The sequence below is a fragment of the Dipodomys merriami genome, unplaced genomic scaffold (assembly GCF_024711535.1).
Source record: "Dipodomys merriami isolate MVZ:Mamm:240054 unplaced genomic scaffold, mDipMer1.0.p SCAF_4, whole genome shotgun sequence".
NCBI lineage: Eukaryota > Metazoa > Chordata > Mammalia > Rodentia > Heteromyidae > Dipodomys > Dipodomys merriami.
In genome coordinates, this window is record NW_027205603.1 from 94,204,150 (window position 1) to 94,333,693 (window position 129,544).

General features: G+C 61.0%; 1 protein-coding gene across 4 annotated transcripts; it reads left to right on the forward strand.

Annotated features, from left to right (window-relative positions):
• The first annotated feature begins 39,286 nt into the window (after positions 1-39,286).
• LOC138806034 (adhesion G protein-coupled receptor B1) lies at positions 39,287-119,155 on the forward strand. 4 transcript variants are annotated; one of them, XM_069991493.1, is made up of 31 exons: positions 39,287-39,407; positions 51,977-52,965; positions 62,778-62,939; positions 63,608-63,718; positions 64,023-64,187; positions 64,365-64,528; positions 64,739-64,913; positions 65,235-65,399; positions 65,558-65,659; positions 66,450-66,556; positions 66,690-66,884; positions 67,156-67,224; positions 67,839-67,947; positions 70,532-70,675; positions 71,053-71,128; positions 71,343-71,445; positions 74,321-74,364; positions 87,352-87,496; positions 93,025-93,128; positions 99,075-99,177; positions 99,793-99,943; positions 100,447-100,516; positions 101,392-101,458; positions 103,225-103,310; positions 109,144-109,315; positions 110,910-111,005; positions 114,106-114,160; positions 116,028-116,728; positions 117,474-117,509; positions 118,049-118,156; positions 118,373-119,155. In XM_069991493.1, the coding sequence occupies exons 2-31, from the start codon at positions 52,185-52,187 to the stop codon at positions 118,586-118,588; spliced, it is 4,782 nt and encodes a 1,593-aa protein (XP_069847594.1). In that variant the 5' UTR covers positions 39,287-39,407; positions 51,977-52,184; the 3' UTR covers positions 118,589-119,155. The 4 variants fall into 4 exon arrangements, with proteins under 4 accessions (XP_069847594.1, XP_069847595.1, XP_069847598.1 ...); XM_069991494.1 differs by having other exon boundaries at positions 39,288-39,407; positions 64,365-64,529; positions 64,749-64,913; XM_069991497.1 differs by having other exon boundaries at positions 39,288-39,407; positions 64,365-64,529; positions 64,749-64,913; positions 114,106-114,145.
• Positions 119,156-129,544: the final 10,389 nt, after the last annotated feature.

A 129,544-nucleotide genomic window follows, 5' to 3' on the forward strand; every position in this document is an offset into this window, starting at 1 on the left:
TGATCCAACTATTCAGTTCCTGAGTCTATATGCAAAGGGAATGGAATCATTATGTCAGAGATATCTGTCCTCTCATGCTCGCTGCAGCACTAGTCACAATAGCCAAGAAATGTTTGTGTGTGTTTTTTTTTTTAAAAAAAAAAGGGTCACCTGAAAAGTAGATAATGAAAACGTGGTACAGAATACTACTCCAACTTTAAAAAGTAAATCCTACCATTCATAACAACATAAATGACCTTGGAAGATATTATATAAAGTAAAAAAAAAAAAAAAAGGCTAGGCAGGAAAGGCATGATCTAAAGCATAAGGGAGTTTTAAAAAGCTGAAGTCCCGGAAGCAGAGAGAGCCCACTGCCATGGGATGAGGGAGTTTCAAGAGGACAGGCAAGACAGATTCACTCAAAGGATCTATCAACATGATGGCTCATTTCTATGATCCCATGTTTCATGGTTAGAGGATAGCCTGAGCACAAAGGTAGAGAGATCTCATCTCAATAAGCTATAGCTTGCATCTGTGGTCCCAGCTACACAAGCCGTAAGTAAAAGGTTCACATTCTAAGGCCAGCCCTAGCAAGGACCATGATACAGTCAGCAGCCTCTACACACTGCAGATAATGGAAAAGCCAGTCTCCAGAGGCCACACAATGTCAACACTCTATTTCTGTGGCACCTGAGATGACACTGGCCCCCAGGAGTCACAATGGGGCAGAAGGAAGGTGTGGCTGAAGGATCCTGGCTGGGCTAGTCCCTCTTCTACTTATACCACTGACCTGCTACCTGCACCAGATTCCAAGACAGAAACCCCAAATGTGAGCTTCTTTCCTAAAAGCCTGACCATATTCCCTGCTCAGGTGGGCACCGCCTGCCCCAACTGAGACAGCCCAGTCAGCTGCCACAGAACCACAAATCACCCTCGTGGCCCTGGTGCCACCAGCAGACATAACAAGCCTTAGTGGTTCAGGGGAGACAACTCAAATCCCCCAACCTGAAAGCATTTCCATCAGGGCCATAACTCTGGGAAGGTAGCATGGGATCAGGCTGAAACCAAGTGGATTCTGCTCCCAGTTGTACCCTGCACCAGCCTAAGGTCCTGGGAGAACACATCACCTCTGGGTCAGAGGAAAAACCACTCTACTGCCTGCCACGTCACTGGGCTAAGACACAGAATGGTTTCTGAGGTTGCTGTGGCCTGCTCATGCCCCACCCACCAGCAGAGCCTATGTCCCCTGCCAAATGCCCTTGTGCTCACAGCATCCAGGATGTGCCATCACCCTGGGGACCACAAGGTGCAGAGAGGAGCAGGCCCTTGAAGGCAAGACTGCATACAGCAAGACTGGGGCAGGCTCCTCAGTAAGCTAGACTCCCCTCTGGGGTGGGGTGCTGCTTTGGGCTGCCCTACAAAGCCAGGTCCTGCTCGCTGTCACTGTCACTGTCGCTGTCCCACACGATCTGCTATCTGCAGAGGCTGAAGAGACAATGCTCTTCTCAACGGTTGGTAATGGCTAAGCAGGTGTTAAATAGAGACCCTACTGCATGTGTTTTCTTGGGCTGGGCTATAGTCAGCAAAGACTCTACCCAACACTGAAGGAGGACACCAAAACAAATTATTGCAGCTAGAAGGGAAAACCAGAGACTTGTTACTGATGTCCTGGGCCTTTGCTCTGCCTTGCTGTCACCAAAGGAGAGGTAAATGGCAAATGTGAGCTGAGGTACCACTTTCTCAGGAACAGCCCAGGTTTCCTCATGGCAGCACCAAATGAGCTTGCAAGGCAGGGAAGGTGCCATCCACACAGAGGGGCACCCCAGCACCATCACTGAGGACAAGTTTCAGCAAGTACCCACGACTAGAAGACCAGGAAGAACTGCACTGCCTGCTGGGAGCCTGGCTTTGTGTTACAAGGACTCCCAGCCAGGCTAACACCTTAGCCAGAAGAGCTGAAACATGATGCATGACCCACAGCATGGGCTGGGGGCTGCAGGCCAGCTGGAGCAGCCCTGCAACTGAAGACTTCCTGGACACCGTACTAGGAAGAAACGGTGGCAGGATCCCGCCCCTACCACCAGCTCATTTCTTGTCTGTGTCCCACTCCCGCACCATGCTCATTAGCCTTGGCTGTGCGGCAGCAGCACAGGGGAAAAAAGACCAACTCCAAGAAATGACCCTGGCTCCTCATTAGCACCGCCACTAAAAGCCTGTGCTGAGAGCGCAGACAAGCCAGGAAGAGCGCTGTTGTGTTGTGTGTTTTTTAAATGTTGAGCAATTGATTGAGCTTCTAGTTTAAAAAAAAAATGTCCCTTTTCAAAAACTTGGCTAGAAAAGATGGTGGATCTGCATATAGAGCCATAAAAGTTGCCAGGGCCAAAGAGGTAGGGGCTGCACCCATTCTCCTCCTGGCTACCTCTGTCCAGGATAGGTGCTTGTGGTCCTCAGTGCCCACACTTCACACACCTTGAGAGCTCTAAACCCTTGGGATGCCTGCCCCTCACATGCTCATCATTAGTGTCCACTCTTTCATCAGGACAGGCTTACCTGCATCTCTCAAATTATGCCTAGGGTCAGGCTCAGATGCTACAAGGATAGACAGACCTGGATGCCCTATGCATGGTATCTGCCCCAAAAACCCTGGGAGCGACTGACTCAGTAACTAGACACCTTTCATAGACCTAGGGGCCACCACAGCCACAGGCCGGTGAGTCTATTCCACACCCACCTCCCACCAAGCCCTACTGGCAACAAGAATCCTGAGCTCCACCACAGCTTCTCCCCACCATCAGAAAGACCAATCTGAACACCTGAGCTCCTCAAACCCCAAACCTCTGCCAAGCTCACCTTGAGAATGCCATATGGACAGGGAAAAGAAAACTAGGATTAAGTATTCATTAGTATAATTACTGCTATTACTAATACCCTCTAATTCACAGGCACCGTCCTCTTTGTAAAGTTTCTATCCATCTGGTCTTCCCAGGAAGCAAAGGGGCAAAAATGCTAAGCAGCAGGGTGGCAGAGTGCTTAGCAGTATGGACTCCAAAGCAGAATGCCAGGGTTCTGGCCATGGCCAGTTCCTTTCCAGCCATATGACTTGGGATAAATTACTCATCTTCAGAAAGTTGGCTGATCTGCAGTACATAAAGAACCTACCAGAGACACAGGAGTCAGTAGATGGTGGCAACTATTAACAATGATAATCCAAAGGCAGCAGGGATGGTCAGTTCTACTGCAATCTCTTGAAAAACAGGCCAAACCTTGGCCATCTGGGCAAAACAGGCTCTCAAGAGTTTGAAGTATGGCAGGACAGATGAAAGAGGCTATGCGAGCAGGCCTCCATCTCTGCAGCTCTACCTATCTTGGGACTCCACTCCCTGACCTACCACAGCCCTTTCATGCGCCTTGGGAATTTCTCCTGCATCCAAGTGATGCCCCAAAAAGCCCTGAGCCTCTGTGTCTGAGATGGACAGGATATCATCCACACAGGTTACAATCAGACAAAATGCACAGCTCAGGTATGATTGAGGGATAGTGTGGCGAGGAGTTCATAGCAAACATGCTTCCAATATTGCGCTCACACCAGGATGCAGCAAAAATCAGGGCTGGGGCTGTCTTTCTCTCGGGGGAAATCATAGGCAGAAAACAAGACAATCTTCCATCGATTCAGTGAAAGAAAATAATAAAGATTTATTAGACCAGAGCATCTTGTCACAGTCTCAGAGGGCCAGAGTGACCACTTGGGCCTGTTTGCTTATTTCCAGTCAGGGAAGGCCACTCTCCTTTAGAGCCCAGAACCTATGGCTGCCAGAATAATAAGCAGCTACTGCCACCAGTCCAGGCAAGACCCAGCTGCCCGCTGTACAGAGGGTGTACAGCATCACATGCTCACCATTAGGGACCCAAAACACAGCAGAGTCTAGAGCATACACAGGCCTACCCCTTTCATGTTCTAGTCAAAAGCCTCAGGTGAAGTCCTTGCCCCCATGAAACTGTCTCTAATCTTCAGCATCATTCATTTGGTCTTTCTTGCTCAGCACCAACAACTAGGGCCCAAACCCAGGCCTCCCTCACCTGCACAGGCACTCACAGGCCAGCACAGCCTACTAGGCCTCCTGGCAGCAAACACCTCTTGGCTCACTCTCCCTGCAGCAGCCAGTCCTCTGCCATCTCTGACTCCCCTACGTGCAGTTTTCAAGCCTCTGTGGAGGTCACAGCCGCACCCAGAAGCCCATCCCCAGAATCACGCAGGCCCACACACCCTCTGCCACACAAGCTGTGGGGCTAGCACACCTCTCTGCACTCTCTCCCGCACCACTCTCTAGATCCTGCTCTGTGAGGTGCACAGCATCATTCCAGGAAGGCCAGGAGAGAGCCCTACCCCAACTCAGGTCTCAGATGAGGTCACCCTGCCCACACAGCACCTTCAGAAAAAAAAATTTTTTTTGTCTTTTCTTTTTTGGTACTGGGGATCGAACCCAGGACGTTGCACTTGCTAGGCAAGCGCTTTGCCACTGAGCTACATCCCAGCCCCAGAAAACTCTTAAAAGCACCTGGTTTATACTTGTTGGTAGGTACCCATCTTCTGTGCCAGAGGAGTTAGGCCCAAAGATGACTCTTCCTAAAGGGCTCCAGTGCAGCACTAACTGGAAGTGTGATAGAGTAAGAACAGCCAGGTTCAAGGTCAGCTGTCACAAGTCCCCATTTCTTGAATAAACATTTACCAGGAAAGCATGGATTCCCAAGCCCTGGGCCACAGCTGAATATGAGTAGAGCAGCACATGGGGAGGCTGAGAATGACTGCTGCACTGGATTTCAAGTTTCTCACCTAACAGAAAGGAATAATAACCCTCTCTTGCATGTCTCCAGGCAGCCAGTAGGAAAGAATATGAATACTGCAAGAACAGAGTGCAAACCTAGACCTCAGAAATCACAGAACACAACCAAAGGTTCCCCCAACCCCACTCCCAGAAAGGACAGCTTTTATCCTGCGCCCTTCCATCACGTTCATTCTTTTTCTCCTTTAGTCTTTCAGTGCCCTCAGCCCACAGTCAGAGTCCCAGCAAATATTTTGGAGCCAGGCAAGTTCCGGGCATGGCAGCAATCAGATGAATCAGACAGGAGGTCTAACATCACACTGCTAACAAGCCTGCTGCTGCTAATGCACAAAATCCTATTTTGAAGACATAATGAATTCTAGACAGCTGGACCAAGCCACACAGGCCAAAACAACATCTGTAGCTAAAGATACACCCCCGTGCATTGAAAATGGGAGCCTAGGCCTTAAGCAACTATGTATTCATCTCAAACGATTTAATCATCTAAAGAGGACACCGAGCAACTTCCTAAAAGCTGTACCTCGTACCTCTAATGGACATCTTAGAATGTCAATGCTGAGGGACTCAAGCCAGTCTGCCTTTCTGTCCTCAGTCTCCTCATCAATGACACAGGATCATAACAGGCCCTCGGCCCAGTTTCTGGAAGAATATCACTGAGCAAAGAACCTGGCCTCCAGCACAGCTAAGAGGGTGTGTTTAATATTAGTTACCCCTCAGAACATGCCCATCCTCTCTGCCAACAGGGCCTTGCCCTATACCCTGAAAAGGTACATCTCTGTTGTAAACACTGAGTACACCTGTGGTCATAGAAGGTGCATCTTTCCTCACTACTTAGAAGGTAAATCCCAACTCCCTAGTTGGAGCATGCCAAATTTGGAAGTCCCCATTTCCATTTCTAATGCAGCTTACTCAGTCATCAACACCTGCTGGGTGCTCAACCTCCTTGACACACTAGGATGGGTGTTCAAGGGATAAGGACAGCCCGAGCAGAGGTGTCTCCAATGTGAGCAGGAAAAATGGAAGTTCAATAGTTCAATAGCATTCTAAGCAAAAAGAGTGCATGCATACACACATATATACACACACACACAGATAGGAAAAGCCCTACGCTGCACCAGACACAAAACACTCAGCAGTGCTAGGACACATGAAGCAAGACACCGAAGATAATACAAGCGCTCTAGGCAGATGCCACATTCTGCCCTTCAGTGCCTAAGTTTAGGCACCTGCAGAGGACCAAACACAGGAAGCACAGGGAAAGTTAGGGTAAGCCACAAACAGCCAGTGGTACACAGAGCCAGGCAGAGGGGAAGATGGAGATACCCAACTATAGCTCAACCTCCTGCAGGATGCTTTCAAGGATTTACTGACCTCCCATAGCAAGTGCCCTGTGTCCAGGCATTTTCTGCACAAGATCACTACACTGTGAACCACCGACAGCATAGAAGGTTAATACACTATAATAGGGCAATACAGGTTTACCCATCAGAGGAACTCCACTAACTTCAACTCTTCTACCACTAGTCCACACCTGAGATAGATAAGGAGCAATCCCAAGCCTTACCTAATGATACCACAGTAAACAGAGAAGTGGCCAGGGAAAACAAAAGGTGCTGGGAATAAAAGGAAAATGAATGAGACAAGAAATGTCAGCTGGGTTCAGACCAGTGCCCTCCATACCAGGACCTAAGGGAAAGACCAGGTGAGCAGGGGAAGAGAGGGTGCCAAGTGCAGCTGGATTGGTGTCTGGTAAGTTAAGCAGAGGAGCAGCACTCTGGCCCATAAAACATTCTGTGAAGACTGCCAGGGTCACCACCCACCCTTTCCAACATCATAACCACCAATCCAAGTGGCTTCTTCCATTAAGGCCAATTTCCATAGCTATAGGTGGCTGCTATCCTGGACATCACAGAGCTTCCTGGGCCAAGAGAGGAGAGAGGCCTGAGACTGCCAGCAACAGGTGGCTCCTAGGGGTAGGAGGGGAGGGACAGGGCACCAATCAGGGCCACGGAAGCCCCTGGAGGATGTTCCTGGTCTCCAGTGCCCATCAGGTACCTTGCAGAACCTGAAAGAGTTGAGGGGCACATGTAATTGGGGTCTCTAACTGCAGGCACCACTGAACACCCACAGCGACTAGCACCTCTTGCAATGAACAAATGGCCCAGGCCTCCAGGGTGGCATCCAAGTGCACAAGCTGGCGCCAACCCATCAACCCAGGGTGGCCCCCACGCAATGCGGGGTGCACCTTATACCTGGCCTTTGCCCTGGCCGCTCCTGACCCTTCATGCTTATTATGCCTTGGACTCTGAACCCAGCACCCTTAACCACGAACCCTGGCCCACCAAGCCCCTCACACTGGCGTCCTGACCCTCACCCCAGCGCCCCCGACCCCTCACCCCGGCGATCCCCCTCACCCCGGCGCCCGACCCCTCACCCCGGCATCCCCCCTCACCCCGGCGCCCCGTACCCTTCACTCCGGTGTCCCCCCATTACCCCGGCGCCCCGGCCCCTCACCCGGGCGTTCCTGACCCCTCACCCCGGCGTCCCTCCTCACCCCAGCGCCCGGACCCTTCACTCCGGGTGTCCCCCAATACCCCGGCATTCCCCCTCACCCCAGCGCCCGACCCATCACCCCGGCGCCCCCCTCACCCCGGCGCCCCCCCTCACCCCGGCAACCCCCCTCACCCCGGCCCCTCACCCCGGCGTCCCTCCTCACCCCGGCGCCCTGGACCCTTCACTCCGGTGTCCCCCAATACCCCGGCGCTCCCCCTCACCCCGGCATCCCCCCTCACCCCGGCATCCCCCCTCACCCTGGCGTTCCCGACCCTCACCCCAGCGCCCGACCCATCACCCCGGCGCGCCCCCTCACCCCAGCGCCCCCCCTCACCCCGGCGTCCCCCCCTCACCGCGGCATCCCGACCCCTCACCCCGGCGCGCCCCCTCACCCCAGCGCCCCCCCTCACCCCGGCGCCCCCCCTCACCCCGGCGCCCCCCCTCACCCCGGCGTCCCCGGCCCCTCACCCCGGCGTCCCGACCCCTCACCGCGGCGCCCCCCCTCACCGCGGCGTCCCCCCTCACCCCGGCGCCCCCCCTCACCCCGGCGCCCGACCCATCACCCCGGCGCCCCCCTCACCCCGGCGCCCCCCCTCACCCCGGCGCCCGACCCATCACCCCGGCGCCCCCCTCACCCCGGCGCCCCCCCTCACCCCGGCGCCCGACCCATCACCCCGGCGCCCCCCTCACCCCGGCGTCCCCCCTCACCGCGGCGTCCCCCCTCACCGCGGCGTCCCCGACCCATCACCCCGGCGCCCCCCCTCACCGCGGCATCCCGACCCCTCACCCCGGCATCCCCCCTCACCCCGGCGCCCCCCTCACCCCGGCGCCCCCCTCACCCCGGCGCCCCGGCCCCTCACCCCGGCGCCTCACCCCCGCGTTCCCGACCCTCACGCCAGCCCGCCACACTCCCGTACGCGCCCACCCGCGGGCGCAGTCCGCCTCCCTCCGGGCCTCCGGAGCGCCAGAGCCCGCCCGGGCCGCGGGCCCGCGCACCTGTCCGACCCCCGCGCCTCGCCGCCCCGCCCCCGGCCGCCTCACCTGCCCGAGCAGCCGCTCGCTCCCGGGCTCGCGCGGGAGAACGCACGGGGCGGGCTGGGTTGAGCACCCAAACATCACGTGCCGGCCCCGCCAGCCAATGGAGCGCGCCCGCTACCGGCCCGCGGACTACGAACCCCAGCGTGCCCTGCGCGTCTGGAAGCGACGCGACGGGAGCCCGCACGGCCAAAAGACCCTGGGCGCCGACCCCTGGTCCTGGGATGCGAGTGGACGCTTGAGTGGAGGTGGTCTTGGAGCCCCGGGCGCTGCTGGCCGCTCCGGGTCCCGATGTCAGACAAGCCTCGACGAGAGGACCTCCACGGAGCGTCGGGCTGTCACCCCGAGGACCTGGCCCGGGAGCGGCCCGCGGGCTGAGCGGTTACGCCCCCTTGGAGGCGAGCGGGCTACAGCCACCCCTCAACAGCGCCGGCCAGGGGCACCCCTCAGCCCGTTTCCCCTGGCCAGGTTGGGAGGAGACGGTGATATGATTCGACCCTCACTGACCAGTGGTCCTTCCTTCTGGGTCCTTCTGCCACCCGAAGGCCACCCCAGCCCAAGGAGGGCCGGGCACGGCCAGCCCGACACCACCTGGTCTGCACCTGGAGGGACAGAATCGGGAATGTCACCTGCCACCCGCCAGAGCTTCCAGGGAGGGGCTGTTCCGCAGCTCTGCATCCATCCCAGCCTCGGCTCCCCTCTGTGGTGTTGTGGTCAGCCTTGAGTTCCCAGAGCTACTTGTGATTCCTGACACCGAGATCCCAAGGGTGTGCGAGTGTGTGAGCATAAAACAGGTGCATGTGAGTGCAAGAGCTGTATATGGGCATGGGTGCGTGTGCATGCCTGAGAGTATGCTGGGTGTGAACCCAAACAGGAAATCTGCTCCTGTGTGACACTGTGTGGCACTTGTGCTCCATGCCCAGCAGTGCAAAGAAAGGTGAGGAAATCAGAGTTCACACTCCTGAGGAAATGAGATGGGGATCTGCTTCCTCCCCATACTATGGGGACACATATGGGGTTCCTGGGGACTGCAGAGAAGGGTCTGCATGAGCAGGGACCACCACGAAGGGACTGGGACAAGTCTTCCTCACACACCCCTAAGTGGGGGGAGGGGTTAAGGAACCCACTCTTTGCTGAGACAAACTGAAAGGGTAAAGAAGACACTGGGGAGTTGAGGAGGGCTGGTCTCAAGCTCCTCCTCTAGGTATGAGGTTGATCTCCCCTTCCCTAGGCAAGATCATCATATACTCTGGGCTCTGCCCTCCCACAGAAAAGGATCCCACCCCTCCACCCCCAAGGGAAGAAGTCAGGTTCTTCTCTGACTAACCAAGGAGGCCCCAGGTTGGGTGACTGGAATTGGTCCCCACAGGTGGACTCTATGCCCTAAGAGATAGGTTGACTTGTCCTCTCCTGGCCACCCCTCAAGTTGGCTTCCATTTCAGGAAGGGTAAGGGTTTTAATGGGAGGGTCCTGAGGCCTTCAGAGTCCCAGTAACACTGTCCTTCTCTGGCCCTGAGAGGCATGGACTGCTCTGTAGGGCTGGCTGTGAAACCATGGGAGGTTCTGCCCTACCCCTCCAATCTACCCTACCCTGGTCCAAACAGAAAAAGGTGTCCACAGTACCTTCCTGGCAGCTGGGACCAAGCATGTGGCTGAGTGCGTTCTCACCAGGAAGTGACACAGGAGTGAGACTCCAGGCCATTCAGAATGGATGGCTATGGCTGGCTAGCACATCGCACAGCCTCCCCTCTCTCCTCACTGCAGCCTGGGATCTAGCCACAGGGTCCCAAGGACAGCAACCATCCTCCTTTGGGGAGCAGACTCAGCTGTGCTCTACTGGACACCCCAGCCACCTCACCTGGATGCAAAGCCTGGCTTCCCCCGCCCATCTGTGTGGTTGGGTGCTATGAGACAGGGACAAGGGCATCACCTCATGGGACATGCGAGCCCACTGGGTAAGATGTCAGGGTCCATGGGGATGGGTCCTATGGTTAGAGTTGGTGTTTCCCACTCTGGGTCATAGGGCACAGCCTCTGGGAGCATGTCATGTGGGTGAGCACATGGGCACAGTATGAACGTGTTACATGATCCTCATGTATCTTTCATCCTAAAAAAAGAAAAAGTATAGGGAGAAGAACATCAGCTTTCAGACCAAGTCCAGCCCCGGTTTTCTTTTCTTTTCTTTTCTTTTTTCCCAGTCCTGGGTTCTGACCTGAGCTCTTTTGCTCAAGGCTAGTGCTCTACCACTTGAACCACAGCTCTACTTCCTGCTTTTTAGTGGTTAATTGGAATAAGAGTCTCACAAATTTTCCTACCCAGACTGTCTTTAAACCATGCCCAGCCCCATTTTTCTGTGTGCTGATGAGCAGGTGACACACCTCTGGCCCTGTTCACCAAAGTAGGGACACAGGAGCTCACCCAACACTTTTGAGGCCTGACCAAGGATAGGGTTGGTAAAGGCCAGGCAAAACCAGGAGCAGGGGTATGGGAGGGATAGCTAGCCACTGTCCCCTGTGAGGGCCCTGGCAGCAGACTCCTCACTCACAAACTTGCAATTTAACCCTTGAACCAGACCGAAAATTGGCTTCAGCATGAGACCTAGCAGTCTTCTTAGGCACATTAGTGCCCAGCAGGTGTGGCGGGTGAGGGGAAGTCAAACAAGACCACCTGAAGTGTGTAAGTGTCATCTGTTGATTGCTTCCCCCAGTAAAAGATGGGTTTGTCCCACAGAGCCTGGGCTGGTTCTTTATCCTTGGCAGAGATAGCAGCAAGTGGAGGGAAGCAAACCTCACCTTTAAAGCCTTATCCTCCCCATACTTATTCATCCAATATATTTGCATTCAGCGCCAGGTAACATGCAAGGCCCTCAGGCTATCATCCAATTTAATTTGGTGGCAAATGATACAAACCCCCAAACAGGTAGCTTAAACAGTATCAGTCTTTATGTGATGATATTTCTTTTCAAGTCCAAAGAACACAGCCTTGCAACCACCAGGACTCCAACCTGCCTTTGTCTTTCTTTTTTACAGGACTCTGCATGTTAGATGGCTTCTGACACTCAGTTGTCAAGTCTGCCTTCTAGCCAGCCGAACTGGGCTGGGCAGTGCATACTCCATGGATACTCCATGGATATTGAATGTACCACATCTGTTTCTACTGCCCTTGGCCATAACTGGTCACTTGGGCACCTCTAGCTGCAAGGTGCCTAGGAGCCCAGCATCTGGTCTCTGCCTCCATCAGGCTTCAGCTCTGTTCTCTCACATCCTAGCAGTCAGCATGGATGAGCTGCAGTCACACACATGCACACTGGGACCCACCTGAGACCATGAGCAGGGATCTACCTGACACCACACAGGATAGAGCAGGATCTCCAGGGAAAGGTCGAATCCTATTTCCTCAGGGGAAGGGTAGAATGGAGGGAATAGCAAGCCCAGCTTGGTGTTCCTCCAAGGAGACTTGTGGTCTTCAGGGCTGAGCAGCCCCCGGGGGCTCTGCAAACCTGCATGTTATTAGTTAGGTACCAAGTACTTAATTAAAGATACAAGCTATATCACCTCTTCTCTACATTCCCCACTGTCCTGTCCTGTCCCATCTGGCATCCTTCAGCTCAAAGCCAGGACTAAGGGGAGTCCTGGGAACTTGTGAGGTCGTAGCACATGCACTTGCACAGGTATCCATACCATCATGGCTGGGTAACAACCACCAATGCCAGAGCTCAAAACATGGAACGTGGCCCTCAGAGCATCTTAGAGAAGCAAGAAGGGCTGGTCCCAAAGAAATCACCTGCTGGGCCATTAGGAGGTTGTATATGGGGACCCACAATATTCTTCCCCAGTACAGGAGACATTGTAAGGTGAAAATTCAGAAAAGCCACATTTTGAAGGATCTAATCTTGGAGTCTATTAGAGCTCTGACTGTCTGCAGGCAGTTACAAAGGCCTGTTACAAATGCCTGTAGCCCACAAATACCCTTAACACAGCTAGGAAACTGGCCAGAGAGGAAAGAAAGAACAAAAACAATACCAAAAAAACTAATTCAGCTCTGATGGAGAACCATGATGACCGGTGACAAGCCAGAAGACATAACACAGAACGTGAACATGGAGACACATGGCATGGTGTAGTGGCATCTGTGCCATTCTGCATCTAAATAGGGTCAGGGCAGGGGGCACATCACAGGAAATTCCTAGTCCCAGCCACTGGACTGACAGGTCCAGCAACCCATCAGCCAAGTGCCCGCCCCAGCCTCCAGGGATTCAGGCATGCCCATCACCTAGGAGGTGGGACATCACCTTCCCCTAGCACGAAGACAAGATGCTAGACCCTACCATCCACCATGTGGCCAAGATGGTGCAGGCCAGACCTGACCTCCCTGCTTCAACATTTCCTAGAGACGGGCATTTGGGCTGAGTGCTAAAGGATAAGTAGAAGCTTGCCAAGAAGGGCTGTGTGAATCTAAAATGGTTGCCATATCTGCCTCTGTCAGTTTCTGCCCCAACTCCTATTGTAAACATGGCATGGAGATTCCCCAGGCCTCTTCCCTCTCCTTCCACCTCCTCCCTTCCCACCACATATGCACACATACATGTAGTCACACACGCGCACACTCACAGTCTAGAGGGACTTGACCACCCCCACCTCCACCCCTGGAGCCCATAACACCCCCACCACAGCTTCACACAGGCAGACATGGTAATGAGATGCTAATGAGCAAAGGTAAAAATCCGAAAGAACAGCATTTTGCAAAATCACAACAGTTTGTACTTCCAGAGGCACCTCCTCGGCGGGCGAGCTGCCGGAGCGCACGACACATGCTGTGTGTGGGCAGAAAGCCACCGGAGGCCCCATCTCCTGGGGCTGTTGATGGAAATGGGGGTCATGGAGGTGCCCGGGGGAGAGGCACAGCGGCTCCCAGACCTGCTAGGCAGCGCCCTGGCCGGCTCACACGAGGCCCTAGCTCAGCATGGCTTATACCCGAGGCTACTTGGGGTGGGGGGCTGCAAACTGCCCACCTGAGGTCCTCCCTAAGCCACTTGTCATGCAGAATCAGCCTCATACCCTGTCATGGAGGCCACATCTCCCTGTTTATCTCACCCTAGCTTTTGCTCCTAGCTTGGCCCTGCCTGGAGTGGCTACCCTGTGCCAAGCCCTTGTAGGGCCACATGAAGAAGCATTGGGACGCTTCAAGGCAGCAATCCCAGGGGGATGGTCAGGGATGAGACCAGAGAGGCCCAGCCCACCTGCCCAAGCAGCCTTAGACCTTCTGAAGAAGCAGCCCTAATCCGAGCCCCATCCACAACTCTGTCTGGAGAAAGGGGGCCTGGGCCTCTGTCCAGCTTCTCAGTGGGGGTTCTATCACCTCTAGAGACCACCAACAGAGTCCTAGATCACTCCAGGAGAAGCAGCCACCAGACCACTGCCTCCCTGCCTGCCTCTTAGCCATTCCGGCTGCGCCTCCCTGCCTGCCCAGCTCCAGACCTCAAGTCTACCTCCTAGCCTGGTAGGGCCTGATGGCTATTGCCTCCCTGATGCTATGGAGGGCAGCTGACTTCACACAGCATTGAGCCACAGGCAGGGCAAGGGCAGAACCGGCTGGTGGTGGCACATGCACACCAGGGAGCCAGCAGGGCCCAGCCTCCTCCTTTCCTCCCTGCCCTAGCCTCCCATCTCCCTTCACTATGCCTCCCCTCCCAGGACACGCAGACCCACCTTCTCACACGAGCACCAGGGATGCGCTCAGGCCCTCTGCAGCCCCTCCTTCAGTCAAGGAGAAACTGCTCCCTGCTGGATCAGCCCAGGATGTCGAACCGTATACAGTGACAGGGTGGCCTAGGGGGCTGTGGGCAACAAGTGGCCTGATCAGGACAGCCTTGGAAGTTCTCCCAGCCTTGTGGTCTTCAGACGTGGAGTTCTGTGTCTGCCAATCCCTCCCACACGTGTGGACAACTGGAAGAGGGGCCTGGTGGGCAGGGGCTCAGCCGCAGAACAGCATTGCCAGGGCGGATGAGTGGCTCCAGCTCTTTTTAGCTGCTGTGCGCCGGCCAGTCCCTCCCTGGTTCCAGCCGGTCCCAGGTACAGTATGGCTTCCACAGGCGCCAGGAGCTTTGTCCTCAGGGGCAGACAAAGGTCTCAGCAAAGCAGCAGCACCCAGCTCTTCCTCTTACCAGCTGTGTACCTGGAGCCAGTTACTTGTATCTCTGGGTCCCAGTGCCTTGCAGGAGAAATGGGCACCTAAGACCCACAGCATGGAGATGCATCCACAGGGCCTGGCACAGGTGGCCATATGGATCAGTTTGGGGGTTTTACAATCCCCACAGACCCCTGACAATCCCATCAACCATTCAAGGTTTACCACCAGGTGCATTCTCCGTCTTTGCCTCCACAGGTGTGGGGCACAAGGGCTGCCTGCTATGGTGGGCGGGAGCCCCCCGATGATCGTGGCATCTCCCCCAGGTACTGCCCCACAGAGCCCCTCACCACCTTTATCTCATGCACCCACGTGCCCATCTAGTCATTCACTCACAAGCATTGTGCAGAGTCTCAAGAGAAGCCCCGCCTCTCCAGGAGTGCACGTTAGAGGAGGGGCCCAGACCACACTCCTTGATGCCTGCCCCATTTCCCAGGCAGGAAACTGAGATGGGGCCTACAACCTAGGAAAAATACACCCACAGGGGTGTGTGGACTGCCCACCAGGGAGGAAAATGGGGTCCACCTAGGGTCCCAGCTGAGGCTCTGTCCCCACCGTGAGCCTCATGCATCCATCCTTCTGTACTTGGCCTCTTCACCAGCCTCTCCTCCGCGCCACCTCCGTGCCAGTGGGCCAGCGCCGGGGGCGGGAGGCGCTGGGAGTATTGACAGTATTTGGTGATCATCACTGTATTTATAGGGCTTGATGGAGATAAAAATAAAGTGAGGAGGAGCCCGCTGAGTCACTGTGTGTGGTCTCTGCCTCTCCTGCGTGGATGCAGAGGCTTGGGCTGGATGGGTGAGGGGCAGGGAACAAGGCCCAGGATGGAACCGCATCTAGGATAGTGTAGGGTTCCGGGGCAGAGTCTCCAGGACTGCAAGCCCGCAGCTCCCCAGTCTCAGGCTCCCTGGGGCCCAGGCCCGGGTTAGGAAGAGCCCAGTGTGTGACCAGGGTCAGGGTTTAGTGTGTAGTGAGCTAAGTCTCAGCCGGGTCCAGAGACAAGGACAGCAGGGCTCTGAGAGTCCCAGAACTATGCAGAATGGCCTCCAGGAACCTTGTCTGGCTTTGAATCATCTTCTCCAGGCATTCCCGAGATATGGAATGGAGCCACTCTGCATCATGGGGGAGGCGGGAGGAGGGGATTCACCTGTGTTGGATATGAGGCCACTACCTGTATGAGAGCCACACCTGTGTCCTCCAGGGAGCCCCAGTCTCCTGGTGATTCCCATCTACCCTCAGCCTTGAGCTCAGGTGCTGTGAGCAGATCCTCGGAGGTCACAGGTGCTGTGCAGTTAGCTGCCTCCCTGCACTCAGGGGCACCTGCTTCTGGCCCAAGCCTGCCCACTTCTTGGCCTCCAAGCTCAGGGTGACTGTGTGAAAACCACAGATCCCCGTCACACAGGGAGAGCCGCCAACTGAGGGTTGGGCCTCGTCTTCCCCCATACATCCTCCCCAAGGAACAATCAATGCCCTGAACCTTTGCCCTGGAGGTGCCCTGTGTCTCTGCACAGCTGTTCCAGCTCCCGAGACCCCTTGCAGTTGGCAGGTGTTATTAGTTGTGTCCCTCTGCCCGGAGCTGTTCGGCGAGCTTTCACAAACAGCCACCAGGCAATGTCTACCTTGGAACTGGCCTCCTGGCTGAGCCCCTCTTTACCATGTGGGAAGCCCCTTCCGGAGGGTAGGGTGCAGGGAAGGGGGCTCCCTGACAGGTCCCCCTGGTCAGGTGGGCTTCCAGCCTTCTCTGCTGGGTCCGCAGCTTCCATGGGCACAGATGTTGTCACTAGGACCCCCTCACCCCCCCCCCTCACCCACTGCCAGGTAGGAACTTGTTGAGTGCTGGGAAGCGTCATAGAACAGCAACCCCTCCATACGGACTCCTGGATTCCCCCAGACCTGAAGCCAGTGGCTCCAGGAATGGCCAGGCCCCTAGCTCCTGTCACTTGAATGGGCTTGAGTTGGGTCCTGCTCCTCTCTGAGTGGGTCTCCCCCCAGCCCAGACAGGGACAAGCACCGTGATGCCGGGCAGCTTGGAGGACCAGACACGTCCCAGCATGTGGTGAGCTCCAGCACTGCTCAGCCATGAGCCGCAGTGCCTGCCACCCCACCACCTCCAGCTCAATGAGCAGCTCTGGGGGCTCCGTCACTGGGGGAAAGGTGGGATGTCATCCCTATGCCTGGCGAGACCCTGGAGGAGGAGTTGTGGCCCATGCCAGAGCTGGCTCAGTGGCCCCTGAGTAGAGCAGGAGCAAATCACACAGGCCAGGCTGAGGGTGCAGGGGTTCAGGGAACAGAGCCAAGCTTTGGCTCCATTTGGAGTATGCAGGTCCACACCAGTGCAGCAGCTCCCCCAGGGGGCTTCTCGTGGGCTTTGTGCTCTGTAGTGGGCCCCTGACCCAGCCCCACGCACCAGGACAGTCTGTTGAGCAACTGAATAAGAGAAACTGCCTAGCCCCGGAGAAAAGCAGAGCTGCCCAGGCATGGGCCCGCCCTGCCCCTACCCTGGGCTTAGAAAGCAGTTCCTCCGCCTGTAAGGCCCCTGCTACACGGGACACAGCCCTGCCGGCAGAAACCTCGGACTCCGCTGTTCCACCCCAGGTCTGGTTCCCCCTAAATCTTCCTCGTCCTCAGCCCACCCCACGGGGCAGCTCCTCTACAGCCTTGGCACGCAGGTGCCCCTGCCAAGCCCCAGACTTAGAGGGGCCTTGGGACTAGGGTAGGAGGTGTTCTGGGACACACACACTGTGAAATTAGACGTTGTCCCTCCTCTCTAAGATGAGAGCTGGAGGCCCGTGTACAGTGCAGACTTGTTGGTTGTCTTGATTCTAGGGCTTCTGGGCCAGGCCTCTGCTAGCCTTGGTGCTCTGCTTGGGGGGTGAGAGGACATGGCAGGAGGGCTGGTGTGGATGGCACACACTGCTCGGCCGTGCAGACGTGAGACCACAGTTCCAAGCAGTGTGGCCACACCTGGGAGGTGAGAATGGGGCTGTGAGGCAGAAAAGAAGGGGCCACGTTGAAATGGGCCAAGCAGACCAGGGAGCCAGAGGACAGGGGGAACGGGGGGCAGGAGCAGGGGCAGGGTCAAGAGCTGGAGTAGCGGAGGCTGGGACTCAAAGCAGATCGGGCTGCACACAGTGGGATGGGGAATGGGCAGAGCCTGGTGCTCAGGCAGGGATAGCTCTTCCTGTGGGGACACCACAGGAAGCCGTGTTGCTCCTAGGCCAGGTCCCAGGATGGGCTCGGTGTTGCCAGGACCCCAGTGGGCCCTGCCCTGGGTGCCTCCCCCTAGGAAGGCTCCATCTCAAACTGCCTTCGCTGGTCTCATCACCAGGGCTTCTGAAGTCCAGAAACTTCAGAGGGGAGGTAGAACCCAGAGAGAAGGCAGGAAGCAGTCCACTCATGTGGACTGGGGCAGAAAGTTGGAAGATGATGTACACCCCCAAGCTAGCCATGAGGCCCGTCTTCTCATCTGGGGTCCCCCAAGCCAACAGTGGGCCCCCGCTTCCCTCTGGACCTCCCCCAAGCCAGCAGTGAGGCCCCCTTCTCTCTGGAGTTCTCTGCTGTGCACGGGCAGTCTGTGGCTTGAACGTGACATCAGCATGGCAAGGAGGTGGGGGACCCCCCTTCCAGTCCTGCCCCGGGGACTAGGACATGGGCTCCCCAAATTGAAGGATGGATCTTTCTCCCTCACCCAGTCCTTACCGGTCCAACTTTGAAGGCCACTGTGGGAATCACCCAGGGCCAGTGTGCACACATGGGCTGGGGAGAGGACAGCTCTCTGACCAGGGGGATTGTGGGAGGGGATGGGCCAAAGCATTCTCTACTTCACTTGGGGTTAGTTTACTTCCTGTGGTCCCCATGAGGTCACAGTGTGGGAAATGCTGGGCAGAGTATCTGAGTGACAGACACCGTGAGAACCAGAAGATCAAAAAGGAGATTCACGGGAAGCAGAGAAGGGAGCCTGGGAGGTGACCCTGAAGTTGTTTGTGATTTCCCAGGCTCAACCCCAGGTTCAGCATTATGGAGCTAACCATGGACCACACTCTGAAAACTGCTACAGGAGGACACTGCTTAGCTCCCAGAATGGTCACAGACAGGACAGACTGCATGGTGCTTAGTAGCTTTGAACACAGGCCCGGCATAGAACAATCCCCACAAAAGCCTGGTCAGACCAGCAGCTGAGACCTGGCTGGGCTGATTGGCTGCTAAAACAAGCGTCTCTATCTCTTTAGCATTCGGATCAAGCCTCAATCCTGCTCAAATTTTCCCGACACAACCCCAAATGATTTGGCCCCTGGACAGCAGGAAGAGGACAACCTGTACTTTGCACAGAGCAAAACAGAAAAGAGAAACCAACTTGAAATGACACAAAAGTTTGAAAGTGGCTGCTATAAAAATGTTCCCACAAGACAAGACAAGCCATACTGAAATAGATGGAAATAGCAAAAGGCAAGAAAGAGCAGGGAGAGGAGAGGAGGAGACCCCCCAAAGAAAAGAACATTACCAAAACAACGAAGAGTTGGGGTATGAGCTGACTAGGCTAGAGATGAACGACACGAGGAGAATTAAAAGAAGAAACACAGCTGTTTGACCCCCCACACACAGGGTAGGGTCTAAAAGTCTCACATTCAAAGAGTCAGGGTCCCCAGTGCACAAGTAAAAAGTATGATACTGATTTTTTTCTTTAAAGATGGAAGAAATGCGGTTGAAAACTTCTTAAATTTGATCTACTACATAAATGTATGGAGTCAACAATGCCAGGCTGTCTAAATCCAAAGAAATGTATTCTCAGACACACTGAAAGCACACTGCTAGCAACCGAAGTCAGGAAAAAAAAAATTCTTAAAAGCAGTTAGAGAAAAACAATGGCTTACTTTTTACAAGGAAGAAACTGGAGAGAGTAAATGGAGAAGGTAAAAACAGTGGAAGTACTTTATAAGTATGAAAGAAGCTAAAACAATGGAACATGTTGAAATGGTTCCACAGTCACCAGGAGAGGGTGGAGGGGGAGAGGAGAGGGGTGAAATTGATGTACGTTGCATGGAAATGTCATAAAGAACCCCCTTGCATAATTAAGATGTGCTAATATAAATCTTTTTTAAATACACTGAAGAGGGGCTGTGAATATGGCTTAGTGGTAGAGTGTTTGCCTAGTATGTATGAAGGTCTGGGTTTGATTCCTCAGTACCACATAAACAGAAAAAGCCGGAAGTGGTGCTGTGGCTCAAGTGGTAGAGTGCTTGCCTGTCACAGACAGGCTTAGGGACAGTGCCCAGACCAAGAGTTCAAGCCCCAGGACTTGCAAAAAAATAAATAAATACACTTAAGAGCTCGATGCTAATGTCCAGACCTATAATCCTAGATCTCAAGAAGGTGAGATCTGATTGTTGCAGTTCAAAGCCAGCCCAGGCAGGAAAGTCCTTGAGACTCTTATCTCCAATAAACTACTAAAACAAAACAAAATGAAAAAAATAGCTAGAAGTGGAGCTGTGGCTCATGTGGTAAAGTGCTAGCCTTGAGCAAAAAAGGTCAGAGACAATGTGTAGGCCCTGAGTTCAAGCCCCTGAGTTCAGAACCATCACGCATGTGTGCGTGCATGCATGCACGCACACATACACACACATTTAAGAGGTGGGGAGAGATTACTCAAAAGACTCAATATATGAGATAGTCAGGCAGAAAGGAGACAAGGCAGAGCTGAGAGGAAAGAGTTACAAGCTGGAATCCTATACCCAGAGGCCATAGCCTGTAGGAATGGGGGGCTTAGCTAAACTAAACTTAGACACTTCTCCTGTTTTGGCAACTTCCTGGCAATCTATCATGATTTTGAAATAAAGAATTAAGGAAAGGGGGCAGGAGTTCTGGCGCACATCTGTAATCCAAGCTTTTCCAGAGCCTAAGATTGTGAGAATTGTAGTTCCAGACCAGCCCAAGCAAAATGTTATTGAGACTCTCATCTAAATCAATAAGCTGGACATGCTGGCCTCTGTCTGTAATCCTTGCTATGTGGTGACATAAATAGGAGGGCCATTTCTGAGGAGATCCTCAGGTACCCTCAAAAAATGACCCTCTTAGAAATATGAGAAAAGCAAAAATGGCTGGGAGCCTAACTCAGGTGGTAGAGCACCTTTCTGGCCTGAGTTCAGACATCAGTACTGCTTCCTGCACCACACCAAAAACATAATAATAATAAATGATGGGCAAAAGATTTAGACACTTCTTCAAAAACTGTATCCAAGTGGTAAATAAACTGATGGAAAGATACTCAGCATTATTAGTCATTAAAAGTGTGCAGGCTTAAGCCCCAATAAGCAGCTCATTCAGATCCAAAAGGTAAGACCAAAAGCACAGCAGATACCCAGGGGTCAGGCACTAGGAGCAACAGTTTTATTTACTGCTGTGGGGATGCAAAATGGTCCAGCTACTCTGGAAGACTGCTTGGTGATTTCTTATAAAGCGAGACCTGAGAACCCAGCAATGCCACATGAGGCACTTACCCCAGTGAGACAGGACCTTCTATCCCAGGCCTCCTGCACCCAGGTTCCCAGGTTCTCCAGGCATCTTCCTCTGTGACGGCCGTGAGCTGGCAACAGCTGGCTGTCTCCACGGAAGCAGGCAGCTGATGAGGACAAGGTGCACCCGTGTGTTACAATGGTGCTTGGTGCCAGCCTCAGGCAAAGGCCCCTACACAGTCTCAGAGAGACGGGACCCTACTCTGGAGTTGTGGGGAAGCTGGGGAAGGTGGCTGCAGGCATAGCACGGGGTGTCGGGGGTGACTGGCTGGGGGACGGAGGTCTTCTGTGTCCTGACTGTGAGCTGTCACATATAAAAGTCCGGGAAAACCCAGGGAACCCTGTGCTACAATTTGAATGAAAGTTCTGTGTGTGGAAGAATTGGCCCTGCTGCTGGTGGTACTAAGAGGTGCCTGGATCACCAGGATGCTAACTTTATGAATGGACTGATCCATCCCTGAATTCATATTGAGTTGGGTGTCTGGGGGGCAAGGGGCGGTAGAGGAAGTGAGTTCTGGGTGTGTACCAGGAGGGTTCATCTTGGCCCTGCCCCCTTTCAGTCTGACTCTGTGCTTCCTGTCCACCATGAGGGGAGTCAGTTTGCTCTACCACCTGCTCCTTACTACGATGGCTCCCCTACACCAGTCTTGAAGAACAGAGCCAAGGGACCATGAAGCCTCCAAATCTGAAAGCAGAATGAACCCATCCTCCCTTCAGCTCTTTTCTTGGGGTCTCTTCACAACAATGAGAGTGACTGGCAGCCCATCAGGGAATTAAATGGTTAAGGTTGTCTCTGCTGAAGCCCTCAGTTCCAGGCCTGGAACCTGGGAGCCATGGGTGAGGACAGCAGGCATTCTTGATGCAGCCGGTGACTCTGAGCAACACTTGCTCCCCACCACGGTCCTTCCCGGTCCCCACATCTCTTGTGGAGCTCCATGACTGCGGTGCAAAGCTCTGCAGTGGAGAGGTAGAGGCTTGTGTCCACTCAGCAGCCTCTTTGTGCTTGCTGTCTCCAGGAGGCCCTAGAAATGAGATGTTTCCAGATACAGGTGGAGTCGGGGGCCAAGCAAAGGCAGAGTGTACAGCAGGGGCTGGGATTTGAAGCCACTGTGCAGGGCTTCCCCTCGGCCTTTCTATTGGTCTTCTGCCCACTGTTTCCTCTCTGGCTGCATCCACAGAACGAAGGAACTGGGGACAGGGGACAGGGGACAGCCAGTGAGGCAGGGCCTCCTTGGGTCCTCAGAAGGCCCCCAGCGCCTGGGCAACCTTTCACTCACTTACAGCTCCTGTCTGTCAGTGGCTCTGGGGCAGAAGTACATTGGGTTGAGCTGAATTCCACCTTGCACTGAGGCGGACGTGCTAATGAGCTCAATGACCTTTAGCCAGTGGCCTACATGACCAATGAGCTCAAGCGACCCTGTGTCCAGAGATCTGGGGCGGGCCAGGAGCGGGAGGGCGGCAGGCAGGCTACGCGCCACGCTCGGTGCCACGCTCGGTGCCGTGCTCACTCGGGCGCCACCTGGAGCTGGAGCGGCACCTCCCCTGCAGTCTCATGCACCTCAGGCCACCGCCCCCTTGGTGCACAGTCCACTTTGGACTTCTATTGAAGGGCAGTCACTCTCAGGAGAGCGTCATGATCTGTGCCCAACTGGGGGGGGGTCTTCTCTGGCCCGCCCCTTCCCACCTCCCCTTTCCAGACCATCCTCAGTGTCCTTGGCTCTGTCACCATTCACTCTGTGTCCCCATAACCCTCACCACCCCTGCCCTGGGTCCAAGCTGGTTCTCTCCCCCACTGGACTGTGGACTGACCAGAGGTCACTCAGAGTCCTCCTCTCCCTGCCTGGATAGAAAGCGAGACCCATCAGTGGAGCCCCTCCCCCCAAGGCCAGCTGTGCAGAGATGACTGGGGCCCCTGGGATTTGGCATCTGCAGCATAAATAGCCACACTGTCAGCCCTCACTGCCCACCTTGTCCTCAGGAATCCTGGGTGCAGAAGAAGACTTCACTTCCCAGCATTCCTTGCAGCTGGGTAGTTCACTTCGGACCAATGAGTATTGTGGGAAACGATGGGAAGTTCTCTAGGAAGCACCCTTTATGAGCAGCACAGGCATTTCCTGATAGCCAGAAGGTAGATGTGAAAGCTGGAGCTCCAGCAGATATGCTGTATCATGTGGTACATGACACAGGAAGGGGGCGGTCCACGTGGAGTGCAGGTGAGGGCCAGGGACAGTGAAGCTACCTTGCCCCATGAAGACCAAGTTAATGCAGGAGGCAAAGCAGGAGAACCAGAGAGGCAGAGCCAGAGCCTTGATACACCCCCACCTGAAATGCACCAGAGCTTCCAGTTTTCCCTTGACAGGAGCCAATTCCTTCCTGTATGGTGAAGCCGGCCAGAGCTGGGTTTTCTGTCAGAAGCCCAGGCAGGGTGAGAAGCAGCGGGCACCAGGTGAGCAATGCGCAGTTCAAGGGTCCCGCGAGGTAGAGGGGGAGAGCCAGGGCACGCAGGGAGACCTCCCATGGGAGGCAAACCCCAGATTTGGGGAGGAGAAGACCTCTGTGCCACGGGCAAGGGTCCAGCCGTGCAGGGCATGGGCTAGTCGCCAGGCTGAGCAGGAGCTGGTGTGCCCACACAGGCTGGACTCCGGGCAGCCTGGATTCCTGGCCAGGCGCACCACTGGTCTCCATCTGACCCAATTAAAACTCCTCAGGTAGCACCTTTCTCCTCCCTGGGACGGTGATGGGCACGGTGTGACCCTTCCAATCCTCCACCGGCCTCCTGCTCTGCCCCCAGGCTGCTGGGGCCCTGGGGCCAGCAAACCCTTCTAGGAGGTCCCTCCTCTGGTCACAGGCACATGCCAGGCACACACACACACACACACACGCACACGCACACACACATGCACACAGATCTATGCACTTTATATGCTTACATGCAGATGTGCTTGCATGCACACATTGTCATGGACATGCAGCGGTGTTACATCATGTACAAGGTACGTGTTTGTGTGCTCTGTGGACTCACACACACACCTGTATATACTACGTATACAGGTGCACACACAGATCCAGTGGGGTGCTTGAACACCAACAAGAGGCATGTGTAGAGATGCATGCCATATGGATCACGTTCATGTATGATCCCCATGTACACAGAACACACACACACACATACACATATACAAGTGTGCACCCAGACACATGCGGTCCCATCCTTCTCTCCATACAGATTTGGCAGAGATGGAAGCCCTGGATGGGGAGCTAGGGGATTCGTCGGGGCCCAGCCCTGGAGCTCGGCAGACCCCACAGCAGAGGGCAGCTGTGGCTCACGGCAGAGCTCAGGATCCGGCTCTGTGCTCCCGTGTGCCTGGCCATGCAGGGCCCCACCAGGCCCAGGGCTGCCTGAGGGACGGCAGCCGTCCTTGTGTGCGGCTGCCTTGTGTGAGGGCAAGCCTCTGCCCTCTCTCTCCCCACCTGGTATGGATCCATCTTTTACCTAAGACTCCCGGGGCTCTGGGATTTGCGTGCCCTGGCTAGGCCACACCTCAGGCCTGCTAGGGACCCAGCGGCCCCTCGCGCCCCCCTGAGGCCTTGGTGAGCTCTGCAGAAACCCTGGCCTTCCTCAGCCAGGGTCCCAGTGACCACAGTGTCGTGTTAACTGACCTTACTGTGCACCGGGGCAGTGTCTTCGGGTCTGGAGGCCACAGGCCAGCATGGCTCTGAGGCCGGGATGGAAATGGGGCGGGCCTAGACAGCCCTGGGTTCTGTTCTCCTTTTCATTTGGGGGCAGCAGTTCCCCCACTTCTCAGGGTTTGGGGAGCTGTTCTTCACGCCCTCTAAATCTGGGGCCTGCAGGTCGCGGGCGGCGGCGGCGGCCAGCGGCACTAAGGAGGTCAGCCTGGTGGGAAATGTCACACAGCTGCTGCCCCGCCGGTGACCCACATCCCGGCCGGCCCCACTGAGCGCTGCAGGCAGGTCACACGGCGTGGTGGGGGAGCATGGGGCGCCGAGTGTGCGTGCACATGGACACCCTGGCACACCGTCCTGAGAGATCTCAGAAGCGGGCGCAGCAGACCCCACCCTCCACAGCAGACGCCTGTGACTCCGGTCCACTCCCTGGCTTTGCTGAGCCTCACCTCTTTCTTCACGGCCACACCGTCCTCTCCCACCAGCACGACCTCTTTCGCCATCCTGACTGGCCGTGCTGGGCCAGCCCTGCCTGGTATCAGCCTTAATGTCTACTGCCGCTGACCCTCCGGACAGGCAAGCACGTCACCTCTCCGGACCTCTCACTTGTCACTGTATGGTCCCCAAATGCCACTACCATCCTCAGTCAACCCTGCGGGGGCAGGCCCACCTGCCTGGAGCCAGCCTCGCAGCTGTGGGCCTGCTGTGCGCCCGCACGGGGTCCTACCCTGGGCCAGGCTTGCGGGGCGCACTGCACTGGGACTGGGGTTGGTCTGCAGATCGCGCCCAGGCCCCCGGCCCCCTTAGCTGGGTCTCTGTTGCTGCTCTGCTAATTCTCTAAATAAACACTGATGGATGCTGCGAGGGCGGGCTGGGTTGGGTTTTGTGGCTTGTTTATTTATTTATTTCTCCTTTTTTTCTCTTCCCTCTAAATTGGCACGGCGAGGGTAATTCACAATTCGCCCTCCTCGCTCCCATTTCAGCGTGCTCTCCTCTGCTGCCTAAATTATCTAATTTGTAATATTTCATCTCCCTCCCTTTCATCTCCCTCTGAACACCCCAACCGGCTAAAATAAATATGTGGGTTTTTTTAATTTAAGGAGTCTAATTCAATATGGCAGGCGGAGCTCCCCACTCACAGCCAGCCCTCCGTCTGCCCCAGGGGGAGAGGCACCGGGCTCACCTGTGCCCCAGCAGCAAGCCCTGAAGGCAGAGGCCCGGGACAGCCCGCTGAGGCTCCCGTACCTTCCTTCCCGTCCCGGGGCACAGGCCTCACCTGCATCAGGTGGGTGGAGCGAGGCTGTGTGGGAAGCGGCAGCCCCTTCCTCCTATCTGATTCTGGCACATTTACAACAGACCCACTGCCCCCCTGAGCTCTGTCAGCAGAGTGGACCCAGGCCCTAACACTGCCACAGAGGCCACCTTGCCCCACTGTCTCCACCCTGGAGACCCCGGCCCTTCTGCCCGCAAACAAGGCGCTGTCTCAGTCCACCATGCCATCATCCTCAGATCTGCCCCAGGGCCCGGACTGTGCCTGACCTGGCACCTGGCCCAGCTTGGGAAGGCACAGGAAAGCAGGAGCCCCCACGTGGTGTCTCCTGGGCAGACCTGGCTTTGGAGTACTGAGAGGGGTTATACAGACGTGACGGCAGACGCCCACCTCACCTAACGTCTGGGTCAGCCCTCCTTAGACGTGAGGGCAGACGCCCACCTCACCTAACGTCTGGGTCAGCCCTTCTTATCTATGCTGGTGGAGTGACAGGGGAATGCTCTCGCAAGGAGCCCATCCTGAGGTGAGGTATCTCATGGGCAGGCTGTGGGCCCCAGGGTTGCTTTATCTGACCCTTGTCCTTCTCCCTTTGAGCTCCCACAGCCAGCAGGAATGTCTGCAAGCAGGTAAATATCCATGGAAGCACACAGGGCTGACCATCTTCCCCTCCCCCGCCCCTTACAGCACTGGCCAGAATGTGAACATAGCACCACCAGCACCCACGCTTCTCCTGGGACATCTGTGTGGGCAAGCATGCTGGCAACACCAGCAAGGTCAGTGCACACGGCCCTTCTGCTCCTGGTCGGGGGTCGCAGAGACTGAGGGAGGATGGGTGCAGTGTCTGTTCTAGGGAGAGAGAACGTGAAGCAGCGCCACGGCCGCACCTGGTTCTCCGTGTTTTACAGACGAAGTTTCATTGACTCTGTGGAACAAGCGGGGAAATTGAAATGGTAGGAATGGTGTTCAGAGACAGGAGAATGGCCATGCAGGCCCACAGCGGAGTACTCTATAGCCTCGAGGCTGAGGAAGCACAGAGACACGCGGCATCCGAAGTCATCGTGCGGAAAGCTCAGGATACAAAAGGAAGGCATGGAAGGAGGGAGGCCTGGGCCACCGTGAGGAGCGTCGGGAGCCGTCGGGAGCCTGGGGGCTGCTTCTCTCCAGGCAGGCGTTTGGAGAGAGGTGAACACAGGGAGAGGCTGGGAAAGAGGCCAGAGCTGAAGGATGTGAGGAAGGTGTGCACAGGACTGGGCTCTGTGGGAGCCGGGGGAGGGGAGGCAGGCTGCCGCGGGGGCTCCGTGGAGGGTAGAGGCTGGGGGACCGGAGGCAGACTGCCCTGGCTTTCCAGCAGAGTTGAAATGCTACATGATTTTCAAAAGAGTGCGGCACCTATCGACCCAGCACCCTGAAAGTGAGAGAAGCTTGAGACGTGGGCGATACGTTGCTCTGAAGTGGCTCAGCGCTCCTGGGACTCGTGTAGGGGCCTCAGCTGCCAGTGGCAGGGTTGGGACCTCAGCAGGTGGCACAGGTGGCGGTGCCCACAGCTCTCACACTCCACATCAAAGTCCCCCTGAAGGGGGGCTCCCTCTTCTTTCCCCCAGGAAAGCTTGTCTGGCTGATGGATGGACAGCCTCTGCAGCTGTGGACCCCTCCTGCCCTCCCACCCTCCCACCAGGGCTAGGCAGAGCCCCCTGAGGTGCAGGAGAAGCAAGAGGCTCCTGGAATCCAAGGCCAAGCCTTCCCAGGCCTACTCCATGTTTCCTGACACATGATCATAGGGCCATCCTGGAACCCTGTGTGCCAGTTTGTAGAGGCATTTAACAAGCACATTTCCCTGTGCTCATGCGTGTGTATATGCACCTACATGCGCATACACCCATACACACAGCGGGCCAAGCCCCTTGAAAGTTGCAGTCCAGGGTGAATCAAGTCTGATGGAGGTTTTGAGAACCCAGCAGAACCCAGCCCGGCTTTCTGGGCCCCGCTCTAAGACCCCGGGTCACAGCTGGGGAGTGGGTGGGGAATGCAGAGAAATGGAGGACTTCATGCACCATCCTCTGCCCACCGACAACCCCCATATCGGCACTCATTCATGTACCTAGTCCTCAAACAGTGGCCAGGTCACCCAAAGCCTGGGCCAGGGGACAAGAGCAGAAGCAAGGATGCCCCGCTCTGCCAGCCAGGGGCTGGCGTGGGGACGCAGAGGACACTGAGGTGGGGTGATAGTCTCTTCCTCCGAGGCCCCAGACTGCAAGAGAAGATGGAGAACAAACCATGTGGAGAGGGGCACAGGCTGCGCATCGGGTCTGGAGACACCCACTGTTGTAAGGTGAATCATCCCAGAAGCCACACTTTAGAATATAGAATATTGGAGTCTTTATTATACAGTTAACAGGCTGCAGGCTGCCAGTTGTTACAAAGGCCTGCAGCACACAAATACACATAACCCAGCTAGGAAACATGCTAAAAAGGAAAGAAATAACAAGAACAATACCAACAAGCCAGTTCAGCTCCAATGGAGAGCTGAATTGGGACTCCATGATGACTGGAGACAAGCCAGGAGACAGGACACAGGACACAATCACAGAGACACACGTGGCATGGAGTCCTGGCAGCTAGGCTGGTCCAGGCCTAAATAGGTCGGTGCAGGGGGCAGATCCTCAGGAAATTCCCAGACTGACAGGTCCAGTAACCTATCAGCCAAGTGCCTGCCCCTGCCTCCAGGGGTCCAGGCACATCCATTACCCGGGAGGCAGGTGTTGCGCAGGGGTGTTTCATTCTCCCAGCATGAAGACAAGATGCCAGACCCTACCATCCACCATGTGGCCAATATGACTCCCGCCAGACCTGACCTCCTTACTTCACCATGAGAGGGCCAAAGAAATGACTGTTCGGTGCTCACTGAGTCACGCAAACCAGGTTCATCCATTCCTTTTGACATTGTATAAATTGCCATCATCGACAGTGTTTATAACATACCACCGTCACCTCCATCACCACTATCATCCTATCCTGTCACCACCACCACCATCACCATCACCATTACTATTATCATCACCACCATTACCATCATCGCCAGCATTGTCTTCCCTTAAGGTTGGAACCCTGGTAAGGGTAGGTGGCAGAATGACACAGACCATTGAGCTGTTTGGTCAGAGGATAGGAAAGGATTTGCCAAGCTAGTTGCTTTCTATGTGACTTTGTTATTTCTAAGCCCCGTTTCCCCACCTTAAAGAGAATTAAGCTTCAGCAACCTCTCTTCAGTGCTGTTTTGAGAGTGGAATGATTTGAAGTATACATACATACATACAGATAGATAGATGGATAGATAGATAGATAGATAGTCAGTCAGTCAGGGGCTTGAACTCTGGGCCTGGGCGCTGTCCCTCAGCTCTTCAGCTCAAGGTGAGTGCTCTACCACTTGAGCCACAGCTCCACTTCTGGTTTTCTGGTGGTTTAGATAAGAGTCTCACGGCTTTTCCTGCCCAGGCTGGCCTGAACCGAGATGCTGAGATCTCAGCCTCCTGAGTAGCTAGGATTACAGGCGTTAGCCATTGGCGCCCAGCTGAAATATTTTAAAGTATTGTGTACATTTTGAAGGCTGAGCACATGCTCTGCATTAGGATCACCACGTGAGGTCCATTCCCAGCCGTGCCCCTGCTTGCCACCTCCCACCAACCACGCGTTTGCCAGGTCTTGGAGAGGCTGCAGTTCCAGGAAGCAACCCCAGCAGCTGGAAGACTGATTATGCCTTTGACTGGAATACAAACTCTATGCATATAAACATGAAAATTCTTTAGGAGATTCCAGCGGTGGTCCTCAGGGACCGGCTGCCCTGCCTTTGGCAGAACTTGCCTGTGAGGGACAGGGCTGTGGAAGTCAGAGTGAAGGAGGAGACTTTGAAACACCAGCATTTGATTGTAACAACTCTACCACGTTCTTTCGGTAAAGCGTCAAGCTGACTTTACAGAGGCCCAAGCTGCCCTCCATGGTCTCAAACCTGGGATCTCCCTCCTTGCCTTCTTCCCTCTCTCCCCAGAACCCTTACAGGCTCTGGAATGTCTACCAGTGGGAACATTGGCTTGGGAGGGGACAGAGAGATGATGCTGTACCATGTGATCCTTCCCCCTTCCGGTCCCTCTCTACCCCAGCATGGCTACGTAAAGTCATGTGCAGACATGGAGGCGGAGATTGCCTTCACCCAGCATAAGGGAGCCTTTCTCTAGAGGGCAACATGGTTCAGGCATTCCAAGGGGAGAGGGTGTCCCAGATCAAGGAGGGATACACAGCAGGAGGAGGAGAAGGGGCGGGGGAGGAGGAGGGGGAAGAGAAGAAGGAGGAAGAAGAGGGGGAGGAGGAGGAAACTGAAGTTCCTGTGCCAGTCAGCTGTTGGCTCTGAGCACTGGCTCTGCTCTTCAGCTCTGGGTCTGTGATCTCGTGGTAATCCAGTGTTAGCACAGGCTGAGTTCTGGGCTAGGGGAAGCAGGCAGGTGGGGCGGAGCAGATAGAAGAGTTCAAGTCCCACCTTGGCTGCTCCATGTCCCGTGAGCTGTGAGACTGAGTACACACGTATGACATACGTGTGCCTGTGTACGTGTGCACACAGGCTGGCATATGGGTGTGCATGCATGTGTGCATGCGTGTGTGTACACACACATGCGCGCATGCGCGCGCGCGCACACACACACACACACACACACACACACTTCTCCTGTCACCACTGCAGCCCCGCTCTGGGCCTCCTGTGCTGGGCTGTGGCTGGGACATAGGGCACCATGCAGTGCCATCTGCACGCCCTGCGGTGAGTGCTGTGGTTACTCCGGCTGGGCTCCTACCTGGCAGGACCATCCCTGTCCCGAGGGAGGAGGTCCTGCCCTACCTGGGCAGTCGAGTGAAGCATGCTTGGGAACTGAGGAAGGCCTCACTCCTCGGGCTAGCACAGCCGGTGGTGACCTAAGTGCAGGGTGTGCTGGAAATGAGGGCAGACGGGCGTGCAGAGGGCATCGCCTCCTCTCTGGATGCCTGGGCACAGCCTCCCAGGCCATCACTTCTGCATTCCTCCTGCTTGGCCCCAACGTCAGAAACCTCCCTACCCCACGCCCCCTGCGCCCCCTCAGAGCAGTCTGCCCCAATCCTTTAGGGGGTTCTTCAGACCCAGGGAAAAGCCCAAACTCCCCGTGCCCTCCACAGCCTTCCTAGAGGCCAACCTACCTCCTTTCTCTCCCTCCCTTGACCATGCCCTGGTGCCACTGGCAAGTCAGCGGAAGAAAACTGCCACCATGTCCATGGGGCCTGTGGGTCAGGACAGGGTCCCAGGTAGGTGACGGTGACTCAGGGTAGCCTGCAGTGAGGAGCAGTCTTCAGTCATGTAGCTACTGGAGACCCTCAGCCAGTGCCCGGAGCCATGCCCGGAGCTGTGCCTGGAGCTGGTGCTCGGAGACAATGCCCAGAGCTGTGCCCGGAGCTGGTGCTCGGAGACAATGCCCATGGCCTTCTCACATGGCCAGGGAGGCACATTGTGTTGTATTTGTTCACACAGACCTTTCCAGAGCTCCCCCTGCACCCCCCCCATTATTTACATCTCGTGAGTGTCCTTCATTTGTTACAATGGATGAGTTGGTAATACGCTGTTATTAACAAGTGCAGTTTTCCCCTGGGTTTGCTCCCAGCCATTAGAGGACACTGGGCCCACCTACTAGGGTGACTTTCTCTCACCTTTGCCCTATTGGGACCTAGTAGGGTTCCATCCACAGGTGTGGAGGCCACGGCTTGGGACCCTCAAAATCCCCACACCTGTCTCCTGGCGGCCCTGTCCTTCCAGGCCTGCACTCCGTGTCTCCATCCTGACAAGTAGAAGAGACGGAGGCCTGGAGAGCCTGTGTCACCTTCCTGGTCTTAGAGGTGCTGGTGGCCATGTGGCATACTGCTATCATGCAGCCATCTGAGGACAGATGCCACACGGTGCCACGCAGAGGCAGGCGAGGAGGGGCAGGGAAGCCCGGGGTTCCCAGGAACAGGAGTGTCTGGAGCTCCTTCGTAGGCCTCCTACCTCTGTATTTCTTGCTAAGAGTGTTCCGGTCTTTGCGCATCAGCCCCTCCTCACTGGTGTAAAGAGAAGGCAGAGCAGCAGGAGTATGCAGGTCATCCGCCAGGCCCAGCCTCAGCCTCCTTTCCCGTGGGGGCCTCTCTGCCTCCCGGGAGGTCGCCCTCCAGCCTCAGCCTCAGCTCATACAGCTGGTTTCCCTGGGCAGGCCACTCCCCCTCCCAGCCTTGGTCTTCCCATCCGCGAGAGGGACGGCTGACAGTCCCTAGGAGGTATCCTAGGGTGTGCTGTCCACACAGGATGGGCATATGCCTGTATCAGTGTGGTCAGGATACTGAGGGGCCCTGATGGAGACCCCAGGACCTCTGCTGAGGTAGGGAAGACAGAAATGATCATTAGAGGTCACAAAGGAGGGTGACTGCCCGTGACGGGGGGGGGTATGAGGGGGGAGAGTCAGCCATCCCCCCTGGGCTTTGCTCCCCTTCCTGCTCCAGTGAGGCAGACTGGGGGAGTCCCCCGCCCCTTCCACCCCTCACCCCTTCCAGCCCCACTAAAGGCACTGCTGCCTCCTGGCAGGCTGGGGGCACAGACATCAGGCCTTGGGTGTGGATTCCTGAGGGTAGCTAGGGCTTCCTAGAGATACCCAGGCCTCTGTGTGGGCCTGGGGAGGGGAGGAAGGCCACAGGTGGGGGCTCACCAGGCAGCCCCAGGTGGGGGGGCATGGTCTGTGTTTAGGAGGGGCTGGTGTATGGCCTGCAGCCCCTAAGCACTGAGTGCGAGCAGGTGATGCTCAGAGTTGGCCAGCCTCCTCTCCTTTGGCTCCCCAGTCTCTCTGATTGCCTGTATTGATTTTCACTGTGCTGTTTATTAAATGCTTAATCTCTCCCCACTGAAGGCCAGCTTGGCATCCTGTATTCCTGGGGGCTCACTAAGCCCGATGAGGGGCAGCTGGAGCAGCTATCTGCACAGGCCCTGAAGCCCACAGACCCTACATCAGGACCCGGGTCAGAGGACTGGCGGGTGTGGCAGGGCACCTGGCCCAAATGACAGGCATGATAGCATTATCAAACCAGGCGTGAGTAGCAGGTGACAAGGGCTCGCTCTCAGTCTGATGATGCACCAGGGATTGTCTGTACCCCCATTCAGGATTGTTGGTGATCAGGGATCCGTGGTATACTCAGTCAGCACTGTTAATGATCAGGGCTCAGTCTGTGATGAGGGATCAGTATGCACTCACAGTCAGGGCTTAGTCCATGACCATGAATCACTCTGTGCACAGGAACAGAGGTAAGTATGTGACCGGGCCAAGATTCAGACAGTGAGGAGGGTTCAGACATCTCCCTCCCTCCGAGAACAGGGTCAGGATTAGCGTCAGTAAAGATCTTCGAGGGCTGGAAACCATGCTCTGACTCAGGCTGTTTCTGGCCCAACTCCGCCTGGAGCAGGCCCTGTCCTTCCTTCCAGTGGGTCAGTCTTGAAGACCTCCCTGGAAGGCCTAGCTAGGAGTCTCGGTGCAGATCTGATGTCCACCTGTGGCTCGGCAGCACGGTCGGCGCCCAGAGGGGTCCTGCCTTGCCAAGAATGCAGAATGCACAGCGGGGCCTCATCGTCTGTAAGGGGTCTCCAAGGCCTCATGGTACCCTCATCCAGGAGCCTGGGCACCGGGGCACCCGTGGCTGGCTGGTGCAACCTCGGCTCTCCCTGACCTGCATTTCCTGTGATGGGTGTTAGGAAAACCCGCAGATCACACCTGGTTTGCACTGGGAGTATTGTGAGGAATGGCTGAAAATAGCCTGAGCCCAGGGCAGGAGGAGCAGGGTGCCCGGTGGGCGGGCAGAGCCACTCTGGTTACATAAGTGCACGGCTACCAGAGCCCCTCCAGAGCGGGCTGTGGACAGAACGTCAACAACACAACCAGGAGAAAACCCCAACGCCCCTGCCTGGTGCCCTCACCTGGTGCCCCTCACCTGCTCCCAGTCTAGGGAAAGACAGTCAGTCAGCCTGGCACTCCACCAGGGAACTGAATGAGAGAAACCGTTCGACCCTCTGGCTCCTGAGTACCACACACCAGCCCCGAGGAGAGGCCCTCCCTCCACCTCCTCCTCGGCAGCCTGTCCTGAGTCCTGGCCCCGCAAGGACCTGCTGATGGCCTGGGCCAACACCTTCGCCTCTCTCAAGGAGCCAGTAAATACAGCGAAACTCTAGTATTCCAGCTGACAAGGGCAACAAGCCACAGAAGAAATGTGGGCTGGGCAGATCCCCAGCAGGACTAGATGCGCTCTCCTATGCCCCCCACCGTGAGCTCTGCACCCCCCCTCCATCCCAGCCTGCAGGACCAGCTCCTGAGCGCCACACATTTGGAGCTCCTAGGAAGTGTGTGTCGGGCCTGACGCCCCTTACGTGGCTTCTGCCAGGCAGGCAGTCTGGGTCCTGTTAAGAAGTGCAAGGTAAGGGTACGGAGGCTGAACCCTGTACGGAACCCCGGTAAACCTGTCTGCAGTACAGTCCTGGTGGTGGGTCTTCAGGTCCACCTGCAAGACCAAGCTAAGTCCACATAGAGTATGGTTCCCTGAGCAAGGGCAGAGAAGGCGCCGGCCAGCGTTCAGGAGGCAGGTGGGGCCAAGAGCCCATTGCCCCAGGACAGACCTGCAGCTCCCCGAGCTTCCCACCAGGGTTAAGCAGCCTCTGGGCCTGGGCACAGACCATGCAGGGATGTGCATGGTGTTCTTCATTTGCAGCTGAGGCGGGTATGGTGGAGCCCGAGCTCACACAGCTCACACAGCTGCCCGTCCAAAGCATGACTGTACTCTGGCCAAGATGCCCATCCTCACCCAGCAGCCCTGATGGGCAAGAGGTAGACACCAGCTGCCTTGCCTGTCCAGCAGTCTGGAGTTTCCGGTGGTACTTGCTAGAGGTGAGATTAAGGAGGGGGTGGGGCACTGCTGCCCAGGAGGTCAGGGTGGCACCCAGGAGAGAAGCAAGGAGAGGAAGAAGCAGGGAGGAGAAGGGCTAGTCCCTCGGCTACAAGGTGGGCACAGCTGAGGGCATCCTGCACATGTTCCTTTCTGCCTAGAACCCTCTCAGAGCTGCTGTCACCCTGACTGGCCCTGAACTGAGATAGCTAGATGCACGCCATGCCCAAGAGTAGGTGTGCAGGTGTGGCAGGGCAAGGCAGGCCACAGTCAGAGAAGGACTCACAGAATGCAGGAGCCCAGCTGCATGAGTGCCCAGGGCCACCTGGTGCCTGTCTTGGCTACCCTTGTCCCTAGCTGGCCTCAGGGCACAGAGCCTGGTCACTGGATCAGGCAGAGCTCACCGGACAGAGGGACTGGGGGCGGGGTAGATTGACCTGAGATGCCTGCAGGCTCAAGCAGACATGGGGACTCCCTGGAGGAGGCTCGCCCTCTAGACGGCTGCTGCCGGGGAAGTAGGGAGCCCTACCAATAGCATACTTCCTCAGACAGTCCCTCCCAACAGTCTCAGAGCATGGGGCCTTTGGGACCCAAGAAAAGTTGGGGTCTTGTGGGGGGGGACTTGCAGCTGCTGTGTGGTGACGTAGCAGGTTCCTTGTCCTGACTGTGAGGTTTACAGTGGCCATCTCCTGAGCAGCAGAAGTAGCTGCTGATCCTGTGCCCAGCCCACACACATACTGCGGCCTTAGACTTGCAGTGTCCACTGTGTGCCCAGACAGAGCCCAGGCTGCCTTCCTTCTGCCTGTCCACTGAGAAAGCTGGGTGAAGCTGGCTGACACAAAGAGGCCTTGTTGGCCATGGAGTTCCCAAGGGCAGGGTCGGGCCAGGGGGTTATGGAGTCAGGGGTCTACCACTGAACCCCGGTAAACCTGTCTGCAGGGATGGGGCAGCCCTGAGTAACAAAGACTGGCAGCAGGGACTCTGAGATAAACTTCCTGCTGCCTCCCTGGGGGGCTTCCTACCCCTCCCTACACTTCTCTGATTCTGGTGCCCCAGAGATCCCTGGGAGTCTATACTCAACCTCTGGCCATGTCCTGGATATGTAAAACTGCCACAAGATCAAGGGTCACTGTGTGACAAGGGCTAGGGTTCAGAAATGGGCTTGAATTAGGGCATAGTATATAATCAGCAATCAGAACCCTGACCAGATTCATGGCACATTGAGCTATGAATCTGTATCAGCATAGTTACTCACTATATTACCAGGATCAGGGATCCGCCTATGACTAAGATCAGGGCTCAGTGTGTGGCCAAATGTGATCAGGGTCTTCGATGTCAACCAAGGGTCCCGGCTGAGTCTGTGACTGCGGTTAGGGCTTGCTTTATGGCCATGGGTAGCATTTACAAGATACCAAGGGCCTCATTTCCTCTGGGCTGTGTGAGGACACTTTGGGACTTGGGATCTGAATGGATGGACCATCAATTCCGGGATTTTTCCTGGTCACTATGCCCTCGAAGAAAACCAGTTTGGGTGTGGGATGGTCCCTGCTGGGGGGGGGCAGGACTTGTATGGGGGGGAAGAGCCCCTCCTGCTTGCAAATTGGGGGCTATCTCCCGGCTTAGAGTATTGAGATCCTGTAGCATCTGGGCTGTAGGAAACCTTCAAACCCATGAAGTTAAGCCAGTCACATACCAAGAAGGAAACCAAAGCTGCAGCAGGGTCAGACATTGCCTGCCTCCAATCCTCAGGCACTAACTAAGCTGACAGGGTGGCTGGGCCGGGGTCTGCTCCACGATTGTCTGGGCTCTGGATCAGAGCTGGGAAATGAGGACTCCCCCCCCCCTTTTTTTTTTAAAGGAGTAAGCTGTCTTTCCACGACAGGGAGAGGAAAGGCGTGTACCCCTACCCCCAAACTGGTAGGGAACAACCTTTTGCTTTGGGGGGTCGGTTCTGAAGGAGTCCGACGCCAGATCGCAAGCTTGGAGCCAGGCAACTCTGCTCCCCTCCCCCATGGGCAATGAGCTGAGAGGCAAGCTGAGAGCCTTGCTGCTGTGGATGCCTCTTGGCCTGATATCAGAGGCCCCCTGGTGGCCACAGACTGCTACTGCAGAGAGGAGACCAACGCAAGGGCAGCTGGACCCAGGACTGGTACAACAGGGGTTCCCAGAGGCACCCAGGATGCCACCTCCTTTTCTTTTTGTGGATGTCAAATATTTCAGGAAGAGGCACTTTCCCTGGCTTCGGAGGGAGGAACCGAGCTGCTCAAGCAGTTAGACCGGGAAGGAGGACCTCTTGGCCTTGCAGGGTAGAAGGGAGTCACTGAAGCCACCCCTGGAAGGAGCAGGCCACAGGCGGATCTGGGCAAGGACGTCTGGTGAGACTCGAGTCCAGCTGACCTGCGCCATTCTCCCTTGGAGACTGGGGTGGAGGACAGTGTGGTTGGTGAGGTGCTGGTTGAGGTTATGGGGGTGGCCACTAGACAGTAGCGTGGGTGGCTGCTGACACTCAGGCTAAGTGTGGTGACAGAGATTGTGAATTCACGTTGGTGCCAGCAGTGATCATACCTGAGGGAGACGCACGCTGAATCTGTGGAGAGAAGCACACACCTGGACCAGCAACAGCATCATTGGTCAGCTAAGATGCTATGGGGAGGGGAGGGCTGAACCCCTGTGTGAAGGGCCCTGCGTCAGTGGACCTCAAGCTGTGAGGTGGAGCCAGGGGCTGAGGCGGAAGTGTCCTGGGGGGAAGCCCCAGCTTCGACGTCTCTGAGGGGTTTTGATTTAGCAGGACCCCGCTGGGTGCGTGGCTAACGTTCTGAGAAGCAGGGGAGGGACCAGGGGCGGCTGACAATGGGAGATCCAACTGCATCAGCTTGAGAAAGAAATCCCAGAGGTGTCCCCATTGTCACCAAATCAAAGAATGGCAGAGGAGGATGGGAGGGGCAGCCACACAGGCCCAAGCCAGGGCTAGCCCTGCCTCTTCTGGGCTCTGTCCCCAGCATCAGGACAGGCCTCTCCTGTTCAAAGACTGGACCACCCCAACCTGAGTGGTTTGCCTGGCCTCCCCCTGCCACCTGCTCCTCTTGGATGGGTCCCAGTCCCTGCCTCTGGCTCCGTCTCCCTGCCCATCACTCATCCAACCCACCCACCCACTCACCCACCTATTCATGCATCATCCCTCCATCTGTAGCCCACCCTTCTCTGTCAGCCCTCCCCTCCCGGGCAGGCCGTCCATTTAACCCTGGGTCCTGCTCATCCACCCCAGCCCCTTCTGCCCGCAGGCTCGCACAATCCACCACCCAACTCCACCTGCCTTCCAGTCCATCCATCCATCCATCCATCCATCCTCCCGCCCATGGGCCATCTCTGTCTACACTCACTGACCCTACCTCGCACCTATGTGTCTGTGCAAGCCCCTAAATTCTCCCACCCACCCACCCATCCATCCATCTATCCGTCCGTCCGTCCGTCCATCCATCCATCCATCTATCCCCGTCACCCGCACGGCAGCCACTCCCCTGCTCCTGGAAGAGGCCGGCCAGAGCGAAGACCTAACTTGGCTTCCCTGCTGCGCGGGGCCGGCCGGCTCCCGGTGGAGCCGGCGCCCGCGCGCGGGGCCCCTCTCCCGGTTGCCCCGCTCCCCGCCCCCGCGCGCCCCCCGCTCCCGCTCCCCCTCTAATGTGTGATCTGGAAGCTCTATAAAGCCTGATGTAATCCGTAATGCAGTCTCTGGCTCCCGATTCGGGATCCAGTTTCAGAGAGCGAGGGATTGGGGAGCGCCGGCAGCCGGGCGGGCGGGGAAGCAGCTCGCCTCTCTCCTCCTCCTCCTCCCCTCGTCCTCGCCTCCTCCCCCTCCTCCCCCCGCCGCCCCGCCCCCGGCTCCGCTCGGCGCCCCCCCCTCCCGCCCCAGGAAGGGGAAAAAAGGCGAGAAGAGCGGGGCCGGCGCGCGGAGCGGAGCGGCGGCGCGGCCGGAGAGGGAGCGGCGGGCGCAGGCGGCGGCGGCGGCGGCGGCGGCGGGCGCGGCGTTGGCGGCGGCCCCGGCGGAGCGAGCGGAGCGGGCGAGCCGGTGGCACAGGCGGCCGCGCCGCGTCCTGGCCCGGCCCGGGCCCGCGCGCCCCGCAGCGCCCGCAGCGCGGGTACCCGGACCCTCCGGGCGCCCGGGGGGCTCCGACAGGCGGGAGGGGGTGGGGAGGGGGCCTGCGAGCACCCGCGGGCGCGCCCCTGGGGACGCTCGGCGAGGCCGGCAGCGGCCGGGGGCGGCGGCGGCGGCGGCGGGAGCCCCCCCCCCTCCGCCGGGGCGGGAGCCCGGCTGTGCCGCGGGGGGCGCGGGGCGCTCCGGGGATTCGCAAGTCGCCGGATCAAGTCGTCGCCGAGGAGCCGCCGGCGCCGGGGAAGGTAGGGAGGCTCCGGCGGGGGCCCGGGGCGCGGCGGGAGGGGGTCGGGGCACGGAGGGGGGGGCGCCCGGACTTCCCAACTTCGCCGCGTGGGGCTCGTCGGCTCCCAGGTTTGCGCTCGCTTGGGGCTCGGGGAGTTTAGACCCCCGCCCGGGCCCCACCAGTCCCCCCTCCCCCGGGTCGCCTCCAGCGGGCGGCGACGGAATCTGGCAGGTCCCCGCCCGCGCGGGCCCGCGGAGGGGGCGACCCGGACATGGGAGCGGCGCCCCCGCGCTGCCCGCCTCCCCCACCCCGGCTCCCGGGCCGCCCGGGCCCGGCCGGCAGGCTGGGCAGGAGGAGGCACCCACCAGCCCCGGCAGGCTGGGGACGGCGGTCCCGCGGGGGCCGCACACAGGCGCGGGCAGGGGGCTGCGAAGCCCCACGCTGACCCCCGAGGACGTCCCCTTCCTCGGCGGCCCGCGACAGCCTCCCCCACGCACAGGGCTGGGGGCGGCCGAGAAGCCCCGGACTCGCGCTTGCAGCCCTGACACAGACCCATATTCGCCGAGGGGACCCCTAGAGGTTCCCCCCGAGTCTGGAGGGGGGCCGTCCTCTGCCCCCCCACCGCCACAAACACGCGCGAACGCCCGCCCGCGCTCGCTCGCACGGTGGGCGCGGAGCAGCCGCTCTGAACTTTGGGTCGGCCCCGAGCTGTGTGCGCGGAGCCGCGGGGCCCGGCGCCCCGCACGCCCGGCTCCGCGCCCCCCCCCCTCCGCGGGCCTCGGCGGCCGGCCTCCGCCGCCGCCGCGCGCGCGCTCCTCCGAGCCCGGAGGAGCGAGCAGGCCCCCGCGCCCTCCCCCGAGGCTGGGGGCTCGAGTCCGGCCGCGGACCCCCGCTCCCCCGGTCGCCGCAGCCCCCAGGCAGGGAGAGCGCGCCTCCGGCCTGGGGCGGGGATGGCGGGGCCGGGAACCGCCGCGAGCCCGGCGGCCGCGAGGGCTGTCGGAGGCTGCGGCGGAGCCCGGGTCCCTCCGCCTGGCCGCGCCGGCTCCTGCTTGGTCACCGCCAGGCAATCGGGGGAAGCGCCTAGCTCGGCGCCCCCGACTGGGGCCTGGCGGTGCCCAGCCCACCCTCACTACTTTTATCTGGGGCTCCCAAGTTTCTTGGAGCGCACGGACCGGGACTGGGGCCTGACCAGCACGGACCCCGCTTCCTTCAGCTGCCTTTCCCCGCGGGAACCCCGTCACGCTCCATCATCTCCCCCATCCCCCGTCTCGGGTTCGGATCCCTTAGCCGCAACTCCGGGAGGCGCGTGGGTGGGCAGGGGCGCGCACCCCGCCCGGGGAGCCGCTGAGGAGGGGCGCGCGTGCGCCCCACCCGCGGTCCAGGGAGACCTTCGGCGTCCCGACCCAAACACCCAAACCCCACGCCCCCTCCGAGCGAGCGCCGCGCCGGAGGAAGAGCGCCCGCGCAGGCGGCGGCGTGCGGAGAGGGGCCCCGGGGTCCCTTCCCGTATCTGGGAGGTGGAACCCGGGCTGTGGGGGTCTTCGGGAACCCGCCAGCGTCCTTTCCTCCGCGAGCCCCGCGGCCTGGGGAGCAGCGGGGCGGGTGAGTGGGCGAGCCGATCCCCCGAACCGCGCGGGCGGCCGTAAAACTCCGCGCCCGGACGCCGCCGCCGGGTCTTGCTTGCGGTACCCGAGCAAGGTCAAGCGTCGGAAGAGGGGGAGGGGGCTCCCGGGAGCGCCCCCGCCGGCGCGGAGTCGGGGAGCCCCCGGGAAGAGGGGGGGGTGGGCATCCCGCCGAGTCAGCCCCGCGTGCCCGCCACCCGCGCCCGGTCCCCGGAGGCGGACGCCGCGCGCGTTCGGGGATCCCGGAGCGCCCGCCGCGCGGCCCTGCGCCCTCCCTCTCCCGCTGGCTCGCAGAGGCCCGGCCCTGTTTTCGTACTTGTTGCACCTGTGTGTGTCAGAGGGGCGGGGGGGGGGGACCCGGAGCCCGGGCGGCCCGGAGCCGAGCCCCCCGGGCCAGGGGAGGTGTCAGGCCGGCGCGCCGGCTCCACGGGTGGCGCTGCGCGGGGAGCTCGGACCGGGAGTTTGCCGCTGCCATCTGGGCCCGGGCGGGCGCCGGGGCGCCGCGGCCCGCGGGGGCGGAGGAGCTCGGTCTCCAGGCGGAGCTGGCCGGGGAGGGGAGCCGCCAAGTTGGACAGCCCTCCAAGTCCCCTCCTTCTCCCGCAGGCTCCAGTCCCTGCTGGGCCTCGGCGGCCGCGTCCGTAAAGTGGGGGCGCGGGCTGTGCTCCCAGGGCCCGTCTGGGCCCGAGATCCAGTGTTGCGGGTCCGCATTGTGCTGGGGCTGCGGCGTCCGGGCCGGCTGGGTCCCTGGGCAGCTCGGCGCCTGCGGACCCCGCCGCGAGGCCGGGCGAGAGCGGGCCCCGGGCAGAGCCGGCCCGGCGGCGGGCACCTGGGCCGCGCTCTGCGGCACCCTCGCCTCCCGGTCGGCCCGTCTGCCCAGCCTCGCCTCCCGGAGCGGGTCCTAGGGCTCGGAGCCGCCCCCCCGCCCCCCCCGGGGACGCCACGGTCTCCAGGCCTGGGTAACTGGCGCCGGGCTGCGGTGGCGGAGGGCGGAGGGCCGGGCGCGCTGCCCCGGATCACCGGGAGAGGGCGCCCGCGCCGCGCCGCACCGCGCCGGCCCTGCCCGCCCCTTCCGTCTCCTGCTCGGCCGGCCCGCGCTTGGGCCCCATCTTGGGCAGCACCCAGCCGCCCTCTCTCGTGCCTTGGCTCCCCCCGCTGCGAGTCTCAGCGCGAGCCATGTCACTTGCCACTTGCCTGTCCCCGCTCTCCTGTGCCGTGCACAAGCGTGAGCGCGAGCGTGTGTGCACCGCCTATGCACATCGCAGGCACGTGCCAGGGCCTCTATCTGCGGGCCTGGGGGGGAGGAGTGTGTGCATGCGTGCAGACCCCACCGGACAGTGCTGTGTGCGCGTGTGCCCTGCGCTGGCGGGACCTCGGTAGACCACGTTTCACTCTGCCAGTGGGCAGAGCCCATGCACACGCCCCGTGTACTGCTGGGGACGAAAGCTCTAGACACCCCCCACACACACACAACCCCCAAACCAGAGGGTTCTGTGAAGCCCTTCATGCCAGCTGCAGTTCCCTCTGCCCTCCAGCCTCCCCTGCGGCAGCTGTGCTATGGTGCAGAGCTGTGATTTCTGGGTAAACACGGGGCCAGGACACATGCACACACACACTGGCTGAGTGAGGCCTGTCCCTCCCATGTGCTCCTGGGAGTAGGGGAGGAGAAGGGTCTGGGAAGCTCCAGGGGCTCTGGGAACCCAGGGGTGCAGCTCCCCCAGGAGCCTCTGAAAGAGGAAGGAAGCTAAATTGGGGCCCACAGAAAGAGTGGTGGGTAATGGATCCGAAGGGTTTGAGCAGCTGTGCAAAGTCTCTGGGGCATGCGAGTGCTGTTGTGAGGACTGGATTTGAAGTTGGGGAGGGGTGGAAGGAGGGAGCTTGGCTCTGAGAACCATGGGAAGGCCCCTGAGGGTTTAAGGTAGATGGCTTGGGTGATGGCCATGCTCTAGAGATGAGTGGTAGATAGCTGGTCACAGGAGCCAGTTAGAAGGCAAAACGCACACCCTGTGGGAGAAGGCTGCCGTCTCTACAGCTGCACCACCAGCTCTGCCCACAGTCCAGCGTGCACACAAGCATCTGCACATGAAAAAGGCACAGGGGCTGGATGCCACCTCCCTAAACTTCATGCCCCCTGGCAGACTCTCAGGGATGTCTGCATACGTGCAGGAGGCGTGTGGGCCCAGACTCCCTGCTCTGGGGAACACAGTTGTGGATGGTCACACCCTCCGATGTGACATTGCCACCTGCTCCTAGAATCTGTGGGCTAGAAGGGCGGGGAAGAGCCCTCACCACCACCCCCCCTCCCAGGGCCAGACCTGGCAGGCAGCAGGAAGCAGTGGGGGGCGCATTCAGATCTCAGGTCTCCTGGACTTGTGCTGGCCGTGGCCCTCGGTGTCCTCACCTGTGTGGTGAGGACAGCCTTCTCCTACGCCCGGATTAGGGCAAGGGGTCCTCACAAAGGAAGGGAGCACTGCCCTCCCTCTTCCTGCCACATCACCTGGCTCTTAGTAAGTGACAGAGTGACAGGGATTAGGGTGGAAGGTCAGCCTGCAAGCGGAGTGTCCTCCCTCCAGGCAAGGGCCTCTGCTGTGTCCCTTTGCCAGCTATTTGTCGCCATCTTTCTAGACCATCCACAAGCAGGGTCCTGGGTTGAACCTGGGACTGTTCTGTGCTCACTGTGAGGTGCCTGTCCCCAGGCCACAACTGTGGAAAGCCCCTGACCATGGCCTGTGGCTCCACAGGGTGGACCCTGCACCTCCTTTTGCCTCCTGCCTCCCTCTCCTCTGCATGGTACTTGCACCACACTATTGCACACATGCACATGTGCGCACACACACATGCACACACACATGCACACGGGACTCTTGCTTCTGTCCTCATCCCCAATCATCAGCTGTCCCTACACCCATGCACAGCCTCCGTCACCCCACGTCATCCCACAGCCTCCTCCCTGTCTGTGAATCTGTCACTGAGATGTTCTGGGCCAGTCGGGCAGATTCTGGGAAGCATGGTGTCAGGACTGGACCGTGGGAAGAGGCTGGTGACAGTGGCATGGGCCCTGTGCCAGGCCCTGGTCCACCTCACCCTGCTTGTGCCACTTTTTGCTGACTCCAGGCTGGACATTGTGTTGAGGGCCCTTCGGAGTGGGACGAAGGCAGGGAAGGGCCAGTGGCAGGGCTCTGGGGCTCTGAGGGCTGTGCCAAGGTAGCCTGGGTTCTTGAGGCTGATCTTGATGGCCTTGGGTGCTGTGGGGGTACAGAGGACACTGTAAGAAGCCCTGGCCAGCTGAGGCCCCCCCCCGCCCGGAACTCACACGCTGCTCTGTGATTCACGCCTGCCCCCTTGCCAAGGTCCCCAGCACAGGCACAGCCTCCTCTGTCAATCTGAACCTTACCCGGAGCTTCTGGGCACCGGCTTGGGACCAGCCACCTGATGAGAGTAAGCTGGCCTGCCATCCGGCAGCCTTGAGCGTGTGGCGCACAGGCCCAATGCATGCATGGGGTCAGGGGGGCTGGCTGCGCCAGGTCTGCTGTGGGGCTGTGTCTACAGGCTCTCAGAACCAGAACAGAAAGGAACCACGGTGGATTCATGACAGGGTCATGGCCTCCTCCCCCCGACAACCCTGTCCACCACTCCCTCACCCCTGCACCCAGCACACTCACACATAGCCACGCCCTCACTCCTGCACACAGCACACTGACACACAGCCACGCCCTCACCCCTGCACACAGCACACTGACACACATAGCCACGCCCTCACCCCTGCACACAGCACAGACACACATAGCCACGCCCTCACCCCTGCACACAGCACACTGACACACATAGCCACGCCCTCACCCCTGCACACAGCACAGACACACATAGCCACGCCCTCACCCCTGCACACAGCACACTGACACACATAGCCCTGCACACACACACTGACACACAGCACACTGACACACATAGCCCTGCACACACACACTGACACACAGCACACTGACACACATAGCCCTGCACACACACACTGACACACAGCACACTGACACACAGCCACACCTTCACCCCTGCACCCAGCACACTGACACACATAGCCACGCCCTCACCCCTGCACACAGCACACTGACACACATAGCCATGCCCTCACCCCTGCACACAGCACACTGATACACATAGCCCTGCACACACACACTGACACACATAGCCCTGCACACACACACTGACACACAGCACACTGACACACAGCACACTGACACACAGCCACACCTTTACCCCTGTACCCAGCACACTGACACACATAGCCACGCCCTCACCCCTGCACACAGCACACTGACACACACAGCTACACCTTCACCCTTGCACACACACACTGACACACATAGCCCTGCTCTCACCCCTGCACACGCACACTGACACACACAGCCACACCTTCACCCTTGCACACGCACACTGACATAGCCACGCCTTCATCCTTGTACACGCACACTGACACACAGCCACACCTTCACCTTTGTATGCACACTGACACACATAGCCATGCCCTCACCCCTGCACACACACTGACACACGGCCACAACTTCACCATTGTACACGCATACTGACACACGGCCACACCTTACACACACACTGACACACACAGCCATGCCTTCACCCTTGCACACATACACTGACACACATAGCCACGCCCTCATCCCTGCACACACACACTGACACATAGCCACGCCCTCACCCCTGCACACACACACTGACACACATAGCCACGCCCTCACCCCTGCACACACACACTGACACACATAGCCACGCCCTCACCCCTGCACACGCACACTGACACAGCCATGCCTTCACCCCTGAACACAGCACAGACACACATCTATGTTCTCATCACTGCACACAGCACACTGACACACAGCCATGCCCTCACCCCTGCACACACTGACACAGCCACACCTTCACCCTTGCACACACAGACAGTCACATCCTCACCCCTGCACACAACACACTGACAGCCACACCCTCACCCCTGCACACACAGACACAGCTACATCCTCAGCCTTGCACACACACTGACACACAGGCACGCCCTCACCCCTGCACACACACTGACACAGCTACACCCTCACCCTTGCACACACACTGACACAGTAATGCCCTTACCCCTGAACACACACACAGCCACACCCTCACCCCTGCACACACACTGACACAGCCACACCCTCACCCCTGAACACACACACAGCCACACCCTCACCCCTGCACACACACTGACACACAGCCACACCCTCACCCCTGCACACACACTGACACAGCCACACTCTCACCCCTGCACACACACTGACACAGCCACACCCTCACCCCTGAACACACACTGACACACAGCCACACCCTCACCCCTGCACACACACTGACACAGCCACACTCTCACCCCTGCACACACACTGACACAGCCACACCCTCACCCCTGAACACACACTGACACACAGCCACACCTTCACCCCTGAACACACACTGACACAGCCACACTCTCACCCCTGCACACACACTGACACACAGACACACCCTCACCTCTGCACACACTGATACAGCCACACCCTCACCCCTGCACACACACTGACACACAGCCACACCCTCACCCCTGCACACACACTGACACACAGACACACCCTCACCCCTGCACACACACTGACACAGCCACACCCTCACCCCTGAACACACACTGACACACAGCCACACCTTCACCCCTGCACACACACTGACACACAGACACACCCTCACCTCTGCACACACTGACACAGCCACACCCTCACCTCTGCACACACACTGACACACAGCCACACCCTCACCCCTGCACACACACTGACACACAGCCACACCCTCACCCCTGCACACACACTGACACACAGCCACACCCTCACCCCTGCACACACACTGACACACAGCCACACCCTCACCCCTGCACACACACTGACACAGCCACACCCTCACCCCTGCACACACACTGACACAGCTACACCCTCACCCCTGCACACACACTGACACTGACACACCCTCACCCCTGCACACACACTGACACACAGCCACACCCTCACCCCTGCACAGACTGACACAGTAATGCCCTCACCCCTGAACACACACACAGCCACACCCTCACCCCTGCACACAGCACAGCCACACATAGCCACACCCTCACCCCTGCACACACTGACTTAGCCACACCCTCACCCCTGCACACTGACACACACATGGCCACACCCTCACCCTCGCACACCACAGCTGTGTACATCTGCATTTCTGGTACACACAGTGCTCATTATATGTGTAACATTCATCACACATCACGTGTACACTTACATGCTTCCACACGTACATGCTCATGAACTTCTAATGCACAGAAAAGACACATAGTGTGTCTACTTACCCTTGTACACACCTCTGCACCCACACCCACTTCTACAAGACTCAAGTGTACCAACAACACACACAGCCACACACAGTGTGTCCTCATACACACGTCATACACACCACTGACACTCACATGTACCAACAGCATGCGGCCATGCGCACACATCCTGATAGCCCAGGCGCTGGCCTGCCTCCCGCAGGACGCTGTCCCACAGCGCCTCCCTCCCAGCTTGGCTTGTGCTTGCTCACTTGGGCTGTTGGTGGAGGCCCTGGCACAGCTTCCTCACACCTCCCTGACTGCTCTGTTCCAGATGGTGGTTCTGCCTCCTTTTTTTTGCCAGTCCTGGTCTTGAACTCAGAGCCTGGGCGCTGTCCCTGAGCCTCTCTGTGCGCAAGGCTAGTGCTCTACCACTTGAGCCACAGCGCCACTTCTGGCTTTTTCTGTGTATGTGGTACTGAGGAATGAAACCCAGGGTTTCATGCATGCTAGGCAAGCGCTCTACCACTGAGCCACCTTCCCAGCCCCGTCCTACCTCCTTTTGGAGCTAGACCATCAGTCCTGGCCTGAGAGGCACTGGCACCTCCGTAGCTGCCATACCAGGAGACCTGCAGGTGATCTGGGCTGAGTCCTGCCATCTCCCAGCAACCCGTCAGCCTCTGGAGGTGGCTCTTAGATGCCTGTCTTGCTCATCCTCAGGATGGCCTCAGATCTACCCTGAGAGACCCAGGCCTGATAGTGGCAGGGCAGGGGACATGGAGGTGTCCTGAGGGCCCACAGGTGGAGTGGGTTGATGGGTCCCGGCAGAGAGGCATGCCCTTGGAGGTGCGTGGGCAGTGGGGCGAGGGGCGGTAGGCCGTCTCTCTGGCCTTCCAGAGCACTGGGGCCTCCACCCGTGGTAGTGGTGGCACTGTCATTGCTCTGGGTGTCTGTGCGTGGGAATCAGATGAGGGCCTCCTCCAGGGCAGAGTGAGGGGTGCCCAGCGCACAGCCTGGTCTAAGCAGGGCCCCTGCCACACACCCAGAGCAGCCTCAAGTTCTCAGCCTGCCTTTCAGCTGGCTTCCTCAGGGCCCTGCAGGGGGTGGGCGGCGGACGGTGCCCCGCGGGCCTGGGCCTGGCAGGTGTGGCTCGCAGGGTGGCTCCCGTTGCTCTCCCAGAGGCACCGTCTGCCTCCGCTGCGGGCCCCGCGGACCTTGCTGGCACAGGCCGAGGCCAGGCAGGCCGGCGAGGCTGCCACTACACAGGCTCTCCCGCACCCTCCTGGGCTCCATGGCTCAGCCCTGAGATGCACACCCAGCCCTGCCAGGGCCCCGCAGGTCAGCAGCGGGACATCTATGCCTATGGTGACCAGTTGCCTGCTGGCTGAGGCCTGGAAGGCCTGCGGGGGGTGGGGGGGCTGTGGGATGCCCTGGGCGGGGAGGATGCCCACCCCTCCCACCCCCTGGACAGTCCTCTGTGCCCAGGGTGCCCGCCCCTCCCCCAGCACAGCCTCTTCTCAGGACACAGGCGGGCACTGTTCGGAGGCCCCGGGACTACAGAGTGCCTTTGTGGCTGGCGTCTGGGGATGCCATTGGCAGCCCAGGGTGGGTGGGGAGGGGTGAGGGAACCTGAGCCCTGGGTCGGGTCTGTGGCTGTGGACTAGTTGGCGCAGGGCGGGGCTGCTGCTGGCCTTCAGGAGGAGGAGGAACGGGTACACTGCGGCTCTCCGTCCTGACCTCCAAGCCCTTTCAGGGGATCTTCATGTCCAGTCCTGGGGACTTGCACTGTGTGGAGGGTGAAGGCCCACCCCTTCCCCGCCCCCGCCCTGAGCTGCCCTGCTGCATGCTCTGAGGCTAGGGCCAGTGTCCTCTGGGCTGGGGACGCAGCTAGGCACTAAGAAGGACGTACTGGCATCAAGGGCATTTAGAGTCTACAGAAGGTGCGGGAGGGGCAGGACCTGTGGGGGCTCTGCCAATAGTTGGTCACTGACCTTGGAGCCGGAAAGGAGAGTGGGAACAGCCCAGAGCCGCCCAGGCCTGGACGGGGGACTCGAGACCGCAAAGGCAGCTTGTTGTCTAGGGATCCCACAGTCACCCACTCTCCCGGTGAGAGGACCAAGGACAGTCCCGCGATGAAGTCGTGAGCCAGAGGGGCCTCGTCCTCTGCAGGAGCCCTCCTCCAACCCGGGTGAGAGCTGGGACAGTCCCACGATGAAGTCGTGAGCCACCGTGGGGACCCTGTCCTGCCCCCAGCCTCCTCCAGCCTGCCCTGGCCACAGGAGCCTGGACAGGAGGCCCAGGAGTTGGCCAGGCTGGTGGATAGGACAGACGGTACTGCAGGCTTCGGTTCTGTTTCCTGTCCCTGCTGTGCCGGGGGTCAGGCTGGACGGCGCTGGGCCACGGCGACTGGTGAGGACAGCCTTGAGTGTGACCGGAGAGGTGGGGTCTCCACCCCCATCTCAGTGAGGGCCACAGGGTTACCCGTCGGCGGCCGGCGCACTGTCCAGGGCTGCGCCCACTGCTCCCCGCACCCTGGCCCTGCAGGGCCAGGCTCATGAGGCTGAGCGTTTGTTCCAGGTCACGTCCACTTTCTGGAAGGGATGATGGGGTCCTAGAGGACCCCGGCTGGCTGCACACCTGCCGAGGTGGATTGTACAGCCCAACTCCTTGCCTGCTTTCAGCCTCCAAATCCAGCAGCCTTCAGGAGCGCTGTGGAGAGAGGGCGTCAGGAGAAGGTGCCGGGCTTTTGGATAATTCCTGCTGAGACTGGAGTCTCGTAGGATTGCCTGGGCCTCCTGGGACCCATGAATGAGGCTGGGGCTTCTGGGTGGCTCTGCTTAGGCTGTGTGCTTCCTTCAGGCTGTGTCACTGTTCCCCGGAACTGAGGCTGATCCTGACTCCAAAGGCCATGTGTGGGCCCGAGTCTGTCCCTGGGGTGGGGCCCAGAGACGGGCTGAAGGGAGGACCAGCAAGGAGAGAGCCCAGCTGTGCCCTCTGGCCACAGTTATTCTGGCTGTATAAACAGGGAGAGGGGCCAGGGCGGGCAGGCCCTGCCAGGCCACTTCCTGGTCACTGTCAGGGCCAAAGCTGGCCAGGGCAGTGGGAGGAAGATGTGGACACTGCTTCCTCAGGGGACCAGAGGTGCCAGCGTAGTAAGGAGCTGGTGATGTGGTTAGTCCTTTATAAAGATCATAGGGCTGGGTATGACCATTTTGTACCCCAAGATTCAGAGCTGCTCCATTCCCTGTCTTTGAGGGGCCTCTCTCTGTACCTGGCTGGCTAAAATTCCTCACCCCAGCCCAGCCCTGCATCTTAATGGGGACAGTGAGGTTCTCTCCTTTGATGGACATGCGCGTGCGCACGCACTCGCATGGAGGCTGTGTGTGAAAGGGACTGCAGGGGACGGCCCAGCTTACAGCATTCTGGCTCTCCAGTGAGCTCAGCACCCAGCACAGGTCAGGGTGGGGCCGAGGACCCTGCCCTGCCAGGGAGGCTGTTGCAGAAAGCACACACAGACCAGATCCCACACCATGATGCACCTTGTGTTGCTGGCCTGCTGGGCCCGGGCAGCAGAACACAGCAAGTCCCTGTGGGCAGCGGGTGGCTGCATGCAGGGTCAGCAGAGCAGAGGTGTCCGCACCAGAGGGCAAGGCCTACTTAGACATCTCTCCCTGCTGTACAAGGGAACTAGATCATCAAGCAGGGACCTTGAGGAGGCAGGAAAACAGGTGTGGGGACAGAAGGAATTTGCTAAGGTGGGTGTCGATGAGGAGTGCCCCAGCGTGTGGAGCCCGAGGGAGCGCTGTGTGTCCCTGCTCACACGCCGCCGGCAGCGGGCAGCCAGGGCCTTCTCCTGGCACCAGAGTCATCTCTGGGTTCCATCTACTTACTGATTGTGACCTGGAGGAAGCGACTTCATTCTCTGTGGCCCATTTCCTCATCCTGAAGTGGGGTACCGTGTGGCTCTGCAGAAGTTGGAGAACAGCGGGTGCAAGCGGACGGGACGGGGGGCGGGCAGGGGTGTGGCTCGCGGCAGGAACACGCAGGGTTGCAGCAGCAGGTAGGCAGGAGAGAGCAGGCATGAGCCGCTTACCCCCAGCCCAACCCTGTGTGTGTGTGTGTGTGTGTGTGTGTGTGAGTGTGTGTATGTGTGTGTGAGAGTGTGTGTGTGTGGTTTTGCACCCACTTCTGTTCCAGCCTGATAGTGAGGCCAGAGTGCTTTTCTGTGAGATACCCCTCCTGCTTTCCTACCCATCAGGCCGGCCGAGTCTTCCCAGGAAGGAAGGGGTGAAGGGAGAGGAGACGGAACTCTAAGCTCAGGAATCTAGAGGACAGTGAGCAGACCCAGGGTTCTTGGGAGCCAGGCCAGGATGCTGGCCCTGCAGCCATGGCCAACAGTCCCATGCGGCACAGCTAGCCGCCCTGCTCAGACCGCGTGGAGGAAAGCCCTGGAGCCCCTGGTTGGACCCTGACCTCAGGCAGGCAGAGGAGCCAAACGGGGTTCCATGGAGGCCCATGGCCTCCCTGCCTGACTGGACCTGCACAGCTCCCCTTCTGCAGCCCTTGGCAGCCCAGAGACTCATGCCGTCCCCTCTGCTCTTTCTCTTCCAGCTGCTACTGGTGGCCACAGTCCTGGACCTTAGGAGCCACGGCTGCTCTCTGTGTGGGCTGACACCGTGCCTGCCCCTCCCCTGCCCTCCCCAGGCCCCCGCCCCCTAGCCCCAGCCGGGCCCTGCCTGCCGCCAGACCCTGGCATGTCAAGACCTGGCCCGTGCCTGCCTGCCCAGCCCGTGGATCCCCGGCGGCCCCGTGAGCTAGGATGAGGGGCCAGGCCGCCGCCCCGGGCCCCCGCTGGATCCTCACTCCACTGCTGTCGCTGCTGCTGCTGGGGCACTGGGTGCGCGTGGCCGCCGGGGCGGACGTGGGGCCCGGGTCTGAGACCTGTGCCACGCTGGTGCAGGGCAAGTTCTTCGGCTACTTCTCCGCGGCTGCAGTGTTCCCGGCCAACGCCTCGCGCTGCTCCTGGACCCTGCGGAACCCAGACCCTCGGCGTTACACGCTCTACATGAAAGTGGCCAAGGCAGCTGCGCCCTGCACGGGCCCCGGCCGTGTGCGCACCTACCAGTTCGACTCTTTCCTCGAGTCCACACGCACCTACCTGGGCGTGGAGAGCTTCGACGAGGTGCTGCGGCTCTGTGACCCCTCGGCGCCCCTGGCCTTCCTGCAGGCCAGCAAGCAGTTCCTGCAGATGCAGCATCAGCAGCCGCCCCAGGACAACCAGCTGGGGGTCCTGAGCGGGCCCCGGGGGCCCGGAGACGACTTTTCGGTGGAGTACCTGGTGGTGGGCAACCGGAACCCCAGCCGGGCCGCCTGCCAGATGCTGTGCCGCTGGCTGGACGCCTGTCTGGCCGGCAGCCGCAGCTCGCACCCCTGCGGCATCATGCAGACCCCCTGCGCCTGCCTGGGGGGTGACGCTGGAGACCCTGCTGCCAGCCCCCTGGTCCCCCGTGGGGACGTCTGCTTGAGGGATGGTGTGGCTGGGGGCCCCGAAAACTGCCTTACCAGCCTGACGCAGGACCGTGGCGGGCACAGCGCAGCAGGTAAGTGTTCTGCACAGCCTGTGTTCACACAGGGTGTGAGGGAGGACAGTACCCGGACCCAGGCTGTAGGCTGTGTGCACAGAGAGAGAGAGAGAGACAGACAGACAGACAGACAGACAGACAGACAGACAGACAGACAGACAGAGACAGGGAGAAAGACAGAGAGAGAAAGAGAGAGAGAAAGAGACAGAGAGAGACACACACAGAGAGAGACAGAGACAGGGAGAGAGACAGAGAGAGACAGACAGAGAGAAAGACAGACAGAGAGACAGAGACAGAGAGAGACACAGAGAGAGAGACAGAGAGAGATACAGGGAGAGAGACAGGGAGACAGAGACAGAGAGAGACAGAGACAGAGAGAGACACACACAGAGAGAGAGACAGAGAGAAAGACAGAGAGAGAAAGACAGAAACAGAGAGAGACAGAGACAGAGAGAGATACAGGGAGAGAGACAGGGAGAGTGCACTCAAGGCTCAAGTTCAAGTATACTGCGGGCCTTCTGCTTCCAGGGCAGGAAGCTGGGCCGGGGGTCAGGGGTTGGGGGGTGGGGAGAGGAGACCTGGCACACAATAGGTACTTGTCGACTTGTCGAGTGTGGAGGGAAGGAACACACAGCAGAGTCTAGTTCCCTCCAAGGGTGAAGTGTTTTCATTCTCAGCTATGAGAGCACTGTGCCCTCTGACGGGCCTAGCCCTGCCTTGACTGCCGGCTGGGGCCGGGGGTCGGGGAGGAGCTTTTGGGAGCGGGCACGGGATGGTGCGTGGGCTGCATGGGTAGGCTGGACTCTCTGAAGAGCCTGCCCAGAGGTGAGGTGGGGTGTCTGCGTAGCGTGTCTGTCTGCTGCAGTTGGCGGTGAGGCTTCTGTAGGTGTCCCAGGTGCCCAGGCCAGACAGTGAGGACGGGGGGAAAGCCCTGCTCTGTGCGTGCGACTGGAGGGAAGAGGGCGCGCAGCGCATGGCAGCACGCAGGCCCCTCAGCTGGCTCCTGGGTGCAGAGGGCCCAGCACGCCAACCCTGGGGGCTGCGGGCCTGCTGGGAGCCAAGAGGTTGCCTGGACCGGGGACCTTGTGTGAGGTCCTGAGGTGTGAGGGACAGCACTCCTGGCAGAGGCGATGGCAGAGGCCAAGGCCTGCGGTGGGCAGGCGCTCAGCATGTCCTGGGACCGAGGTGGACGCAGCGCATGGGAGGAGCGTTGGTGTTCAGAGCGTGTGCGCTCCTGTGCCGGGCGCGCAGCGCGTGGGTGGCACCCATTGGCTGGACGGTCACCCAGCCGCGGCAGGTCAGTCCTCACGTGCCTGGACGTGGCGCCCCCGTGCCTGCGGGAAGAGCACCTGGGAGCTGGGCTGGGGCCGTGGCAGGGAGCGCAAGTGTGAGAGGCGTCCGCTGCTCAGTGTGAGGCTGGACTCGGCTCTCGGTGCTGGGAGCGCATGGCGGGGTGAAAGAGGCCTTCAAGAGGTCACCGCAGACAGGGCAGCTTAGCCTTTCCATGGCTGACAAGGCGTGGACTCTCAGAATAGTCTATAGGCATAAAATAGGCTGTGCGGGGCACAAGGCAGCCAGTGATCCTGAATCTTTGGGCCGTAGATCCCAGATCAAAAACCTCTAGGAGGCCAAATTCTGCCAGACAAGAGGCAAGGACTTGGGGGAGGCTTCGGCGGAGCCGTGCTGCCCCTCCCCCCCCCAGCCCCCAGGGACCTGTGCAGGGCAGAGTCAGTGTGCCAACACAGGGACCAGGAAACCGAGTGGAAATGCTGGGCCCATCGCCCTATCAGGGTCCAGCAGCTGCAGCAGCAGGGAAGGGCTGAGGACCAGCCTTCTGGCCAGGCAGGCTGGAGGTCACTGTGACCTTGGCATGGTGTGGTGGTGCAGCAGAGGGGAGTGGGCCCAAGAGGTCCCTGGGAAGAACGGAGCAGCAGAGGGTGTGCTTGTTGGGGGAGCAGAGAGACGGCCGGAGGCCAGTTCCCGGTGGGAGGACACTGGAGGCCCAGCCCAGCTGTCCCGGGCAGGTCTGCCTATCCCGCTCAGCCGCTGCTGGTCACTGAGCTGCTCTGCGCCGTGGTTCCTTCACCTGCAAAATGCCAACCACTTCCCGGGCTGGCCCCAGTAGCTTGGGTGTGATGGATCTCAGGGCCCAGCCCACGGTCACACCCCACAGGCAGAAGCCAATCTTTAGTAGCATCATCACTGCAGAGTTGCTGCCAGGGAGCTACCAGATGCTGCTTGGAGCAGTGCGGTGTGGAGCAGGCTGACAGAAACTGGCACCTTGGGACAGGCGTGGTGGATGGATGTCTGGGTGCTGTGGGCCAGGGAGTTTGGGGCTGAGGGAGACTCGGAGTTGTACTTCCTTTAATGAGCACCTACTATCGTGGCCGGGTAGACCAGCTAGACTTCCCCGTGGGATGTGCCTGTGACCTGGCAGACGGAAGGGCCTCCAGAGGGCTGGGGACACGCATGGTGCATGTGGGCTCTGAGTGCAGAATGAGACAGGGGCTTGTGGTAGGAGCCAGAACAGAGGTGGCTGCATGGTGGGCATTCAGGAAGTGGCTGGCCTGGTCCAGGTACAGCCGTGAAGGCTGGAAAGGGGGGGGGGGCGTTCAGGATCTGAGGACTCAGAATGAAAGGATGTGGGTCTGCCCACAGAGTACGGAGCTGGCCTGTAGCAGGGGACAGTCAGGAGTGAGGACTGAGCTGAGAGACATGGCCGAGGAAGAGCCAGGGGTCAGTGGGTCTTATGGGTGAGAAGCTTGTGGATTACCAGGATAAGGGGTGTGGTGAACAAAGTTCTGGTACCTGGAGTCCCAGGACAGAGCCAGGCTGAACGATCTCATTTGAACCACGCCTTGGAGTGCCAGTGCCCCTGGCTGTCCCTGTGCTCTGGGCAATCCCGCCAGCTCTCTTCCCCAGGCTGCTCATCTTTAAAACAAGGAGAGTAAAAATACCTTCCTTCCTAGACTGCCATGAAGAGCGAGAGGGTTTGTAGGCTAAAGCGGTGCTGCTGCTGAGATATCCTGTCCTTGTTCATTAGTAGGCAGAGACTCCACCGGGCCCCTGGGGAGACAGATCTCGAAAGCGGCAGGTGTAAGAGAGGAAACCCAGGCAGTTGGGGTTTGTGTGCACATTCTGGGATAGAATGTTGGGAAGTGCTCAGAAGCAGGTGGGAGGTCCACACATACATGTATGTAGACATGTGAGCCTGTGCATGCATGCATATGAGTATGTGTGCTATGTGTCCACTGGTGTGGGCACATGACTGCACATATGTGCACATGCACACACGTGTGCCTGTGTGAACATGTGTGTACGTGTATGCAGCACCGTGTGTTGTATGGTTGTGAATATGTCTGGTGTGTGTGCCCATCTGTGTTCATGCACAGTGCGGTGTGCTCATACACATGTGTGCTACATTCAGTTATGGTATGTGCATGCATGTGCACAACATACTGTATGTGTGTGCAGATTGTAGGTGCATTATGTAGTACTGTATGTACACCTATACAGTGCAGCACAGGACACATATGCATATTGCATACACTCAAGTTGTGCACGGCTGTGTGGCATATGTGTGTGTATGCATGAAGTGCATTGTGCATGCACCTATCTATGCATTTGGGGATGAAATATGTGTGCACATGGTGTGTATGTGGTAATCGTGTGCGCACATGTGTGCGTTAGGAGTGGGCTCTGTGCATGATTCCGTCGGTGTCCTGATTGGAGGTGGCTGTTCAGGGCTGTGTGTCTTGTTTGGAGAGAGCACAGGGACCTGGCTGTGAACCATAGGAAGCAGGAGGCAGGTCTTCAGAGACAGGGTGTCCTGTAGTTGCCAAGCTCAGAGCCTGGAGCCCAGGCCATGCTCCCAGAAGTCTGCTTGACCTGGGGAAGAGAAACAAGCTGAGCTACGGTGGGGAGGCGGCTTTGTTCCGGAAGCAGCCATGTGTCAATTAGTGTACGGTTCCCCATGCAGCCATGCTGTAGGCTCCCCAGCGGGGCTCCCCTGCCCCGGGGCGTGCACGGGGTGTGCCTCTGCCTGCGGCCCTCACCAGACACCTCGCTCAGAAGACAGCTGCTCAGCAAGGTCTGCACTGATGAGCTGCTTAAAGCAGGGGCTGGGCCTGAGCTCTGTGCCCCTCTGCCCCCTTCTAATGCTGCCACACCCTGTTCACGTTTGTCTGTGCCAAAGTGGGAGCACTGTGCGGAGGGGATGGCGTCCATTCCTGGGTGTCTCTCTAGGATGTAGGACAGGGCCTGCACCGCGTCAGGCACTGGGAACGTGCTTCCACAGAGACACCAAGGCACACGCGGCGGGGTCACGTGGCAGAGCTAGTGCTGCCGCTCGGGCTTCTCAGGCAGTGAGCACCACTCGGCGGCAGCAGCATGCAGGACGGACACGGCCAAGCGGCCAGCAAGTCTTCAGGAGGCAAAGCTGGGCACGCTCTCACGCCCAGATCTCGCCCACTGAGCCCTGTGCCAGGGCCTCACTGCTGGTCGGGAGGGGGTGCGACTGCACACCTATCCCCATCCCCTGTGCTGAGCCTGGCCCAGCTAGGAGCCAGAAGGTGGCCAGGCCAGCCTGTGGCCCATTTTCAGCCCTGCCCCCACCAGGCCTTTCCAAATGCCACATGGCCACGTCACGCGTCAGATTCTGCAAGCCCTCCTCAGGCCAGAGCAACTGTCCTCCCTTCGCGCCCCCCCCCCCCACCATGCTGCCAGCCCCGGCGCCCTCCCTCCGTCGCCGCGTCCTCCCTGGCTCTGCATCTCTCCATCTCTGCCTCAGGAGAGATGGAGCATCTCTCTCAAGGGCTGCTTTAAATATTCATGTTTTAATTAGGGAACTTGATTGCAGAAGCGACATGTACCATCATCATCATAATAAAAAAAACCAGTGTCCTGGCCATGGGAGTAAGTCTGTATATGTGTCTCTGTGTGTCCCTATGTGTGTGTGTCTACTGTATGTGTCCCTTTGTGACCTTGACTGTATGTCTCTGTTTCTGTGTGTCTCCCTGTGTTTCCCTGTGTGTGTCCCTTTGTTTCTGTATGTGTGCACACATGCCCGTGGTGTGGGGCCGTGGGCGGCACTGTGTGTCAGGGTGTGGACGCATGCACACTCTGCTGGCTTTCAGGTCGGCTAGGGTGTGAGAGGCTGTGACTGACCAGCAGGCTGATCTCCCCCCGGTGGGCCTCTTCTGGCTGATGACCTCTTCCCAGGGAGGCATGGTCTCCCCAGTCCCTGGACATGTGTCAGGGTCCGCTGGGGTCTGCAGACCCCGAAGCCGCCAGAACTGGAGTGCAGTCTCGGCTGTGGTGGAATTGTGGGCATGACAGGGAGCAGGCGTTGGCTTGGCATCTGTCATCTCAGTGGGAGACATCGTTTGCCCAAGAGTCCAGGAGAATCTAGGAAGCAAGGTTTCTGCCCATGCAGACAGCTCTTTCTGTCCAGATGTTAAGAGCAGGGTAGGGATGATGGAAGCGTCAAGCATGCACAATGCTGTTACAGAGAAATTCCCACATGCTCTCAGTCCTCAGCCAAACCCCCAGCCCTAGCTCAAGGGCCAGACTCTGGTCATGTTATGGCCTGAATTTGGGTTCCACTTCCTAAAATCCTGGGCAGTCTGTGCCACCCGATCTGATAATGGAGGGGGCCTACGAAGCACAATGATTTGCCCAGAATCCCAACAATGGCCTGGATTTCCGGCTTGTAAGCAGCAGCAGTATTCATGGGACAGACCCAGAAAAGGCGCAGCAAGCAATCCTGAGCCCCTGAAGATGTGGCTTGCTCTGGCTCAGCCAGCCTCGCGTTCCCTTCTGGGAATGAGGATGGAACAGACCCTGCTCATGGGGTCTGGGCCAGGCTTCAAGGGGATGGCTCCAGCAAGCTCAGGAGAGGACAGTGCTCAGCGAGGAGTGGACAGCAAGCTCAGCCTCACGGGCTCCTGGCAAAGAGCTAGGGCCTAGGGCCTGCTGGGGAGGGCCAAATGAGGCCTTGGCATTTACCCCCTGCCCTGTCCTTGGTGGTCTTCCTTGCTGTTCATGCAGGGGCTCCGGATCCAGCTCCCAGGTCCTTGGTGCAGAATCAGTCGGGGTTCTCTAGGACAGACGCCTGTTCAGGCTGCTGTCCCTGAGTATTTGGAGACTGGTAGCAATACACTGGGAGCTGACCAGCCACCCAGGTGCAGCCCAACCTGCTGGGCTTGGGAGCCCTCTGCTGGATGAGGGTGGTAGTACACATTTCCCCTCCAAAGGGGATCCTGGAAACCCAAGAGACCTCCCAGAGGGGAACTCCTTCCTTCTATGCCCCCATTTCATCCCATCGAGGCTACCAGATCTGGGAAGCCCACCATCTCCAGGCCCAAGCACTAGGGTGGGAAGAGCACCCAGCTCCCCTTCACTGGGCACCCTCGCTCCTGGGTGGCCAGCCGGCCTGCCTGGCGGCCGATAATTGGCTCTATTCATCCCCATAATAAGATGGAAATGAGGCTTCCAGACAGAGGGGGCATTGAGTGGGGGAAGAATGGCAGCTTCTTTCCGGGTCTGGAGGGGCGGCCTACCCCCAGCCCTGCCCCCTTGCGGCCCACCGAAGCCCGATGCACCTCTGTGTCCCCCGGTGCCCTGCACTGTGGGCCCCAGGACTTCTTCCTGCTAACTCCCCTCCTGGCACGGGTGCACTTGCTCAGCAAACATTTATTGAGTATCAGCTGTGTGTGAGGACACACATTAGAATTGAAAATGATAATGATAGCAGTGACCATTTTCTGAGCATTCATTACTGGAGGGAGCGTGGCCAAGGTTAGGAATCAGCATGTGACTGAAATCGGGGCTTAGTACGTGAGCAGGCTCAGAGACCCTCTGCTTGGGATCAGGGGTCAGTCTGTGATGAGGATCAAGGCTCAATGTGTGATCATGAATCGATGTTATGTTTGGGACCAGAGTTCGGTGTGTAATCAGGGTCAGGGCTCCTATGTGACCAGTTGGTAATTAGTATGTGACCTGGACCTAAGGGGGGCCTCCTCGGAGCCAGGGCCCCCCCTCCCCACTCTCTTCTCATATGCTCCGCCTCTTCTCCCATCCCCCTCCCACATCCTTACCACCTGGGTCACCAAGGTAACCAGCCCCGAAATAGTGGGTGTTTTGGCAGCTGAGGCCTAACCTGGGTCTATCCTGAAAGGCTGCGCTCTGCAGTGGTTGCCATGGGAACTGAGTGGCATCTTCCGATTAGCCTGGCTTGGACACCCTTTCTCTCTCCCACCCACTGCCGCCAGTCTCCACATCATTCAGGCTTCCTCGTGGGGGCTGGGCCAGGGCAGCCAGGAGGGCACAGGCAAGCAGGATGTACTCTCTGGACCTTCCTCTGCGATCACAAGATGGGATGCTGTAGCAGGTGAGATTCCTGAGGCGGCGAGCGAGCGCGCGCCTGGACCGCGGTCAGTCCCGGCAGGTGGCCTTCCTGAGGGCTAGGGGGTGGGGCTCTGGAAACTGATCTGGTTCAAGATCTGGAATCTGACCTGGTTCAAACGTGGCTCCCGATTGTCCTGAGTTGAGGCACGTGACCACACACCCTCAGAGCCAGCCACCTGGGCCTGTTCTGTGGGCAGCTGCTGCCCAGTCCTGTCCTGTGCTCACATGGAGGCCTTGCTGAGGACGGCCAGCCTCAGCCTCAGCTCTGCCCTGGGTGTGGGTGGCTGTCCCTGGGCCCGTCTCCCTCAGGCTGTCGGTGTTTGCAGTGGAGAGGAAATGATAGTGATGTCGTTTTCCCCACATATGTCTTTTATTCAGTCCTTGAGCCCCTGAACCCCCACCTCTGCACCTTGCTGGAGTCAGATCTCAGGCAAATGTCTCCTTACCTGGCCCTTGACACGGGGTCACCCTGCTCCCAGCCTTGGTTTCCTTTGTTATAAATGGGTAGGCCTGTGTCTTGTGTTGATGGTCTGGGAGTTGGGGGCCCAGTGCCGGGTCCTCGGCACAGACAGAGCTCACGCAGCGGGTCAGGGAGGCACCCCTGGATGCCTTTCAGGGAGCTTTTCTTGAAGGGTGGGCTGGGGCATGACACCGTGGCACAATTCCTGCTTAGCCTCTTCCTAGCTGAGAAGGTAGGTCTCTATTTGCCTCCCTTAGCAGGCTCTGTCTTCCTCTGGCAAGTAGGAGTGGGGGGGGTCTCCTTGTAAGAGGGGTGTCCCACCCCAAGTGAAGAGGGGCTCAGAACCTTCGCCTGAGCCTATCCATGGGCTGCATCCCATAGGTACGTTACGCTCGGTGCAGGGATTGCTAGGATTGACAGGTCTGGCCCTGCGGCCCTAACCCCGCTGCTCTGCATCTCTGGAGTCCATGGGGCCATCATGGCTCCTGGAGGAAAGGGAGAGGGGAAGTTGCTACCACAGGTGTGTGTGGGAAGGGGAGGACGTCAAAGATGCCCGTTCCTCCCTGCCCACCCCAGTGGGGAGGAGGAGTTCCGTTGGTGACCATGATTTCCTCTCCTACCTCCAGCTACTTGCCTCAGCGCCCCCTGCTGGCGTAGCCTGGGCACAGGCAAGGGATGGGCAGACTAGCTGCATCTCAGTGCAGGCACCGTGGAAGATCAACTCAGACCTAAACCACCATACCCATGCCCTGCCCTTCCCAAGACCTTGTTTGCTGTTTGTCCTCCTGCTGGTCAGATGAGGGGTATCTGCTGCTTTCCTCAGGCAGAGGGGTGTGAGGCAGGGAGGTGACTCGGGACCCATCAGGGAGGGGGCTGTCTGCTCCCTGGAAAACATCCCACCGCCCCATTATTTCCCTTTCTCCCTACCCCAGATAAGACTGAGACACTGGGGTCCTCTGACTGCCAGGAGTATTCTCTTCGGGGTGGACAGGGAAGTTTGCTCTTGATGCCCCAGCAGGCAGTAATGGGTGGTAGCCTCAGCTGTCTCTGCCTCTTCAAAAGCAATGTCAGGATGCCTGTTTCAGGTCTGCCTCCTGCCACCTGCCTGGGCCTGACCCCCATCTAGGAGCAGACACCTTGGAGGAGGTGTCTGTTCCCTTGGCCGGGAGCAGACACGTGTGTGTGTGTGTGTGTGTGTGTGTGTGTGTGTGTGTGTGTGTGTGTGTGTGTGTAGTCCTGGCCTCACAGGGACAGGTGGCAGGGGTGGGGGGTGCCAGGCCATGCAAGGGGAGGGACCAGAGCACAGGCCCTCTGTCCTTGTCAGACTGCTCCCTGCTGTTGGTCCCTGGTGGTGCTCAGGGCTGTGGGCCTAGATTGTCCTCAGTGTTCTTTGAGGCCCAGGGCCACCAGGGACTCAGACACTGTGTTTAGAAGCGTGGCTGCGAGGGGACCAGGTGGTGGGGGTGGCGGCTGGGTGAGGCTGTGGGGTGTGGCCCGGGGCCTTCCTCCTGGGCTCTTCCAGCCCTCAGCTCTCTCTGCCTGGTCTAAGGGAGGGCTCTGCCGGCTGGGCAGCAGGATGTGGGTCTTTGATGGGATGTGTGGGGCCCGGGTGGCTCACAGGCCACAGAGGAGGTAGGGGTGCAAGGCCAGCCAGATTGAGGGGTGCTGGCAAATGGGAACAGGAGGGCCTGGTCAGGTGCTGCTCCTGACCGGCACTCGGTGGCCTGAGCAGCCGTGTGTGTGTGTGTGTGTGTGTAAAACCAGTTCACAAACCTACCTGGGGCTGCACTGGGACCTCGGGGCTCTGGGCTGACCTGAGTTCCCCAGAGGATGCCCTGGGTTGGGGGCGCCGCTCCCTGCTCTCTCCCTCCCCCGCCGGCCTCTGCTGACACCTGTGCTAACCCACGCCTGTCCCCCCATCCCACGCCCCTCTGGCCCTGACCCCCACCCTTGGTCTCCCCAGGTGGCTGGAAGCTGTGGTCGCTGTGGGGCGAGTGCACGCGGGACTGCGGGGGAGGCCTGCAGACGCGCACGCGCACCTGCCTGCCTGCGGTGGGCGTGGAGGGCGGCGGCTGCGAGGGGGTGCTGGAGGAAGGGCGCCTGTGCAACCGCAAGGCCTGCGGCCGTGAGTGCGCGGGGCGGGGCCGGGCGGGGGCGGGGCCTGAGGACGGGGGCGGGGCGAGGCCCGGCAGAGCCGGGCGGAGAGTGGCTGCCAGGAAGGGAGTGGGAGGGGCCCTAGGGTGTGTGGGGCCTCCCAGGGTTGGGGGCGGAGCCTCGGGGGGGTGGAGCCTGGTCAGGTCTGGTCCTGGCCGGCTGGGAGTAAATGAAGACTGCCCACGGCGGGTTGGGATTTTGGGGGATGCACCCCTCCTCTTCTTCCCCACCCCGGGAGCACTGGCCAGGCCAGCCCGCTCCAGCCGGATAGGGCCTCCAGAATGTATATCTCTAATAAGGCTTTCTAATGACCTCATGCATTTTTTAGCGGCTCCCATAAAGTTAAATCAAGCCCCTTAATGAGACTGTCATTCTTTGGGTTGTTTCTCGGTGATGAACTTTCCCGGGGAGCAGCTGGTCGGCGGAGCCCGGGAGGCCCGTGGGCAGGGGCAGGGGCAGGTGGGGGCTCCGCCGGGCCGTCCCGCAGGTGTCCGCAGCCCGTGGAGGCCCACAGCACGGGGCTGGGGCCGAGCGGGGCCTCTCGCCCGAGCTCTAGCCGGGTAGGGCCAGGCAGCCCCGGAGCCGTGGCTGGGGACAGAGCGGACCCCGTGGGGCCACTGACCTGAGCCCATCCCGCAGCCGCGGGGCGCACGAGCTCCCGGAGCCAGTCCCTGCGGTCCACGGACGCCCGGCGGCGCGATGAGCTGGGAGACGAGCTGCAGCAGTTCGGATTCCCCTCCCCGCAGACCGGTGAGTGGCGCGGTGGGCCGGGCTGGGTTGCGGGACCGGGCTGGGGGAAAACATGCTAAGTTGGTAATTGCTGCTAATTATCAGTAATAACTTTAATAACTTGCCGTAATTAGACCCACTCCGCAGCCTGCCCGGCGCCTGTCTCCAAGCAGACTGGCATTAGGGGAGCCGGTGTGAGCCGGAGTGGCCCAATCTGGCCCGCTGGAGAAATGGGCGGTCCTCGAGGCCAGCCCGCGGCCGGCCCGGCGCCGCCCCGTGGGCCATGGAATGGCGGGCTGGTGATGCAGCAGGCCTGGGCCCACAGGTGACCCGGCGGCCGAGGAGTGGTCCCCGTGGAGCGTGTGCTCCAGCACCTGCGGCGAGGGCTGGCAGACCCGCACGCGCTTCTGCGTGTCGTCCTCCTACAGCACGCAGTGCAGCGGGCCCTTGCGGGAGCAGCGGCTGTGCAACAACTCCGCAGTGTGTCCAGGTGGGCGGGGCCGGACTGCGGGGCGGGGCCTGAGGGCGGGGCGGGGCCGGGGCTGCAGGAAGGGTGGAGGCCGTGGGCGGGGCAAGGTCCGTCGGGGGCGGGGCGGTGAGGCGGGAGTGGGCGGGGCTTCAACGGGCAGAGTGGGCGGGGCAACAGAGCCTTCTTGCCCCTTTGTAGTGCATGGTGCCTGGGACGAGTGGTCACCCTGGAGTCTCTGCTCCAGCACCTGTGGCCGCGGCTTCCGGGACCGAACGCGCACCTGCAGGCCCCCACAGTTTGGAGGCAACCCCTGTGAGGGGCCTGAGAAACAAACCAAGTTCTGCAACATTGCTCTGTGCCCTGGTAGGTGAGAGGGAGGGGCTAGGGGGGAGGGAGGGTCAGCACCTGGACTCTGCCTGGCTCATCCCAGACCTACCCGCAGCCCGCTGGGCCTCGACGCTTGTGTCTAGGCTGAGTGTTGGGTGGTGGTCCCCTGGGGGTGTAGACCTGTGTCCCAGGCTGGACCGCTGGGTTGCTGGGTGTTCACAAGGCTTCCTCACCTTCCTTCCCCGGGCCGGGCAGTGGATGGAAACTGGAACGAATGGTCGAGCTGGAGCGCCTGCTCCGCCAGCTGCTCCCAGGGCCGGCAGCAGCGCACCCGGGAGTGCAATGGCCCCTCCTACGGGGGCGCCGAGTGCCAGGGCCACTGGGTGGAGACTCGAGACTGCTTCCTGCAGCAGTGTCCAGGTCAGAGCACCTGCCTGGGAGTGGGTGGCCCTCCTTGGCGGGGGGAGGAGGGGGATGGGGGGTGGCTATGGGTTGGGCTGCGGGGTGGGAGTGGAGGGCAGGGGGTTGAAGGTTACCACCGCACAGGAGGTGTTCCTTTCTGCTCTGTGGAAGCTAACTTCGGGCTTCTCTCCTTGTCTCCGTTTTCTTTCCCCACTGGTTCCCCTGTGTCTCTGTGTGTTTCCCATTTCTGTGTTGTCTGGTTCCCCACGGTCCTGTGTCCCTGCACCCCTCCCTCCTGTCACCTGCGACCTGCACCTGGGGGTATGGGTGTCCCCGCAGTCGATGGCAAGTGGCAGGCCTGGGCATCGTGGGGAGGCTGCAGCGTCACGTGTGGGGGTGGCAGCCAGCGGCGAGAGCGTCTCTGCTCTGGGCCCTTCTTCGGTGGAGCAGCCTGCCAGGGCCCTCAGGACGAGTACCGGCAGTGTGGCACTCACCGGTGTCCTGGTGAGACCTGGCCCATACCACACAGGGCTCTAGGAGGAGGCTGGGGGCAGTGGGGTGGCTTTGCGCTTAGTTACCGCAGACATCTTGGCTTTCTGAGACCTTTGCCAGCTCCCGGCCCCAGCTCTGCTCATTGTCTTGCCCCCCCCCCCGGCCCCCAGAGCCCCATGAGATCTGTGATGAGGACGGTTTTGGAGCAGTGGTCTGGAAGGAGACTCCAGCTGGAGAGGTGGCTACAGCCCGGTGTCCTCGCAACGCTACAGGTGAGAGGGTGATGTGGGCTCCTGTCCCGCCTCGGGGCGGCGCTACTGCTCCTGTGTGAGGCCTGAGGCCCAGGCAGCCCCGCTCTGTGGGTGCTAGGGGACAGGGGCCGGAGTAGGTGGCAGCCATGGTCTTGGGTGTTTACCCAGGGCAGGGCCCATGCCAAGGCCTCTACATGAGACATTGCCTTGATCCTCTAACCCATGAAGTAGCCACTGTTGTCCATTTACTGGTGAGAAACCGAGGCAGGAAAGTCAACATACTCTAGGCTTGTGTGGATTGGGAGAAGCGTCCCTTGAACACCAGCAGCCTGAATCCCTAGATCAACTCTGAGGAGTGACGGGCACGCTTGGGCTTCCCAGAAGGGGCTTGGCTGTAGCTGCATGGATCTTCATTACTCTTCCTATTTGAACGGGTACAGGTGGCTTGTGTACCCGAGAGACTACAGACAAGGAGATTGGCTCTGTCCTTGTTTGTTATGTGGCCTGGGTGCTGGGCTTTCAGGGACTCCGGATTGGGGGGGCCCTGAGAGAGGGCCTGGCTGGGCTCTGGGCCCCCAGGAGCTTGGCGGAGAGCTCCACCTCTGTGCAGTGTGGTCCTGGAAGGCTTGATGCCTGCTGGGTCCCCAGCATCTGGCACAGCTCAGAAATGAGTGGCACGAAGGAGAGAAGGCCAGCCTGGCCCTGCTTCTGGGGGCTGGAGGATCCTGAGCAGAGCTGCCGGCCTGGGAGCCGTGAGTGGGCCCTGTGCTCAGTGGTGAGCGTCCTCCTGAAAAGCAAGAGGTCTCCGCAGGCCTCATCCTGCGCCGCTGTGAGCTGGACGAGGAGGGCATCGCCTACTGGGAGCCGCCCACCTACATCCGCTGTGTCTCCATCGACTACCGCAACATCCAGATGATGGTGAGTGCCTCCCCGCCTACACCGGGGACTGTCCCACCCAGCGCGAAGGTGCAAGGCGGGGGCTGCCGAGGCTCCTGCGCCCCCTGCACCATCCCAGAAGGGATGTGCATCCCATTCTCCCTGTCCTCTGCAGACCCGTGAGCACCTGGCCAAGGCTCAGCGCGGGCTGCCAGGGGAGGGGGTGTCGGAGGTCATCCAGACGCTGGTGGAGATCTCCCAGGATGGGACCAGCTACAGTGGGGATCTGCTGTCCACCATTGACGTCCTGAGGAACATGACTGAGATCTTCCGGAGGGCCTACTACAGCCCCACCCCCGGGGACGTGCAGGTGGGCTCCCGGTGACCGTCCATGGAGAGGAGTGCTGGGAGGTGGTTAGGGAGAGCTGTGCCAGACCCCATCCATGAGCAGGGCTGTGGCCTGCCAGAGCAGTGAGCCCCGAACCTAGACCAGCTTGAGCTGGCTTCCACGGAGCCCTTACCCTGCTCACATGCTGAACCCTGGTCCTTGTCTCACGCTGGGCCCAGACCCTGTGCCCCCAACCGTGAAACATTTCACACGCATACCTCGCTCTCTCCCTGGCCCTTTTTCTCATTTCCAGAACTTTGTGCAGATCCTTAGCAACCTGCTGGCGGAGGAAAACCGGGACAAGTGGGAGGAGGCACAGCTGGTATGGACGGGGCCCCAGGGCTCTCGTGGTCAGCTGTGTCTGGATGGGCGTGGGCATCCTGGTGCTTCCCTAGGTCCTAGGCCAGCCGCGTGGGGCCTCACTGAGAACTACAGTGTCTCTGGGTCTGGACCCCAGCATGGTGGCCTTCCGCCGACTGCGTGACGTTGGCCACGTTACCTCCTGTGTGGAGGACGGTGGCCTGTCCCTGGGCTGAGTGAGGCGAGCACGAACTGATTGAGTGTGACTTGCATGTCCAGAGAGCCGGCCACGGTGGGCCTTCCTTACTTGTGAGGGGAGGCCAGCCTCCCTTCCTCCCAGGCTGACCCAGGCCTGCCACCACATCCAGCATCCAACCCCAGAACTGTGCCAGACGTGGGGCCCCGGAGATCCTGACCCTGCTCCCAGCCTAGGAAATCCCATGTGGGAGCACACAGCCCTGGGGGCTCCAGTGGTAGTGTCCACAGAGCACGGCAGTCAGAGAGCCCTGTCCCTGCCTCTGGTGCTGGTTCATCACCAGCAGGGGCCAGAGAAAGGGAACAACGGAGGGAAAGAAGGCCCAAGGGACCCCAGCTGGGGTGCAGGTGTCCCCCCCTCAGCTCTGGCTGCTCCCCTAGATGGGCCCCAACGCCAAGGAGCTCTTCCGCCTGGTGGAAGACTTTGTGGACGTCATTGGCTTCCGCATGAAGGACTTGAGGGACGCATACCAGGTGACAGACAACCTGGGTAAGCCTCCCTCGCTCTCCACCCCCACCATGCCCTCGTTCTGTCACCCTGGACAGGGATTCTGTGTCACTTTCCTCATGGATACCAGGGTGGGGGTCGGGGGGACCACCAACCCTGTGGGGCCTCTGGAGCCATGTCTTACATCTCACAGCCTGTCTTGTTACTGTTGTCTCTTAAGGGCCTGTGGTGGGAGCTGGAGATAGAGCTGAGGCCCAGGCAAGGGTTTGGGGACTTCATGCGGGGGTGGGGGGAGGGAGGGAAATAGGAGCCCCGCTTACAGTTGGGGACTCACCCCCACCTAACATGGAGCAGTCTACAGCCCCAAAAGCCTTGCTGGGGGTTCTGGACCTCCCTGACCCAGGTCTATTTCCTTTTTGGGGGTCTATTTTTGCCCACCTTCTGGGTTCAGGGTGATTGGCTAAGTTAAGAAGCCTGGGGGGGCGGGGCTGGGAAGGTGGCTCAGTGGTAGAGCACTTGCCTTGCATGCATGAGGCCCTGGGTTCAATTCCTCAGCACCACATAAGCAAAAAGAAAAAAGCCAGAAGTGGCTGTGGCTCAAGTGGTAGAGCGCTAGCCTTGAGCTGAAGAGCTGAGGGACAGCGCCCAGGCCCAGAGCTCAGGCCCCACAACTGGACCCCCTCCCCTCCCCGCCCCAAAAAAAGAAGCTTCCGGGACCTGGGGCTGAGTGGTCCCTACAGACACGCGCACAATTCCATCTTCCCCTCGCCTTCTCACATCTCCTGCCTTGGTCAGAGACCTTCCTACGCACCCCTGCCCCACACAGGGGACCTGGGAGAGGGCCCTGACCCCAGCTGTGAACCCAAAAACCCCAAGGAGGCGTTTTGCCTCTCTCAAGGGGAGACAGAGATTTCTGAGCCTTGGGGGAATACCCCAGGCCTCTCCCCAGTCCAGCCCTGTGTTAAGGTACTGTGGCAGCGGACACAGCTGCACTGGGCAGATGTTTCCTAGGCAGAAAGTCTGGTGCTATACTTTGTCTGCCTTAGGAGCTCAGGGTTCAGACCCTTCAGGAGCCTTCGAGGCTGTGGAGAGCAGCCTCATTCCTGAGGGAACCATACCAGACACCGTGGGGGCCACCTGGAAAATAGGCCAGCGGAGCTACAGCCTGGAGCCACTGTTCTGCCAGGGCCCTGCCCTTTGCCTAGCACCATCCATGCCTCTGGAGGGGCCTACCTGCCTTCCAGAGCCTTCCCTGGATGGACAGACACTCAGGGACACCTTTGGTTACCACAGGAGGCCTGGGCCCCTCTTAGTACCTGTGTACCCTGAATTCCATGCACCCATGCAAGCTCTTCTCCCCTTCCCCACTTACCTCATGGACCCCATGATCCCTGCCCACCTGCCGTGTCTGTCCCTCCACTCATCCCCCCAGCTAACCATTCATCAACAGAGCGCTCTGCCTCCAGCTCCTCCCTCCTGCTCTTCTAGGGCTGTGGCACCCCTCTGTCCTGGATGGTTCTTTGGTCCACTGAGCGCTCTGCTGGAGCCCAGGCTCCACTGGCCTTTCCCGCTGGGCCTCTGCTGGGGCCTCACTCTCTCAAGGCCTTAAGCAGTATCACATCGATGATGTGTCTGTGGCCTGAACCTCCCTGGGTCCAGACACCGGGGTTCCTGTGCTCCCGTGTCTGCAGGCATCCCTGTGGGCTGTGCAGTCAGGACTCAGGAGCTGCTCCCCCTGGTGGGCAGAATCGGGAAGTCCCCTCCCTTCCTCCCTCTGAGCTACCCTTGGGGCCCACATGTTTGGGGGTGGTAGATGTGGCCTGTCAGGAACTGGTGGCCACAGGGAAGGGGTGACATCTCCATGCTGGGTAGTCAGGAAGTCCTGCCTGCAGGGCAGAAAGGGTGACAAGATAAAGACCCGAAGATGGGTACAAGGGGTGAGAGTCAGGAGGTAAACAGCCAGGAGAAGCAGAGGAGGAAGGAAGAGGCTGCAGTACAGGGTCAGGGGTCAGATGAAGACAGGAAGTACAGTTAGGACAGTACACGGGGAGGGACTGCCCTGCTCAGGGTGGAGCAGGTCTGAGGCTGATACGGGCTGGGGACTGGGGAGGCTGAAGCCCGAGGCCCAGGGATGGATCCCCCGCTTCCCTCGCCCCACAGAGGCCAGCTGGTTTCATGCTTCCCTACGCTCTCCTCCTGCTGCCCCCTCCCACCCCGAGCAGAGACCCCCACACCCGATGTGCTTTTTCCCAGAGGGCCAAGTCTGGCTCCTCCCATCCCGCTTCCACGACATTGCTTTGTATTGGTCTTGCCCTATGATGCAGTGTCTCCTCCATCCTGCACAGAGTAGACCTGGTAACCCACCTCTGACCCTTTCCTGGATACAGGGGGCTCTAGGCACTTGCTTGACTCCTGGAATAGGGGCTGCACAGTGAGTTTAGGGAGCTATGCACATGGAAGTTGAGGTCCCAAGGCTGCAGTAGAAGCTGGAGCATCACGGTTGGTACCGGACTGGCCCGGCAACCCCTACCCCTCACCAGTGCCCCCCTACCAGCCTGCAGCCTACTGGCTCTGCAGCTTCTGGCGTTTGACCCTCCGTCTCTGTCTCTCCTCCACCCTGCCCCAGTGCTTAGCATCCACAAGCTGCCAGCCAGCGGGGCCACCGACATCAGCTTCCCCATGAAGGGCTGGCGGGCCACGGGCGACTGGGCCAAGGTACCGGAGGACAGAGTGACTGTGTCCAAGAGTGTCTTCTCCACAGGGCTGGCAGGTAAGGCCCAGGAGTGGGAGGGGCCTCTGGGGCGGTCATGGGCCACAATCTGAGCGGCCCTCTGCTGCCTGTGAGTGTCAGGAGGCAACCCTGACAGGAAGCCCTCCCTGGGGGCAGAGCCTAGGACGGGTAACTAGCTAGACAGCGTGGACAGACATGTAGCCTGCTGCAAGGAGGAGAAGGGCTGGGTGGACCACATGGTAGCAAGCATGCCTGTCCCCAAGCCTGTCCCCCTCCCCATCTGGGCCTACATTCTCGGCAGGCTCTGGCTACAGTGCTCCACTTGGGGGTGGGATGGGCCTCCGTGGCCGGGGCCGCCATGTGACCCCGTAGAGGCCAGCGAGGCAGGGTCAGGGTGACCGGGTGCTCCCTTCCAGAGGCGGATGACTCGTCTGTGTTCGTGGTTGGCACTGTGCTCTACCGGAACCTGGGCAGCTTTCTGGCCCTACAGAGGTGGGTGATGGGGTGGGGGAGGCTGGGAGACCAGGGGAAGCGCAAGAGAGAATGGAGGGCCAGGCAGGGCCCTGGGAAGGCAGTCTGGGCATGGTGGTGGCAGGTGCAGGACCATCTGCCACATGGGGGGCAGGGGCCCGGAGGGGGCAGCCTAGGGAAGGCCGCAGGGCCAAGCAGGCCAGTGCCTGACGGCTGCTGCTGTGTTCTGCACCAGGAACACGACTGTCCTCAACTCCAAGGTCATCTCGGTGACGGTGAAGCCTCCTCCTCGCTCCCTGCTCACGCCCTTGGAAATCGAGTTTGCCCACATGTACAACGTGAGTGCCCTCCTCCCCAACCCCACGTGCGGTGTGTGTGCCCTTTGCCCGTACCCCCATCTGTGCCCCATGTATGATGTGCATGCTCCCACCCGTACCCCACGTTTAGCATGCGTGGCCCCCACCCATATTCCATGTTTGGCGTGTGTGGCCCCCACTTGTACCCACATAGAGCGTGAGGGTCCACTGCCCATATACCCTCGTGTGCGCACACATCGTAGCACCTCTGTCTGGGCCTGTGGGGGGTCTGCTCCCGGTTCTCAGTCACCTCCTGTGGTATCTTAGCCTGGCTGGGTTGTGGAAGGGAAACTGAGGCTTGGAGTGGTGCAGTGACCCACACAGTGGGTGCAAGTGTTGACATGCATCTTGTCTGTCCCAGCATCCAAGCTTTAGCCACACAGCCACTGCCACAGACCTGTCCCCCTGCTGTCCCCTTGGGAAACAGCCCCAGTGTCTGCCCAGACAGCTCCTGCCTGACTTCACAGCCCCTCTGCTGGGCCCCCGACCTACGACCCAAGAGCTGTGGGCCAGGCCCGGCCTCCTCACCCGAGGCTCTCGCTTCCCTGGACGCTCAGTTTTCTGTGTCCAGAGTGCCCTCAACCCGATCCCCAGGCTGGCTGACCACCAGACTTAACCATGCAAGGCCTTGGTGTGGATTCCAGGACATTGCTGTGTGACCCAACCGGACATGAGGAGATGGCTGTGATTCCAGAGAGGCATGGGCCCCATCAGCCTTCCCCAGGGCCTCAGGAGGGCGACAGAGAGGTGCCTACAGCCCAGGTGCCCTGGCCCTGGATGAGCTCAGCCAGAACCCACCAGGGGCCCGATGCCCAGGTCACCCGGCCAGAGCAGGGCAGTGCCAGGTGGCACACCCTAGCTGTGGGAAGCTGTGGGATTCAACTCTGTCCCTTCGGTGACTCGGGGGCGTTGCTCAGCCTCCCTGCCCCTCTGTTCCCTTGATCATCAAATGTGTGAGGGCCGGGCGCTTCCTGTGCCAGGAGCATGTGCAGAGCGGGTGTGAGCCTGTGCAGAGCAGGTGTGAGCGTGTGCAAAGCGTATGCAGAACGGGTGTGAGTGTGTGCAGAGTGGGTGTGAACATGTGCAGAGCGGGTGAGTGTGTGCAGAGCAGGTGTGAACGTGTACAGAGTGGGTGTGAGCATTCCAGAGCGGGTGTGAGCATGTGCAGAGCGGGTGTGAGCGTTGCAGAGCGGGTGTGAGCGTGTGCAGAGTGGGTGTGAGCAGGTGCAGAGCAGGTGTGAGCGTGTGCAGAGCGGGTGTGAGCAGGTGCAGAGCTGGTGTGAGCGTGTGCAGGGCGGGTGTGAGCGTGTGCAAGGCAGGTGTGAGCGTTGCAGAGCAGGTGTGAGCGTGTGCAGAGTGGGTGTGAGCAGGTGCAGAGCGGGTGTGAGCGTTGCAGAGTGGGTGTGAGCGTGTGCAAGGCGGGTATGTGTGCAGAGCAGGTGTGAGTGTGTGCAGTGGGTGTGAGCAGGTGCAGAGTGGGTGTGTGTGTAGAGCGGGTGTGAGCGTTGCAGAGCGGTGTGAGCGTGTGCAGAGCAGGTGTGAGCAGGTGCAGAGTGGGTGAGCATTGCAGAGCAGGTGTGATTGTTGCAGAGCGGGTGTGAGCGTGTATAGAGCAGGTGTGAGCATTGCAGAGCAGGTGTGAGCGTTGCAGAGCGGGTGTGAGCGTTGCAGAGCGGGTGTGAGTGTTGCAGAGCGGGTGTGAGCGTTGCAGAGCGGGTGTGATTGTTGCAGAGCGGGTGTGAGCGTTGCAGAGCGGGTGTGAGCGTGTGCAGAGCGGGTGTGAGCGTGTGCAGAGCAGGTGTGAGCAGGTGAAGAGCGGGTGTGAGCGTGTGTAGAGCGGGTGTGAGCGTATGCAGAGCATGTGCAGAGCGGGTGTGAGCGTGTGCAGAGCGGGTGTGAGCAGGTGAAGAGCAGGTATGAGCAGGTGCAGAGCGGGTGTGTGCGTTGCAGAGCAGGTGTGATCGTGTGTAGAGTGGGTGTGAGCATGTGCAGGGAGGGTGTGAGCGTGTGCAAGGCGGGTGTGAGCCTGTGCAGAGCGGGTGTGAGTGTGTGCAGAGCAGGTGTGAGCAGGTGCAGAGCGGGTGTGAGCATGTGTAGAGCGGGTGTGAGCGTTGCAGAGTGGGTGTGAGCGTGTGCAGGGCAGGTGTGAGCATGTGCAGAGCAGGTGTGTGTGCAGAACAGGTGTGAGTGTGTGCAGAGCAGGTGTGAGCAGGTGCAGAGTGGGTGAGCATTGCAGAGCGGGTGTGAGCGTTGCAGAGCAGGTGTGAGCGTGTGCAGAGCAGGTGTGAGCAGGTGCAGAGTGGGTGAGCGTTGCAGAGCGGGTGTGAGCGTTGCAGAGCAGGTGTGAGCGTTGCAGAGCGGGTGTGAGCGTGTGTAGAGCGTGTTAGAGCAGGTTCAGAGTGGGTGAGCGTTGCAGAGCAGGTGTGAGCGTTGCCGAGCGGGTGTGAGCGTTGCAGAGCGGGTGTTGCCAGTTCACGCCTCACCAGCCGCGGGCTGGCAGGGCGCCGCGCAGGCACGCTCTCTGGTTGCACTTGCTGCACTGGGAACGTGAGCAGTTCTGGGTGTCCACTCAGCCCCTGCTGTGGGCCGCCTCAGCCCTCCCTCACCCTGGTGAGGGGCTGTGTTCTTGTTGGACGGCATTAGCCATGTGGACAGGAGGCTCAAGGCCTCACTGTGGCAGTGGGTGGCCATGCCTCCCTAACGTTGGTCTAGTCCGGTTCACAAATGACAGTCTCCCTGGGACCAGCACAGGCAGTGTGCCTGGTATGCTTGTGCACACCCGGGCAGTAGCCCAGCCCCTGGGGAGAGGGCAGGTGGGCACATAGTTTGGTGGCCCTGACTTTCCCTTCTCTCCCAGGGCACCACCAACCAGACCTGTATCCTGTGGGATGAGACAGACATGTAAGTTCACGGGGCCTTGTGCCAGGGGGATGTGCGGTGGTGCCGTGGGGGTGGGGGGGGTTAAGTTGTGGGGCCCTGGCCCCTCTCCCCCATCTCTCTATGTGCTCTGGCAGTTCTCACTGTTTCCTGCTCTTGAGCTAGTGGCCTGCCTCCAAACCCACCCTGCAGGGTGGTTGGATCCCACCCGCGGGCCTGTCCTGCCCAGAGCAGTCCAATGCTGGTGTTAGGTGGTGAGTGCTAGGCACAGAGAAGCTAGGAGGTAGCTGCTAGGACGGTGGCCTAGAGGAGGAGCTGAGACTCACCAGAGTGACCGGCTGGGCGCCCATGATGGGTGCCCACGGCCTGGCCCTGGCCCTCAGCCCTTGTGAAGCACCTTATAAGCACCGGCTGGCCTGCCTGGGCAGGAGGCTGAGCCATGTGTGGAGCTGGGAGTTGGGATATTGGATCACAGGGAGGGCAAGGGGAGGGGGAGGGACCTTTTGGAGGGGTGGACATGGCCAAAAGAGCTCCCCAGGAGACCAAGAGGGCCAGGAAGTGTGGAGCTTTCCAGAGTGCGCAGGGGCTGGGCACCCAGGCTTTGCGAGTACCGGGACGGTGCAGTGGGGGTGGGGTGGCGCCACCTGCCTGCCTGGGTTTGAACTGAGGATCTGGAACTTGCTCAGCTATTGTTCTTCGGCTGGAGCCCTGTCTACAGCCTGGATTCTTGATTGTTGATGGTGTAGGTTCATCGACTTTTGTCCTGACTGGCTTTGAATCTCAGTCCTCTGGATCTCAAACTCCAGAGTAGCTAGCACTGTAGATGGGAGCCGTGGGAGCCCAGCCCTGCCCCTGGGTCTTCTCCAGGCTAGACAGGGTGTGAGTATGCCAGGTGACTCTGGAGCTGTGTGCTGTGCGGTCAGCTTCCCTGGTGGTTGGCGTGGAGGGGAGAGGCCTAGCAGGGGGAGGCCGTGAAGGGGAGGGGCTCTTGGGCCTAGTGTCCTGGGAGACAGAAGCTGTTGGGAGGTCTGACCCTGTGAAGCCTGGGCCTCCACCCTCTCCATGCCAGTGAGGAGAGGCAGAGCCCCGGGACCAGGGGTGCAGGGCCAGGCCACACTGCCCCACTGGCTCAGACACTGGACTCCTCTGGCCTTGCCACTGCCCCGAGACGCTGGCTGCTGGCTGAGGTTGCTGCCCGTCAATTTGTTCCGGCTTTGCTGGTGGCTTAAGCTCTTTGTTTTGGAAAAGGATGGAAAAAGGAAGAACAGATGAGGACCGAGTCCCTTGGCTCCTGGTTGCTGGATGGGCAACTTGGGGCATCCTGGACTTTTGTCTTTTTAGGGATGGAGGTGGGGCTGGGGCTGACAGTGGTCTTCCTTGACTCTGGTGCAAGCCACCGCTAGCCCGGACATCTCGCTCTGCAGCTCCTAGGGGTGTGTGTGTGTGGGGGGGGGGTGACCCAACCAGCTCTTACCGGCCTTCCCCCTCTCTGCCAACATAAGCGCTAGTGTAGCCCATGTCCCATCAGGGACAGCCGGCCTGCCCAGCCTGTCACTACTTCCCACTGAACCAAAGACAGTGCCCTGCCGGTCTGTGGCCCAGGAGGCCAGGCTGTGGACCATGGACAGATTCTGCCCCAGAAGCCTCAGCTTCTAGTCCCTGGGATGGAGGCCTGCCTGTTCGGGTGGTAGTGGAGTGGAGTGGCTAAAGGACCATGGTCAATTGTGTGGGATGCTGGGCGTGGCCTCCTCCTACCCACCTTCTCACGGCCTTGAGTACCCCTGACACACCCATCTCCTGGGCATGCCTGGAGAATGGGACCACGAAAGGCCTAACCTCAGGCAGAGTAGGGAGGCACAGTATGGTTGGGTGGTTGGTGGAGCTCCAGCCGCAGCCTGCACGCAGGTGCCCCCCAGGCTGGCGCCGGGCACACAGAGCACCTGCACCTGCAGCCGGGGCCTCCAGAGCCTGCCGGCCGCTGAAAGTCCTGTGGTGATGGAGGCACCCCACAGGGGCCACCCAGAGCCCGAGAGGCTGAGTCAGAGGCTGACAGGAAGGTAGAGCCCCCGTACCTCCCAGACCCCGCCCCCGCTTCACTCTGCTCTGCTCCCTATTGGGCAGCTCTTCACCTCATGGCCGATGGTCACTTTCTCCCAAGAGGAAGGCCTGGCCTGCTGCTGCCAGTGTCCCCCAGGCGGGCTTGTGCCATTTGGACCTGTGCCTGTGCCCTGGTAGAGAAGGGGCCAAGCGTCCGGGGCAGTGCTGGCTTGTAAGGAGGGCAGGGCCGGCACCTGAGACCCAGGGGCTGGCTTCCTAGCTGCAAGGTGTGATCCATAGCAACCCAGATCCTCCTCTAGGATGAGCCACAATTCCTGACTACCCTGCCTGAGTTTGACCATAGTTCTACACAGGGTTCAGACACCTGCACAAGCTCTGGACCTAACCACAGTCACAAGCCGAGCTCTGCACCTGCTTAGAGCCCAGACCTCATTCACACCCTAAACTCTCACTCTGGTCACACTCCAACCCTAATAAAAGTGATCCTGACCATACACTGAGCCCTGATCCTGCTCACACTCTGAGCCCTGACCCTGTTCACACTCTGAGCCCTGACCCTGCTCACACTCTGAGCCCTGACCCTGTTCACACTCTGAGCCCTGACCCTGCTCACACACAGAGTCCTGTCCCTGCTCACACACAGAGTCCTGTCCCTGCTCACACACTGAGTCCTACCCTGTTCACACACTGTCTCCTGACCCTGATAACACACTGAGTCCTGACCCTGCTCACACTCTGAGCCCTGATCCTGCTCACACTCTGAGCCCTGATCCTGCTCACACTCTGAGTCCTGTCCCTGCTCACACACTGAGTCCTGTCCCTGCTCACACACTGAGTCCTGTCCCTGCTCACACTGAGTCCTGTCCCTGCTCACACACTGAGTCCTGTCCCTGCTCACACACTGAGTCCTGTCCCTGCTCACACTGAGTCCTGTCCCTGCTCACACACTGAGTCCTGTCCCTGCTCACACACTGAGTCCTGACCCTGCTCATTCACTGAATCCTGACCCTGCTCACCCTCTGAGTCCTGACCCTCTCACACACTGAGTCCTGACCCTCTCACACACTGAGTCCTGACCCTGTTCACCCTCTGAGTCCTGACCCTGCTCACCCTCTGAGTCCTGACCCTGCTCACCCTCTGAGTCCTGACCCTGCTCACACTTGAGTTCTGACCCTGCTCACACTGAGTCCTGATCCTGCTCACACTGAGTTCTGACCCTGCTCACACACTGAGTCCTGATCCTGCTCACACACTGAGTCCTGAGCCTGCTCACACTGAGTTCTGACCTTGCTCACGCACTGAGTCCTGAGCCTGCTCATCCTGCTCACACACTGAGTTCTGACCCTGCTCACACTGAGTCCTGAGCCTGCTCACACACTGAGTCCTGAGCCTGCTCACACCGAGCCCTCATCCTGGTCACACACTGAGTCCTTTATTAGTGTGAGATCTGCTTTGCACACTGCACACTGACAGGTCACCAGCAGAGCCTGCTCTGTGTCTCCGTGGAAACACTGCACGTGGCCACGCACGTTCTGTGTGTGTCACATGCTTGCAGGGCCTCCTCCTCTGGCCACAGGCGGCAGCTGTTAGTGTGGCATTCATCTTGCAGTGAATACGCTGGGGGCTTGCACACACCCGCTCTGCCCTGCCTCCAGTGACTCCGCAGCTGCACCCCGGGCTCAGCTCCCCACTCCTCGTGTCCGTGACTCTGTCGCCCTGTGCGGTGGCCTGCGGGGTGTTCGGTGACCTGGTCCCGCTACCCAGGCCAGTGCTCAGCTCAGCCATTCTGACCCCCGGGCTCTTTCCCCCCTTTCCCCCACCTGGCCAGTGGGAGCAAGGCCTGGGGGCAGGGGTGAGGGTGGGAAACGGGGCGTGGGGGCTTGCCAAGCTGAGTCCAAGCCAGAAGAGACCCCTGTGGTGTGACATCCCACCCCATCTCAGCCACATGTGAACGGAGGGACCCAGCTGGGTCCCAGTTACCGCTGCGCCCTAACAGGGAGGGATGGACCAAGGGTGCGAGTGGAGGCCTGGAAGCAGGGCCTGGAAGATGGGCCCCAGGTGGTCAGGGTGGGCAAGCAGGGTGGACACTCCCAGGAACACAGGATGGACATCCGGGGACAAGTACAGGGAAGAACAGATGACTACAGATGAGTGACCAAGTCAAGGTTGAAAGGGGGCAGACAGACCGAGGTTGAGTGGGTGCTTGGATGGAGTGAGCCGTTCAGAGAAGGATGGAGGAGGACTGGAGGGTGGGTGTCAGTGTCCAGGGCCCCAGGCACACGACTCAGGTCACCGCTAGTGGTGAGCCCAGTCTCTCACAGTCCCAGGGACTCAGATCGGGCCACCAGCAGCCCGAGGGAAGACCTCTCGTGCCTCTGCTGGTCCTGGCAGCCCTGGGCAGGCAGCCCTGCTGTTCCCTGGCTTGTGATGGCCTCACACAGACTCCCCATCTTTGCACAGCATCTTCCTTCTGGTCTCTGGGACTTCTCCTCTGCTTCTAGGGACCCCAGTCACTGAGTCTGGTGTCGATTGGCATCAAGATCCTTAACTCAGTGACACCTGCAAAGCCCCTGTTGACAAGTGAGGTCACAGCTGCTGGCCCCGGGAGGACAGGTGCACGTGTATTTTGGACACCTTTAGTTCCCTGGCTGATGATGAGCGTAGAGACAGCATACCTGGCCAGGTCAGGGAGCTGAGAGAGGAGTCAAGCTCTTTGTCCTGAGTAGACAGCTCTCTGCCTGCCACACAGACCCCAAATGTGCCATCTTCTGAACCCCATTAAGGAAAACCAGAGCTACACAGAACTGAGAGCTGGCGGGACCCTCGGGACCGTCTCTTCTTCCCTTACAAGTGGTTCCAGGAGGCGCAGAGGGGGCATTCACAGCCAGGGCACATGCCTGAGACCCTCGCAGGCGTTGCCAGGATGTCTGGGCTGTTTCTGCCACTTAGGAGCCTTGTGAGGGCTCTGCAAAGGGCTTTCTCCCTCCCGACATACTTTGGGGTCCACTAATAGCCATCACGATTTTGAAAGGTCTTGTCGCAGGCTCCTGTCCAAATGGGTCAGGAGGTTCCCGGGATCACAGGCACCCAGCTCCCTACCCGGCCTGAAAGGGCCAGGAGACAGAGCTGGTGTGAGGTGTGAGGAAGGTGTCCTTCCTGTGTGGTCCTCTCCTGGAGCCTGACCTGCCAGGCACAGCTAGCTGCCATTCCCCAGGCAGCTTCTCGGCCTGCTTTGGGCCATTTTGCAGCTGAGGAGCCTGAGGCCCGTGTCCACTCACACACAGGTCCAGGGCCATTCTGGGAACTTTCTCCCTTCTGTAGAGACTCTGAGCCTGCCTGGCACGCTGGGCCCTGCGTCCTGGTCCCTTCAAGAACCCAGCCCCTCCCACTTTTGGTGTCTTAGGAGAGGGTGGTGCGGGACAGGCCGAGCGGGCGTCAGGAGCCAGCGGAAGGCAGACTTGGCAAGGGCCAGGTCCTGCCAACAGCCAGTCCCAGCCCCCTTCTCTCCTGGAACCTGATGGGGCAGAGGAGGCGCAGGGGGGGGGGGGGAGGCGAAGCATCCCAGCACAGGCCTCCGGCAGCCTGAGAAGGGTGTGTGTGGGACCTGGGGAGGAGCCGGGGAGGAGGAGGGTGGTGGGGCGGGGCTCCCTGCTGGGGGTCAGGGCAAAGCAGGACTTCCTGGCGGACCTTGGCCACTTGAGCTCTGCCCCTTCCTATCAGGGGTCGGTAGCAGGGACTGGCAGGGCTGCTGTGGTCCTCGGGGACTGCTAGAGGTCACACCCAGGGACGAGCCCGGGCCCGAACCTGGGGCTGGCCATGAGAAACTGTGCTCTGCCTGGTTGTCCCTCCACCCCCCAGGAACTGCACCCCAGTCCTCCTAGTCTCCTAGCTCCGGAGATACCCATATCTAGGCGAAGACTCACCTCTTTGACATGTTCTGAGGCCTCTCCCCTCCGCAGCCCAGCCTTCCTGCTGTTCCCGGCAGGTGTCTGCACCCTCAGTGTGCAGCCGTCCCAGCCAGCCTTGTGCTCCCTGTTGGTCAGGACCTGGTCGCGCCCACGGGTCCTGACTGTGCGCACACACAGGGGGCCCTCAGCAGGTGTTGTCTGGGTTTGCCCGTGCTCCATGGGGTCACCCAGCGCCTGGCACTAGATTCACCCCGAGCGTGTGACCACAGTAATTAGTCTCCTGCCCAAGCAGACCCACGGGCCATGGAAGGGCCGGGAGCCTCTGGGTTCTTACAGCTCCAGGTTCCTGGGCTCTGTCCACACTGGTTGTGCAAGCCCAGGCCTCGGTTTCCTGGACAGTGGATGGACAAGAGAATGGCCCTCCTCCAGGGCCTCGGTGGGGAAAGGGACAGCCCCTCCCCTCCATCCAGCCCCTGCCGCTTCCTGCCTTCTGCCTCCTGCCAGGCCCATTCCACCTGCCAGGCCCAGTGACAGGACACTGGCACTGGAGTAGCAGCCACACTTTCCTGGTCATCACAGCAGGCCCATGGTCTGGGTCCCACAAAGGACCCCGCATGCTCCCTCACACCCCGGTCAGCAGCAGCCTTGAAGGGGCACGGCCAGTGAGGGGCGGGGTAGGTCTTGGGTGGTGGTGATGCAGGCAGGGAGGGCCCCCGGAGTGCAGAGCCCCCTCCCCTTTCACCTCCTCAGCAAAGGGTGTGCTAGGGATCTCGCTCAGTGGGAGGTGGCTTGCTTAGCAAGTGCAAGGTCTTGGGTCCATTCTTCAGACCCAGAAAGAGAAACAAAGGATCAAACTCTGCCTTCAGTGGAGTTGTAGCTCAGTAGTGGAGCACTTGCTTGGCATGCGCAAGGCCCTGGGTTCCACACTTAACACCACAAAGAAGAAAAGAGGAAAAAAAGAATCAACTCAAACAAGCCCCTCCCCTTCCAGGCAGCCCAGTGATAGGTGGTGGTAGTAAACTGTTCTATCTGCAGGGTGAGCTTGGGATATGGGGTAGGATTTGGGGTAGACACAAGGAAGGGCTTCCAAGGTAGCAGGGAGGCCCACATGATGTGGGTGTTCATTTTCCTCTCTTGGCTGTGGGATGGAGGAAGCCAGGGTGGCAGACCCAAGATGACCAGATCGTGGAGGCCGGGTGAGCTGGCCTGAGGCGCGCACCGGAGGGCGGGGTGGCAGGCACAGCGGCAGCGGTGGCTGTGTGCCCCAGTGTCCATCCGGATGGGGTGCTGGTGAGACCCGGACTTGGAGAGGCCGAAGGAAGGCTGCAGTCACCAGTGCTGGCGATGGCCGGTGCTGTGCACAGTCTGCACATTCACGCTCTGGTTCTGATGAGCGGCCATGGTGGTGACATGGCGGTATCTGTCCCCTGGTGGCCCTGGCCAGGGCTGTGGAGATGGGAGTGTGGTGGGGAGGGAGCCGCGTGGCTGTGGTGGTAGTGGCGAGGTTGGGATGTGGCCATGATGGTAACTGTGGTCTTGCCGGTGCTGTGGTGGCAGTGGTGATGGTAACTGTGGTCTTGCTGGTGCTGTGGTGGCAGTGGTGATGGTAACTGGTCTTGCTGGTGTGTGGTAGGAGTCGTGGTAATGGTGTAGCAGTGCTGCATCTGGTGCGGAATGGTGATGACGCTGGCATTGGCTCTGTAATGGCCATGGTGGATGTGGCTTCGTTGGTGCTGGGCGTGGTGGTGGTGGCGGTGGCGGTGGTAGTGGTGATGGTGATGGTGATGGTGGTGGTAATCTTGTGGCCTCAAAGCTGGTGGTAGTGGCGGTGCTGCTGGTGTAACGATGTTTGTGATGGTGGCGGTGGTAGTGGTGCTGGTGACGGTGGTGCTGGTGATGGTGTTGTCTTCATGGGATTGGAGGGGAGCCAGTGTCCCCTGTGCCGCTATGGCGGAGGCCTTGGGGAGCAGCTTGTAGCTCAGGCAGGGTGGGGAGGTCCCGGCCCTGGCCGGAAGCTGGGCTGTCTGGGAGCAGGTCTGGAGGAGACGAGGCTGGCTGGGCTGAGGCCTGCTAGAGCAGGGAAGGCAGCTGCTGAGTGCTGAGCAGCACACTGGCTTGAGCTCCACCGGACAGTCAAAAAGCCTGGTTTGAGGGCATCTGGTGTGGCCCTCGGCCGGGTGGTGGCAGGCCAGGTGGACAGGGCTCTAGGTATGTGGGCAAGGTATGAGGGGCGAGGGCTCAGGGCAGGTGTCCTCGGTGCTGGCTCCTGAGCAGGGGGTATAGTCAGGTGATGTGAGGCTGGCAGAGCCCCAGCACCCCAGGCCAGCTCATTCTTTCTGGGCTATGGAGGCAGAGTCACCGCAGAACCCTCTCTTTGCCTGACAGACATGTGTGTGCCTCTGGGCCATGCCTGGGATGGGGTGGGAGTGGGGGAGGGGCTGCAGGCTTCAGGGGTGGGGCTACCTGTGCCTGGAAGGTCTGACGGGAGCAGCTGGCGCCAGGCACAAGTGAGATTGGCATCTTGCGTGGTGGGACAGGAGGTGACCCTGGCCACGGACCCGCGGTGCCGAGAGGCTCAGACAGCACCATCCCACAGGCAGAACGAGCGTCTGGGCCTCACACGGCGGCTGAGACATAGACCCAAGCCCTGGGGTTGGAGGCACGGAGCAAAGGTCCCTCCTGCCACCGGTATCGCCCAGAGCTGAGCCTGAGGGGCTGGAGCGGATCTGGCCTTGGGGTTCTCACAGACTGGCAGCAGCACAGGACTGCGAGTGGAGGGAGCCAGAGAGACTTTCTGGAGGAGGCTGAGGCCTACAGAGCCCTGAAGGCTGAGGCCGGAGCGGCACGTGTAATGCACGGTGCACCCAGCCAGGGGCATCAGTAGGTCCTCCAGACTGGCCTGTGCACACTTGTCCGGGGCCACGCGGGGGGAGCAGGAGAGGCGTGCCCACACAGCAGCAGGCAGGGCAGGCGGCAGGGCCGGCCACAGTACCGAGGAGCTTGTGGGAAGACGCAGGCAGGAAGCCTGGGCACCGGGCAGGCTTCCCAGAGGACATGGTCATGCCGGTTTGGGTCTAGGGTAGGAGGTGGGCACTGCCGATAGGTGATATGTGGGGCGAAGGAGGCTGGGGTTCACGATGGAGATGGGGCACAGGCGGAAGCCAGCCTGGGAAGGGCCGCGAAGGCCAAGCTGAGAGGCCCCGCCCCGCCTGCAGAGACAGGGTTCTCACCCCCCCCAGCGCCTGAGACGCCCCACGGGGGTGCGCTGTGCCCACTCCCAGCTGCTCTCTGCTGTGTAGGAGGACGCCCTGTGAGTCATTCACACTGGAGTGTGAATTAGCCCATCAAATCCAAGGGGACCCCAGCAGTGCACAGTCCCATAATAGCACCCACGCCGTGGGCTGGCAGGCAGCATCACGATGCAGAGAAGGCTCCCGCTTGGTGGACAGGAGGTGGGCTCCGTGTCCCCTCTGTGTTACTGTCCCTCGGCGTCCCTTAAGTCTGTGTGGCCTTGTCACCCTTGTCACCAGGGAGATAGAGGCTAGGGGACAGAAGCAGGCAGGGGGACAGAGGCAGGCTGGTTGAGGGTTTGGGGCTGGTTTCGAGCCCAGTGTGGGAAGGCTGTATGAGCTAGACAAGGAGCCAGAGGGCAGGCCTGTCATCCTGAGCAAAAGCCAGGGGCTGCTGAGCTCAGCACCTGGCTCAAGGCCTCCAAGTGGCCAGTGCAAGATCGGCGTCCTCCCTCCCTGCCCGTTGGTGCCTGGCGTCTAAGCTGCGCCCTGCTGCCACGGCTCTGCCTGCACCCGGCAGCTGTGTGCTGCCCAGCAGGATTCTCACTCGGGCCAGTGGAATGAGCCAGCAGGAAGTTGCCCTGTGGGCTTATGGGCATGGAGGGCACTGGAGACCTTGGCGGGAGTCAGTGGGAACAGTTTCTTCGGTGGGGCCACTTGTGGCCTGCAGAGGGGTAGACAGCCACTGGGACCCCAGTCCTCTGCTCTTCTGGTTCTGAGCGTGTCACTGCCCCCTGACTTCTCCTTTCCTGAAGCCACTGAGCCAGGGATCAAGTGTGACTGACCCAGATTTCCTGGGTTCTGGGCGCAGGAGGGGGAACCTGGCTCTGTGACCCAGATAGTGCAAGTTTTCTGTAACCCAGACGAGAGGCAGCAAATGGTCTCCCACGTGCAGGAGCTGGGTGACCTGCCCGCATTGCAAAGGTGGGAACAGCGCCCCAGGCCGCAGGAAGGATTGCAGTCAGACGAGGGGAGAGCTTCCAGATATTGGTCAGGACTTGAGTAGAAGAGAGCCCTCAGGGTTTCTGACTGGCTCCACATGACCGTGTGTCTCAGATGCACACAGACAGCCTCATGTTGCGACCCGCCCCCACCCCACATCTTGCACGAAGACTTTCCCTAGCCCAGTCGGGGGCTGCTAGAAAGGCCCCTGTGACCTGTGGTAAGTCTTCCTGTACCGGTTCTGGCTTGGATGGGCCAGGCCGTTCAGTGCCCATCTCTGGTTCCCACACTGTCCCAGTTGCAGGCTGCCTTGATGATCCCTTTAGATCTTGTCCAGTTGGGGTTCAGCTGTAGATGTGCCGGGGGTGGGGTGGCTAAGTGGAGCAGAGCTGGAATCTAGGCCCCGCTGCTGTCTTGCTGTGTGGCCTTGGACAACGGCGGCTTGCCGGGGCCCCGAGTCCTTCATCTACAAAGCCGGTCTGAGTGCTGCTGGGAAGGCCTCCGTGCAGGAAGGAAGCTGTTTATTATTGGGAGTGTGTGGGCGGGTGAGGAGCTGGTCCCCGCTCAGGACTGCACATTGGGGTGCTAGGGAGAGGAGGAGGCTGAAGCTGGGCCCCATCCTGTCCTCTTCTAGGCAGTGCTGCCCACCTGCCCTTGCCAGCCCGGCCAGCCGTTCTTGGAGCGGTGGGGGGCGTCTGTCCTCCACGGCCTTGCAGCAGGTGGATGGCAGAGCCTCTTTGGCCTACAGGAGGCTGAGGAGATAACTGATGGCCCCGCAGCAGCCCTGGGGGCCAAGCACCAGGCTGGCAGTCTCCCAGGTAGGGACCAGCAGCTGTGAACCTGGCGCCCTGTGGACCTGCCGGTGTGGCTGGGAACCTGCCAAACTGCCAGCTCCCTCCGCCAGCCCGGCTCTTCTCACCCTGGCTCAAGGTGCTGTCGCGACTCAGTCTTCCCGCAGCCCCCGGGCAGCTGGGACAAGTTGAGAGCTCAGAGCAGGAGGGCTGGCAGGGCTGGGCCATGGCCCCAGCATTGCGTGGCTCCAGAGTTACTCTCTGAAATGCCACCCCCCCCCATGGGCCATGCAGCACGTGGGGTTTTCCTGGAGCACGGGCCTTGCTGGTGCTTTGTGACCGTACTGACAGCCGGCCGTCCATGCCTGAGGACACTGCAGTCAGCAGGGCTCGATGGCTCTGACTGGTGGGGTGCAGGGGACAGGGAGATGGGGAGAGGGCACCTTGGCAAAGTTCTGGCTGTGGAGGTCAGGGGACCACTTGGAGCTTGGGGGCTCTCCAGGGTCCCATGCCCCGTGTTGCCCAGCTCTGTCCATCTGTGGTCAGAGGACCCACAGTCTCCTTTAGGGATGTCTTGAATGTCTCTGCCCAGGTTGTGACTGGGTGTCCTGTGCTGTGCCGGTGGCAGGCCCCCAGGTGGGGGCTGTGGTTGACACTGAGGGCTGGTGAGGTCAGGATGGGACAGGTGGAAGGCTCAGAGGCAACCTGGGAGCCAAAGTGACCTGGGGCCTTCCATCTGTTCTTCTACGTACTTTGTACTGTTTCTGTAGACAGAGAGGGCCCTCACTGGGAGGAGTCCTGGCCTTTAGCAGTGGAGGCCAGAGCCATGTACTGACTTCAGGGTGGGCAGGAGCTCCTGGAGTCACTAACCCGGAGCCAACCCCGCAGAGCCCAGGCCAGGCCCCCACAGCTGTGGTTCTGGTCTGGAGCAGGGAAGTGGAGGATTGCAGGTGCTAAGGTATTCCGGGGGTCCCTTCTCCCCAGACCTGACCCCAAGCGCAGTGTAGCCACCCAGAGCACATAGAGAGATGGGCGTTCAGGCTTTCCGCTCAGCGCGGCCCCTGTGCCCCGGGGGCCCCCTCCCCTGGACAGATGAGGGAACCAGGCCAGGGAGGGTAGGTAAGGAGGTTCGGAGGCAGCCCTGATGCTTCCGGCAAGCCCTTCCCAGGCCAGGCTTGCAGCAATTCTGGAATCAGCAGCTGGACAGTGCCTTTCCACAGTACAACCGGACAAGGCCTGTTGGGGCTGCGGCTTCCCGGCCGGCCGCCGGGTGCAGCAAGGGTGGGCTGTCCGGAGGAGGAGCAGCTTCAGCCACCTTCCCCGGTGGGATGCAGAGGAGACCCAGGCTCTGCCGAGGGAGGGGCGGGCCCACGGACAGGGGGCTCCCTCCAGGCCTCCTTCCCAGAAGCGGCTCCTGTGTGTCGGCCTGCCCTCCTCTGTCAGGCAGCCCGGGGCGGTGGGCTCCGCAGGGACCCGGCCCCGGCTGCCCGGCCCCCGGCAGGCCGGTTCCCATCCCAGGCTGGGAAGTGTCTGTGCGGCCCTGGCTGCCTGGGGGGCTGGCGGCGCTGGCGCGGGGAGGAGGGGCTGGCTGAGCCCTTCGGCTCCGGGCGCCCCCGGGGGCCAGGCCGGACACCGGGGCTGGGGGGGTGGGGATCCGGGGACGGCGGCCCGCCGAGGGGCGCTGGGGCGGGGGCGCGGCGGGGCCCAAGGTCACCGGCCGGCCGGGGGAGGCCAGGCCGCCCCGCGCCGCCGCGCCCCCGCCCCGCGCCCCCGCGGGCGTGTCCCGGGCTCCGGGGCTCGGCGGGCCGGGCGCGGGGCCAGCGCCCGCCTCCCGCCGCTCCCGCGCCCCGCGCTCCCGCGGGCTCCGGCGCGCGGCGAGGCGGGCGGGCGGGCGGGCGGCGCGGAGCGCGGCCCTGGGCGCCGGGGCCGCGGGCGCGGGCGCGGGCGGCGGGCCGGGCCGGGGCGGCGGCGCGGGGGGCCGGGCCCGCCGCTGACGCCGCTGTCTCCCGTGTCCGCGCCCAGACCCTCCTCCCCCGCGCCCCCGCCGCCGCTCGGGCCCTGGTCGTGGCGCGGCTGCCGCACGGTGCCCCTCGACGCCCTCCGGACGCGCTGCCTCTGTGACCGGCTCTCCACCTTCGCCATCTTAGCCCAGCTCAGCGCCGACGCGGTGAGACCCCGACCGGGCCGGGCGGGAGGGGGGGCTGAGGGGGGGGAGGCGGGCGCGGGGACGCGGGGGGCGCGGGGAGGCCGGCCCGCCGCGCCGAGGGGGGACCCCGGGAAGCAATGGCCGCCTCTCCTTGCAGCGCGGGGACTTTGGAGGCACAGGCCCTGCGGGGAGAAGGTGGGGGGCGGCCGGGGCGCCCCGGGGCCGGGCCGGGAGGCACCGGGCTGCACCCCCACACTGGGGGCACCTGCCGGGCCGGGGAAGCCGCTGCCTGCTTCTCCCGGCCCCGGGTGCTGCACCACCTTCAGTGGAGCCTTGGTGAGCGGAGGTGGCCGTACCCCCCCACCCCACGTTCCCAGGCAGGGCTCCGGGGGTGGCTGAGGCTGCTGGGCCCGGCCCAAGTCCCCAGGCGGGCCCCACTGTCTCCGGGGCCTCCTTTTTGTTCCTGTGATTCTTGTGGGGGCTGCCGGTTTCCATGGTGACGCATCCAGGGCGGCCAGCCGGCAGGGCCTGGGTGCCGGGCTGGCCCATGGGACAGGACAGGCGGCCGGGACGGCCCGGCCCCTGCGGGGCAGCAGCTGGGGGCTCACCCTGCCTCTGCCCGGGCCTGGGGCGCCGGCAGGGCCAGCCCGCACAGGACCCCGTCCTTGGCTGTGGGGTGCTGTGGCCGAGTCCTCCCAGAGCTGAAGCTCCAGCCTCGGGGTGGCCAGCCCTCCCTCCTCTCCTCTGAAGAGTGGGGAGAGCAGGTCATACCCTTTTGGAGGTGCTGGTGGGTCAGAGCCAGAGGGGCCTGTAAGTCACTGCCATGGAACTTGGAGGGAGGTGGGGAGCTGAGGCCCAGGAGGGGCCTGGAGGGCTTGGTGTGAGTGGGCAGGGCAGGGCTGCACCTTCCCGGCCTCCTCAGGGCCCACCCCAGAGGCTGCATGTAGATGGCACACATGAAGGCAGCAGGCCGCCGCATGCCCCCCGGGTCCTTGCAGGTGACCTGGACCGCACTGACCACACAGGGCCAGGCTGTGCTCCCCAGGGGCAGCTCTTCCTTGGGGTGCATGAGCAGAAACACACAGGGAGAATGGAGGTTCTGTCCCGGGTCCCCTTCTCCCAGGTCAGGGTCAGGCTGTAATAAGTCAGCATGGGCACCAGCGATACAGGCTTGTCCCTGATACACTGTGACCGCGGCTGGCATTCCCCCCGCTGAGCCTGGTTCTCCCCTGTGGAGACCCATGTCTCAGAGGTTTTCGGGAGGAGCACTGTGGGCACGGGCCGAGTCCCGGAATGTGTGGTGGCCGGGTCATGCGCTCATGCCACTGGGGAGAGAGTGGTGGGCTCAGTCCCGGGGCCTCCAGGCAAAGCCGAGGGTGCCAGCTACCCGCAGGAGAGAGGAGGCTGCTCCTCGGGGAGGGACAGATGCAGCTGAGTCGGCTTCATGTGGCGGGGGTCAGGGCTCTCCTGGGGCTTCCAGTACCAGGCTGGCGGTCACAGAGGCTTGTGTGCTGGGTGCTGGGACCCTGGCCCCAAATCCTACACAGGACAGTCAAGGTCTCAGCCACACACCAGCCTCCAACCAGAGGCTGTCCGCCAGCCCCCCTGAGCCTCGGCCCCTCATCTGTAAGGGGTGGTCGTCTAGCTAGGCTGTGGGGTCCTGGTGTGGTCCAGCCTGGGCCTGAGTGCCGAGGGGGCTGGGAGGGGAACCGGGGGCTCGGCCTCCACCTGGAACTCAGCAGCTCACCGGCCGCCCGTGCCCTGGCTCCCTTCCCCTCCCTCCCACCCGTGCTGGCCCTGGGGACGAATGAGACCTGCGGCCGCCTAGCAGGCTCCCGACCTGTGTGACACCCCCAGCTCTGAATCCTGGAGGCTCAAGTGAGACCCCGCGCCGCCCCCTACACCGCCCCCTACACCGCCCCCGGCTGGGCTCATCCTCGATGCTCAAGCCAGGGGTAGCCAGGCTGCAGGAGGGGGGGATGGGGAGCTGCAGGCAGCCTCCTCCCCTTGGGAGGGGTTTACAGGAGAGCGTGTGCATCGGGAGGCTCAGAGCTGGGTCCTGGGAGTGTGTGTGCGTGTGTGTGCATGCGTGTGCATGCGAGCGCACATGCACACTCAGAGCAGGGTTCTGAGGGATGTGCGTGAGTTCACCAGCCAACCCCAGCTATCCAGGGAGGTGACAAAGTCACCAGCTGTCGAGGACAGAACATGAGAGTCAGGTGTGGGGCTCGGGGTCAGGAGAGGCCGAGCAGGCCGTACTGGCAAGGCCCCAGCCGAGGGAGGGCTCCGTCCATCCTGAGGGCCGGGGGATGGTAGCAGAGGAAGGCCCGGCCACGGGAGGCGGGCGAGGGGCTGGGTGGGCGGGCAGGCGGCGGTGCCCGCCAAGGGATCTTCCCCGGGACCACCACCCAGACGAGGCCCTGGGATGGCAGTGGAGGCGAGGTGCCCGAGGGCCCCGCGCCAGGGCGTGGGCTGAGGCTGCGGGCCGGGACTGCGGAAGGTGAGTAGCTGCTCTGAGTCATGAGTCACACCTGAGTGGGAGAGCCGGGCGTGCGGGCGTGCGGGGTGCCTGACGCGGGCCACCCGCCCGCCCGGGCATCCGCGCGGTGTCGGTGCGGCTGTCCGCAGGTGGCCGGCCCGCCCAGCCGGGACGCGGCCGGGTCAGACGGCCGCCTGTGCGTGTCTTCAGCCCGGCGCCGGGCAGCCTGGGCCACGTCCGTGGTTTCATCTGTGGCTGTGTCCGGGACTTGGGGTTTCGGGGAGCGTGTGGAGCATTTTGGGTCCTCAGCTGGTGTGGGGACGGCAGGGCCGAAGTCACTCCTCAGGGGCCGGGGCCGTGCAGAGTTCCACAGAGGACCTCAGTAGGGAGTTCAGGAGCAGAAACCAGCAGTAACTCAACAGCAAACAGGGAAGGCCGGGGGGAGATGACCAGGACCAGAGCGGCCAAGGGCAGGCACTGGGGCCCAGAGCCTGAAATCTGGCTCTCGTGGTGTTTTGAGGTCCTCTAGGAGGTAGTGAATTTCTTGGCTGAGGGAAGAGTTCCCAGGAAGGTCAGGAGAAGGGTACTGAGCAGCAGGAATAGTCTGTGCAAAGGCCCCGGGGCAGCACTGAGCTTGGCATGGGAGCTGCTCTCCTGCCGTGCTCTGGCCAGGTTCTGCCTCCTTCCCATGGAAGTTGGGACTGTCTGTCTCTTGCTCTTTAGCTTTACGGTCTTGCCTTTCCCATCCGGTTGGAGTTCTGATCACCCTGAGCTGCAGGCTGCCACCAGTCCCCTCCACACCACGCTGGGCCGGGTAGGGACTGTCCGGAGCGATCCATGACAGCGGGTGGACAGGCGTGCGAGCTGCCAGACCTGTCGAGGGCAGACAGGCAGATGGCTGTGGAAACCGGGACTGGAGCCAACCGCGGCACCAGCACAAGCCACTTGCTCGGCCACCTGCGACCTGCCCGTGGCCTTGGAATATCTGCTGCCCCCAACCTGTCCCTGTCCACCGGCCTCCTCCCAGGGTGGGCCTCCGTTTCTCCTGGGTGAGGGCACACAGGGTGGAGGATCCGGCCCCAGAGGCCCGCCACGGTGCGGCGCAGTACTTGGCAGGTGTCCACCCGGCCACGTTGCCGTCGGAGCGCACACAGAGGGTACCACCCTCTGGCTGGTCACGTGACTCTGTGGCTGAGCTCAGAGGCCTAGGACGGTGGGCGGGGGTGGGAGGGGCTGCCTGCTTTCCAGCATCATCTCCTTCTAGAGGAGTAGACGGGAGCCTTGCTGCCCAGCATGTGTGAGGCGTGGGCTGGGCTCGGGGGCCCTGGGCTGGTGCCTGGCGCATTTGTGCCAGGTGTATCTGTGGCTCGGGTACGGGTGTAGGCAGGTCAGGTGTCTGGCTGTGCCACACCAGGCAGGTAGGCCGTCTCAGGCCGCCCATGTCCTGGAGGGGTGAGGGGCAGGGGAGGCAGGCTGCGTCTCTCCACCCTCGGAGGGCAGGTCCCGCCAAGGCCAGAGGCTCTGCGGATGGACGGTCAGCACAGAGGTGCCCCATGGGGTCCTGAGCCCCAGGTGCTGGGACCCCGAGAGGAGGGGTGCCGCTTTGTTGGGGGCATGTGGTGTCACCTCTGTGTGCCCGCCCTGGGCTGCAGCCACCGGGCAGGGGCCAGAGCCGGCTGGTGGGCACTGAGGTTTTCAGGAGGGCAGAGGCCATCTCCCCTCCCCCTGGCTGGGTCCCGCCGCGGCCCCTCCCCGTTCCAGCCCCGGCCCCCAGCTCTGCACGTGGGAGTCCAGTGTGGGCCCATGCTGGAACTGGGTCCCCGGCGGGGGTGCCTCCAGGACCCTTGTCCCCTTGGGTGGCCTGGGACTCTTCAGCATGCCAGGACGCTGCCCTGGACCCTACCGTCACCCTCAGTGACAGCGGTGCCCGCTGGGGCTGGGCCTTGGGGGACAGGCGGCCCCGGCAGGGTGGGGCCTGCATCTTGGGGTGGCCCAGAGGGGCGGCGCAGGCTGTAGGAAGGACAGGCCCCCAGGACACCATTTTCCTGGGAGGAGTGGGTGAGTGGGTCCTCGTCTGTGTGGTGGGCTCCTGAGCAGGGTGGGGGCTGCTCGGGGGACGGCCGGTGAGTCAGACATAGGGGGCAGCTGGGCACCAGCACCGGGTTGAGGGGCGTGCTGCCTGAGCCCCCTTCCCAAGGCCGTCGTCCGGCTGGGAACCCAGCTGGGAGGGAGGAGGCTGCTGCTTTTCCTCCTCAGCCTGGCTTCCCCGTGGCCTGGGACACCCGAAGCTCCGGCTGTGGGCTGTGGGCTGTGTGCTGTGGGCTGGGCCCTGGCGCTCTGCTCTGCGCTCCATGCTCGGCGTGTGAGCGCATCCTTGCATAAGCTGAGAGGAGCTTGGCAGCTCCGGCGGAGCTGGGAGGTAGGAGGTAGGGGAGGGCCTGCCAGTCTGGCCCACGCGGGGTGGGCAAAGGGGGAGCATCAGCCTGGCCCATGCCAAGCAGGACGAGCTGAGGCCGGAGCGGCAGAGGCAGCAGCCCCATGGGAGTGGAGGAGTGAGCTCCAGCAACAGGGCTGGGGGTGGGAGGAAAGAGGCCACCCCAGGGCCTTTGTAGCAAGTTGGGGGGGGGGGACTCCGAGCCACACAGGAGGGGACAGCAACGACAGGGATATACTGGCCCCAGCCGGAGCAGAGTTGGAGGAAAGAAGAGAGCTCTGGCGAGTGGGGAGAGGGTGGTGAGAGGCTGGCGGTGGGGAAGGGGGCAGGCTCTGGCTGGGACCTGAGCTCTGTGTGTCCACTCTGGAGCTGCCTGCCCAGGCCCGGCTGTGATGGGGTGTGGCAGCGTCTCCCTGAAGCGGCAGGACTGTGAGGAGGTGGAACCGGGTGGATGGCTGTAACCGCAGAGTGGGGGTCACCCTCCCTCAGGCCCGGCCCAGCCGAGCGGCACCGGGCTGGCGGGCTGGCGGGAGGGCCAGGACCCTGGGGACGCGCGTGGCCTTGGCCGGGACCCCCGCCCCCACGCGGCATGGACGTGCGGGCGGTGTCTCACTCCCGCGTCTCTTCTGGTTCCAGACCATGGAGAAGGCCGCCGTGCCGTCGGTGACGCTGATCGTGGGCTGCGGTGTGTCCTCGCTCACGCTGCTCATGCTGGTCATCATCTACGTGTCCGTGTGGAGGTGGGTGCCGCCGGGGGTCCTGCGGGGGAGGTCCGCACGCCTCGGGGCACACGAGGCACCTTCCCCTCGCCCGCCTGCGGCTCCCGGGTGGCCTGCGCCCCCGCGCATCCTCACACGTGAGCCTGCAGGACCGCCGTTCCGACGCAGGAGCTGGCCTGGGCCTGAAACCTCTGCTCACGCCGCCCTCGGGCTGTGTGGAGCAGCAGGGACAGTCGACCTCTGCAGGCCTGCTGGGGCGTGTGGGCCACAGAGCGGCAGTGAGGGACGTGTGCGTAGGAGCTGGCGAGGGGCAGCTGCAGGCTCAGGGGGCTGGGCCCTCATCTCTATGCAGATCTGTGGCGTCTCCGGGCCCACCTGTGTCCAGTCCAGCCCCCCTGAGCAGCTGGGAGCAGGGAGGGTGAGCTCAAGGTCGCTGGGCGCCGGCCGCCGCCCCAGGGGCTGAGCGGAGGCTTGGCTGCTTCCGGATGGTGGCTGCTCTTCATCGGTCGCCGCCTGAGGCCAGCAGGAGGTCGATGGGCTGGTAGGAAAGGGGCACATGACCAGCCCTTCTGGTGACCCGGCAGTCGCTGTCCCATCCAAGGGCAGATTGCCCACTGCTCCTCCCGTGGGGCCCTTTCTCTTCCTGGGGTTGGGGCTCAGAGGCTCTGAACTCCAGCTCTGATGGTTTTCAAAGCACTTCCCTAAACCAGTACTGTGGCCAGCAGGATGTCCCAGAGCTACAGGACAGACAGTGCTGACACAGCCCCCCGAGGAAGTGGGGCACCCACAGGGAGCACAGTCAGCCTGCTGAGGCTCCCACAGCTCTTCAGGGCCATGGCCGGGCCTCCGAGGCTCAGCAGTGGCCCCTGCTACACCTGTATGGCTCTGGATTCCCAAGAACCACAGTGGTGGTGGCAGGAGTCAGGTGACAGTGTCACAGGGACAATGATAACAGTGGAGCTAGTGATGGGGTGACAGTGTGACAGTGATGATGGTGGAGGTGGTGACGGGATCAGGTGACAGTGATGATGGTGGAGGTGGTGGTGATGGGGTCAGGTGACAGTGTGACAGTGATGATGGAGGTAGTGGTGATGGGGTCAGGTGACAGTGTGACAGTGATGATGGTGGAGGTGGTGACGGGGTCAGGTGACAGTGTGACAGTGATGATGGTGGAGGTGGTGACAGGGTCAGGTGACAGTGTGACAGTGATGATGGAGGAGGTGGTGATGGGGTCAGGTGACAGTGTGACAGTAATGATGGAGGAGGTGGTGATGGGGTCAGGTGACAGTGTGACAGTGATGATGATGGAGGTGGTGACGGGGTCAGGTGACAGTGTGACAGTGATGATGGAGGTGGTGACGGGGTCAGGTGACAGTGTGACAGTGATGATGGCGGAGGTGGGTACAGGGTCAGGTGACAGTGTGACAGTGATGATGGAGGAGGTGGTGGTGGGGTCAGGTGACAGTGTGACAGTGATGATGGAGGTGGTGATGGGGTCAGGTGACAGTGTGACAGTGATGATGGTGGAGGTGGTTACGGGGTCAGGTGACAGTGTGACAGTGATGATGGCGGAGGTGGTAGTGACGGGGTCAGGTGACAGTGTGACAGTGATGATGATGGAGGTGGTGACGGGGCCAGGTGACAGTGTGACAGTGATGATGGTGGAGGTGGGTACGGGGTCAGGTGACAGTGTGACAGTGATGATGATGGAGGTGGGTACAGGGTCAGGTGACAGTGTGACAGTGATGATGGTGGAGGTGGTGACGGGGTCAGGTGACAGTGTGACAGTGATGATGGCGGAGGTGGGTACGGGGTCAGGTGACAGTGTGACAGTGATGATGATGGAGGTGGGTACGGGGTCAGGTGACAGTGTGACAGTGATGATGGCGGAGGTGGGTACGGGGTCAGGTGACAGTGTGACAGTGATGATGGTGGAGGTGGTGGTGACGGGGTCAGGTGACAGTGTGACAGTGATGATGGTGGAGGTGGTGGGTACGGGGTCAGGTGACAGTGTGACAGTGATGATGGTGGAGGTGGTGATGGGGTCAGGTGACAGTGTGACAGTGATGATGGTGGAGGTGGTGATGGGGTCAGGTGACAGTGTGACAGTGATGATGGCGGAGGTGGTGACGGGGTCAGGTGACAGTGTGACAGTGATGATGGAGGAGGTGGGTACGGGGTCAGGTGACAGTGTGACAGTGATGATGGCGGAGGTGGGTACAGGGTCAGGTGACAGTGTGACAGTGATGATGATGGAGGTGGGTACGGGGTCAGGTGACAGTGTGACAGTGATGATGGCGGAGGTGGTGACGGGGTCAGGTGACAGTGTGACAGTGATGATGGAGGAGGTGGTGGTGGGGTCAGGTAACAGTGTGATGATGGTGGAGGTGGTGGTGATTGTGGTGATGCTGGTAATGGTTGTGCTGGTAGTGTTGGTGTTTGTGGTGATGGTAATGAGGGAGGTGATGGTAATATTGGTGTGGTGATGGAGATGGTGATGGTGGAGGTGGAGATGGGGTGTTGGGGTTGTGGTACAGGTGCTGGTGGTTGTGGTGATGGTGGTGATGGTGGTGGCTGTGGTGGAGGTGATGGTGGTGTTAGTGATGGTGGAGATGGAGATGGTGATGGTGGAGGTGGAGATGGGGTGTTGGGGTTGTGGTACAGATGCTGGTGGTGGTGAGTTGGTGGTGATGGAGGTGGCCCTGGTGGATGGTGTTGTTTGTGATGGTGGAGATGGCAGAGGTGCTGGTGGCCCTGGTGGTAATGGAGGTGGTGGGTAGTGAAGATGTAGGTGACTGGGGTAGTGGTGGTAGATGTGGTGATGGAGTTGCTGATAGTAGATGTGGTGGTGATGGAGTTGCTGATGGTGGGTGTGGTGGTGATAGAGGTGGTGGTGGTGGAGTTGCTGATAGTGGATGGTGGTGGAGGTGATGGTGATGGAGGTGGTGGTGATGGAGGTGGTGTTGGTGGAGGTGGTGGTGGTGGTAATGGAGGTGATGGTGGTAGAGGTGGTGATGGTGGAGTTGCTGATGGTGGGTGTGGTGGTGATAGAGGTGGTGGTGGTGGAGTTGCTGATAGTGGATGGTGGTAGAGGTGATGGTGATGGAGGTGGTGGTGATGGAGGTGGTGTTGGTGGAGGTGGTGGTGGTGGTAATGGAGGTGATGGTGGTAGAGGTGGTGATGGTGGAGTTGCTGATGGTGGAGGTGGTGGAGGTGGTGGTGATGGTGGTGGTGGTGATGGAGGTGGTGGTGGTGGAGGTGGTGGTGATAGAGGTGATAGTGATAGAGGTGGTGATGGTGGAGTTGCTGATGGTGGAGGTGGTGGTGGTGGAGGTGGTGGTGGTAGAAGTGGTGGTGATGGATGTGGTAGTGATGGAGGTGGTGGTGGATGGTGGTGGTGGTGGAGTTGCTGATGATGGAGGTGGTAGTGGTGGAGGTGGTAGTGATGGTGGTGGTGGTGGTGGAGTTGCCAATGGTGGGTGGTGGTGGTGGAGTTGCTGATGTTGGAGGTGGTGGTGGTGGAGTTGCTGATGGTGGATGGTGGTGCAGCTGGTGGTGATAGAGGTAGTGCTGATGGAGGTGGTGGTGATGGAGGTGGTGGTGGTGGAGGTGGTGGTAATGGAGGTGGTGGTGATCGAGGTGGTGGTGGTGGATGTGGTGGTAATGGAGGTGATGGTGGTAGAGGTGGTGATGGTGGAGTTGCTGATGGTGGAGGTAGTGGTGGAGGTGGTGATGATTGAGGTGGTGGTGGTGGTGGAGGTGGTAGTGGTGGTGGTGGTGGTGGAGTTGCCGATGGTGGATGGTGGTGGTGCAGTTGCTGATGGTGGAGGTAGTGGTGATGGAGGTGGTGGTGGTTGATGTGGTGGTGATGGAGGTGATGGTGGTAGAGGTGGTGATGGAGGTGATGGTGGTAGAGATGGTGATGGAGGTGATGGTGGTAGAGGTGGTGGTGGAGTTGCTGATGCTGGAGGTGGTGGTGGTGGAGTTGCTGATGATGGAGGTGGTGGTGGTGGTGGAGGTGGTAGTGATGGTGGTGGTGGTGGTGGTGGAGTTGCTGATGGTGGATGGTGGTGGTGGAGCTGCTGCTGATGGAGGTGGTGGTGGTGGAGTTGCTGATGCTGGAGGTGGTGGTGGTGGAGGTGGTGGTGATGGAGGTGGTGGTGGTTGATGTGGTGGTGATGGAGGTGATGGTGGTAGAGGTGGCGATGGAGGTGATGGTGGTAGAGGTGGTGGTGGTGGAGTTGCTGATGGTGGAGGTGGTGGTGATGGAGGTGGTGGTGGTGGAGTTGCTGATGCTGGAGGTGGTGGTGGTGGAGGTGGTAGTGATGGTGGAGTTGCCGATGGTGGATGGTGGTGGTGGAGTTGCTGATGCTGGAGGTGGTGGTGGTGGAGGTGGTGGTGATGGAGGTGGTGGTGGTGAAGTTGCTAATGGTGGATGGTGGTGGTGGTGGAGGTGGTGGTGGAGTTGGTGATGGATGTGGTGGTGATGGAGGTGGTGGATGGTGGTGGTGGTGGTGGAGTTGCTGATGGTGGAGGTGGTGGTGGTGGAGGTAGTGGTGGTGGTGGTGGAGGTGGTGGAAGATGTGGAGGTGGTGGGTGGTGGTGATGGAGGTGATGGTGGTGGTGGTGACGGAGGTGGTGGTGATGGAGGAGGTGGTGGTGGAGGTGGTGGTGGATGGTGGTGGTGGTGGTGGAGTTGCTAATGGTGGAGGTGGTGGTGATGGTGGTGATAGAGGTGGTGGTGGTGGAGTTGCTGATGGTGGTGGTGGATGTGGTGGTGGTGGAGGTGGTGGTGGTGGAGTTGCTGATGGTGGAGGTGATGGTGGTGGAGGTAGTGGTGGTGGTGGTGGAGGTGGTGGAGGATGTGGAGGTGGTGGGTGGTGGTGATGGAGGTGATGGTGGTGGTGGTGATGGAGGTGGTGGTGATGGAGGAGGTGGTGGTGGAGGTGGTGGTGATGGAGGTGGTGGTGATGGAGGAGGTGGTGGTGGAGGTGGTGGTGATGGAGGTGGTGGTGGATGGTGGTGGTGGTGGTGGTGGAGTTGCTAATGGTGGAGGTGGTGGTGGTGGAGTTGCTGATGATGGAGGTGGTAGTGGTGGAGGTGGTAGTGATGGTGGTGGTGGTGGTGGAGTTGCCAATGGTGGATGGTGGTGGTGGAGTTGCTGATGTTGGAGGTGGTGGTGGTGGAGTTGCTGATGGTGGATGGTGGTGCAGCTGGTGGTGATAGAGGTAGTGCTGATGGAGGTGGTGGTGGTGGAGGTGGTGGTGGTGGAGTTGCTGATGATGGAGGTGGTGGTGGTGGTGGAGGTGGTAGTGATGGTGGTGGTGGTGGTGGAATTGCTGATGGTGGATGGTGGTGGTGGAGTTGTTGATGATGATGGTGGTGGTGGTGGAGTTGCTGATGCTGGAGGTGGTGGTGGTGGAGGTGGTGGTGGTGGAGGTGGTGGTGATGGAGGTGGTGGTAGTTGATGTGGTGGTGATGGAGGTGATGGTGGTAGAGGTGGTGATGGAGGTGGTGGTGGTAGAGTTGCTGATGCTGGAGGTGGTGGTGGTGGAGGTGATAGTGATGGTGGAGTTGCCGATGGTGGATGGTGGTGGTGGAGTTGCTGATGCTGGAGGTGGTGGTGATGGTGGTGATAGAGGTGGTGGTGGTGGAGTTGCTGATGGTGGTGGTGGATGTGGTGGTGGTGGAGGTGGTGGTGGTGGAGTTGCTGATGGTGGAGGTGATGGTGGTGGTGGTGATGGAGGGAGTGGATGGTGGTGGTGGTGGTGGAGTTGCTGATGGTGGAGGTGGTGGTGATGGAGGTGGTGGTGGTGGAGGTGGTGGTGGTGGTAGCATCGATAACGGAGGTGGCATGATGGTTGGGAGAAAGGGCAGATCTGGGCCTGGAGAATGACACACATCCCTGGCCCCTGTTGTGGATGAGGCCCCGCGGGGTGCCAGGCTCAGGTCGCGTGCTCTCCGCAGGTACATCCGCTCCGAGCGCTCTGTCATCCTCATCAACTTCTGCTTGTCCATCATCTCCTCCAACGCCCTCATCCTCATCGGGCAGACCCAGACCCGCAACAAGGTAGGCTGCCCGCAGACTGCCCGCCTCATCTTAGGTGGGGGAGGGCGCCCCCGCAGGGCTCCCACCCTGGGCGGCGTGGTGCCTGGCAGTTCCTGGTGGGGCCCCTCCGCTTGCACCTCTGTACCTGTCCTGTGGTCCCTAGACGGTCCTTGGCTGGCCCAGCCTGGGGGAGGGGCCTCTGCTTCCTCAAGGGGCTGCCTTGATGGGTGGGGTTGGAGGTACCACAGGGGAGAGAGAGGAGGAGGTCTGCCTCAGGACCTCCGTTTGCAGCACTGTCAGCTTGTCTGTGACAGGCTGTGAGGCCTTGGCGTGGACATGCCCTCTCGGCTTCCACGTCACTGCCTGCCCAACGTGGGGGCTTGAACTGGGGCTTCTGAGGGAGCCCTGGGCTGCCACTTGGTAGGAGCTGGAGAAGCAGGGCTGTGTGTTCGTGGCAGTTCATAGATCTCACATGCCCTGACTGGCAGCTTCAGCCCCCACATCCACCTGGCACCCCCACTGCAGGAGCTTGGGTCTCGCTCCCCACCAGCTGAGGGCCTGGCCCTAGGCTGCTCCTGGGGGGCTGGCCAGGGCCAGAGGGCACCTGCCCAGCCTTCTTGGACGCCCGCTGTCCAGGTGGTGTGCACGCTGGTGGCGGCCTTCCTGCACTTCTTCTTCCTGTCCTCCTTCTGCTGGGTGCTCACCGAGGCCTGGCAGTCCTACATGGCTGTCACCGGCCGCCTCCGGAGCCGGCTCGTCCGCAAGCGCTTCCTCTGCCTGGGCTGGGGTGAGCGGGGGTGGCCAGGGAGAGGGCGGGTGGCAGGGTGGGCGCAGGGGTGGCGGCATGCTGAGCGCCCCGGCGCCCCCGTCCTTGTCCCCGTCCTGCCGGTGCTTCCTGCCCCTTCCTAGGCCTGCCGGGCACGCGTGGCAGTCAGGCCACGCTGACTGGACGAGCCGTCCAGTGGTGTCTGCCTGTCCTGTTCATGCTTACGCTGAATGAACACAATGCCTGTTTTATGTGGATTTGGCCTTTTCGTTTCCTTGATAACTGGGCGTCTCATTCTCCTCATTGTCCCGTCTTTGTCCTCTGCCCAGCTCTGGCACTGGGTGTCCCTGTCTGTCGGGGACATCAAAGGCACAGCCTTTCCCCCCTTGTCCACCGGTGCGGGGGGCGGTGGGGAGGGGAGAACTCACAGCCTCCTTCCTCCCCCTCCCCCCACAGGTGGAGGTGACGGGGTCAGGGGTAGATTGGGGGTGGGGTTGATGTCCCTCCTTCCGGTCCTTCTTCAGGGCTCCCTGCGCTGGTGGTGGCCATCTCCGTGGGATTCACCAAGGCCAAAGGCTACAGCACCATGAACTAGTGAGTTGGGCAGGTGGGGTACAGGACAGCCACATGGCGTCCCACGCCTCCTGTAGCCCGCAAGGTGTGTGGGCTGGCCAGGCCTCCCCTGGCTGGCTGGCCGTGTCTACACTGCTCCCAGGGCCCAGAGGTGAGCCCTTGCACCCAGCTGGCCAGCCTCTGCCTAGTCTACAGGTGGGGTAAGATGGTGTGGACCCATCCAACTGGGGGATCGGGGGGTCGCCCTCCGTATGCAAGCGTGGCGAAGAGGAGGCCCCAGAACAGTCAGACACAGCAGACACCCCCACTCCCAGGACCCGCACTGCAGGGCAGGCATGAGTCCGTTCCACAGACAGCAGTGCTGATGCCTGGGCCAGGTCCTGGGGCCTTGAGAGCCAACCAAAGCACTTGGGGCTACCCTAAAGGAGTCTGGGCCTTGTGGTAGAGCGGGAAGACCATGTGCTCAGGACGGGGCTGGGAAGGAACAGAGACCTGTGGGGATGCAGGAGAGGGAGCAGAGTGGGGGCATGGCTATGGGCATGGCGATGGGCCAGGATCCCGGTGGAGACCCTGCAACACACCGAGTGACCCCACGGCTGCCAGCGGTCCAGGGAGTGGGAGCGGGGACTGGCGCGCACCAGGCCAGCCAGGGTGTGAGCGCATAGCCCGGAGCTGAGGCTAAGGGACCCCTGATGCCAGGTCAGGAACGAGTGCGAGCCTCTGGAGGGGAGATGGGGGTTCTGAGCGGGCCTGTCCCCAGTGCTGGGCCCGTTTCTCATCTGTAAGTGGAGGCTCCCGAGAACCATGTGCACCACGCGCCCTCCCCGGTCCCCAGCCCCTGACCTTCCCACACATCTCTGCCTGGGAACAGCACTGACCTGCAGTCTCTTCCGCAGCTGCTGGCTCTCGCTGGAGGGGGGACTGCTCTATGCCTTCGTGGGACCTGCTGCCGCCGTCGTGCTGGTACTGGCCTGCCCGCCCCCTCCCTCCCCACTCCTGCCCCTCGGCTCGCCTGCCTCTGGGCTACCCTGGCGGAGACATTGCTTGGGGCCCCGCCCCGGGGTGTGGGGGTCACAGAGGGGCCTGCTCCCAGCCCCTCTGACCACATGGCAGGCTGCTGGGGTAGGGCGGGGAATTGGCTCTGAATGAGCACAGTTCGCCTAATCATTGAACAGTGCAGGCTTGGTTGGTGATTAGAAATGGGGTGGGTGACAGGTGAACAATGGGAGCCAAGGGAGAATGCATCTTAGGTCCAGGTCACAGGCATCCACTCCCAGCCCCCAATCCCCAGCGTGCTGTGGGCGGGAGCTGCTTGTCTCAGGGATGGGAGCCTGCCCAGGGCCATGGACCTCTTCACTGCCTGGCACCGAGCCCAGTCCCCATACCTGCCCCGGGGCGGCAGGGAGCCCCAGGACCGTGGACAGACAGGGAGCCCCAGGACCGTGGACAGACAGGGAGCCCCAGGACCGTGGACAGACAGGGAGCCCCAGGACCGTGGACAGACAGGGAGCCCCAGGACCGTGGACAGACAGGGAGCCCCAGGACCGTGGACAGACAGGGAGCCCCAGGACCGTGGACAGACAGGGAGCCCCAGGACCGTGGACAGACAGGGAGCCCCAGGACCGTGGACAGACAGGGAGCCCCAGGACCGTGGACAGACAGGGAGCCCCAGGACCGTGGACAGACAGGGAGCCCCAGGACCGTGGACAGACAGGGAGCCCCAGGACTGCAGACCCAGCTGAGAAGGGTTCTGCTCTAGCTTGCTCCACCCGTTACAGTAGGAGCTCAGCACAGGCTGGACATGGTGGACATGAGGCCCTGGGTGGCTGGCCTGCAGGATGTGAGTGGAGTCTAAGGCGGTGGACAGAGGCAGTTGGCAGCATCCATGGGGTGGACCCTGTTCCTTACTCCTCAGAGTTGCCCAGATGGACGAGGCCAGGACACCCAGCACCTGGCAGTGCCTCTGTGGGGCCTGGTGTCATTTAAGGGTGGAGGCTGGAAGGGGTGTGTGGCCGACTAGGTTGGAGCTCTGTCTGTGCTGGGCCTCACCCCTGCCCCCACGGCGGCCGTCCCTCCAGGACGGGGCTGTGTGGAGCCTGCTGCTGACTGGTAGTGGGGACCAGGACCGCCCACCCTTTCCTCCTCAGCAGTTAGTCAGCTGGGCCACACCCTAGCAGGCAGACCCATGGACATGTGTGTGGACTCTGGAGTTCTAGGCGCCCTACCTCGAACCCCAGGGGCCCGGCTTGGGACTAGGGCCGAGTCACCCTTTCTGTAGTGTGAACCCAGGGGCCTGCAGTTCTTTGCCTGGAGGTGAGGAGCAAGCAGATGCCCTGGGAGAGACACTCGGGGTCCCCAGGGTTCAGAGTTGGCTCGTGGGGCACAGCCCCAGCTCCTGTCTTGAGCTGAGGACATCCTTAGCCCTGGGCAGCGTGGCGGAGTCACCTGAGGCTGAGGCAGGGGTGGAGCAGGGGAAAGGTGGGGCAGGGGGGAGGCCGGGCAGGTGGGAGGCCGGGCAGGGGAAAGGTGGGGCAGCGGGGAGGCGGGGCAGCGGGGAGGCCGGGCAGGGGGGAGGCCGGGCAGGGGTGCCACTTGCTGTGGCTCCTCACTGGCCAGCCGTGGGTCTTCCTGGTGGCAGCGCTGGAGTGACCTTGGTGCTCTACCAGGCACCGGGGCGTGGCTGCAGCTAGCTGCTGGGCACCTGGCCCATGCCCGCCTCTGCCCGGCAGGTGAACATGGTCATCGGGATCCTGGTCTTCAACAAGCTCGTGTCCAAAGATGGCATCACGGACAAGAAGCTGAAGGAGCGGGCAGGGTAGGCCCGGGCTGCCCTGGCACCTCGCCACCATGAGCTGGGAAGTCCCAGCTCCCGCCCGCCCGCGCTGAGCCCCCGCCGCTGCGCTGCAGAGGCCCCGCCACCCCCTCTGACCCTGCAGGGCTGAGGTCCCTCGGAGACGGAGACGCAGCCAGGCCCGCCTCACGCGCTGCCTCTGCTTCTCTGTCTGTTGTTATGGGGGCGGGGGAGGGGGTCTGTGAGATCCCCAGACTAGAGGTGCTGTTGCTCACCGGCTCAGTTTGGCCAGGGGCCCCCTGCTGCTCACCATGGGTTTCTGTGGAGGACAGTCTGAGCAGGGGAGGGGCCCTTGGGCACCAACGCGGTGCCTGGCCAGGAGAACAGAATGGCCCTGGCACCAGTAGGGTTGCAGGAGGCTGGGCGGAAGCCCCACCCCCTCCAAGCCCTCTTCCTCCCCTGCCCGCTCTGTCTCTGTCCTTCTGCTGGTATCTGCGTGGGGTCCTCCCCTGCCCCCCCTCTGTGCCAGTGTTGCTTGGTGTCTCTGTCTCTGTCTCTTCCTGGCCCCTCCTGCTCTCCCCCGTGAGCAGAGGCAGCAGAACTCCCCCTGGTGCTGCTGGGTCCTGTCCTGGGACCCTATGCAGCAGGTGTGGGGAGGTTCTGGGCTCGGAGCTCAGCATCTCTGCGGCGGAGGCCCGGCCCTCATTCCCTGCCCTCAATCCTGGTCTGTGAGGCGCAAGATGGAGCAGCCTTCTGCGGGCCTTCCTACCACCCACACTGCAGGACCCCACACACACTGCGGGACCCTACACACACTGTGGGACCACACACACACAGCAGGACCCCACACACACTGCGGGACCCCACACACACTGCGGGACCCCCCCCACACACACACTGCGGGACCCCCCCCACACACACACTGCGGGACCCTACACACACTGCGGGACCCCACACACACACTGCGGGACCCCACACACACACTGCGGGACCCCACACACACTGCGGAACCCCCACACACACTGCGGGACACTTGCCACACACACACTGCGGGACCCCACACACACATCCTACATGCACACTGCGGGACCCCACACACACACACACTGGGGGACACCCATCACACACACACTCACTGTGGGACACCTTCCACACACATACACACACACACACACTGCGGGACACCTACCACATACACAAACACTCTGCAGGACACCTGCCACACACACACTGCGGGACACCTGTCCCCCTCTCACACCACTGCAGGACACCTGCCACACACACACCCCCCACACTGCAGGACACCTGCCACACACACACCCCACACTGCAGGACACCTGCCACATACACACACACACCCCACACTGCAGGACACCTGCCACACACACACCCCCCACACTGCAGGACACCTGCCACACACACACACACCACACTGCAGGACACCTGCCACACACACACACACCACACACTGTGGGACACCTGCCACACACACACACACACACACACACACACACTGCGGGACACCTGCCACACACACACACACACACACACACACACACTGCGGGACACCTGCCACATACACACACTGCGGGACACCTGCCACACACACACCCCCCACACTGCAGGACACCTGCCACACACACACCCCCCACACTGCAGGACACCTGCCACACACACACACCCCACACACTGTGGGACACCTGCCACACACACACACACACACACACACACACACTGCGGGACACCTGCCACACACACACACACACACACACACACACACACACTGCGGGACACCTGCCACATACACACACTGCGGGACACCTGCCACACACACACACTGCGGGACACCTGCCACACACACACACTGCGGGACACCTGCCACACACACACACACACTGCGGGACACCTGCCCCCCCCACACACACACACACTGCAGGACACCTGCCACATACACACCCCACACACTGCAGGACACCTGCCACACACACACACTGCGGGACACCTGCCACACACACACACACACACTGCGGGACACCTGCTACATACACACCCCACACACTGCAGGACACCTGCCACACACACACACTGCGGGACACCTGCCACACACACACACACACACTGCGGGACACCTGCCCCCCTCCCACACCACTGCAGGACCTTGGACACACTCCAAAGAGACCACAGCGCTCCACGTTTGGGACCCACGCCACACAGCCCACAGACTGCAGCCGCTCTAGCCGTCAAGGCCGTGGTGGGCTGAGCACTCCCCAGCCCATCTTTGTGCCCTGCTCTTAGAGTAACCATCGAGACACATTCTGTTTTCTGTTTCCGTCTTCCAGCTGGGTAAACTGAGGTTTAGGAGTGTGACTAGCGGGTGGAGGGTGTGCAGGAGCTCACCTGTGGACGCTCTGGGCTGGTAGCTACCCTCCTGGCACAGACAGGCCCACTGGTCATGCGTACGTGCACCTCGCAGTTACATCTGCGGGAGGTGCTGCCCAGGTCAGATGAAGGCGGAAGGGCTCCCCTTCTGATGAGCCCTTCACAGCGCTGGCAGCCGGGCCTGTCCTCATAGGGTGGCCACACAGATAAAGCTGCACAGGATGAAGCGGTGGTATGAGCTTCTTTGGGGGCCTGCTGCTCAGTGTACGTGTGAGAGCTGCAGTCAGCCAGACACCGGCACCTGCAGCTCAGGCTGTCTGCCTTGCCTTCCGGCCCTGGGTCCCCTGTCCACGTGCGCCCCGCACCCTAGACCGGGTCCCTCAGCTGGCCAAGAGCTGCAGCCGCCTAGCTGGTTTTGCTCTTTTCTGTTGCCCTGTTTGCTTTCGCTTCAGCCTTTTGATTTCACTTACAGTCGGCCGCCTGCGCGCCCACTCCTGAGTGCTGAGCATGGAGCCTCCCCATGTCCCACGCCACCTCCCTCCCACGCTACCAGGAATGCCTCACTAGTGCCCACCCCCCCCCACCAGGCAGCCCTGCAAGTCCGCACTCTCCAAAGTCAGACTTCTTTGTTTTATGTTTTTTCTTTATTTGCTTTCATTTCTGCCATTCCCCTCAGGGTTGGTGGGCAGCACCCTGTCCTCTGCCCCCCGGCTCCTGTCCTCTGAGTGCCAGGCTGAGGGAGGCACTTGACACAAGTGGGGGTGGGCAGGTCTGTGCACTGCACCCTGAGCGCCCTCCCCTGCACTCAGCCTGCCAAGGAGCAGTGCCCCCAGCAAGTGTGTGTGAGAGGGAGTTCTGGAGCTGAGTGAGCCTGTGTGAGTGCAAGTGTGCGTGCAGCGTGTACACTTGACTGGCTGCGTGCAGGCGTGTGCATGTGTGGGCAGTGAGCCTGTGTGAGTGCAACCATGCACTGTGTGCATGTGACTGGCTGCGTGCAGGTGTATGCATGTGTGAGCAGTGAGCCTGTGTGAGTGCAAGCATGCAGTGTGTACACGTGACTGCATGCAGGTATGTGCATGTGTGGGCAGTGAGCCTGTGTGAGTACAAGCATGTAGTATGTGCACCTGACTGCGTGCAGGTGTGTGCATGTGTGGGCAGTGAGCCTGTGTGAGTGCAAGCTTGCAGTGTGTGCATGTGACTGTGCATGTGTGAACAGTGAGCCTGTGTGAGAGCAAGCGTGCAGCGTGTGCATGTGACTGGCTGCGTGCAGGTGTGTGCATGTGACTACGTGCAGGTGTGTGCATGTGTGGGCAGTGAGCCTGTGTGAGTACAACCATGCACTGTGCACGTGACTGCGTGCAGGTGTGTGCATGTGTGGGCAGTGAGCCTGTGTGAGAGCAAGCTTGCAGTGTGTGCATGTGTGGGCAGTGAGCCTGTGTGAGAGCAAGCTTGCAGTGTGTGTAAATGACTGGCTGCGTGCAGTGTGTGCATGTGTGAGTAGTGAGCCTATGTGAGTGCAAGCATGCAGTGTGTACACCTGACTGCATGCAGGTGTGTGCATGTGTGGTCAGGGGCAGAGGTGGGAGACTCGGCATGTGCAGAGTCCACACGTGGAGAGTACATGCATGGAGAGTATTTTGAGAACTCAAGTGGGCAAGTGTGAGCATGGGGCATGGGTGTGAGTGATGGTGTGTGCATGTGTGTGAGCGTGTGCATGTGGATAAGGCACTGTGTATGTGACTTGCAAATGTTCAAGTCAGAGTAATGGCATCCTGGGCGCTGGCCCCTCCATGCCTGCTCCCCGCTGGGCTTGAGTCCAGGGTTCCCTGTAGGACATGGGTGTGGGCCCAGCAAGCATTGCAGCTGCTCCTAGAGCCCCCATGACCCTCTGCCCCAGGAAGTCAGGGGGTTGGGGGCTGGACCCCCCTGAGCAGGGTGTGTGGAGCTCCTGCACACACACATGAGCAGTGGGGGCAGTGACCCGGACCCCCACCCCAACCTTCCTTCAGCAGCTCTTGGCTCCTTTCATGTCGGGCTGCTGTGCACCTTTCCAGATCTTTCTGTGCATGCCTGCACCCCACACAGCCCTGCTGTGGAAGCAGTGCACTTGGGGAAGTCATTGACAGACCCCCCCACCCCCCGGCCGCAGGCCAGCTGCCAGTCTGAAGATGTCAGCCGCACACCCGGCCCCTGTTGGGAGTCAGAGAAGACGCAGGGGCAGCCAGGAGGGAGTGAGGGCCATAGCTCAAAGAACGTCTGCTTCCCAAGTAAAGCAAGGGGATGTGGGGCCCGCTGGCCCGGTGGGGAGGCGGAGGCCGAAAGGGGCGTTGGTCAAAGGTGGTGATGGGCTTTGTGAGCCCCTGTGCCCACCGCAGCTCTGCAGGCCACTGCCCCACCCACCCAGCCTCAATGGCAGGGAACCTGCAGGGCTGAGTCTGAGACCCAGGAGGCCTTGGCTGGGTGGAGCCAGGGAGGCAGCCGCAGCTGAGTTGGGTGGGGACACTGCAGCCGAGACCGGCAGATCACCAGGGCAGGGTCACCGGAACAGGACCAAAGCCGGGCTGGCTGGGCTGGGGTCAAGGTGAGGGGACAGCTAGGCGGGCTGTGCTGACCACTGAGGTCAGGAGATGAGGGCAAGCGGGCACCACACCTGCCACCCCAGCTCCTCAAGAGGTGGGGCCAGCGTGGGTGATATCAGACAGAGCTGTTTGCGCCTCCACCTCTTTGGAGGGGACAGAGGGGTGACCATGAGAGGAATAAGTGGTGCTGACCCCTGGGGACCCGGCAGGGGCTGGGGGGTGGTTCTCCAATGAAGGAGGCCTCTGACAGCCATGGTGGTGTTGAGTCAGGACCAGGGCACATTTCCTGAGCACCTGCGCCCAACGTGCCCATCTGGCAGCAGGTGTGTAGCTGGGCAGGGGGAGTGGGGGGCTGCCTGAGGGGTAGGGACACCCAGGGTGGACCCACAGGTGACTGATAGGGCACTGGAGGCCCGGGAAGGGGGGTTCCCGGAGAGGAGGAAACGCCTGTCCGCTGTGTTTCTGTCTGTGTTGGCCTCCTCTCACCCCCTGGCTTTGTCCAGCTGTCCCGTCCACTGTCTGTCCTGTCTCCCCTCAGCTTTCTGCCCCTCCCTTTCTCCACATTCCTCGCTCTCCCGCTGTGGCCTGGCCAGCATGCCTCCTCCTTTGGCCATCTTGCCCTGCCATGTGGGACCTGAGCCCTGGAGGCTGGAACCAAGGGGTCTCGGCGCCCCACCCAGCTCCCAGGATCCCATCCCCTTCCAGTCCACATCCCTGTCCTGTTTCTAGATAGTCAGGAGGTCTACCCTCCTGAGCCCCTGAGTCCACAGGCACTGCCGATCTCTGCTGCAGCCCCCAGGTCTGGGATGGAGGGAGGGTCTCGGGAAGGGGGAGGGCAGAGCTAGGCAGGAGGAGCCGTGGGGCGGGGGGTGCCCGCAGCTGACGCGCTCCGTCCCCAGGGCCTCCCTGTGGAGCTCCTGCGTGGTACTGCCGCTGCTGGCGCTGACCTGGATGTCTGCTGTGCTGGCGGTCACCGACCGCCGCTCCGCCCTCTTCCAGATCCTCTTCGCCGTCTTCGACTCTCTGGAGGGCTTCGTCATTGTGATGGTGCACTGCATCTTGCGGAGAGAGGTGGGCGCGAGCACCCCACGGGGGTGGGAGGAGGCGCCGCTGGCCTCCCGCAGACAACCGGCCGGGTGCATGGTCAGGGCATCTTCCAGCACTCATGGGGCAGACAGCCCCATCTTCATGAGGTTTGTGGAGCAGGAGGCCCAGGGCAGGTGCTTCTGGAAGTTTCTGGAGCTTTCCAGAAAATGTCAATATTGGGTTCTCACCAAACTGTCCCGAAGGCCAGCAGTAATGAGGGAGTTAAGGGGCAGTAATGAGGGAGATGTGTCTGGACCTCAGAGATGGGTGCACTGGGGGACTGTGACTCCCCTAGCAGCCAGTTAGGATGCTGAGGGCAGAGGGGCTTCACTCCCTTTCTTCCTGGAACTTCCTAGAACCCTGCTGTGGGAGTTTTCAGAGGTTCATGGGCAAAACAGCCGGTGGCCTCAGCTGCAGGAGGCAGGGATGTTGGGAGTCCGGCAGCGTCGCCCCAGCCTCCTGTGCTCCCGTCCTCTGCAGGTCAGGGAGCTGGGCGCCTGGGTCCGCCCCTGCCGGGGCCTGCTCCCAGGGAGGAAGAGAGCCTGAAGTTCCCGAGGCCCAGCCACACAGTGCCCCTGTGGCAGAGCCCACAGCTCTTCACGTGCTCACGGGGCTGCCGTTGGGGTTGAAAGGTGGGAGCAGGGACGGCCACTGAGCCCACCGGGAGGCATACTGCAGGCAGGAGGGAGCGGGAGCTCTTGGGCCTCTCCCGCCATCCCAGGAGACACGGTGGCCGCAGCCACCTTGGCCCCGCGGCACTCGGCCGTCTCCGCAGCACTGAGCCGGGCCCTGGCAGAGGCTCAGGCTGGCCCCACCACACTTTCAGCTGCCCGTCTGTCCAGAGGCCACACTCCTGCCTCTGCCCCCTCCCTGGCCTCCCGAAACAGAACTGGGTAGCCTCCAGAAAAGAACCAGAAACATCCTGGGGAGAGAAAGGGCTCGGGAACTCCCCTGGAGGGGGCACCTTCCACCCCCAGATAGAGACTGGAGAGAGAGTTCTAGAAGAGCTAGACGGCGGAGTCCAGAGGCCCGCAGAGGAGCGCAGGAGCAGCAGGTCAGACGGATGACCTTGACAGGGAAGAGTGGCCCCGCGGTAGCCTGGCTCCCAGAGTGGGACTTGCGTGCAGCGTCATGGTCAGGAAATCCAGAGGGGGGGGAGGCCAAGAGGCCCCACAGTCTCCGCAGCCCCTGGGAGTCACTCACTGTGGGCCCTAGCACTGGGCCTGGGGTGACCGCTGCTCCCCTGTCCTTCCTCCTGTGAAGACCCCTCTGGATATCTGGTCTCCGCCTCCTGTTGACAATCCCCGTCCTGGCTGAATGGCCGGCCCCAGCCCCTCCCCACGGCCGTGTCCCTGGGAAGTGATGTCCCTTAACTGGACATGTCATCCCCAGGGACATGCCAAAGAATGCTGGGGACGCTGGGGTGCAGTTGGTCCTGATGGGTTCTCAGGAAAGCCCAGAACCCGAGTGGCCGTGTCACTGACCCTTCTCCCCTCCCCTGAGCCATGGGTGGCACTTCTTGCGGCCAGTGTGGGGTGCTTCCCCCTGCAGGGCCCACTGACGCCCCCGCCCTCCCCAGGTCCAGGACGCTGTGAAGTGCCGCGTGGTGGACCGCCAGGAGGAAGGCAACGGGGACTCAGGTGGCTCCTTCCAGAACGGCCATGCCCAGCTCATGGTAGGACTGGGGGCTGGGGAGTAGGCACCCTGCTGCCGGCGGGGCCTCCACATTCTCCCTGAGCCTGGATTAGACCTGGTTTACAGTTGCAGAAACTGAGTCTTGCCAAGGTGAAACCCCTGGGCCAGGTGTAGGGCTGGTGTGGGCCAAGATGGTGAGTGTGGACGGGGCCGTGCCTGCGCCCGGCTGCACGGGGCCGCCCCACCCCGGGCCTCACCCCAGGTCACCCTGGCACCGGGCTCCTGTGTGACTTGCCACACCCTGCCCAGTGGCCCTGGGCCCTGCAGTCCAGACAGTCCACTCACCGGACCTTCCCCACCCCTCACTAGAGGGCTGCTTCCACCCTGGTTCACATGCCTGGAGACTCAGGAGGGGTGCGGGTCCTCCCCCGCCCCCAGCCTTGTCCTAGCTCTGCCCTGAGGAGTGGCCTCAGGCTCTTCCCTGGACCTCAGCATCTCTGTCTAGAAGGAAACAGGTATTGGGGTATAGGATACTCTTGAGCACACAGCTTCCCTGTCGCTGACATTTCTCCAGCCTAACCTCTGACCTCCAGACAGCTTGACTCCTGCCTTTGCAGGGAAGGACCCTGTGGTGAGGCGCTAGGTCTCTAGATGAGCTCACAGTGTGGGGAGCACTGCCCCCCTCCCCCTGTGTGAGGAGCACTGCTGCTCCCCACCTTTGCCTGTCTCCACTCTACTGCTGTCCCGAGCTGTGGTGGGGACCAGGGCTCTGCCTGAGCCCTCCTGGCAGCCAGCAGCCCTGCTGCAGCAGGATGGCTGGACGCCAGCCACTCCACCGGCCTCAGAGGACATGTGTGTGTTCACACAAACACATGCAATTCACTCATGCATGCAAATATACATAAACAGGAGCTTGCACATGTGTAAGCCACAGCACATGCCTCACAATTCATGTCACACATGCAGACACCTGTGATGGCACAGGTACACACGTACACCATGAACCTGCAGACGTTCACTGTGAAGGTGGGGATACACATGCATACTGTGAATGTGCAGACACCCATGAAGGCATGGGTACACACACTTACACACTTCGAACATGCAGACACTCACCTGTGAAGCCACAGATACACATGCACACACCATGAACACACACTATGAACATGCACTCACCTTTGAAGGTGCAGTATACACACACACACACCATGAACATGCAGACACCCGGGTACACATGCACACCGTGAAAGGCCACGGGGAGTCACGCCCCACACGTCCAGCACATGCAAGCTCTCAAGAGATTGTGTGAATACGTGGGGGTGTGGCCTCGTGAGTGGGCTATAGACACGCATGTGCACGCTCACAAGCACTTGTGTGAATGCAGAAGTGTGGCCTGCACATGCACGCCATGGACATGCATGTGCACATTTGTGAGCACTTGTGTGAGTGCAGGCGCACAGCTCGTGGGCAGGCCGTGGATGAGCACATGTACACACATGAGCACCCATGTGAATGCAGGGGCCTCCTGGCAGGCATGAGCATTTGTGTGAATGCAGGGGTGTGTACTCCTGGTGGGCATTTGTGTGAATGTGGGGGCATGGTCTCCTGGGTGTGCCACCAACACACACGTGCACGCTCGCAAGTACTCGTGTGAATGCGGGGGCATGGCCTCATGGGTGTGCCACAGACACACGCACGCTCGTGAGCACTCGTGTGAATGCGGGGTGTGGCCTCCTGGCAGGTTGTGGACACACACACGCATGCTCGTGAGCACTCGTGTGAATGCAGGGTGTGGCCTGGCAGGCCATCAACATGGACCAGCCTTCTTAGGGGCACAGCACAGTGCACACCCGCGTGGACTGCCTTGCAGTTGTGAGCAGGCACGCGGGTGCACGCACAGGAGCTGTGGCTGGGGCTCCGCGGTGGCACGCGGGTGCCCGCACAGGAGGTGTGGCTGTGGCACGCGGGTGCCCGCACAGGAGGTGTGGCTGTGGCACGCGGGTGTGTGCACAGGAGCTGTGGCTGTGGCACGCGGGTGCCCGCACAGGAGGTGTGGCAGTGGCACGCGGGTGCACGCACAGGAGGTGTGGCTGTGGCACGCGGGTGCACGCACAGGAGGTGTGGCTGTGGCACGCGGGTGCCTGCACAGGAGGTGTGGCTGTGGCATGCGGGTGCCTGCACAGGAGGTGTGGCTGTGGCACGCGGGTGTGTGCACAGGAGGTGTGGCTGTGGCACGCGGGTGCACGCACAGGAGGTGTGGCTGTGGCACGCGGGTGTGTGCACAGGAGGTGTGGCTGTGGCACGCGGGTGTGTGCACAGGAGGTGTGGCTGTGGCACGCGGGTGTGTGCACAGGAGGTGTGGCTGTGGCATGCGGGTGCCTGCACAGGAGGTGTGGCTGTGGCACGCGGGTGCACGCACAGGAGGTGTGGCTGTGGCACGCGGGTGTGTGCACAGGAGGTGTGGCTGTGGCACGCGGGTGCACGCACAGGAGGTGTGGCTGTAGCACACGGGTGTGTGCACAGGAGGTGTGGCTGTGGCACGCGGGTGCCTGCACAGGAGGTGTGGCTGTGGCAAGCGGGTGTGTGCACAGGAGGTGTGGCTGTGGCACGCGGGTGTGTGCACAGGAGGTGTGGCTGTGGCATGCGGGTGTGTGCACAGGAGGTGTGGCTGTGGCATGCGGGTGTGTGCACAGGAGGTGTGGCTGTGGCACGCGGGTGCACGCACAGGAGGTGTGGCTGTGGCACGCGGGTGTGTGCACAGGAGGTGTGGCTGTGGCACGCGGTGGCACGCGGGTGCGCGCACAGGAGGTGTGGCTGTGGCACGCGGTGGCACGCGGGTGCACGCACAGGAGGTGTGGCTGTGGCACGCGGGTGCGCGCACAGGAGGTGTGGCTGTGGCACGCGGGTGCGCGCACAGGAGGTGTGGCTGTGGCACGCGGGTGTGTGCACAGGAGGTGTGGCTGTGGCACGCGGGTGCGCGCACAGGAGGTGTGGCTGTGGCACGTGGTGGCACGCGGGTGCGCGCACAGGAGGTGTGGCTGTGGCACGCGGGTGCACGCACAGGAGCTGGGGCTGGGGCTCCATGGTGGCAGTCTTGGCTGGGCCCTGCGCTCACCCCTCCCACTGTCTCTGTCTTGCAGACTGACTTTGAGAAGGACGTGGATCTGGCCTGTAGATCAGGTGAGCGCCTGACAGGTGAGAGCGCAGGGTGGCCGAGCCGGCTCACCTGCTTCCTTCTCTTTACTGCGCGGTCATGTGTCTGTCGTCTGTCCCATCCGTGGCTGTCTGTCATGTGGGCCAAGCCAGGGCCCAGGCGGGGCCTGGTCCCAACTGAGGCTGCAGGAGGTCTGTGCACTCCTAGGGGCCAGTGTAGCCCTGCCCTCCACCACTCCCCTCCTGCCCTCTCCTCTCTACCCTCCCGGTCTGCCCCCTCTGTCCTCCTGCCCGCCCAACCCCCTCCACCCCGTCAGCACCCGCCTCCTGTCTGTCGCACACCCATGCTCCGTGTCAGCTCCATTTCTTCGCTGTTGGTCTGAGTGTGGGGAAGGGGCCGACCAGGCTTTCAGGTGGGAGAGACAGCAGTGGGCGCTGCAGGAAGGCAGAGGACAGGACTGGTTACTGGGCTCCTAGGCTAGTGCTGAGCTTCCTGGCAGCAAGCACAATAAAAGGACTCAGCTGCAGGATTAGGGGACGCTCAGGAGACAGCCCACGTGTTGCATGGAAGCTCCCTGGCACGTCTGCTCGGTCAGGCACTGAAGGGTCCCCTCCTCAGAGGCAGCACGGGGTGGGGCTGGAGCAGCTCCAGGCACAGGTTTGCGATGCTCTGGCGGTCCCAGAAGGCCTCCTGGGGGAGTGGTCTCGGAGCCGGCAGAGACTCTTCCCTCCAGTGTCCAGTGACCCAGCCCTACAGCCTCCCAGAGGGGTCCCCATGGCTCAGGGCCAGCAGGCCCTGCCTATGTGCCACTCGGAAGTGGCAGGCGCAGAGCGGCAGCTGTGCTGTGGTTACCTGTGCAGGCCAAGCCCTGATTGGGGGCGAGGGATGGGCCTGGGAGGAGCCGGGACAGCGGGCACCACACCCAGCCACAGCCTGCTGCTCACGGGACAAGCAGAGACGGGAGGCCGCAGGCCTTGGGTGCGGATGACCCACCGCTCAGCGCACCCTAGGGCCAAGTGTCTGGAATGACCCTGGCCCCCAGGAAGGGGCCTGCAGGAAGATGGCTGTGGGGAGGGGCAGGCAGAGGCCGGGGTTGCCATCCTGAGGGTGGGGAAGAAGAGGAGCTCCCGAGCAGTGGGAAGGGCCCACGGGCAGGCGAGTGGCCCTGCCCCGGGCAGCGAGGAGGTGGTGGGCAACCAAGGTCAGCTGCTGACACCATGAAGGGAGCTGGGGCGGCTCAGGGCTGGTGCCGGGTGTGGTTTGGGAGCCAGGCTGAGCCAGCAGGGGTGGACCACGGGGCCAGGAGACTGGGAGGAGCTGCTCAGAAAGAAGTGGAGCCATAGAGGGAAGGAAGTACACAGAGTGCCAGCCTGGGCGCCCGGGGCGTGGGCAGCTCGGCCGGCCAGGGGGGCCCCGATTGACTGACAAGAAGCAGATGTCAGGTGGTTGCAGGAGTCAGGTCAGAGGTCAGGTAGTCTGAGAAAGTGGACTGCCTGAGGCCTGGGAGAGGAGCCTCTTCTGGGTCTAGGTTGCCTCAGGGCCGTGGACCGGGCCCAGGCTCCTGGCTGGCCAGAGCGGCCTGCCAGAGGTGCAGGGCCTGAGTGCCGCTGGGGGCTGGGCTGGGCTCGGTGCCAAGCTCCAAGTCCCCTGATGGCTGTGCACCCGGGGCCCGGCACCCCCTCCTCCTGGGCTCCCCGCTCCTTGCTGTGAGAGTCCGGCCTGCGGTTCTGGTAGGAGTCACCCTCCGCACTGGCGGAGGCCAGCAGAGGAGCACCTCACTGGCCAGCCCTGTTGGGAAGACAAAGGACCCAGGACCAGGGGCAGGGCAGGCGCCAGGGTGGGGCGCCCGGTGGGGAGCCGGAGCAGCAGCCGTGCCCTGACCCCACTGCCCGTGCCTGCCGCCCTCAGTGCTGAACAAGGACATCGCCGCCTGCCGCACGGCCACCATCACGGGCACGCTCAAGCGGCCGTCGCTGCCCGAGGAGGAGAAGCTGAAGCTGGCCAAGGGGCCGCCCCCCACCTTCAATAGCCTGCCGGCCAACGTGTCCAAGCTGCACCTGCACGGCTCTCCCCGCTACCCCGGCGGGCCGCTGCCTGACTTCCCCAACCACTCGCTGACCCTCAAGAAAGACAAGGCACCCAAATCCTCCTTCATCGGCGACGGGGACATCTTCAAGAAGCTGGACTCAGAGCTGAGCCGGGCCCAGGAGAAGGCTCTGGACACGAGCTACGTGATCCTGCCCACGGCCACAGCCACGCTGCGGCCCAAGCCCAAGGAGGAGCCCAAGTACAGCATCAACATCGACCAGATGCCCCAGACACGGCTCATCCACCTGAGCATGGCGCCCGACGCCAGCTTCCCCACCCGCAGCCCGCCCTCGCGGGAGCCGCCAGGCAGCGGTCCCCCCGAAGTGCCCCCCGTCCAGCCCCCGCCGCCCCCACCCCCGCCGCCCCTGCCGCCCCAGCAGCCCCTGCCCCCACCTCCCACCCTGGAACCAGCACCTTCCAGCCTGGGGGACACAGGAGAGCCGGCCGTCCACCCAGGACCCAGCTCTGCAGCTGGGACCAAGAATGAGAACGTTGCCACATTGTCCGTGAGCTCCCTGGAGGTGAGGGGGGCCAGGACAGGGCCCGGATGAGGGGCCAGGCCGCCCCTGGGTGTGGTGGGCCTGAGGGTCAGGGTGACGAGGGCGGCAGGCAGCCAGCACCAGGGTGGCTGGTGCTCTGTGGCCTTGGCCTGTGGCTGAATCTGCCCTGGTGCACCATTGGACGCCCGGCAGGGCAGTGCGTCTCTGCTTACGTCCACCAAAGCTCCTGATCTCCAGCCCACAGGGCGTGGGACCCAGGCAGAGGCGAGGCATGGCCTCAGGGCCCTGCCCTGGCTCAGGACAGGCTCTGCTGCCCAGCTCCCGGCTTCTGGCGGTGCAGCCCTGTCCCAGGCTCGTTGCTGGCTGGGCTCTGCCACGTGACCCCAAGCATAAGCCCTTGCCTATTGGGTGGCATGCTCTGAGCTGGTGGGGCTGGACATCCTTGCCCGGCCTGTGTGCTGGCCATAGCATGTGGTATGCAGACCGAGGGGCCAGCTTGAGGTAACAGGTCCTAGATGTGGGAGAGGAGGTGCCCTGGGGAGAGGGGGGCATCGGCCCATCCCAGGGCAGAAGGGCACTGTTGGGGAGAGGCCCTGGGCCTGTCACCACCAGCTGTTTCCCTCTGGCCCCAGCAGTCTCATGGTTACCAGGGAAAGGGCAGCCCGGCTCCTCTGGGTGGGTTTCAGTCCCATGGCCAGCTCTCCGCGTGCTTGGACAGGCGTTTTGGGGAACCGTTACCTACAACACAGACCCCTTTTCTCCACAGAGGCGCAAGTCACGGTATGCAGAGCTGGACTTCGAGGTGGGTGCTGCCCTTCCCCCACACACCTGTGGGGCCACTCCGAACCGCTCAGCTGGCGGCTCCGGCCAGCCCCTGGGCAGGGCCGGGGAGGGGCCAGCCCCTGGGCAGGGCCGGGGAGGGGCCAGCCCCTGGGCAGGGCTGGGGAGGGGGCGAGGCCCTGGGCAGGGCTGGGGAGGGGCCAGCCCCTGGGCAGGGCCAGGGAGGGGCCAGCCCCTGGGCAGGGCTGGGGAGGGGGCGAGGCCCTGGGCAGGGCTGGGGAGGGGCCAGCCCCTGGGCAGGGCTGGGGAGGGGCCAGCCCCTGGGCAGGGCCGGGGAGGGGCCAGCCCCTGGGCAGGGCTGGGGAGGGGCCAGCCCCTGGGCAGGGCCGGGGAGGGGGCGAGGCCCTGGGCAGGGCTGGGGAGGGGCCAGCCCCAGGGCAGGGCCGGGGAGGGGCCAGCCCCTGGGCAGGGCCAGGGAGGGGCGAGGCCCAGTCAGCCTCAGGCAGGGCAGAGGTGGGGTGGGCTGGGCTCTCTTGTCTCAGGTCACTGTCCCCTCCACAGAAAATCATGCACACACGCAAACGGCACCAGGACCTGTTCCAGGACCTGAATCGCAAGCTGCAGCACGCGGCCGAGAAGGACAAGGAGGCCCTGGGCCAGGAGGGCAAGGTCTGCGGCGGGCGGAGGGCGCCCGTGGGAGCCCCTGGCTGGGAGCCCCTCCCCCGCCCTCCAGGTCACTCACCCATCCCCTCGCTTGGGCGGGGCGGGGCTCAGGGTGGGCAGCCGCCCCTCCCCGGAGCCCGGGTCCCCGACTCCACCCGCAGCTCCCTCGCTGAGCCCTCCTTTCCTCTCCTCACCCTGCCCTGCCCGCCCGCGCCACCGCAGCCAGACAAGCAGCAGACACCCAACAAGCGGGCCTGGGAGAGCCTCCGGAAGCCGCACGGCACGCACGGCACGCACGGCACGCCGGCCTGGGCGAAGAAGGAGCTGGAGCCCCTACCCCCATCGCCGCTGGAGCTGCGCAGCGTGGAGTGGGAGAAGGCCGGCGCCACCATCCCACTGGTGGGCCAGGACATCATCGACCTCCAGACCGAGGTCTGAGCGGGCAGGCGCGGCCCCGCGCCGGGCCCGGAGGGATGCTGCTCTGCCCGCACCAGCCACAGACGGGCGAGACCCACTCACCGTGGCAGCCAGGCCCGGGCCCGGCGTCCGGAGGTGGCCAGGCGAAGGGCCGGCCGTGCTGGGACCAGCGCCAGAAGCAGGACAGGAGGCGGCCCGGCCCGGCCAGCACAGGGTTCCAGAGGCAGGAAGGTGCCTCAGACTCTGCCCTCCTTGGGCGAGCCCCAGCGGACGGCGGGCGGGCGGCGGTGGACACGGGCAGGCCTGGTATGGCCAGCCCTCCCAGGATGCCTGCCTCGGGCACCACTGCAGGGGACTGCCTGTGGCCCGCCAGCCTGGCTCCGTTTTTTAGACACCCCTCACCCCTTGGGAAGCAGCCAGACCCCCCCTCCCTTCCAGGGCCCTGGGCCCCTGCCAGGCCTGGGGGGGAGACCCCAGCCCCGGCCCAGGCCCCAGGGGCAGGACGAAGCCTGCTCCGGGAAGAAGTGGGGTGGGGAATCTATTTTTTCTCTCCTTTTCTTTTCTTCAATAAAAAGAACTAAAAACCCAGCCCTCTCTGTGTGCGGCCTTCCTCTGCCCCTCTCCTGCCCGCTCAGGCCTGCCATCCTGTGCCCAGTCCCCAGGGGTGGTGCCCCTGCCTTCCTTCCTCCATCCTCAGCAGGGGGGCAGCATGTGCTCCAAGCACCCTGGAAGAAAAAAAACCTGAAATGCTCAAAGGAAATGCGCGGAGAGTGAGCGGCTTTTGGTGCTTTTCTCCATATCCCCAGCAGGGGGCAGGCCTGAGCCTCTCAGCGGGACTGGGTGAGCCGTGAGCTTAGAGGCCCGGAGGCTGATGGGCTGATGCCATGAAGTCTGTGTGCATGTGTGCACAAGTGTGTGTGTGTGTGTGTGTGCATGCACATGCGTGCATGTGCCTCGCACACCTGTATGTGCGTGCACACGCATGTGTGTGACCGTGTCACCCTGTCTCCACCCTGAGGTACCTGGGACTACAGATCTGGGCCTCCATGGGCAGAGGGCAGACCCTGCCAGGCTCTGCACACCAGCTTGAGCTGGATCCTGATTCCAGAAGCCCCGAGGAGAGAGGTGTGCAGAGCAGGCCGTTCAGAGTCCCCCACACCCAAGCACGTCATCCAAAACCAAATGCCAAGGTGAGCCCAAAGAGGGTTCTGGCCTGGCACGGGTGCCTTTGGTGTGCTAGCCTGTGCCTCACCCCCTCTGCTGGGACTCCAACCCTGTGAACTTGGGTCAGAGGGGTCACCCCCTCCCTCAGATCGGGATTGGGCCACATGGATGGGGAAGGGAGCACTGTCCGGCAATCTGCATAGCCATGAGTGACCAGGAGCACCCCCAGGTGGCAGCCTGTCCACATGAGCCCCAGAGGAGGCCAATGCAGGCCCGGCACTATCCCTGACCCTCAGATTCCAAAAACCCTAGCATGTTAGAGTGGTATTGTGCAGCAAAACATGACCCAAACCTAGGTGGGCCTGGCCCATGTGCAGTGCGGTGTGCCCGTGTCCACACACGCTGCCTTTGAAACCCAGAGGCCCTGCGTTACAACCACACCTGACAGAGCATTTTCTCTGGTGGCTGTGGCTTTGGTCCCTTCCTTGTCCTCGCATCGTTGGAGAAGCATGCTGGGAGCTGCCCAGCTTGGTGGAAAAAGGTCAGTGTCCCAGGCCCTTGCCCGGTGCCAGGGCTGGAGGCCCCAGATTTGCTTTGGCCCACCTGTGTCCCAGGCATGTGTGGGCAGACTCCAGACCAACGCTGTCCCTGCCACACCCAGCTCTACATCTAACAGGAGAAATGTCACCGGATAAAGGTGTCCTGAGCCACATGCTGCTGCCGGCTGGAGGATGGTTGGGTGGCTGAACCCCTGGGCTGGGGGTTCAGGGCTCGGTCACCACAAGGCACTGTGTTCAGATGACGAGTCCTCCTCCCACCCCAGCCCAGCCTTCTTCCCAGGAGGCCATGTGTGCCAGGAGAAGCCCCACATCCTCCCTGGGCCGCAGCTCACACATGCTCAGTGCTCATGGCCACCTTGCTCTGACTCATCCCAGAAACTGCTGTTCCCTGCCTCCATGCAAGAGGACAGCTGGGCAAGGACCCCCGGACTCACTGATGCCAGGCAAGCCCCACTGGAGGGCATCCGGGCAAGGCCCCACTGGACTCATCCATGCTCTGGACCCCCTGGCTTCTGTCCTGCAGACTCCAGAGCTGCCCATGTGTCTAAGACGATCTTCTTGGACACTCCTGGAACTCGCTCACATGTGGTAGCCTCACATCCCAGGGCCATCCTTTCAACAACCTCCTTCCTGACACCCTGTGTCTGCCATCAGCACCCCGTACACTGGGTCTGAGAATGCGGGGATCACAGTGATGGAGTGCTTAGGGGCTGAAGGTGGGATTCTAGGGTGAAGATGCTGCCGGTGATGTGAGGGTGGTGGTGATGGTAGCAATGGTGGTGGCCACGGCAGGGGTGGGACTGTGAGGGGGTAGTGGTGAGGGTAATGGTGGTGGTAGTGGTGGTTGTGAGGGAGATGGCGATGTGATGTTAGTGTTGGCGGCGATGGCGTAGCAGGGGAGTGAGGTGGATGGTGGTGGTGGTAATGGCGGTAGTGGTGGTGGCGATGATGATGGGAAGTATGCCAGCTTCCCAGGGCCAGTGGGACTCAACCCATGATCCACAAAAGGAGTCACCAACACTCAGTCAGTTGGGCTAGGAATCTTTGTTAGCCATATGGCGGCTGCTCCCCACTATTGGGACAGTGAAGAAGAGCCCTGAGCTCAAAATGGGGGCGAGGAGAAAACCATGCGGAGCCACTCACAGGTGGCCAGTGCAGCCTCACACTGGGCGAAGAAGCGAGCTACAGAAGCAGGGCTGTCAGTTAGTGGTCGCAGATGGTGACTACAGTTCCAGTAAGCAAGGCCAATGAGTCATTCAGGCAAAGCTCACATCCCAGAGCTTCCCTTTGCTCAGTTCCTGGTTTGGGGTTTAACTGGTATTGACAAGAACATTTCTTACTTATCACACTCAAAGTCAAACCACCCTCCAGGTTTCCTGGCCCTTTCCGAGTTTCACTATTATTTACCAAATTCCAGCAACTCGGTGTTTAACCCCCTATTTTCCCAGGCCTTTAGCTCTGGACTTTTCCTTTATTGACTAGCCTGGAGTTTTTCTCTACAGGGCAATCCTGCCTTTCAAGTTTGCTAAGCTGCCATTTGTTCCATTCCTACGGTCTGTACTTGTGTCTCAGGTTACCTGGGACTCGTTTGTTAAATTTCATTCTTCCTTGGTCTTACTAATACCCTATTTGTGTAATTTAACCTAATAGATGGGATGGTGGTGGTGATGGTGGGGGGGGGGGTGGTGGTGATGGTGGTGATGGTGGTGGTGGTGATGGTGGTGGTGGTGGTGATGGTAGTGATGGTGATAGTGGTGATGGTGATGGTGGTGATGGTGATAGTGGTGATGGTGATGGTGGTGATGATGGTGGTGATGGTGGTAGTGGTGGTGGTGGTGGTGATGGTAGTGATGGTGATGGTGGTGATGGTGATGGTGATGGTGATGGTGGTGATGGTGGTGATGGTGATGGTGGTGATGGTGATGGTGGTGATGGTGATGGTGGCGATGATGGTGGTGATGGTGATAGTGGTGGTGGTGGTGATGGTGATGGTGGTAGTGGTGATGTTGGTGGTAGTGGTGATGGTGGTGATGGTGATGGTGGTGATGGCGATGGTGGTAGTGGTGATGTTGGTGGTAGTGGTGATGGTGGTGATGGTGATGATGGTGGTGGTGATGGTGATGGTGGTGATGATGGTGGTGGTGCTGGTGGTGGTAATGGTGATGGTGGTGGTAGTGGTGATGGTGGTGATGGTGGTGATGTTGGTGGAGGGGCGGTGGTGATGGTGGCGATTCCACACCCACGGTTGTGACAGGAAGTCACAAGGCAGCAGCTGCTGTGGTCACCATCACTGTGAAGCTGTTTATGGATCTCCGGTCTCAGCTCCTCCTCCCCTGGCCCTCATGGGCTGAAGGCCTCTGGGTAAAGGATGGGTGCTTAAAGATGGTGAGTGGAGTCTGCATCCGCCGGGGAGGAGCTGGCAGGAATGGTGGCCCAGGTGCTCAGGACCCCCGCCCTCCAGGGTGCCCAGGGAGCGCTTCCTCGCCGTTCCTGCCTCCCACCCACATCACCAGCACACCCAGCGCAGGAATGGGGAAGCCCCGCATCCTCCACACCCTTCCCCAGCGGCCTTGCCCCTGGGGGCCCAGAACCTTCCCCGCCAAGCTCCATGCCAGGCCCCCATTCCGCAAACAGACTTCCTGTCAGGAAGTCCTTGGACACCGAAGCTCCGTGCCTTGTGCTGCAGAATGAGATGCTTCCTGCTGCCCGGGCGCATTCTCCTCTTTGGCCTCCTTCCTCCCCCCTGACTGGCCCTCCCCACCGCTGTCAGGGCGGCCTGGGCCTGTCTGAGCTCCACTGCTCCATCTCCTGGGTTCTCCGGGTCCCGTTTAGGATGCAGGTGAGACCTGGGCTTCCTCACCCGCCTCACCAGCCCTCAGAGAAGAGCAAAGACGAGTCCCGCTCCAGGCTTGCTCCGGAGCCTCTGCCAGCCAGGAGTGCCACCCCGAGCCCTGCTGAGCCTCCTGTCCACTCCTACGGCCCTCCTCCCAGGACCGAAGGCTCTGTTGGCCAATGTGAGGGCTCCCGAGTGTCTGACGGTGTCTGACAGGTCAGGCAGCCAGGCAGCCCCTGACAGATACCGTCCGTGGCCCTGCTTCCTGGCTCCCTGACCCCCGCAATCGATCTCCTCCACCGTGGCCTGCCCAGTGAGACCTTCTGAGTCCCCAGCTGGGTCTGCTCAGAGCCGCCCACAAGGGGCCCGAAGAGAAGCGAGACTCCAGCCTCGCCTGGCCTCGGCCCCCTCGCCGGTCAGGCAGGTTCAGCCACAGGCAGTAGGCCAGGACCACTCCTGCCCTGCTCTGCTACTCCCCCCACCCAGCCTCAGTTTCTCCATTCTGTGCAAGGGGAGCAGGCCCGGGTGGTTGGTTGGTTGGTGGAGCCCTTCCATAACCCACAGTCTGCGCTCGGAGCTTCTCTAGCCGCCAGGAAGCTTTCGGGCTCCCCCTGTCAGGCCCTAAAAATAACCGGGAGGAGGAACACCCCCGAACAGCCTGAGGACGCGCCAGCCCGGCCCACGCGGCGGAAGCACCTCCAAATAGGGGCCTGGCAGAGACAAAGCCGGAACCGTGCGTCACCACCAGCTGACGGCAGCCGCAGGTTCTAGAAGCTTCACCCAGAACTCAGGCCAAGAGACCCTGGAGCACAGGCTCAGGCGGGGGCAGCCCGGGCCGGGCCCTGGCCTCCCCACCGTGGTGGCTCAGGCTCCACGGGACCTCGGATCCACTGTCTGCGGTCCCAACACCCACCACCGCCCAGGCTCAGGACAGCAAGCCACCCGCCCAAGGCCTGGCGGTGCCCAGCCCCAGGGGCACGTGGGGAAAGCAAGCGGGAGGCCGAGAGGCCAGGGAGGCCGGGGCAGGAGGAGGCCGGGCGGGAGGAGGCTGGGCACCCTGCGTCCGGCACCAGCAGCTGGCGGTGGGGCGGAGGAGGTGCTGCTGGCGCCATGGCTCCGGGAACACCATATGGACCCCACGGGGAGAGGTGGGAGGCGGCGCCCCCTCCACAGACTCCTGTGCCTTCCGCCTTCCACCTTCGAGTCCTGGCAAGCTGGGCACTGCCAGCCCAGGGTCCAGAGCCGGTAACGCGGTGGGTGGTACGGGCCTCACCGGGCTCAGGGTGGGCAGCGGGCCCGGGCACCGCTCCCAACCCCCTGCTCTCTGTGCCCTTTCTCGAGCAGACCAGTCTGGGGCCGTCAAGGGAGCCCATCTCTGAGCATGGACCCCCTCGGTTCCCGCAGGAGGGGACCCAGGAGCAAGGACCGGAGGTGGGGAGGGACTGATCCAAGGGTGAGCCTAAAATGCCGTGTGCAGGGACGGCCCCGGGATTGGACTGGTTTACACGATTGTAACCACACTTTCCCGAGCTTGGTGTCCAGCCGCACTCCAGAGTCCTCGCAGGGCCTCGGAGGACGGCTCCCGCCGCTCCACGCCACTCCACGCCACACCACGCCAGCTTCGCTAATACTTGCTTTACCCCTTGGTGTTTCCGCTGCCTTTTTTTTTTAATGGTACTAAGGAGTTGAACCCAGGGCTTGGCAGACGCTCTAGCTCTTGAACCACACGTTCAGTTCTGGCTTTATCTCATGGGCTTTCTTGCCCAGGCTGGCTTTGAATGGTGACCCTCAAATCCCAGCTTCCTGAGCAGCGTGAGCCTCCAGCAGAGTCTTTCAGTATGGGAGTCTAGCGCAGCTAAGTTTGCACATGTATTAGAATTGTATTGCTCACAACCCTCTCTGAGAACGTTTCTGTTTTCTGCTCTGCTGCCCTGGCCATCCTTTTCCATCCACAATGTTTGACATGCGCTTTCTCCTTTACCTTTGTAGCAAAGGCTCCCTGCCCAAGAATTCCTCATTGTCTCCTTTGAGTTTTGTATGAAGTTCTGCTGATGCTTGGATACTTAACACATTCATTCGTAGACTTTAGGCGTTATTATCTGGCACAAACATTTTAGGGGAGGCATTTCTCAAGCAGCCGCGCCAGCGCTGCCCTGAGAGCTTCCCTCAACCATAACTGGATACGTAAGTTATTTTTGAGGGCTGTATGACAGTTGTTTGGCTGCATAAACTGGGGTCATTTTTGTACACATTTTGTATGCATTTCTAATCGCTGGGAACAGAATCATTTATAAGTGCCCTGAACAGAGATAGTCAACTTCATTGGTCAAATCTTCTTTACCTTTCTGATGTTATGAAATTTGGTCCTGTCTCTGCATTTTGACCCACACATATGGCTGGAATCTCAGGAGTGATGTGAGTCTTTGGTAAACAAGTGACATGACCCTTAGCAGCCTTGGGGCGGGGCTGGAGGGCGGGACTTCCTGCCTCAGCCCCAGCCTCTGGGAAGGGGTGAAGGGCCGAGGGTCGCTTTGCCCGACCTCCATATAGTGAACCTTCAGACCCCACCAAAGGACAGGGTGTGGAGACCTTTCCTGCCTGGGCACGTGGGGGTCAGGGCGGGTGGCACAGGGGTGCGTGGGTGCTGGTGCCCCCTAGGCGGGGCTCTGGCACCTCTCCACATGTGGCACCCATGTCTTCCTGGAGTTCTACAACACGTATGTGGTGCAGAGCCGCCTAACGAGTGGGCTGTGGGAGCCGCCGTGTGTAGCCGCTGGCTCCACGCAGAGGGCTTTCTGCTCCATCTGAAGTTGGACCACTTCAGTGCACAATGCCTCCTCCCCAGTCCTCACCCCCCTCCGTGCTTCACATCTGGGCAGCCAGTTTCGGAAAAGCTGTCCTGAGCTCAGTCCCATCCCCGCTGCCTGGCGTTGGTGCCATCCTGGTCGGGGGCCTTCCCAGCAGGGGGGGGGGGGAGGGAGGGTCCGGAAGTAGCTGGTCCTCTGTGTGGACTTCTGCGTTTGACCCAAAGTCCCTCGAGGCCTCTCTGTCCCTCACAGATCGGTGTTGCGTGGACCCACCGCGTCCTCACCGAACAGCACACAGCTGGTCTGAGTTCTGGTCTCATTCACTTTTCTTCAGGCGTGTTGCTGTAATGACTCGTGGGCCAGGGCTCGCCCTGTCCTCTTCCTAGTGCTGTAGATTTGTCCTGCTTTCATGATCCTCGTTAGAAAGTCTCCCTTCTTGATTTTTGAAGCTGTTGAATCTTTATCGTTAATTGGCTCTTTTATTGATCTGGAAATGACACAGCGTCCTGCAGTTCTGTCTGCCCAGTGCCCCTTTGGAATCATACAAGGATTTAACTCAAAGAGTCCCAAAGGTGTCAGCCCACATGCATCCCCAAATGACAGGAGGATCTCAGGACACGGGCAGCCTTCTCTAGGCTGATGACCTGTGACCTGCTTCAGGGCTGGGTGTGAGCTCCGCAATGAGACCACATGGGTGGCACCCATCCCTGCGTCCAGCAGAGTTCCCGGGGACCCCATCTTTCCCCTGCACGCAGAGGTCCAGCCTGCAGGGGGCACTTTTCACAGCAGCCCCTGCGGTCTATGTCTCTACCTCTGTGTATCTGTCTCCCTCTCTCTCTTCTCTCCTTCTCCTTTCCCTTCTTCCTCCTTTCTTCTCCCTCTTCCTCCTTTCTCCATCCTGCCCTCCCCTTCCTCCTTCTCCCCCTCTCTCTGTCTCCCTCCCCTTCCCCCCCCAGCTCATTGGAAGCCCCAGTCTCTGCTGGCTGAGGGTGGGTGGTCTTGGCTGGGTGGTCTCTGTTGGGAAGGTTCTATTCACTGTGCACACCCCTCAGGCATAAGGCATGTTATGAAGAGCCCACAGGGAGCGTTGGCGGGCCGGCCTCCAGTTTTGCCTTACATAACTAGGGAGCACTGATCTGAGAGTACCCTTATTTAAATTAGGTTGTTCTATATCTCAGTCTGTGTTTTAAATTTTTCCACTAAGCACATTTTTGAAACGACCCATCTGGTTGTTTTGTATGCTTCTTCTGGTCTCTTTCTTTCTCCTCAACACGCTTTAACAAAACACATAGCCAAGCCATAGCAGACTCCAGGGAGATGAACTTGACAGAGTTTTCCACAGACGGCGGCCAGCGCCACAGAGCCTGGAACCCCGTGCTGTGTTTGCCTCCGGCAGGGCACAGTTCACACGCGGAGAGAGCCCGCCGCCCCCACGCGAGCGCCCGGTGAGCTCTGTCAACGGGGTGCTGGAGGCGCCCCGGAATCCTTCCTCTGGGTGAGGTACCCGCCCTAAGGGGTGGAACCAGCTCCAGACCTGGACCTGGGCCCAGACCCGGAACCCCAGGCCCCTCACGGGGTCCTTTGCTACTCAAACCCTCCCCAGTCTCCCCCCTGCACCCCGAACTCTTCTTCCTCCTACTTCTTTCTGTTGTGGTACTGAGGGTTGAAGGCAGGGCCTCATGCACGCCGGGCAGGAGCTCTGCCACTGAGCCACGCTCCGCAGCGGCTCTTTAGCTTTTAGTTTTGAGATAAGGTCTTGCAAACTTGCCCAGGCCAGCCTGGAACTAATTTAGGGCCTCCCATTTCTGCCCCCCGCGTCGCTGGGATTACAGGTGTGCACACGCTGCAGTTACACAGGCAGCAGCCTTTTCAGACTGGCTTCTCCCACTCCGCAATACATACATCATTTCATAGCCTGGGAGCTCACGCTGCTTCAGCAGCAAAGAACGGCCCGTTGCCTGGCTGTGCCACGGTCTGCTCATCCTCTGATTTCTACCCGGGGCAGCCATGGGCAGAGCTGCATGAGCCCGTGCCCCGTGTCCGTGGCGACAGAAGCCTGCTCTCCTTGGCGTGGACGCCTCGATCTGGTGGTTGGACTGCACTGGGTTTCGTATGAAGCAGGAACTGTCTGCCACCCCACTGAGTGTGCCAGTGCCTGGGGCTCCCCACCCTCACCAACAGTCACCCCCAAACGAGGGCTGGAGTTTGGGGGTTTTGTTAGCCGCCATTCTAGCGCATGCGTGTCTGTGTCTCCTTGCCATTATAGTATTCAATTCCCTGATGAGACTCAGTGGCGTCTCTCCTGGCTCTCATTTGCCATCCGGTGTCTTCTTCCTCAAGGTCTCTGTTCACGTCCTTTCGGATCAGCTCCCTGGTTCCCCTGCGGAGTTCTAGGAGTTCCTGTGCCTGGGAAGCAACCCTTCCTCAGCTAGTCGATGTGTTCGCGACCGCCTCTCAGCCATGCTTGTCTCTTCACTCTCTTGGCATTGTCTTTTGTTCGAGCAGAAGGCTTTCATTTCAAAGAAGTCTAACCTTTTCTTTCATGGTTGTTTTTGGTGCTGTGTCTCACACACTCACAGCCCAGGTTTTCCCTGTTCTCTTCCAGGAGTTTGCCATTCCTGCACGTCCCGCGTGGGCCCGGGGTCTGTTGCGATCGGTCACCATGAGGTGAGCGGGGAAGACGCCTTCGCCCCTTCCCCATGCTGGCTTTCCTCTCCCCAAGCTCAGCCGGTGGAGTCTGAGTGAATTCTTCGGGTCCTCAGTTCCATGCTGCCGGTTGATCTTGTGGTTTTTGCCAATTTTGAGTCTCATTCTGTCTCCTGTGTCTTGGTCGGGACGCGTTACATCTTCGAGCGTGGCTACCGTGGTGAGGAGAGGGTTGGTCTGGTCCCCACACATGAGCCCCTCTTGTGCTCAGGGGTGGGTGGGTGTGAGAGTTTTCTGGGCATTTCAGATACCAAGTTGGATGGCAAGGCTAAACCTGCTAGCAAGAAAATGGCAACGTTCGTTTCCTGGCTCCATGGGGTATCTCCTGTGACTGATTGTCTTTGAGGTCAATGCAAAGACCCAGGGAGGAAGCAGGAACGCAGGGCTGCCCCACCCTGCCTGGTGCCAGGATCCAGGGCCATGCTGCTGCCACCGCCTCGTGTAGATGTCAGGGCGGGGGGGAGGGGGCCCTGCAGAAAACACGGACGCAGCAGAGCCCCCACAGAGTCCGTGTCCCAATCCTGGGACCAGAAATAGCTCTTCCTGCCTGAGCTGCTGAACACATTGGGGCTTTAGACCAGGAAAGTCGAGAAACAAAGGGAGACCACCAGTCCAGGTCTTCGTTCGTGTTTCCTCTCTGGTTGGCACATGCTCGCCTCTCCCTCTCCGTGCCCGCTCTCCTCCCGCCCGCTGTGGAGGTGGCGCGAGAGCGGCCCTGCTCCCACAATCTCAGGAACGGCCCCATGGTTGCCGTGGGGCCTGGCGGCAGCTGGTGGCCATCTGAGAAGCCCCTGCAGCGGGTGGTTTACAGAGGCCCCAGGGCCCCATCCACATGCCCACCCCTCACCAGGCATCGACCGACTGCATGCCAAAGAGGCACAAAATGTGGCATCATTTTCCTAATCAC

What these genes read in the sequence shown, in the direction of transcription:
- LOC138806034 (XM_069991493.1), top strand. Translation starts at nt 52,185, where the DNA reads ATGAGGGGCCAGGCCGCCGCCCCGGGCCCCCGCTGGATCCTCACTCCA. An exon ending in CTTCTCCACAGGGCTGGCAG is followed by an intron (nt 70,676 to 71,052) that starts GTAAGGCCCAGG and finishes GCTCCCTTCCAG; the next exon opens with AGGCGGATGACTCGTCTGTG. An exon ending in CTTCCTCTGCCTGGGCTGGG is followed by an intron (nt 99,944 to 100,446) that starts GTGAGCGGGGGT and finishes GTCCTTCTTCAG; the next exon opens with GGCTCCCTGCGCTGGTGGTG.